This window comes from Agelaius tricolor, unplaced genomic scaffold (assembly GCF_023055355.1).
Source record: "Agelaius tricolor isolate 1412-34295 unplaced genomic scaffold, bAgeTri1.0.p SCAF_9, whole genome shotgun sequence".
NCBI lineage: Eukaryota > Metazoa > Chordata > Aves > Passeriformes > Icteridae > Agelaius > Agelaius tricolor.
Genome location: NW_027269269.1, coordinates 38,590,448 through 38,734,626, shown reverse-complemented (window position 1 = coordinate 38,734,626; position 144,179 = coordinate 38,590,448). Strand labels below are relative to the sequence as shown.

Below are 144,179 nucleotides of genomic sequence, written 5' to 3'. Positions count from 1 at the left end.
TGTTTAAATTGTATAAGCATTTAGCAGGGCTTTAGACTTAAGAGACTTTCCCTGCATTAGAGTAATCAATTAACAACAGAAGGTAAAAAGAATTAGTTGGGATTAGTAGCTGCACTCACCAGTCATTTTGGAGCTGTGCATGAAAGCAACAACAGAGATGCAGTTTAAAAATTGCACACAAGATGGCATGAGGCTGCTCCACCAGAATTAACTGAGCCTTTGGTCTACCAACCCCAATGCCCTCACACGACTCTTCTCATGGAAACACACGAGGACAGGAGCTTAAAGAATAAGCTGTTTACCCAGAGCTGTACCCTGGTTAACAAACACACATACAGCAACATCCTGAAGCTACCTTGACCTTTAGCCAAGATGCTCCGTTGTGTTTGAGAGATCCAAGCTCATCTTTTGCAAGCACACCTAACCTCAGTTTGTGTTTTGTCTACAGGTTGTAAGAATGTCCTTCTGGACCCAGAACCATGGGATGCATTAGGCAAAGTCCTGGATGTGAAAACCCTTAATTTTTATATTGCACAATTTTTAATGGTCTCAGGAAATCATTTTGCAAATTAAGTAGAGCAAAGAGAGCATAGAAATAATTGACTCCTACAATAGGATTAAACTTGTAAAATAAAACAATGAGCATCTGAAAGCACAAATAAGTTTGCTGGAAAAAGGAAAAAATGCATTAATAGAGTCAGCTTTGAGAACAGATAGAGCTTCTGCCCCCATGAATCCAGGTCATTATGAAGTTGTGAAATGGTATTGGAGGAGGACTGACCCCTGGACGACACCACTAAGGACTGACCTCCAGCTGGACTTTGCACCACAGATTACATGAAAGAAGAATGCACCAGTAAACAAGGATAGGTATCATAGTCAGCATTGGAAGACTGCTGATACTTAGGAAGCAAATCTGAAAGACACTTGGTTTTTCCAGTGATTATTTCTGCAAAAGACCTGAATGTAATGCCCTCAAATATCACTTAAATCAGGTGTGTTAAAGGTAAACAAACAAGTCAGAATTTGTTGGGGGAAAAAAAAGAAAGGAAAATACACAAATGGATTGTATGAAAAATACTGAGTGCAAGCATGTGGGCATGTCTTTTTTATCTCAGCAAATGCTAAGCTTTCAACAGAAATCAGTATGTCCTCTATAGTTTTAGGCAGTAATAAATTTCTTGGTTATTCACCAGGTAGCCGTTCTACCCAAAACCGATTATCGCTATAGTCAGATTAAATGGCAAGACTTGGAGACCTCAGGAAACATATGGATTTTATAATCAGAGCAAAAACATCAAGTGACTTATTCACATTTAATTCCCAGTAAGGGTTATAAATTTAATAGAAAAAAATAAGGTTATTAACTACAGCAACATAATTTTCCATGTGCATCAGTGAACTGTGTAAAACATCTGAAGGGAAACTTGCTACAGAGGAGATTGCAGGATAGATACATGGAGAAATTTTGTGCTGTCCTTGCCTACCTATCCTTCAATCAGCTCTGCCTCACATCACTAAAACATAAAATAGAAGTATGGTGATTCAATTAGTTTGGAAATATTTGTAATTGGAGATGAAGGAAAGGAAAATTTGTGGACAGATATGTGCACCAGAAGAGTCATGAACGGAAGTATGAAAATAAAACCATTAAGTAAAAGCACCTTAATCTGCACCAATTAAAAACAAAACAAAAAAAAATTAAGTTGCCCATAGCAACATAAAAACACTCTGCACTTAAAAGTGGGGTTTCATGAAATTTGGACACCCATGACATTTGGACATGAGTGACAAGGAGAGTTTATTGACCTGTCACTCCCTCCACCCTTTCCACCTCCTCTGTTCTCATCTCCAGTCCCTATGCATTCCTTGGTTACCTAAATGTGCTGATACATGGGCATGGTTTGATCACCCTTCTGACCCAGGACAGAACAGGGCATTTCACTTGATCCTGAGGAAATTCAGCATCACTCCCACCTGCACTGAGGGATCAGTAATAAGGCAGAGCCAGGGAAAGGCAGGGACTTGTTGAGCTCAGACTGCAATCTGTGAAGCTACACCATAAGCATCAACAGGCCTATGTTGGTTAAAAAAGCCTGGAGAACAAAGGACTTCCTGCTAACAGGTGTCAGCTCAGATTTAAGAGGCAACTAAAATAAGATTCAACCTAAAATCTAAACTTTGCAGATGTTGGCAGTAGGCTCTTAGGCACATTGAAGCGGGAAATATACCTGAAAACATGCAGGGACATAAGCATCCTGCCCTGCTTCTTCTTAGAGATGTTCCACACTCCTTCTTGTTCTGCCAGGAAGAGTAGGAATTAGTCCTTATTTCTCTTTCCTCAGTTAGTTTTACTGGAATACATCTCTGCAGTGTGGGAAAGCCCTGTTCAAATCTTGTCTTTGTCTGGAGCAGGGATTGTAACCTCGATGACGATGACATCACCACTGACCTTCGCTTATTTTTAGACAGATTGTTGTCAGTCTCACTTGTCCATTTTGTACAGAATACTCAGAGATTTCCTGAGCCAAGGACAGGGTTAGGTTAACACAGCACTGGGTAGCTCTGGATACTGATCTCTGCCCAGTGTTTGACTCAGACAGGAAAGTCCCTCTGTAAGTCAATCCTGACATGACACAGGCTATTACTTAACTGTTTCTGTAGCTTGAAGCATGTTTTGGTATCAACCACAAACTCCTACTCTGTGAAAATTTCCTGGACCAAGATTATCATTGATGAATCTATTAATCTGCACTTTGAATTCATACTTAGCTAAAGATGAGATTTTATTACCCAATTATTTGGTTGAGAAAGGTAGCAATCCAAAACTTAGAGAAATTTCTGTATCATACCCTTACCAATCAAAACAGAATGACAAGAACTGGAACAAACTTATCTTCAACGTCACACATAAGATGTGAATAAAACTGTACTTTAGTACATACAAAAAGGTGTAGATAAGTAGATACTCCATTTTTGTTGGTAAAAAAGTTAGTTGTAGTTGGTAGGAGTTCAAAAACACTTGTCTTGAGTCAGAATTACCTACCTAGATGTACAATTGCTCTTGAACTTGCTGTATCTCCCGAGAATATCAGCAAGAAGGAATGGGCTTCAGGGCCCTGACTTCAGTTCATAATGTCTGACCACATATTTAAGCCCAGAAAAAGTACAATGCAACTCGCTAAAGATACAGGTAAACAGCACCACAGAAAAAGGAGGGGAAAAATGACATAAAAAGAATCATACCTTAGAGCCAGCTCCCAGCAACCACTACTCTACAAAACTTCTCCTGAGGGAGGATGATTTATGGAACTCAGGCTTTAGGACAAAGGTAGTATTGTAGGCTGTTTCCCCTTCTGTAGCATAGTTTCAATTTTCTTCTAGCTATTCAGGTATTTCCAAGCTTTCAGCTGAACCTTAATCAATTAGTCCTCCATCTCTATCACAGAGTTCCTGTCTCTTCTCTCACACGTTGCAGCCACTTAAGCACAAACTCAAGAGTCTTCCATTCCTCTCTAACAAGAACAAAGAACACTGTTTGTATACCTTATTTGCAAACTCTGTTCCAGTTCTTCCTCTCCACCAGCTGTCAATACCCTGAAGTCAGTAGAAGTTCAGAGGAAATCCCTACCTATTCCTCTTTATTCTTGCGTACTCCTCTTTATGACTTCTCTGCCTGAGGAACTTGGTAAAACAGGAGCAGTTTTCTGATTGTCTTCCCAATGGTCTTTCCTAAACATCTGGCTTCTCTCCTGCTGTGTCCACCAAAGCTGTTTCTCAAGCCCTCCTTTATTTTGCTGTCCTCCCCTGAAGAGTCTTTGAAGGTCTCTCTTATTCATCTTTGCTTCTGACTCTTGCTCCCTTTCTCCTTGGAAAGAGGCAGTACAATTCCCTTGCCCTGAACTATGCTTCACCCATGGCAGACTTCCCCTTGGAATTATGCCAGTGCCAGATCTTCCACCTGCTGAGCACTGGAGCCACACAACTCAATTCCCAGTGACTGCTCGTCATCTTTTCAGTGCTTTCTTTTAAAGAGGCCACAGCATGGACTTTCTGCCCTAGATCCTAGAAGATATAAAGAAAATCCCATTAAGAGACATGGTTGGCAACTTAGGCAGAGTCTACTCATTTGAATTAGTCACCTAGACTCAGTTAAATTTAATGGAGTGGAAAAAAGTGGTTCAGCAGCAATTCATTTCATGCAGAAATAGATATCTAAATATGATTAGGTGATTTGAACTCTAAAAGCTCTTATTTACTACTCAGAAAGGCACTGTACACTGGCTGGGTTAGATGAATACTTCAATATTGCAGAGGAATGAAATTAATGACAAAATAACCCAAAGAGAAGTTCTACCACTGTCATCAGTATTTTGTCTTCTAGATGAGTGATCTTATTTCATACTCTTTCCTCATTCAGCTCTGCATATCCTAGCAGAGATGGCAGAAACATTTAAATTCTCTTAATTGCTCAAGAAGAATGGGAGCACTTCTTTTTTGTAATTGTTTTTGGCCTTGTTTTCAAGTAACTTTGTGTACTACCATATCTGCAGCACTTGTAAACACATTCCCAGCTTTATTTTCTGTCCTTATAACAATCCTTATCCACCAGCAGATGTTATGTCACGTGTGTATTCCAGATACCCATCTGTCCCATGCACATTTCTAAAGCACACAAGTCAAAGGCTGAGTGCTCCCACCAGTGTGGATACACAAGGTCATGGCTGAAATGTACCACTGTTTCTTTCAAGCAAACACATTTAGACATGGACATGGATTACAAGGCATTTATGTAAAAATGGCTGGTTTAAGCCTAGATGCTTTGCAAATATGAAGTTTTTACAGTGCAGATGAAACTCAGTTCCCAAAGCCAGTGGAAGTTTCACCAAACACTTCTTGAATAAGAATTCTGGCAAACATGACCCTTGGGAGAGTCCAGAAAGAACCAGGTTTGTTTATCCTAGAGGTGACATGATAACAGCTTTCCCTTATGTCAAAAGTTGCTATGAAAAAAGAGGGAAATAAACTGTTCTTATCCATTTTGGAGAGGACAAAAATAATGGGCTTAAATTGCACCAAGTAAATTTCAGCTCCCAGGGAAAGCTTTTTTTCCCAAGTGTAAAGGCACATTCTCTGGATGGGCCACTAAGTCCTCATGCTGGCAGTTTTTAAGAACAGACCTGACAAAGCACTTCTCAGGGTGCTTTAAGCAGGACTGACCCAGGCTCAGGACAGAGGGAATGACCCTTCAAGGTCCTTTCCAGCTCTGGTTTTTATTAATTCATAAGTCATTGAGAACCAACATTAAGTAAAATCTTCTTGGGAAAACTTACTATACTATTTATTAATCTACCATCACTGTTGTGTTTCATTAGTTAGCATATTTCATCAGACAAGTATAAACCTGACTGCAGTACAAAACAAAAACAGTTGCCACAAAGGAGTCACCTGCCTGATGAACTTGCAGCAATCCATGTCCATGGAGTTCAGCAACTCTCAGTCCACTTTTCTTCCTGCTGGGGATGCTCAGAGAGCACAACCAGGCTGTTAGATAAGAGATGCTGTCCCCAAGAAGATACATAATTCTCAAATACTGCTATGAGATCCACTTCTATAAAATCCTCATGATGCTCCTTCTGCTTCTTTATGATCTCCAAACATCCATTTTAATTTCCATAGCAAATTTTCCTCAAATGGAAGGCCAGTACATCACACAAACCATACAATTTACACTCAAATTAATATTAGTTTCTTGTGTTCTTTGTTTCTCAGGCATCCTTGGGTTTGCAACAAGGAATCTGAAGCACAGAATAAAAACTCTTAATTCCAGGCACAGCAAAGTGCTCTGAATTTAGATTTAAATTATTCAACTGTGTCTTTTCTTAAGAAATGGATCACAAGCAATTCAGTGACAGAAATACTGTCTCTTAACCTAATTTTATAATGCAATCAGACTGACCTCTCCTACACACAGTAATTGGGAAAAAAAGGAAGAGACTCCAACAGACTAAACAGAAGCTACCCTAGTTTTTAATCAATAGGCCTATTCCCACTGGCTATGTATTTCAGTTCAGAACATTGTAATTAAATATAGTGATGAGCTGCATTTCTTTATGAATGAAATAATTTGCTCTTATTTATTTATATATATGTAGATGTATATAAACCAGACTACAAAGTATTTACAGATAAAATCCAATAATGTTGAGTCTAAACAAAATAAAAAATGCAAGAAGTGTTAATTTTGAGGGAGAAAATCCCTTTAATTTACCCATGTCATAGGGTCATCAGAATACTGGTAGGATATTAGTCGTTTTGTTCAGACAAAACCTTACATATTATAAAAATAATAATTTTAAAATGCTACTTAAAATTAGATTCAGGACCCTGAGGATAATTGATGTCAGTCATCATATTCCACCAAGTGCTCCCACTGACTCCCTGTCATCTACTTACAAGATTAAGGTGAAGGGGGTCCAGTCCTACAGAGATATTTTGAACTTATTTTACTTTGAAACATAAGGGTTTAACAGAATTTCCAGGCCTGAACAGTACTACTGGAAAGTTCACATACAATCTACCATTTTGCCCATGGGCAGTTTATGATACTGTAATTGGAGCTACCATTGCTTAGCAATCACACACACAGAAGTACTAAAAGACTTAGGAAACAACTGCATTTCTAATGAAGTTTCACCACTTTATGCTGATAGATTAAACTATGATTTCTCCTTAGAAATAGGAGAATCAAATCCTTGTAATTTTGCTATTAAAAATAAATAAACCTGAAAAGCCATGTGAAGGTTCTCTGAAGGCAGGAATATCTTCATCCTAATCCTCAGTGATTAGTAGCACACCTACAGTGATTCTGCTTTGCATAAGAATATCCTTTTGCCCTTGACTTTATGGCAGGCTGAAGTTAATGGGCCAAATGCATCCATTGACTAAAATAGTCTTACTCCAAGAATAAGTTTGGCTTACCATCCAGAAACACAGTGCAGAGCAGACTAGAGAATGTCATATAAGAAATAAACCTACATCCTGCCACCTCCTCTTAAGAATGTTGCTTGACTTAGAGGCATATTCAAGGTCAAATGCGCAGGTTAGAAGGAACAAACGCTATTTTCAAACTATTACTTCTTGTTTTAGCTAGTGATTTACTTGGTTTTTCAGCTCTAGGCCACTTGGAGACAAATATTTCATACCAAGAGATCAATTGTGAGGATGACATGCACAGGAGCATCCTGTGCACCTGCACAGGCCAATTGCATTAAAGAAATTAAAGGGATAGCTTTTCCCCAAATTAGATATATTGTGTGCTGTTTTCTGACACACCTAGCATCACTTTAATAACACTGCAAATTAGATTGCACCTTCTACCAGATGTGTGTCCCATGAGACAATTTATTCAGCCAAATCTGTCTCAATCTGTGCTGCAGGTACCTCCACTGAAAACTTCAGTAGTCTGTCACAATGGAAAGTTCAAAATACTCAAAGTGATGCCAGCAACAGCTACTGTATAAAAGAGTAGGGAAGTGTAAAGAATATATTTTTCTCCAGTCTAACAAAGGAGCCAATGGATATTGGACTATTTATTAAAGGATAAAACAGAACTTAAATAGATACCTCAGCTAGAACACTGAAGCCTCTCTGTGTTACTTGTGAGTCAGCTTAAGATTTTGTGTGAAAGATGAGAGGTTCAGAAGCAGTTATTTTCCTATTTAAAAGGAAGAGAAGAAGCTTCTGGAAAGAGTTTGCAGAAGAAAACATTCCAGGGTAAAGGCATCATCATGCAAAACTTTTAGTGCCATGGCTAAGGGCATTCCTTTGCTCAAAACACAAAGCCTTGCTGGTTCAGCTGGAAAACAAAATGTGCTACACATCTCAGAGGGCAAGCTGACACAGAGAATCACCTCATGGAAGAATCCACTTAGATGAGTGAACAACCAGCAGACATTTCTAGGGCTGGCTGAGATCTGGCAAATCAAACCACCAGAGTCTGTGCTGTGCAATGATAATAATGATAATAATGATGATAATAACAATACTGCAAATTAAATCTATAACTCTTTAAAAAAAAAACAGGTTTACATCAAACAACAGCAACCAAAGCTCTTGACAAAACATACCACATGGTCATTGCTTTTGATAAATATATATTTATAGTAGCTTTACTACATAAAATAGGTTTCTTAAACCACTCTAACTTTTTGTAGCAATTATTTAATTTCTTGAGTAGGAGAATCAAGAAATAAAAGTCACATATGGCTTCTAGAACTGCTACAACAGGGTTGTATCTCTGTTAAATATTTTCTATCACGGTGAAGAGCAGTTCAGCCTAATGTCCTGGGGAAAAAATCCCCACTTATTCCATCTTTGGATGCACCTAAGATCAGTCAGCAGGAGCAAGGCTAATGAATATACTCTGGTGATCAGACAGAGGAGATCTGTTCCAGGATGCTATATACAGATCTAATACTTACATTCTAAGGCCAGAACACACACACACACACAAACAAAAACAAAAGAGGAAAAAAAAAAAAAAGGAAAGAGAAGATGCCTTACAGAGTTTTATCTCTCTTTTGGACGAGATAAGGAGCAGATCTGAATACATTTTAAACCACTTCACTGGGAAGAAGGTACTTGTAGCATAGGGGTTCACCAATTTAGCAAGGAAAGTTATAAAAAAAAAAAAAAAATCCAAAAAACCAAAGGCTGAGATCTTAATACTATCTAATTCCAGTTAGGAATAAAGAACATAAAGTTGAAAGTTAAACCAGTCAATACTCTGTGCAGGCCTGTGGTAGATTCTCCTCCTCCTGATGCCTTTCAGAACACATTCATTGCCCACATGAAAAGCTATTCTTCATTTAATACAAACTACTGGGCTTGTACCAAAAAGTACTGTGTGGCCCAAGCTGGACAGCAGCATTGAGGTCCAGTGTGCCTAAACTTATTTAGGTACCCTAAAACCTAAAAATTCTCAACTCCTCCAGGTGTCATTAAAATAGAACCATTACTTTTTAGATAGAAAATAAACTCAGCCATTAAGAAGGCTGTTTGCCAAATCTACCAAGTGCTCTCTCTTCTACCTATGCCGTCCTTAAAGGCAGGTCCTGCTTTCAGTCTTGATTTTAGGTACTCAGTGGTTTTTTGAGCACTGCAAATTCCTGCTGTTGCATGGAATAATGTTTTTATTCCTCTCAAGAGAGCTTTGGGGATGCTTCCTCTCCAGCCTCTCCCTGGGACTGTGCACCCCTGGGCAGGTTCAGCTGCTCATTCCACCAATAACAAACATACTCTTACTCCCAGGATTTCAGTCCAGACAGTTAAAGTAACATAAATCACCTTTCAACAAAGTAAAATACATACAGATGTGCTTGCACTCATGCACAGACACACACAAATATGATATGAGACTACTTGTATGACTCATACACTACTTTATATATGTGGCTGAGTGTGTGCAGATATACATGTCAGCATACACACCTTTGATCACCAACAGATATGCCATTTCAAACATCTTATTCCAGCTCTCAAAACCTTGTGGAGTGTTGCAGCTTGAATGAGGAAAAAAATATTTTTCTAATAAAAAACTTAAAATGAATAAAAAAACCTCTTTTCCTTAAACCAAGGACTGCAGTTGTGATAGCATATTGTTACATGAGACTGCCATGGCAGAACTACCAGTATTTGAGTGTATAAATCCCAATAGCTCCCATGTCACCAGACACTGTGGAACCCTGAACTATTTTTGTTCCTTTGTCTGATCAGAGCACGCTGCCTGTTCTGCTTACTTCCCCATCGGAAGATGGCATTTCCACTGAACCATGAACCTGCTTTGGCATAACAAATTTTCCTGGATGTTTCTCAAAATGTGTCACAAAGTGAACATCCTTTGTCTACTCCAATTATATTAGCATTGTCCCCTTCTTCCAGCTGTCATTTGAATATCTTCTGTTTGCAACCTTTCTTCTAAGATTCTTCCTGAATCACCACGCTTGTGTCTGATCACAGAAAAGAGTCACCATGCTGTGTGATGAAATAAGGGGAGGGTGCCACTTCCTCACCCTTTGTTATATCCTTTCCATGGAGAAGCATCTGATCCTGCATTACTAATGGATCAAAGGTCTCCCAGTGACTTCAGTCAGATTTTCTAAGTCTAAGAATGAATCCAGACGGAGACCATAAATCTGCCTATTCATTTGAGCCAGCCAAGCAGAGTTAGATATTCAAGATATTTGTCAGAAGAATATTTTCCCCTAAGAGAAGAACTTGTACAAACAAGAGTGGACTTGAAATAATGCAATATTTCTAGGCAACAATGGAGTCATATTTACAAATCCATTTCAATCTCATTTACACTGAATTAGTTCACTTAGCTCTATTGCAAGAAGAAAAATGTTTAAATCAAAGCTCAGACCTTGTTGTCAGAGCACTGCTTGGGAAAGGCTTTGCAACTGCAATGCCATGACTACTTCATACTATTGTGGACCCACCAAAATCATTGCCCAAGGGCCTGGGAGCAGAGAGAGGAGGTGATCTGGACATCACAGCAATCCTGTGGAAGGGATGTGGAGGCTAAGCAATTTTTCTTTTCTCCCCCTTTACACACCTGCATTTGTACAAAAGCTCTGAGAAAACTCAAGACTGCTATTATGTTTTTCATTGTGACATTTTGCTAGCACACACCACTTCAGTGAACTGACCCCAGACCCTGGAATTCCCTGCTGTGGGGATAACCACAATCCTCCCAGCAGAATGCTGTAGCTTACAGGCTCACAGAGCTCTGCAGAGCCATATCACAAAGAAGGACAGGAGAAAGCAGGAATAACTCTTCCACACATTGCCATAAACCATATCCCTAAGATGAGGCAGGCTGAAGGGCACACAGAGTTTTGGGGTTGTCCTGCTCAGCTGGGTCCAGCAGCCCAGAACCTGCTATTCTTTGCATTCCACAGTCCCCTGTACCCTCAGACACTGCAGTGAAAGAGATTTTCCTGCACCAGCCATGAGCAATGCCCCAGACCCCAGCATGTGGAACCCAAGCTCAAAGCATCTGCACAAATCTTCCAGAGCCCCTCAGGACACCCAGAACAGGGCCCCCCAGCCCTCCTCTGCCCCTCTGAAGCCACAAATCTTCCAGAGCCCCTCAGTACACCCAGAACAGGGCCCCCCAGCCCTCCTCTGCCCCTTTGCACCCACAAATCTTCCAGAGCCCCTCAGTACACCCAGAACAGGGCCCCCCAGCCCTCCTCTGCCCCTCTGAACCCACAAATCTTCCAGAGCCCCTCAGGACACCCAGAACAGGGCCCCCCAGCCCTCCTCTGCCCCTGACCCTCTCCAGCTGCAGGCTCAGGCCCTCGGCTCAGTCCCGGTGCACCTTGACACAAGACAGACCCAGAGCAAAACAATAGGAAGGTTTATTTAACCTGGTCTTGAGCCAAGGTTCAGAGGTATTCATGAAGGGGTTGGGAAAAAAAAAAGGGCTACAAGAAAACCATAATAAAACTTTGTTTGCAATACTTTTTATTTATTAAGGATATTCGCCCAAAATGTATTCTCTAGACTGCTGATCACTGATTTCTCTATGCTTCCCACATTCTCATCTCATTGTCTAGATTATTTCCTCCAATGCCTTTTCTGAGAGCTTTTCCTGGAGACTTACATTTCAGAGACCCCTTCACATCCTTTCCCTTTATGCTTTTTTTCAGATTAAGTGCCCTCCCACAGGCTCTTGTGACTAATATGCATCCATACAAACCTCTGAGCTGAAAAGCATCACGTACTATGGACTATATGTGTTGTCCCTGCATTTTGTCAAGCAATTCCAGACATAAAAATGAGACTCTTGATGAGACATACCTCAAGCAGACAGCTCCCTGTGGCTCTAATTTCCTGTTAGATTTTGGAGATTTCTGGAGAAACCAGATAGGTAATAGATGTTGCAGAAAAAAATCAGTTATTTATTTTTTAAATAAAACTATCTGATTTATGCCCTTATTTAATACTATTTCAAGCTTTAAATGCTTCAACTGTTAATTTATCTCATTTGCAATTCCCATATTCAGACAGTTTCCCTTCATAGCTATGGGTTTATTTCCTTGTTTTCTAGAACACCTGAAGCATATGTTATAATTAATTAAAATAGAATGAATATGTTAACAGCTCCTCTGTGTGACATATTTCTCTAACATCCTGCTTTCAAACCAAAGCACACACATAACAAAAGATCCTTCATTACTTGTTTTTGTGCTGTAAACTCTATCAAACGTTTTTGCAAGAAAACAGGAGAAAGTGAATTCTCCAGCAAGTTAAAGGCTTTCTAGAAAATGAGTGATTTCCTGAAGCTGCAGGCCTGTAAAAAGGCACTTTTCACCACAAGGTTTAGACGTCAGCAGAGGCAGCCCTGCGTCACATTTCCTGTGCTGCAAAGGTTGTGATACGGCAGCTAGAATCAACACAGAGTCAAACTGCAAATTAGATTGCAGAGCTGAAAATAATTAAGCAATAATGATAGAGGGACAGGGTATTTCCTGGGGCTTAATGACCTGCTGGGAGGAGCTGAGGTCTTTAATGTTACTTCCAGCTAAACATCAGGAAGAAAAGTGCTATAGTATATTTTTTAGTGGTCCTTGCGTGTGCAAAGGGCAATGCCACACTGCTGCTACTCCCAGAGAATTAATGTGCACAGCACTAGTCAATCAGATTTATTTATTTGCCACCAGACACAGTCTGGGGCACTGCAGGTCCCTGTCTATGGCAAAGTAATTGGAGCCAAGACAATGGGAAGATGACTATCTTGGCCAGTTTCTCTCATGCAGAGGCAGAGTGATTAAATCAGTTGTGCACTGAAAGTGTTCCTGCTGCACTGGATGGGTGGCTCCAGTCATCTCTTCTAATCTTTGTACAAAAGCAGTTCCACTGCCTCATCCTCAGGCACCTCAGACCTTTCTCTCAATCCCATAATCTCTAGAAAGTCTCGAATTCATCATATTTGTACTCCCAGTTAGCTCTATCCCTCTCCTTCGTGCCTTTCTCTACTACCCTCCCTCACTGACAGTCATCAGTTCCCTGCCTGTGTCCCACTGTGCAAGGTAGAAGAGGCTTTCTGGGGCCCTCAGCCTCTGCCAGGGGCTCCTGTGGCTGCTCAAAGCCACACCAGGCTCCCTTGGTGCCTCCTCTGTGGGGTGCTCAGGTGAGCATGTCCCCTCCCATTGCCAACCCTCACCCAGTGCTCCCAGCTCCCAGTGAACCCAATTCCTTTCCTGTGTTTATGGCAGAATTGTATTTGTCTTTTCAGCATGGAATGATATTACAGAGGAAGGCATACCTAGCACAGTATATTTATCTTCTGATTTTGCTGTCATTTACAGTCTTAAGTTTACCGTACAATGGCTAGAAAGCAGATTAAATAGATTTTTTTTCCATTTTTTCAACTAAATGATGTCTATTCCAGCTCCAGTTAATGTCAATGGGGAAAAAAAGAAAAAAAAAATGAAAAAGAAAAAGAAAAAGAAAAAGAGAAAAAAGAAGGCAAGATTTAGACTCCACCCAGATACTAACTTTTTATCTCTAATCAAAATAGAGTTACTCTGCAGAATTATGAACTCCAGTCATCTCTTGTGCAACCCTGCTGGAGTCAAAGGAGTCACCCTGGGAACAGATTTGGCCCATTCTGTGGAAAACAACTCAAAGGGCAGGGTGACCTGTTTTGCAGCAAGAATGTAAATACAAGTAATAGAGTATATTTTTTTTATTTTAATGACTAAGCTTCAGAATAGGAATCTAATTTCTAGACCTGGAGTTTTGTTCAATGAGGCTCAGTAACGTGAGCCTGAGATTTTCTTCATATTGTGTAAGAAATCAGTAATAAACTGCACATCAAAACATATATCATGACCTTTTTTTAGCAAACTATTATTATTATAATTGTAAGATAAATGTTATTAAGTACTATTTTACACACCTGAATCTACAGAGTGCTGCACAAACTGGCTGAACAAACAGTACAGCAGAAATCTCACTGCCTATTCCTAAAATGCAGCCACTTCTGTAACAAAAACCAGCAGCTGTTAATACTACACAGCTGTACCAGACAAAACCTTGGGGCATAGAATGAACATGATGGCTCTACTTATCCAAAATTGCAAGTGAAGTGTAAGTAGGTAGAAAGCATGGTAATAATCCAAATACAGAGAGTGATACACTGCCACTCTCTTGCCAGAAGCAGGAGATTGTACTTACAAGGACATCAGTCTTATCCAAAACCCCTGCAGATCTTCGTCCACTGCTGTCAAAGGCAGTCTCCAGCTGTAAACAGAAGGTCACAGTACCCAGCCTGCCAACTGCATCTTCTTTGCAGAACATCTCCAGCTTTCCCCAACAGAGCTGCCTAAAACTGGTCCCTTTAAACCTGGAGTTCTCACAGGTGCTGCAGCAGGACACAAAAGACCAGATTTCTCATGAACAAAATGTGTTACCCATTTCCCTCCTACAACAAGCCTCTCCCTTTGTTGGTTAATTTGGGTTTTTTAAGGAGGTGGGACTGATGAAGACTCCTTTTTATATTTTCCAAGTTCTTTACCTCTGGAGGAAAAATTATTTGCTCAGAAATAGTGGCAGCATAAGGGGCAGAATCTGCCATCTTTCCTCTTCATTACATCACTTATCTTATAGTAATATAGCAAGAGACTGTGTTAGACATTGCCATGCACGTTTGCATGTAGTGCTCTAAATTCCCCATAAATACAGAGTGCTTCATCTTCCAGCCAGGACTGCAGGCCCTGCTTCTGACATCTGTTGTGTCACAACAGAAAAAAAAGATTCTCCAGTAATTTCAATGCCTTTAGACTATTTTTTTAACTGAAAAAGTACTTTTCAGCCTCATTTGTAATAGCAGAGTGTTCCATAATCACCCAAAGTTCACATTAGCATGTGCCATCTCCATTTGCACATTACATAACATGGTATTTTTTCTGGCTCTCTTCAGATCGTGGTTGTCATGAATAACTGTCAACTGGCTCACAACAGGAGAAAAATACAAAAGCCCAGTAATATTTTCATCATCAGAGACTCAAGCTTTCTAGATGTTCCTGTAACATACAATATTCCCTTAAATTCCCTCTTCTTCCCTCCCCAGCGGCCTCACAGCCTCTGGAGAGACCCTGTCCTCTCTCTGTCTCACTGATGGATATCCCCACAGTGGGAGGCATAACACCATTAAGCAGACTACTAAAAAAATCTGCCTGCCATGATAACAACAAGAAGAAAGGGAAGATTTGCCTAAGATCCAAGCAACGGATGAAAACGTCCTTGGATTGTCAGGTTGCAGTGATGAAAATGCCTTACAGCCAGAAAAAGAAAAGGGAGAGGCAAGGATGCCACACCAGCAGGTGAGAGCAAAGGCTTTTTACTTCATGTCTCCCAGGAACAGGATAGAAAGATATACATTTCTCAACGGGTTTTGTTCCCTTCTCCCTTGTTTATGCACCTCCAGCTGACCTGATTATGTCAATGCCTCCTGAAACTCGTTATAACAAGTTCTCCCCATTGCAGTGACACTGGTGATGAAAGCAACGTTGAGCTGACCCGGGGAGTGGCAGCAGATTCCTGGAACTGGCTGCAGCTCCTGTGCCACCCTGAACTTTACAGATCAGGCCTTGCTACCCTAAAAGGAGAGGATGGCAGCACACTCAGGGAGGGTGCAGGGCTGGGCCCATCACCTCTGGGAGAAAAGGCAGGCTTGGGGGGATCCTAACACAGTTTTCACACAGTGCTTTCTGTATTCTTCCTTTTCCTCTTTCTTCCTTGGGGAAGGCTGTTTACATTAGTTGTATCTGTGCTTAGAAACAAAACATGAAGTCCCTTATAACACTGAAATTAGCATTAATCAGTGGACAGGGTGCTTGTTTACAAAAACACCTTATGGCCCAACAGGAATGCACTTTGTTAAATGCTAAATGTGGTGTGTATCCGCCAGCAAAGCAAGCACGTCAAATTTACAACTGTGACTAGCAGAGATGAGAGGATTTTTTTGCTTAGGTGGTAATGTGCTTTAAAAGGAGAGTGAATCTGCATTTCTTGAGAGGGAAAGCTGGGATACAGCCAGAATTCCAGCCAAATGATGACTCCTGATGTTCTTTCACTGGCTCAGACTCACACCTCCTCTTTTTGATTTTGTTGAACTTTCCCTTTTACTACCATTTACCTTAATTTCCTTAAATGGTGAGAACTTAAGAAACACCAATTATTTCATTTGCTTCTTCTCTGACTTTGACAACGTGTGATGCTGGATAAATATTAATTTGTTATAATTACGTATTTCCAGAATATAAGAGTCCTTTACAAGAGGAAATAAAGCAGGAAATATATAACATATTTAAAAATATTAAAATAAAATATATAAAATATATAAATAAAATATAATATAAATTATATTATATAAAATATAAAATATATCTAAACATAATATATAAAAATAAAGGAAATAAATATTTCTGAGCTACTAGCAGCAATTTTCCAGTAGCATAGAATTGATATAATTTTTTCTGTACTACTTGTGACCATTAATTTTGTGGTATCCTCACCATGGTCACAGACAATCGTTTTGTGCTTTGATTTGACTTTTGTGGCAGGGCAAAAAATGAAGCCTTGGGAATAGGAATAAACATCAGAAATCCCACACATAAAAACAAGTATTCTTTAAGTACAACATCCAGCAGTCCTGATGATCCTACGGCCAGTAAGAAATTATTTTAGGCTCAGATTTTAGCATTTTATCATATGAATTAGGCTATGCACTTATGCCTTAAGATGCTTTAAAAAAATAAAAATTGATGAGACTGTGAAACAAATCAATTTTATATAAGAACAAAAATCTGATCAGTTGTGATTTGTTCATTTTCCATTCAAAATATCTTCCTTTGAAGCCTGAACATTTCTTTCACTATTTGTTTTTCTGTTCACTAGCACCTCTGATTTAAATACCATATTCTTCAAAAATAAAGCCACCTGTCTTTTGGCCCCAGCTAAGGAACTTCACCAAAGAACACAGAAGTAACACATTTCATTATCTGGCTTTGGTTAGGCACAAGGCATGATACAAAAACATGCTTTGATCTTTATTCTGTGGAAGAAGTCCCACTGCTGTGAGAAGAAAAAATAAGCAAATTATAAGAAATTTGGACATGAAGACAAAAAAGACCATTAATGGGTCCCTCCTCTGTATGGCTCTATAGTTTATGCAGTGGAGTGTAATATGCTCTCCTTTCCTGGCAAGAAAATACCATTCAGGGGAGGGAGGTTCCTCTGCCAGAAGGCAGCTTAGCCAACGAGTCTCAAATGCAGTTGGTAACCTGATCAGAATGCTCTTCTGTTAAACTGTTGGGGATACAACCATGGCACAGAAGAGAAGGAGAAACAGGAGAGTACTTTTTTAATGTGGTGTTAGCTTATGAGAAGCTCATCTTTGTAGGATGACGTTCAATCTTAAGTTTAAACTTTCCTTTGATTTGTACACCAGTATCTGCTTGGCTACTTCACAAACTTAATGCTCATCATTTTTAATGCCTGTAGCAATGGATCAACCCCACAGACCTACTTACATGGGAACAAACCCCAACCAAACAGAAAACTTTTTCCAACCCACCATAAAGAAAAAAGGCTTTAATAAGCATGCAGTCTGTTTTTCTAATAAAATTCCTACTCAGCCTACATCTACCACCAGTGTGTCCTGTCATCCTTCATGATCAATTCCCAAATTTGATTGCAAGCAGTTTTCATCAGGGATCATGTCTTCTTCATCCCTGTGGACATTGAGATGTCTTCTCTGCAGAGTCATTAGCTAATAAAAACAGACACACACATCCATCAGCTAACCTGGCATAAGTAGTAGTCACTACAGACAAATCTTTGCATGTTATTGGACTTACATGTAATCTAAGACAGCAACAGCTGAGGAATAAAAATGAGCCAAGGTGAGATTTTCTAAGCTTTCCTTTCAGAAACACAATGAGAAGATGAAACCCACACCTTCAGAGTGATTTCTGGGTTCCAAGGAATCACTTCCTCAATTTCCTGTATGGCTCCTTTTTATTGCCAAAGCTTTCTCCTTTGCACTCCTTCCTGAAATCACTCCTCCTGTTGGGCACTGTAAATCAGCGTCTTCCCAAGGCTGCATGCTCATTTGGTGTGAGGGGTAAAGCAGGTACCACAGGTCATCAGTGAAAGAATCTTGCAGGAGAAAGTTTTAATAGGATCAAGTTCTATTACAGACTTGGTTTTTGGCCCTCAACTCATCAGTCAGCCCCTCTGAGCTGTTCTTGTGATGCCATGATGCCATGGGTTTTAGCTTTTTTTTTTTAAGATTCTGTGCTGCTTTGGTGTGTGGATCTGGGCTTCATATTGGGGATAGCAAGCTCTCTTCACAGAGTAGGGAGACAAAATAATTCCTTCTCTAGCTGGGGACCCAAGGACAACCGATCCAGATCTCAGGCCCAAGAGCATCAACAACGTGGACTGAAGAGAGAAAAACAAGAAGGATGGGACTTCATGCGCTGGAGCTGTAATTGGACAATTAGCTCCAATATGCTGATGGACCAGAACCTATAAAAATGTGAGATCTTGTGACCAAGCCCTCTTTTGCTAACATTTTGGAGCCATGTGGGCAGAGCCACGACTGTGGCTCCAGTACTGCCAGGGTGTGGCCTTTGAAGGCTCTTCAATAAATATCCTCCTTATTCCCCTTAACTTTGTCTACCCTCTGTTCCAGCTCCTTAAGGCATCACTTGAAGCAGCCAAGGGCAGCTGCAGTGGGGCAGAGCTGTGCCAGCAAAGGACAGGAGTGGCACTGCCAGTTATCACTGCTGTTTCTCTCACCCTGACTGACATGCCTAGGGACAGGGGTGACCTTGCCATTTGGCTCTAGTAAGTAGGGTGCTATCCCCCCCGAATGCCTAACCAGGGTTTATAATCCAGTTACATCTCCTTTCTGTCCTTCACCTTGACCAGAATTAGGCTGTAAGAATCCCTTTGCAAGGTGAAGCAGGTTTTTTAATTCCTCTTCCTTCCTTCCACGCAATACATTTGAGCCTTGGACATTTGGCTTTGAAGGACTCAAGGGCAGAGTGTGTGGGATGTGACATTTGCCAGGATTCCTCTTTCATTCTTGTTTCTATGTGCAGGGCCAGGTGAGAATTTTGCTTTCCAATTTTTATAAACTCTGTCCATCACACACCCATGCAGAAAGCAGTGAAAAGAAAAGCTACATTCAGCATGGGATAAAGGTACTGACCTACGGGTTAAGTGCAGGACTGACAACAACACTTCTACTTTGAAAACTTTATCCTGACATGGTTTCATACTGAAACCATCTAACTTCTGCTCTCCACTTAAATAAAGATGATAATAATTATTTGGCTTATATTTTATCACTTTCCATAATACCTGTATTTCCATTCAGGAAAATTAAAACCTGTCGCGATAGGACATGAAGCAACACGAGCGTGCACACCACTGCTCTCAAGGTGAAGAAAAGGGAGGTTTATTTTCTGACTCCAACATTTCTAGATTTCCAAAAGTGACAGTGAATTGGAGGGTGACAGTGCCACCTCTCCAATGACACTGGACAAACCAACAGTTCAGCAAATTTCTCCTCCTCCATAAAAGAATGCAAAACAATAAGTTATTTACAGCAAGTGTGTGAGAATGTTCATTACAAGAATGTAAACATCAGAAGGCTTAGAAAATCTTAAAAAATCAGGGAAACAAAAACAAACAAAAAAAAAAAACAGTGTGATTTTGTCCCAATGATATCTTCCTGTACCTCCTGAAGAGCTCTCTGTGTGCAGTGCACACAACCTCATGTGCACGTGGACACTTTCCATCCATCCCCACACTCACATGCAAACACACTCACGCTGATTTTCCATGTTCTGCCTCCATGTGGGAGCTGTGAGATTGCAGGAGGGGCTGCTAGCAAGGTTTCCCAACGTTTGTTATGATGAACACCCTGCTATCAATTGCCTGTAACTTTGCCAAACTTCTCCTGTCTAGCTGCAGCTGAAATTTTCTGTGCCAGCCACATCCTGCAAGCTGAATGCTTTTGGGAAAAACTGCACTAAAGCAGTTCAGTGATCTGGAGCAGGGAAAAACACACTGTTGTGCCTCTGCTGAAAAACAAATGAAGTCTGGGCAACCTGCTAGAATACATGCTCTTACTAACACACTGTTGTGTCTGTGCTGAAAAACAAGTAAAATCTGAGCAACCTGCTAGGATACATACTCTTACTAACCTCATAATTTTTAATATGGATTTAAACTTGTCTCGAGGACTTAAGACTTTGTTCTAAGAGTGATTTTTGCAATCCACATGAAAAAATTACCACTTTGGCTTGATGACCAGACTTTGAAGCCTCCTACCTTGCAGCTGAAAATCTGGAAAACCTTCAGAGCTAAAAGTTGCAAAGGCAGCAGGGAAATCCTGCACAGCCTGAGGATTGCTGATGGTGCTGGTGCAGCAGGGGATGGACCAGCCCAGCCAAGCATGAGACTTTGCCATGGTTTTCATGCTCTCCTCTGAGGCCAAGGCACAAAGAAAGGACTCACTCTACTCTGCAAGTGGAACAGAAGAACACTGGATTTTATAAGCAGGTCCCTATCTCCCTTCCACTGTGCCCTGAAGAGGTGGCCATGTCCCCACCCAGGACATGAGAAAATTTATGTTTAAATTTACATTTGAGAAAAAGAAATTCATTTTCTTATATGAAGTAACTCATGTATTCTTCCCTTCACTATGGTTTTTGACTAATACAGCAAAAAACATCATGTTCTAGCCCATTCACTGTTTCACTTCACATTCCTGTTTGAACTGTGGCACACTACCTGGTAATATAGACATAATTTTTAAACAGTAAAAAAGCAATGCAAAAGAATAAAAAACCAGGCTAATTAGTGCCTTTCCAAGTAGAAGCACATTTTTGCCAAAATTTTCAAGAGATATTTTTCTCTGGGACATACAGGATGATCCCCTGAACAGTCTGATTTGTGTATTTTTTTTTTCAGTGTTTGGCTGACTTTAAACAAGAGGTTTTACAAATCTTCAAATTCAACACTTTCAAGGTGCATGCATCAATACTTGCCACAACATCTAGCCAGCCGCAAGATTTTTCTGCTAATCTAATAATCTTAATAAAGCAATTTCATGCTCTGGCACATCTGCTTCCAAAAGACATTTGGCATTATTTTTCTGATTGTGTTTTTGCAGCTAAAGAAAACTGAAATGAATGCTACAATTTACACTGAACAGTGTTGAGTTCCTAGTGGAGATGACAAAAAATGGTTATGATTGGACACACCATAATATGCAATAAACATTTAGGGAACCATAAGACATAAACTCACTTGTGTTCTTCCTTTCTCGTGGTTAAAAATTGAGAGGATATTGACATTTTGTCCCAGAAACTTACAGCTTTCTCTTTCAGGAAATATTTTCTTCCAACATTCTTTGTAGTTTCTTTCAGCTAAGTTCTTTTACCTCTGACTACATGGATTCACAATAATTCTATTTTACACCCCAATAACACTAATGCTAGGAATTTTAAGTGAAAATTTTACAACTTGCCACATTTTTCCCCAGACTAGTTCATAGTAAATATTATCTATGACAAAAAACTGATCACAGATAATCTCCATCCTGCTAAGACAAGAAGCAATTTTTTTTTTTATTATTTATCTTTCAGCCACAAGGAAGTAAAATTTATGTTCTTAAATACAGAATTCACAATGCTACTTATTTGATTATTTCCTAGTCAATAAATCCATAATCTTCTGGGCTGCTGAGTATCACTGTTTTTAATGCTTGAGGAAGCAAAGCCCAGTTGGAGAGAGAGAGATGAAACATCTTACAGAGTGTAAGGAAAATTTTGCTGAGGGGCAATACTAAAACACCAGTGTATGTCCTAAAGGTAAAACCCAGCAGAGTCTGAATTACAAACCCTGCTGCAGTGCCCAAAAGATTCATGGCTGCTTCTCCCTCTGCTTGTCTACTGTACTTGCCAGTTCCTGGAAAAGAGTTGTCTCTGTCACTTTTTGTATCCAAACAACATCCCCCTAGAGTTTTAACTGTTGCACAAATAGAAATATGACATAAAGGACAAAGGATAATTTTGGCCTGCTGACAGTTTTCATGTCCCTGGGTTAAAGAAAGTTAATAAGAGAGTTTACTGTGTGTACCACTTGAACACTAAAAACGTTCCTCAAGAGGTTAAAAGTTCAAAGTTGAGTCAAAGTCTGCACTGCCTCCACTCTTCCCTTTTAATTATCTGAGGTCAGGAAGTTAATAATACCAGAAATCCCCAGTAGAGACCTCTTGCTCAGTGTATGAACTTTAAACTTGTTCAGCTTTTTTCAAAGGGTAAAAAGTTCAGTGAAAACACAGTGGATTTTCCCTCTGGTCTCCACCAATTCAACCTCAAGGGTTAAAAGTTTAACTGTAAAAGAGGAACCTTTGTTCTCTGAGCTACATTTACAGAGTTCACTTATTAAAAGGTAAAGATTTCAAACGGCAGCTAAAGTCCAAAGTGATTCTTTTCCATGATGATGAAAATATCGCAATAAAAGCAAGTCCTTTGATCTGTTATCACTTCCCTCAGAAGTGACTGTCAAAACTTATTTTCCTCTTTATTTTGAACTTTGGACGAGTAATGGAGCCACATGGGTCCCTAAGGCCACGTATATCTGTTAAACAGCAACATGCTGCATTTGTGAATTTGTTCTACATTTTTCAGCCAGGCAGGATCTTCTCCCTGCTGAAACATTTGTGGCAGATGTTTCTCCAGCAGGACTTTTTGCACAGTTTATTTCACACAAGCTCAGGTTCACAGTTCTGACAATGGGGAATGTGTCAAGTATAGGTGTTCTCACTATCTTCACTCTCTGAAGACAAAGATCCCCCTGCTGACCCTTTGGAAACTATGCTGCTAGAAAATCTAAAAAACAGCTAATCTGAAATATATCTGGTTTTATATAACACAGTTGAGATTTCAGCTATGGGAGTTCCCTGGGGGGTATTCAATAGGTGCAAAGCATCTGATATTAATTGGTATGGGTCGAAAGTTTCCAAAAAGAGGAAAAGCCAACAAAAAGGTTACTTTTGTTTTTAGTATTTATCCCATGTCTAATGGCCAGGATAAGCATTTATGCAATTGAAATAGGAAATGCCCTTGGCTTGGAAGATAATAGATTGCTATGCATGGATTTGAAAATCTTGAAAAACAACAAATTCTAATTTGGGCCTTTCTTAGGGAATCTCTTATAATGTGAGTTTTGGATTGCAATGCTGCGAGTGGCCTTTTTATTAAAGATCAGCTTATTAAAGTTCAAATATTCCCAGAACAGCTCATTTCCCAGTCCTGCTTCATTTATGAAGAAGTTGAAGCTCAGTATTTCAGGCTTGCTGTACCCACAAGCAAAAAGCCCTTGCTGTGTACCTGAAAGTGTTGCTCTGACCAATACCTGTGACTCTGTTCTTTGATACAAACCTCACCAAAATCAATACAAGTTCTCACTTTGAGAGCTTTAGGTCTGCCCATCTCACTCTCACAACAGAATTCAAGATCTGTTGATCACCTGACCCATGCTTGGGAGGACTACTCAGTTTTGAAAAATTAGGTTTTAAATTTAGGTCCACTCTAAAATTTCTCTAACTGGGACATACCCCACACTTTGCATTTCCAGACCTTTCTCAGAGACCAGTATTCACCACTGTGTCTATAAAATGCACTTTGCAATGGACCTGCAGGTTTCTGAATTACTCTTTCAGTTTTTAATTTTCTACAGACTTTGCATGACATGATATTCCATTTAACCTATCATTCATCAAGCACTAATACAAGCATCTCTTCTTCATCATTTTGGTCCCTTGTTTACACTGTCAGATGAAGACCAGAGCAAAGATAAGCTTTTCTTGATTATTCTGATAAACATTTTCTCTCTCTTTTACGTGACCAACTCTTGAGCTCTCTCAAGTTCAGTTCAGCAGGAAATATTTGCTATTCTGGCAGAACTACTTTACTAGGTCCAAAGGTTCCAAAGTTCAGCTAAAGATGCTGACCTTAGGCAAGGGTCTAGTTGTGCCAGCCCTGCTGTGTTTTCACCAGGCTCTCTGAAGAGGGAGCTTGGCATTAACCCTGCATGACCCTCTCAGCAAGCTCCACTCAGACCACAAACTCACAAATTAACAACAGATTCTGTAGGTTACAGGCCATCCAGACAGAGGAAAGGATGACTGAATCTGATTATGGAGCCACTTATGAGACTTGCAATAGGTAGCATTGCATAAATTTTTATTGGAAGAGGTCCCTTTTGGACATAATTGCCATTTTACTCAACTAATTATAATTATGCTTAATACAAAAATAAAAAAAGCACAGACTGTTCAATACAGCTGGCACTGACAATATTTGTGCAAAGCATGACTGTCTCACAAATATAATCTGAGTTCAAGTGATTCCAGGACCAAATTGAAGACCTGGCAATCAGACACCCATAAATTATCATTTTAAATGGAGCATACACTTTCAGAGTCAGTGAGATATGAACTATTCTAGTTCACTTTTGCTTCTCTATCAGTCTCCACATATGCCCTTTTGTTTTAACTATGGCTAATCCATGTTTCTATGGACTAACTTAAACAGGCTTTTGCTGTGTCTTAACCTTCAGGCTAAAACCTTGTTTTTCTTTGCACCAAAAGAAACTTCCCATGCAAAACTGCTAACACATACTGTACCCTTTTGAAACTGGGTTGTTGGGTTTTTTTTTTTTGATAGTGCATTCGTAGCCACAGAGTCCAAAACCAGTACTTCAGAGTATTTCTTTACTCATTCCTGCCATCATGTCACCCCCTTCACAGTCATGCATCTATACAAATGCACTTCTGAATGCAAAATCCACCCTCTGACAAGCAGGGTAGGAGAAGTGCTTTCTAGAACAAGAGCTCTGACCTGAGAGAACCACCAAGTTGCACTGGGAAGATTAGAGGATTACACTTCCCACCTGCCCTCCTGGCTGGCAATCCAGCCAAGTGTTTCCACCCTCCTGCTGCCTCATTCTCCTGCTCTGTGTGTGCAGAAGTTTAAATTAAAGCAAACCAGCCACAATCTGCGGTAGCTTGTATGCAGTCACACATGCAGATCTGTTGCCTTTGTAACAGGGTGGTGACCTCCCCACTGAGGAACAGGGAAAGGTGCTAACTTTTGAAATTTCTCCAAAATGACTCACTGGCATTGGTGAGAAGAGCCCTGAATGACACTCTGTACTGAGGGTGGGGCAAGGGGCAAGTACTGGATGTTTTCATCATCCCTCAGCTTTGTCATGACTCTACTATGGCTTGGTTCATTTGCTTTTCCTCCTTTCCATTCTCTGCTAAGTCATTCTGCACCACTTGTGCCCTATCACTGTAAGCCCAAGTGACAAAGCTCTGTCCCTTGCCCTGCAGGAACATACTGCCATGACAGATACCAGGAAAAAATCAAAGTAATTTGAACGTCTTTCCAACAGAGAAAGCTCTTCTGGATTTGCTGCTCCTCATGACATATTCAGTATGAGAAGAGAAGGAGAGAACATAGATTCCATCACCATATGCTACAAGAAAGCCACCCACAGATAGCACATAATCTGATGCTATAGCCCCTAAGTTTAGACCTAATGGGTCCTTTTGAACAAATGGATCTTGCCTCATAATGCAGCTCCTGCTCATCTAAAATGGAAAGAGCCAAGAAAAATAGCTGGATGCCAGCTGCCCACAGTACATTTCACACAAAACTTGTGAAAAAACTCAGTCACAGTGAAGAGCAAACCATCTACAGACAGCTCTAACAAGCACTTTGGGCTCTTACTATTCTTTTATTGTAGCATTTTCATGTCTATTATTTTACTGGAATGGATCCACTTAATAAAAGGATGATGTGTCTTGTAAGGAGATGATCAGATTATCTCTCTGATAGCTGCAGACAAAGGTGAAGTGAAAAGGGAAAGGGCCTCCCCTTCTGCACCCAAATCTTTCTGCAGGTGATTCATTTGCAATCCCTGCAGCCACCAACAACAAATCTTATGTGGATGGTAGGACTCATTTTAATTTGGTGATTTACTAATTCAGAGGAGAGAAAATCCCTTCTCCCCTTATGAGGACAGACTCGCTTGAGCTCAGAATCTGGTGTGCTGACCACCATTAGGCTCACAGTTATGTGCCAAAATTATGTCCTATGACACCAAGAGAAATGAAAGGCCATAAAACTCAGAGTTTTCAAGTTATCCCTCAAGACCCAGGCCCCTGAAGTACTGAGCCTTTTGTTCTTTCAAGAACAGCAACAAACGGAAATTCTTCAGTGTGTGAAAAAAGTCTGGAGCAAGCTCTGCAAATGAAAACACATGGCAGGACTCTCATCCCTCATGCAGGGAGCACACATGGAGGGAACAACTTGGTCCAGCTTGGAATGTACTGGCCATTGAAACACAGCTTCTCCTAAAGACACATCTGACCTAAAAGAGAAGAATCAGCACAGAGCAAGGGAAGGATGAGGACAGAGCAATATAAAAATGGCTACAGACTCTCATCAGAAACAACTGTGGGATGAGCAGTCCTAAAACAATGGGGTCTTTCAAACCCCCTCAAAAATTAACTTAAACACACTTCTTTTGAAACCAGTTTGTGTGTTAGCCCCTCTCTTTCCTTTCACAAAGAACATTGAAGGTCATTATAGCAAAGAGCCTCAGGCAAATTTCTCAAAGTTCACAGTACCTCATGAAGACAATTCACTTCCATAAATAAAGGGTGATAACTAATATGAATTCTGATAAGATTTGGTAGTGCCCAGTGGTAAAAAAATTCTGCTTTGAATTATCCAAAAATATGAGTAAGCCATGTAGAAATAATTAATCATACAGAACTCATTGTAATTAAAAATGTATTCTTAAATAGCTTCTTGATTGAGAACAAATGCCTCATTAATTTGGGGCATACTGACTTAGGAACATAAGAAATGTCAAGCAGAGAATGATGACCAAAATGACACAGGACTCCACATGCTGCATGTGCCCCATCTCAGAGGCTCACAGAGAACACTCACTGCAAAGGTCAGTGAATGTGGTAACTTGCAAAAACCTCCACCAACATCTGATTTTTTTGAAGTCAAATTACTTCATTTTAGACCACTAAACTTTATAGGAATTCAAAGTGGCTGTGTTGTCATCCCATCTGCCATTGTCTGCAGTCATACCTTCCACTCCAGTATTTCTCTGGGAACATTTCTACTGCTACTACTGTTACTTAAACAAAAGTACATTGCTGCAGCTGCAGCTCACTCTATGTCCACATAACACTCTTTAGACAAAGGTGAATTTGCTCTGCCCATGATTCAGGTGAATTAGGAAGGGCACTAACCACAGTGGCATAACCCCAACCCTGATCTGGTACATCTCCCCCCACAGCAGGGTTTGCTGTCCTGGGCTTGGTACCCTGTTACTCAGCTATCCCAACACAAAGCAAGCTCTTTGAAAGCTCCTTTCTGGACTGAAACTTGCTTTTAAAAGGCTTCACCTTTCAATTTAATAAAACTTCATTGCCGATTTTCAAAGACTGTAGTCTAAAAAGAAAAATCTGACATTGTTACAATATTGTAACTTGGAGAAGAAATTTCATTACCTGAATATTTCTCAGTAGAACCTCTGGTGCAAATAACGTAAATTGTTCTTTTACCTTAAAGATTTGATTTTGTTGGTAGATTTCACCCAGGGAGTCAGAACTGGCTCAAGTGGCAAAGCCAAGCTTTTTAGGTCTTTACACCATCAGCAGACCATTTTCAGCTGCAAATTTGCTGAGACAATTAGGCCATTTGTGTTCAACACCAGTTTGAAATGAAGAAGGATTTTATAGATCAGCTTTGAAAATCCAGTTAACACTTCTTTTTTTTTTCCTGTAGTCTACATAAGGAAGACTGTCACCATAACCCTGAAGGTCACCATGACACCAATTTCCTTCCATGGAAAGACATCACCTTTGATAAAAATGCAGATGAAAGCCAGGTTTCCAATTTCTCAAAAGAAAGGAAACTCCTTGAACAAAACAAAATCACATGTAGAGAAAATTTGGATTTTGCTGAAAAGTTGTTTGCTGGTTCAGAAATAGCTCCACTGCACTAACATTTCCATCTGGCTGAACAGCAGCAATGGGTCAAAGAAGTTATCTTGTGAGCTGTTTATGGGAGCTCATAATAATCTGTTTCATATCTTGCTTCTCCTCTAGGCCCCAGATTGTATTTCCTATTATACAGAGTGAAGTTTAGGAGATTTGTTGGACAGGGGTTAAACCTAAAACTAGGTTTAAAAATTTTTAATATTTATTCCAATTCAATTTCAGTGCAGTGTAAACTGCACAGATATATATGAAATTTCATTTAAATAGCCTGAAAAGTAGTCTTACAAATTAAAAAAAAAAAAATTACAATCACGAGGGAGTGCCTTGCCTGCAACAGCTGTCTGATCAGAGGATAATTCAATATAACATAATTTACCTTTCACATTTAAGCAACATGACTTCAGAAAAAAGTGTTGAAAAATCTCATTGAAAGCTTAATTTAAATGAGAAACATTGAAGTTATGCTTTGTCAAATAATTCTGAGCAAAGAATGCTTTAAATGACATCACAGATTTCACTGAGCTATTCCATGGACAGAGAAGATTTACATCCATTAAATAAAGTACTCATTGCATGTTAAGTTCTGCTGTCTCTGGACATTCACCTTCATTTTCCAGTAACATAGTTAAAAATGTTTAAGTGCATATTCCTAGAATAGGACTATAATTGGATCGTGGTGTTTATTTTACTGCAGTTCATCCAGTTGCCCCTTCTGCTTTCCCAGCCTGGCAGCTCCCTTTGGGGAGAAGCTTAGCTCCCAACACTCATCACAACAGAGGCTGCTAAGTTTTCACTGGTGATTAGAAAAATGGGAAAAATGGGAAAAATTCTGAGAAGGTTTGGTGCAGGTGAAGAGATTCCCAGAAAAAAAGTTGCAGTTCCACACTGTCATGTAAAATATGGAACTAAAAAGTATAGCTATTAGTTTATTGATAACAGATCCATGCTCTGATCACTTTGAGGAGCCCAAATACCCACGCAGAGGACGGCAGGGCAAAAATGGAGGATTGGGTCAGGGCCCAGTCAGGACATAAGGGGGCTCAACCCATGGAGTCTTTCCCTGTAGCAGCAGATCCCATGGAATCTTTCCCTTCAGCAGCAGATCCCATACATCTTGCCCACGTGGCTGCAGAGCAAACAGAGCAGCGTGGCAATAAACAGAGGCTGGGGTCAGGGTGACCTGAGGATCAGCAGGGGCAGGATGTTCGCTCTGAACTGGGATGAGATAGCACATGCTGAGCCAAGCCTTGACGCGGGGCCAGCCTCCCCTCCCCCTCGTGCTGGGTGCCACTGCAGAGGATGTGTTTGCAGATGCTGGGCAGGAAAAGTGACTCACATTCTGGGGCCTCTTCCATATCTCTGTACCTGTGACAATGCCCTCACCGTGCTGGATCAAACCCTCTTGTATCCTGGTACTTCTCTGCTTGCAAGTACCAAACATCCAAGCGTTGTCTTTCCTCTTACAGCACCACATGATGCCCAGTGGATATGCCTGGTTTGTGGTAGCTCCACCAGTTCATTGTCATCATTGATCAGCTGATCAATTATCTGCCACATGACTCCACCAAATCCTAACAACATCTGTCAGGAATTTAAATATGTGATGGTGTTTTCAAAACACACCTCATTTTCACACAGACTTTCCTAGGTTATAGTTTAAAACAAATCCTCAGATAATCTCCTATTCCAATTAAATTTAATCCTCTAAATAAACTGCAGCAAATTAGAGGCAAAGGTGAGAAGGCTACTGAGGTAAAGAAAGTCTATGGGGGGATGATACACAAAGAAACTCGTCAGAAAAACTTTCTCATGTACTGCCCACACGTGCCATCTGCACAGTTATTGATTCAAGGTCTGGGCTGGGGTGTTTTTTTCTGTTATTTGAGTTATAAGAAAACCATATTTGGCAGAATTTAGAAATGCATTCCTTGTACATAACGATGCTGCCAGTGGTCCCTGGGTGGATCCAAATTTGGTCCTGCTGAATGCAGAGTACAGCTCCCACCTCTGTCCATGCAGACTGCCCCTTGAACAGCACAAACATGTGTGTCACCCTCACCAGAAAGGAGCAGGCTGCAGCATCTTGAAAAGAACAGTCTGGGCTTTTCAGTTTTAGTCATATCCTTCTATTCTTTCTAATATGAATTTTAATCTGACACAGATTTTTTTCATATTGACAATAATCTTTTTGTACTGAACTGTCATCTTTTTGCTGGCACTATCTCAGAGTTGGTCTAAACTTTATAATTAACTTTGATGTTCATCATGGTAGCATTAATAATGAAGGACTCATTTGGTATTAATCTAGATGCCATATACACGTTTGTAGAAACTCCATTGCAATCCAGCAGTAGTTTGCTGCTCCTGCCAATCCTGATTGAATATTTCAGCACTACAGCACAAAAATAATTCTGAGAATTTTTGAAGACTTTGGTACACTCTGCATACTTGGTAAGAAGTTTAATGACAATTGTTATTGCCTTTATTGATTTGCTTAAAATGTGTTTCAGCTGTCTCATAAACATTAAACTGTCTCCCATGACTTGCATCACAGTAACATAAGCACAATTATCTAATGCCTTAGCTGCTTTTAACAGCAGTTTAAGCCAATCCAGCTAGCTTTATACCCAGGCCATTTAGGAGAATTCATACCCCTTCTGAGGTAGCTCTGCTCTGTCATTTAGCTTGGGTCCAGTGGGCAGCAGCACCTTGAACATGCGTGGTGGTGTTTGCAGCCTCTGGCTAAGCTCAGCCTCAGGCTCATTTTAAATCTAAAATCTTAAATATCTGGTTTAAAAACTGAGACTTCAAGTAACATTACAGATGTCTTTCAGCAAATCAAGGTCTTAAGAACTGAGTGGCCTGAAATGATATTGATAATTTCTTACCTTTTCTCTTCATCTCAAATCTACTTCATAGTCTATCTCAGTAAATTCAGGAATAAAATGTATTTTAAAAAATTTATGGTATAGGTATTACAGTGCCTCTCACTACCTTTCATATGAATTTCTAACAGGTTTAAAGGGGAGGATTTCCATTTTCTAATTGGATTTCTTTCATAATAGCATTGTCTCAATAAGAAAGCCTACATGGCACATTATGACAGCTTGACAGTGGAGTAAGGGAAGACATGGCCATGGAGTAGGAGTCAGGAAAAACAGATCTCAGTTAGAGACTTCTTATGGTCATGAGTCATTCAACCATGCAGCCCTTTCCTGTGCCACATATTTTGCCATCTAAAATGAAGAAAAAATTATGCGGAAAAACCTGTGGATTTTCCAACAGCTGTCAGAGTGGATGATCAAGCTTCTGCACCCAACAGTCCATAAAATTCAAGTGCAAGCTCATGTGGCACCCTGAAAGAAGCAGAGCCAGTGTTCTACTAATGCTTCAGAGGAGTCAGCCAGGCTTAAACAAGCTATGGTAATTCAGATATAGTCCCACTCAGGGTAGTAAAACCCAGCACTTCATAGAGATCACATCCAGCTTTTGCCTTATGGCATTAGAACATAACCCTGGTCCTAAATTGTACCATGTCTATGTCTAAAATGTACCATGTTGGTCTAGAGACACCAACAAACAGAACACAGCTCACTTTTTGACCTTTTGCTGCCTGATGCCCTTAAAATTAACTCACCACAGCTCAATCTTAGAGCAAAACCCAGCTAAAAGCTTTTACATCTCAGAAAATCCATCCAAACAAAACTACCCAGTATTCTCTCCAGGTCTGTGAATAAATGCCAGTGAATTTTCAGTTGTTTGTAGCTATGAAGTGGGGCAGGAATAATTGTCTCTTGGCTAGCCATACTCTTGGATCCAACAAAATGAAATCACAAGAGGAAATAATTCTATGCTCTAGCCCACCATTACAATACTACTCGTGATGAATTATTTCTACTACCTCTAAAACCACTTATGCTTTTTAAATACAGAAACTTGTATGCACAGGTTAAAAAATATTAAAATCACAACCCTGCCATAGAAAGAAAACTCATTCTTTTCATATGTGACAAACACAAATTATGTTAGATCACTGAAAGTGGTTCTATACCAGACTCAAAAAGCACAACCAGACTATGAGGAAGACTGACAGCTGACTTCAATACTCACTGGAAAACATTCAGCTGCACAATTAACTTTGACTGGACAGCAAATTTTTAGATAGCCAAATAAAAAGAAAATTAATTCCACCCTAAGACTCTTCTGTGTTATTCCAGATCATGTCCACCTGAGCCTGCCAAGAAAAGCATCCTCAGAAAGAAATCTATTCTCTCCCCCTCAGTTCAGCAGTGGTGGAAAGTCCCCACCATAAAGACACTTATGTGAGTAAAATCATACTGTCTTGTAAAAAAAATGAAAACACCCATATTTTAACAGAGAAAAGGCTAATGAATGATTCAGTGGAATAACAATAAGATTTTTAGGAAGTCTTGCATGAAAACATACATTAAAAAGAACAGTGTTATCATAGTAATAAGGTATAATTATCCCTTCACATTTATCTTGCCTCAAATAGACTTACTAAAGAAGGCAAGAACTAATACTCTCATTTTACAGCTAGCATATCATAGAGCAAAATATCCCTCTCAAAGTTGTGTAGGAGAGCACACAGTGGATTCAGGCATCCTGCATAACTTTGCTTTTATTATATAACGCTATTTCAGTTAAAAAAAAACAAACTGAAAACAACCAACCAACCAATCAAAACAAAAACCCTTCAAAAAACCAACTGAACAAACAAACAAACCCAAACAAAACAAAACACAAACAAACAAAACCATATGAGATTCTTTGAAGAAGAAAAAACCAGTGTTTTATGGATGGATCTCTGACTGCACGATGAATCAAAGCCTCACTACACAATTCTGCAACCTGAAGTATCTGCTTGCCAGGCTTCAGAGTCCAAGGAAAAGTAACAATAAAAATTAAGATATGAAAAGAGACGAAAAGGTGCATTTTATCAAATTTCTAAAATAGTTTCAGTACTAAAAGAATTTATAAAACAGCACCTCTCTACCCCAGTATGTGCACATCAACTTAGAGTTTATGTGACACAGCTGTTCAGGGACCCCATTCTCAGTGTATACTAAGATAATCATATATATCAACCTGCTTGTTGTATTTCCAGAAACATTGTCCAAAGATTTGTGCTTCCCATATTTACTGAAAATGCTGTGGGTTTCCCAGCTAGACAAACATGGACACATAGATGCACATGCAGAAGTTTTCTGAGGAAAACAAGAAGGTGAATAACCAGCTGCATTTTAGGGCTGGAGAACTGCAAAATGCAACTTGTTTTGCTTATTGTCTTGAAATTTTGGGGGGCAAAAAAGAGGCACAGCCTTATTTTGAAGGCTGTATCCTTGCTATGGGATGTGGTAATGTGCCATCCATGGCAGCTGAGGGCACATTCAGGTGCCTCCCAGCAACCTGGAGACTCGTGGGAAGTCCAGTGAGGACTCAGATCATCCTAAAAAACAGGCCAAGGGGTTATAGGCCAGAGGGAGGGATTTGGGACATGTCACAACTCACAAGGAAGGGCTTGAATTACAAGGAGCAAGAAAGCGCTGCGACCGAACTATATTTTAAGCAAATAATCTCCCATCATGTGGCATTATTGAGGAAGCTGCTTGAGCTTGGGGGTGGCAGGGCTTATTCTCTTAGTGAGAGCTGGTGTGTTAGCAGGAGATTATGGCAGGGCAGGAACAGAAAAGGAAAAGGATTGCAGTGCCTGTGACGTGGGAGGGAAAGGAGGTTACGCAGGAGAGCCAGAGAAGGGAAAAGATCCACAAAGGGAGGGGGCATGTGGCTGATGATGAACGGGCTGACAGCCTCTCTGGCAATAAAAAGCAGCTGTTTAAAGTTAGAACCTGAATCCCAAAGCAAGAAGTCACTGAACATTCATTTTGAAGGAGGGGAAAAAAAATGTTGTGTGAAATATATATTAGATTAGCAGCTATGGGATTAAGCTAAGCATTGCTGTACAGTTTGCTGTACAGGAATTATTCATCCAGATATGCAAAACCTGCTCACTTGATAGATGGCTGAAGTCCTCAAAAGCAGGCTGTATAAGCTGACTCTGTTGCTTTCACTGGGGCTGAACCTGTGCCAACCTTTTTCAGAATCAATACCTCGAGATGCTTCCAAGGCATCACAATAAAGCGTTGGCTTTGTTACAAATGAGAAAGCACCCTCTCCAGATCTGCATGTGCCTGCTGCCTTTTGGACAGGTTTGAGCTTCTAAATCTTTCATCCCTCTTGCAGCAGCACAAAAGAGCTACTGTGAACTTAAGGCAACCAATGGGGATAGGGAAGGTATTTAATAAGGTTCACTGCGGTTTCAACACCCAATTTAAACTTTTCCAAAAGAGATAAAAAGTCATAAGGCTGCAAATCCCTCTAGTTAAGACTATCACATCTCTGTATTCATATAAGAGTAAGCAGCTGCTAATTCAAATCACTGATTTACATTTACCAGACATAGGAAAGGCTAGACATTTTTTTTCCCCAAAAAAAATCAATACATGAATTAGTAAGGGTTTGGGGCACATAGGCTCTTGTCACAGTCATTCCAAGTGCTCTTTTGTCATCTTGTCAGGTGGAAATCAAGTAAAAAATGGTTATTACTCTTTTTTATTGGAAAAGGCAGCAACAGAACCAGTATGCCTGTTCCTTCTCTGGGGATTTTTTACCACATATTTTCTATCTTTGATTTTCAGTATTTCATTTTTGCACTGATCTTCCCTTGTAATTCTTCTTCATTCTCTGCTTTATGTTCTTTGTGGCTCAGTAATTGTTATGACACCCAGTTGCTCTTTTTTAAGGACCTGCAGAGATTTTAGTACTGCAGGTGGGTCCCAAAACCTCATCAGTGCTTCCTGACCACACTAGGCTTGAAAACCCAGATCCCAGAAGCTACATGTAAATAAATCTATTAACAAAAGCTGTTTGAAAAAACAGTTTTAAAAAACCTTTGCAAAAACTGAGGCTGCTCTTGATAGTTCCTCCATACACCTTAGCTGTTATTGTTCTAGATATTAATATGACCATAATTCTCTTTACTGGGCTTTCTTGGGCACCATATCTAATCAGTCCACTCAGGTGTTGTTTTGGAGGGTGGAAAGATAAAGGCAGAAGGGCAGGAGAGCAGGGCAACATGAGCATAAATAGGAGAAAGCACAGAAGAAATCCCTAACAGAGGGAACTTCAGCCACTATAATTACCTGAGACCAAACTTAACTGTGCTACACTGATTTTTGCAGAAGAAGCTTCTTATCTATTAAAGATGAAGCTGAGAGCTTCAGTTTGATGGCCTAGTTCCTTTCTAAGGGCATCTCCAGAGATGCAGCCTTCCTGGTGACTTTAACAGCACCATTCCATCAGTTTCTTTAAATCTTGGATATTTCACTTCATATTACCTCCATTATCAAGTTGCTTTGTTCAGCAGCTTTGAAATATTATATAACACCAATCTCCCTTGTCCCCTTGAATACAAAATATTACTATTAATCCTTTTGTAACTGTGGATCTAGGTTATATAATTTCTTCTGCAGACTTTTTCTAAAGTTGACAGAAAATGCAGAAGAGGTCTTTTCCTGATTTAAGTTTTAGAACTTGTTCCAAATGAAAAACTACTCTGTTGGCCTTTAGGCAGAGTATCAACTGAGGCAGACATATTTAAGCAAAACCTAGGATGCACTGAAAGAGAGAAGGTGCTGATAAAGTCTTCTAGGCATTTTCAGATGGAGACTGAAATCATTATAGAACTTAGACATGTATCAAAAAGATAAGGCTGAACTTCTTTGTAATGAGGAGCTTGGCTGTTTTATGCCATGGTATTTTACAGATCCTAACTTCAGTGTTTATCACTTCTTACAAATTACTCAAAAGTTATTCAGGTAAAAAAAAAAAAAACCCACAAACATTCAGTCTAGGTGTCTCTGGCACATGGAATACATGCTAAATTTTTGTTAAATACTGTGAGAAAGTTAACAACTAGACTCTCTACATTCACATTCAGAAGCATCATAAGCTAAGTAATTTAACCAGTGATGATAAAATAAATCATGTTCTTTTTAAAGCTATGCACCTAAAAGCTGGTGAATGAAAAGTGACTTTTACCCAGTGGGCAAAGCTGTTAGATGAATTTCAAGTCCTGTAGATTAAAAAAAGAAAAAGTTATCTTTCTCTGTGCATTGAATTCAATTCAGATTCCCATTCAGGTCTGAGTAAACTCAGTAGGCATTTTCCATTTATCTTCAGTGAGCTGCAGATCAAGCTCAGGAATCATGTTTCAGCCTGAGAGGAGATCCTATTGTACTGCCATTGTCTCTGCTGATGTAACAGACCTGCAGCTGAATGATCTTCATTTCTGAAATGTCACAGACTGAGAGATAAACCAACTATAATACTTTTAATTTAATAACTGAGAAAAATTAAAATCAGGAAGGCCCATTCTAGAAATGCAAAAAAAAAAAAAAAAAAAAAAGGAAAAGCTAGATTTATCTTATTTTATTTTATTGTATGGGACCTGTTGTGGGAAAACAACGCCAAATTTCCAAAATTTAACAATAAAAGGGCTGTAAACAGTAAGTCTGTCTAGAGTAGACTCCCCAGCACTGTGCCCAGAGGAATTGTTAATATCTCCAAGAATGGGGATTCCACAACTTCAATGGGCAACTTGTACCATGGCTGTGTCACCCTGACAGTAAAAAAGCTTCTACTCTGTTGAACCCCCTGTGCTTCAGTCTGGGCACTCTGCCTGGTACTGGGCATCACTGAAAAGAACCTGATGCTGCTGTCCTTGTACCTTGTTCCAGATATTTAAATACACTGACAGCATCCCCCTGGACCTTCTCACAGCCCTGCCAGCATCTGCAGCCTCTCTCCTGTGAGGAAAGGCTGAGACAGTCCAGGTTGTTCAGCCTGATAAAGACAAGGCTGTGGGGAGACCTTAAAGACCTTAGGGGAGACCTAAAAGACCCTGGAGACCCAGGGCCTGAAGGGAGAGATGGAGAGGGGCTTTTCACAGAACTTGTGGTGACAGGACAGGGGGCAATGGCTTCAAACTGAAGGAGTGTCACAGACATCTTTTATGAAAAATCCTTTCCTTAGGATTTTTCCCCCTGAGAAGCTGAGAGACCTCAGGAACAAAATGTAAACATTGATTATCTTTTGCTGTGGAATGCAACAGGTGGATCTGTGATTGGCCCATGTTGGATGTTTGTAATTCATGGCCAATCACAGTCAGCTGGCTTGGACTCTGTCTGAGACACAAGCTTTTGTTATCATTCTTTCCTATTCTATTCTTAGCCAGCCTTCTGAGGAAATCCTTTCTTCTATTCTTTTAGTATAGTTTTAATGTAATATATATCATAAAATAATAAATCAAGCCTTCTGAAACATGGAGTCAGATCCTCATCTCTTCCCTCATCCTGGGACCCCTGTGAACACGGTCACAGAAGGAGGATGGATTTAGATTTGATATTATGAAGAAATTCATCCCTGTGAGAGTGATGAGGCCCTGGCACAGGTTTCCCATTGCAGCTGTGGATGCCCCATCCCTGGCAGTGTCCAAGGCCAGGCTGGATGGGGCTCTGAGCAACTTGGGATAGGGGAAAGTGTCCCTGCCTTTGGCAAGGGCTTGGAACCAGGTGATCCTTCAAGGCCTTTCCAACCTAAATAATTTCATGATTCATCAGAAGAACAAGAAACAATGAACAAAGTGTTCACTCATGATTGTGCAAATTACCCACTATGGCTCCACTGCCTCTTCAAATTAATCTGCTCCTTGACACAGGTAACCCTGGGAAAAAAGGAACACCATTCCAGGAAAAGCTTCATAATTTACTTTGTCTCATGCTGAATAGCCTTGAAAGCCCACAAAAACCATGAGGCAGCATGAGAAAATATCAGCCACAGCTAAACTACACATTCTGCTGAAATAGAAAAACCTGAAGCTGTGGGTTTAGGAGCACATTGGAGAGTGTTCACACTGCACAGCAAACAGGGAAGAGGAATTTGAGTATTTGCCCCTCTCATTATCCCACTGGCCTTTTGCAGCTGACTCTATTAAAATCCTCCATTTTCTAAGCTTTCTCCTGTAATCTTGATAAATGAGATCTCACTGTGTACGTTCAATGAGCTCACTAAGATACATGGCTAATCGGAGCAAGAGTAACCTGTAAACACTAAAAATGTCAATTTTTTAAGGAAAAAAAATAAGAGAGAATGCATTTTCCCCTAGTATACACCCAGGTATTTTATGCTGCTGCTATGGTCTTGTTTCTGACAGAATTTTTTTAAATAAGGGCAATTTTGTTGGGTTTTTTTTTGCCCCCCAAACCACTCTCTTGTTTTTTGGTTTTGTTTTTTGTTTTTTTTGTTTTGTTTTGTTTTTTTGGGTTTTTTTGTTGTTGTTTGTTTTGGTTTTTTGTTTTGTTTTTTGCTTGGTTTGGTTCTGATTTGGTTTTGTTTGGGTTTTTTTTTTTTTGTCTAAGGAATTGGGAAGAACCACAGCAAATGCCAATGCTCGTCGAGATCTAGAAAAAGCATATTTGTGATTAAATTATTAACCAGGACTTTCTATACCAGGAAGGTGTGACTGGAAGTATCTGGGCTGAGACAGACATTCCTCTGCTTAAAATTCAGTGTGAAACATATGGAAAGTGATACACCAGGATGAGCTTTGAAATCCTTATACAGAAGAATGTGGGAGCCAACCAGCTGCTGTTTAATTTAGATTGTGCAGTGAATAAGCAGTGTCACCTGGCTACAAAACGGAAATAAAAGGTTAATAAAACTCACTACAGCCAATATTACAAGAAGGAAACTTTCCTGCATTCCTCTGTCCAATGTAAATATTGGTTATTTCAGCCCCTCTGTTTAATTGGAGATTTCAGTGCTAGATACATAAAAATGTGTAGGTTTGAACCAGTTCAAGAAAGTAAATACTAACACAACAGGAACTGAAATAAAGAGTAACCTGGTTCAATAACAGCTACAGGAACTTGCCCACAATGGCAATGCATTTCAGGAGACTGCCTGAATACATAAAGGTAATTTCAATTTAAGTATTTTTTCAGTTATGTGAAGATTTTAGAGAAATGTGTGAACACATGTTAGAATTCCTCACTCCTCATTGAATCACTGGGCTGCAATTAAAAGCCTGGACCCTGAAAAACAGGTATAAAATATAGCATGCAATTATTTTTTACATCTATTTTTAGAAAAAGTTAAGTTTTTCAAGATCCCCACAGAAGTTCATCATATCTCTTTGCTTATGGGGGCATTTTCACACCAAGCTTTCACATTTGCTGTGGTTGATTCCATTCAGTCCAGAACTTCCCATTGAATTCTAAGGGCTCTGGAGAATGCCATCAGTGACCTAATGTTTTCTACCTTTCAATTTAAGTTTCTTTGAAGCTAAAAATAGATTTTTCAGTAGAACATCTTTTCTCTTTAACTATATTATTCTAAGCCAATAATATTTTACATTGAAAATATGTACAGCTGTGATACTTCCAGAAGCTGTGACACCTTCAAGTTTATTAAAGACCTTATTAAAACTTATCCTGATTTCTCAATATTAGATGCTAAGCTGTGGCTAGTTCTCAGTTTAATCTTAGAAAATGGGCTTCTGTAAATAGAATATGAGTAGTTATTTTCCAGTTGTTCTGTAAGTTAAAACACAGCGCCACTAATTTCTGCAAAACAACAAACTCAACAATTTTAAGTACTTTTTGTTTTTGCTACTATGTGGCCCACAGCAGGATAACTAAGAAAAAGGTTTGGTGATCTCTGGTTTAAATGTCTACTGAATGACAACAAAGATCATGGTGCTGTGCTTGCAAACCACTGATAATCTGAACTAAAGCAGACCAGCATGAGACAGCATTTGACCAGTGAATTCATATGACACATGCCATGATGCTCCCCACACAAACTGAACTGATATGCTCTGAGGATACAATTACACTTCTGATCCTAAAATACATAACCTTGGAGAGAGTTCCTAGGAAGGAAAACAAGAAAAATGAGTAATCAACATTTCCACTGGGAAAACAATCTCACTTTAATCTGTGGTCTCTGCCAAATATTCCCACAACCAACTTTAGCCTGCTTTGGAGGTTCACAAACAAGTCTAAAAAGTACTCTTAAAAAACCCAAACAAATAAATAAACCATAACCAAACCAAAACCAAACAAAACAGATCACATATTTATTTTACCACCTAATGACAAGCACTAGTACTATATTACTTGGCAAAACTAGAATGCATTTATGAATCTGTGAAGCACAAGTTTCTCTCTGAGATCTCAGGACTTGAATTTTACTTTTAGCTGCTTCTGACTCAGTCTCAAGTTTGTATTCAGACATATGGAATTGGAGAATTACTTTTTGTCTGGTATGCAAAGTTGTACTTTGAACCAGCCACAAGAAAAGAGACCATATGAATGGTAAAGACAAGTGGTATTAAATTATACCAAAATTACTGGTCCACACAGAATTATCATACAGGCAACAATTAATGGGAGATACCACTGAAGTCCAGTTTATGCTTCAGTAAGTATCAGAGTTCAGAAAGTTTCCATCTCAGTTTCCAGCACATTTCTCTCTTAATATTTGCACAGCAATATTTTCTTTTCCATCCATGACCTGTCTCAGAATTTTTTTGCTTGTTCACACTTTTCTATTGAGAAGTACATCTAAAATACTTAATCCAGATTTGACCCTTCTCAAATTTAAATCTCAGCTTCCAACTGGTGACAAATTTTAAAATGCTGATTTTTTCTTATTGTACTAAGACCAAATAAATCATTCCTTCAGCATAGCTGTGCAGACCCAAAGTGCTTCTCAAAAACCTGAGGCAGTCTTTAGAAGGATTAAAAAACTATAATAGGATAGCCCCTCAGAAATCAATAAACAAACATCTAATAATGTAATGCACACCACTCAATTTTCTATATCAGGTGAAACATTTCTCAGTAATTGAATTTACCTCAGATCCTTTAGGAATGTTGATGATCCACACAGCTGCCTGAAATTAAAAATTGGAATATGATTCTAAGTAATTTTATTTAACACACAATAGAAATTTATCACTGAAAGGCTTGTGTCAAGGGTCCTACAGCATCTTATCTAAAAGGATTGTGATGAATTTTCACTTGATTCAGCAGTTGCCTCTGTTTTTATTACTAAAGCCTCCAAACACCTGGCAAAAGCAGCACTGCCATGATGAAATATTTCAGTGTGAGTGGTGCTGCACACTAAGGGAAACTCAGACTGGGGCATGTCCCCAGTGCAGAACCTCTGCTGACTGCCACTGCTCTCTCTGCACTTCAGCATGGCACTGAAGACCCTGCCCTCTAATTCCTGGCCTTACAGCTGAATTGGAGGCGAAAAGAAAGTAAAATGTTGCATTTTGGTTTTTCCTACTTCAAAGAATTTTATTATTTTATTTTCCTATGGAGCTACTACTTGGAGATAGGAAAGCAAGGAATGACCTGGTAGGATTGCACTGTTATTTCCCACTGGAATAAGTCTGTGCCCTTTTTCCACAGAAAATGCAGTTTTACAAAAGCTGTTGTTTTCCACAGCACCAGCTTTTCCTTGCTGCTGTACACAATGTATTTTCAGAAACTCTGTTTTAGCAGAAATGTATGTTATTGTAATTACTCTGCTAACTGAAAAGAGGGACACCAGAGGTATCAATCAGCTGATGTGAAGCAAAGGAAAGACCCTGGTGCCAGCCCATTAGCCAAGACTTCCATCCCAGTGAATGTTTCATGCTCTGTGCACCCTTGGCACACAGAATGAGCTGTTTGAGAGAGCTGCCCTGTGAAATTCATAATGATTTCTGCTCAAGGCAAGAGGGATAACAAAGAGCCACCCCCTCAGCAGCCAGAAAAGGCAGGGGTGGACACTGCAAACCCGTGCAGTGGATTCCTGGGAAGACACAGCCTCAGGTTCAGCTGCTTCCCCAGGATGGATGTGACCACTGCACTTCAGCACAGGAGCTGAGCAAAACTAACAAGGAACAAAACCAAATCTGATGCTTTTAGAAATGAAGTCATGGCCTACTTTTACTTCCTGACCCCAGGCAAATGATTGACATTGGAGCAGACTGTGACCTGTTTAGACTGGTTTAGTGTGTCAACTGCCACCTGGTTTTATGTCATTGAACATGTAATGAGGCTCACTAAATAAGGCAGACCTAACCTAGAAAACTGCATCAGTCTTCACTTATATTTTTAGGGTGATTTCTTCTCAAATAAATTTAAATACCAACCTGAGTCATTCACTGTGAAAGTCTCTACAAGCTTTCCGGTGCTATCAAGAGAGATTAAGGATTCTATCCAGTTACTTGGTGTCACTTTATTCTGGCTTGGGTGATTTTTCTGTCTTTTTTATTTATTTGTATTTTTGTTTGCTTGTTTGTTTTTTAAAATGAACTCTCATGTGTTGAAAACCTGCAGAGCAATGGCATGGCAGAACCAGAAGCTTCTGTGTTTTCAGGAGAGAAAACAGCCAGCCCCAGTAACTGACTCATGCTGCTGCTCTTCCCCAGTAACAAATGAACATTAACTATTTTAATTACTGGCATTGGACCCAGGTGAGGAAGCAGCAATCCTGCTGCACATTTTCCTAAAGGTGACAACACAGTTGTTGTTTCTGATGGGATTGTCCCAGCCTGCTGCATTTCTGGGTGCTCTGCTGAGAGAGCCATTTTCACCCTGGAGCTAAGCTACACTGCCCAGGGGATGCTCCACACTTGCTGCCCTCTCTGCTCCACACTCCAACAGTGAATCAGCCCTGTCAAAGGGCAGGTTTGTGGTAGCCCTGGCTGTGGACAGGCTCTGCCCTGGAAGGAAGCAGCTGGTGGGCAGGACTGAGATGGGAGTAATATTATGGCCCCACAAAACCCCCAAGATGGGCCATGACAGTATGGCCAAAACCAAGCTTCATGCTTGGCTTGCTCTCACAGAGATGTATTCCTGCTGCTGCTCCTAGTAAGCTCACATGAGAAGTAGGGCATGTGTCAGCTGAAGCTTAACCCTTTTAAATTTTTTCCCCTGACTGAACACTTCTTAAAAAAGGATGATGATTTAGTCTCATTTTCAATGTTATTGCAGCATTGGAAGGTCTTGGATTAGGCTTTTGGATGTTCAGTCGACTTCTGGATCTTCTGCAAAGCAATGGCTTTAGGCAGTGCCTCTGTTTTGAAAAATATGCAGATACTTTCTGTGAGTTGTTCAAACTGCAGTGCTGGGTCTAAACTCACTGACCTACTTTAACTTGGTTTTTGAATGGCTGAGTTTCAGACTTATCTTCAGTTTATCTGGATGTGAAATATTGCTCAGTTTTCAGAATTATTGTGCATGGCTCTGTCTGCAGTCGATCTCTTCTCTGGGTAGGTGGCTTGCTGCCCTAAATTTCCATTGCTAATTGTAGTCATTCCTAATGCACACAAAAAACACTGTTCCAGGCTACAACACCACCAGTGCGTGCTCTCATCCCCAAGAGGCCTTCAGACATCTGGGGCATTATACAGTTAAGTACTTTCACATCTGAACATATTGAAACGAGCACACGCAAAAAAAATAATTCTTGCAACGTGCTTGTTGCCTTAAAACCAAACAGCTGGCAGGCCATCAGAGCACCCAGTCCTTTTGCAGGGATGGAAAAACCAAGTGTTTGAGGAAAGATCAGCCACCAGGAGTCACACACGATTGGGCTGTCAAACTGCAGGAGCGAGATGAGCATCTTTGAAGGCTCCCCATTCGCAGAGGCAGCTGCCCAGACTGTGTCATTTGTTGGAAAACACAGCCCCACCTCCTGGTTCCTGGTGGGCAGATGCTGCTGCTCCCATGTGTGCTCCTGTCCCCTTCCCAGGAACTGTCTGTGGGTGTCCCTGCTCTGCGGCACACGCCAACTGTTACCACGAGTTCTCCTTGCTAGGAATGTTCATGCTTCTCTGCAGACACAGTGGTGCAGACTGAGGTTTCACCAGTGTGAAAAAACAAGAGCAGCAGTTTCAGACATTCAGAAAGCTCCTCTGCCCTCTCTGGGTGCGTTTCAGTCTCTGTCACGTGCTTGGTTTGTGGAGCGGCTGAGATGCCCCCCCTGAGGGTGACACTGATGGCTGTGCTGCCATTTCTCCATGTGTGAGAACCCAGGACATCCCTCTGACTGCCCTGGAGGACTTGAGACCCTGGCAGGGGGCTCAGAGACCTTGTCACGGAGTCAAAGACACCTGTGCCTTCGATTTTAGCCCTTGGAAACAATTACCAACTTTGTGTGAAGAGTTACAAGCCACAAGAGTTTGAACAGAATGATAGCGAATTTATCACTGTGTGAAAAAGTAGATTTTTGGGGTTTTTAGAATGGAGGTTCAAGAGGCAAGATAGAGCAATCTGGCCTTTCCCCTTCTTCTTCTTGGCCTCCATCTTCTGCTGTGATGTTGGCACTTTTAGATTGGTTTAGAGTAGAAGCTCACTGCCTAACATAGGTGATAGGTATTGGAAAGTAATTGTAAATAACGTGCACGTAGTTTTAAGTATAAAAAGATAACACTGCCTGGAGGCAGGCAGAGTGCCTTGGACTGTCTTACTGAGCGGACCTCAGCTGGACAGGAGAAAAAATTTTATAGATAAGGAACAATAAACAACCTTGACAATGAGAACTGAAGAGCTCTGACTCCTCCTTCAACTGCCGGGCTGGGAAAAGAGACTTTCTAACACATCTTGGGGTCACTCTGACCAGCTAAAGCCCCGAGATGTGAAGAGTTACAAGCCACAAGAGTTGGAATAGAATGATAGTGAATTTCTCACAGGTGAAAAAGTAGAATTCTGAGATTTAAAAAAAAAAAAAAAAAAATAATGGGGGTTCAGGAGGCAAGATGGAGGAATCTGAGCATGTCCTGTCTTTCTCCTTCTTTTTCTTGACCTCCATCTTCTGCTGTGATGGTGGCACTTTTGGATTGGTTTAGAATAGAGACAGACTGTCTAACATAGGTGATAGGTATTGGAAAATTATTGTAAATAAAGTACATGTAGTTTTTAGTATAAAAAGATAACACCTCCCTGAAGGCAGCCAATGTGCCTCAAACTGACCTGCTGGGCAGACCTCAGCAGGTCAGAGAAAGAATGATTTAGATAAGGGAAAATAAACAACCTTGAGAACCAAAGCCAATGAATCCTGACTTCTTCTTTGAGCGTGGGGCTGGGAAAAAGAGACTTTTTAACACCTCAGGTGCCATTTCAGCAGCACAAAACCCAACATCCACATATGGCATACCTTGCTGAAAGGGCTGTGGAACCCTTAGCTGGAAGCCAGCATCAGCTTATGCACTGCCTCCTATATTGTGCAAGCATCCTACTCCAAATTTCTCCGTGACAGCTCCAGCAGGTTCACATTTCCTTAGACTACCTTGACTCTGAGCAGCTCGTAGATGTGGCACAGTGTAGATGCCACACCAGCTCACAGTATTTTTACTTTGTCCTAGCAACACCTCAAGACACTGTGTTGGTGGGGATCCAGCTGGCTGCCAGATTTTATTGAGTCATTGGCGGAGGAGAGCTGCCATCAGCAGAAGCGCTCTCCTCACGCCCCATCTCCTCCGTTCTGAGCAAAGCCCAAGTGCCCCTGAGAGTCCTGGCTCCCAGAGGCCTCTCCTGTGACATGGCACAGCCCTTCTGCTCTCCCAGGCCAGGAGGAGGTGCCCACACCCAGCCCCTGTTTGGTTTTAGAGAGTGCCTCATACCTGACCGGGTCAGGGCAGTGCACGCCCCAGCCAGAGCAGCACATCGGTGGCACCAGGACAAGAGGGTGCAAAAGGCTTTGACATGATCCAGGCAGGCCCAAAATAACCTCAGCTCTTGGCAGAGCTGACACAATTTGTGTGGGGAGACTTCAGGCTAGTCAGAACTCATCAGGAGACGCAGTACATCTGCTTTTAAAAAATGCACTTGAAATGTTTGGAAAGTTCCTCTTCTTCAGCTTGGGGTTGTTCCCCTCAGTCCCCTCCTTTTTTGGATTTACAGAGGTATGTCAGTGGATAGTGCACATCTTGCATGCAAATTCCATATATTTTCCAGGTGTTTGGAATATATATGGCTCTCAGAAGCCACCATCAAATGGCCTGCCTGTGCTCCTCCTGAACAAGGAGAATTGTCTCATCTGAGTGCACAGCAGACATTATTTTCCCTACTCCCATCAGGGCACAGGGCCACTACAGCAGGGCATGGCAGGGCCTCGTGGCCAGTCCTGTCCCACCATCTCCTCAGGGAGCAGAGGAGGCTCTGGATCAGCACCAGCTCTGCCATGAGGGAAGCAAGGGATAGTGCCAGCCTGTCGTGGTGCCAGGGCCCTGACACACACACCAACAGCCCTGGTTATATGTATTTCTAAACAAACAACCTCACAGAAGAAAACACTGGAAATTTAGCACCAGCAAGGACTCATCCTGACCCACAACCTGATGGTCAACACAAATGTGGTCCAGCAACAGAGCCTGCTCCTCTGCTCCAAGCTCCACCTGTGTGCTTGCAGTAGGAGTTAATGAGTTCACTTAAAATCCCCCTCCTGGTAAAATCCTTAAATCCTTGCTCCCTACAATGCATGCCATGCCAGGTGCAAACCCTTGCTGCACAGAAGTCCTCTTTTCCTCTTTTTTTTTTTTTTTTTTTTTTTTTAATAGGAGCATAAGCAGAAGCTTCTTCAGCAAACCACGAAGGTTTGAAAATATCCTTGCTATGAATGCTTGCCCACTGCTCCTGCAGACACCTGGTTTCCCAAAAGGGCTACATGAGGCATGGGGCTGGACAGCTACAGGACCATGGTGCTGTGCCTTCCACTGGATCACTGTCTGCTGTCCTGGAGTTAATTGTTTGTCCACAAAAGCAGACGATGGCCTGATTAAAACAAAGCATGAAAAGATACATGACTCCTCCTTTGCAAAGCTTGCATGCTCTCTCACAGTGCAGGTGCTCCTAACTTGGCTTTAAAAAAGATCTTCTCTCAAGTGGTAAATGATGCAGATTCATTGGGAATACACTGGATTCAGATTCAAAAGCCCACAGTTGTTTTTGCAAGAGACCTCTGGTTTCCCTGGAACAGAGACACACACTAAGGCCTTGCCCTGGCAGAGCCACATGCAAGAACCAGGAGCAAATCATGAGAATGCTTGAGGTCAAAATTTCATGGACTCCATACCAGCTGCATGGCCATATGCTGGAATTCTTTTAAGTAGATAAGGATCAATCACAACAGAGTTTATCAAATAATTTCTTGTTCACAGAGCCATAATTTACTTTGATATAAAAACATAAGCCCCAGAAGTGTTCACAAATTTAATGTTGTGTTCTTTTCTTTGTTTAAGCTGGAACAATAACAACTTCTCGCATTAAAATCTTAGGAACAGTTCAGAGTGACACTGTACCATTATAAAAAAAGCCCAAACAAACCACCAAGAAAGCCACCATGGGAATTATAAAAGATGGGGCTGGCACTGGAGATGAAATTCACAGGCACGGCTGAGTTTGAAGTTGTCATGGTACCACTGCTACTATGCGTGAATCACAGCACCATCAGACCACCCTCTGAAAAGCAGCAGTTTCTCCTGCATACAAAGCAAGCAAAACCTCAGAACAAACTGTTCTGTACCTCCCAGGAACTCAGTGTTCACTCTGATCTAGTTGTTTGGATCCAAAGTTGAAAAAGTGGGGAGATTTTGGAAAAATTAGAAATTTTTTCCAAGCTAGGCTGGACTCCACCTTGCCATGACATTATGGAGTTGCAATTCTACAACCTGTGGATTAAGTCAGAAGCCCCAAAAACAAGGAAAAAAAAATTAGCAGAATCCCTGGCAGTAATCAATGCTTTTATTGCTATTATCCCTTTTGTGCTCTGCTACACATTGTAGTGTGGATAATTCATCACTATCTTGTTAAACTTATTTTGCAAATTTTTGCTTGAATATGTGGGCTAAGGTTTGTTCCCTTTATTGCTATGCTCCTAATAATAGTGTGCAGCCAAGTGTAAAAGATCTTCTGTCTTCTCAATTAACAGACTATTAAGCTTTCCCCTAAGAGTAATAAACTCCTGAAAACTGGCAGGGGCAGCAGTCCACAGATACATCTTTTTCCCCAAACTGCAGGTGTCTCTTTCCAGATCTGTGTGGAATGTTCTAAACCAGATTTTGCTGAGGAGACACACAGAAGGTGTATTAACACTAACTACCATGCTAGACAGGTGAAAGGTCAGCTGGTATGCAAGTAAATATTTCAAAAAATATTTCTTTCATCAAGTATTTGCTCATGGTACACAAATAATCTTTAGAGATTCTTTCTCAACAACAGATATTTTTTTGAGTAAGGCCACGGGGTCTCTGAGCATCCCTGGAAGAGACAGCTGGAAAAAGCAAATATGTTGTCAGGATGGTTGAATTCACTGACTTAGGAGCATCTGCACTGTTATGAAATAAATGTAGGAGGCTATAAATTCCAGAAGCCTTGCCCTGAACTGAGGAGTTGGGGAATGCACAAACTGAAGACAGTGGCAAACTCTCCCTCCCTGCTCCAAAGTGCACATTCAGATAGCTGGGAAACAGCACGTGGTTTACCTGGATTTGTAACTAAATGCCCTGTTCTTCAGTCCAAGCCTCAGTGTCCCCCACACAGAAGGCGAGCAGGGTCAGGCTGCATAGGTAAGGTGTTTCCACACTCATTAAGTTACACCACAGGAGAGCCAAAGGCCACACCCAAAAGCAACAGGGCTGCTCTGTTTTCACAGTGCCAAAGGTAAGGCTGGGCACCCACAGCTTAACAGGTCCAGGGGCAGAAGATGTTCTTGCATAATTTCTGAAGAGGATATAGAGAATTCCTCCCTGAAATTTATGATCTTGGAAGAAAGAGTGTCTGCCCCTTCTCTCCCCAGTTTGCTTTGAGAGCAGCCAGGATCATCTGCCACCTGGAGCTTGGCTCCACTGTGAGTGTGCAGCCCCAGTGAGTGCACAGGAATCACAGGGGAAATGAGAAGGTGCAAGGAGGTGCTTTCACAATTTATAGAGTGGGTAAGTGTTGTCTTATACATCAAGAGTTTATTATCATTATAGTGCAAGGATTCCATAGTGCCAGAGTCTCATACCTGCTCAATGTTTCTCATAGGCAGCTCCTCTAGGCTCTGGCTCTTCCTTGTTCTCACAGCAGCCAACTGACTCCAGTTCCCCCCAATCCACTCTTTTATAACACTCTTCTTATTGGCTACAGGTGTAGCCTGTTAACATCAGGCCTGCTCCTAATCTTTAGTAATTGGCTCAGCTGCAACTCTTTAAGAGACAAGATTACATTCTACACCACCTTCATTTACCCATACTGTATCCCCCTACAGGTAAGGTCTTCTACTTCATCAGACTGTTTAAAACCATGGCTGGTTTGAAACTTGCCCAAGAGCCGTGCTATACCAGCCACAATTTGTTATTTTCTTGTCCCTTGCAACCAGAAACCAGGAAGATTGCCTAAAATTCACTGCCAGGAAGTGCCATTGCATTCTTTTTCAGCTTGCTGTGATAAGATGGTACTGTCAGCACTAACCTTTAACCAAGCAAAGCCTAGCCTTGGGTTCTGTGTGGAGACCACCCCCAGACCAGGAAATACTTCTCTGTTAGTTAAAACCAACTAAGTATAAACAAAGGGAGGCACCTGGCCATTCAGAGTCAGCTCCCTCCACATGCCTTTTCCTGCTTTTACCTCACTACTGCTCATTTTTCAAATCCAGATGACGCTTTTTTTTCCTCTAGGCAATTTAATAAGCCACTTCTTTTTCATCTCACCTTTGATCTTCCTTCTTCTTCCTTCATACTTACTGGGTTCATAGGTTTATTTTTTAAGGTATCACTGGACAATCCCACAGCAATAGGCCCCCTTCTGTTTTCTGATCACCTCCATGACAGAGGCCATAGATAATCATTCTTGTTTTAAATTAAGAAACAACACAGACCTGAAATGAGGATAGGCAGTGCCCAGGCAAGGAATTAATTAAATGAAGCTTTCCCCTCCTCTGCTCTTGTTTTGTTTACAATTTTTCTACATTTCCTATGGTATTGAATGCTCTGGATCACTCAGCTCCCAAAAACCATCTCAGTACCATCTGTAACCACTGTTCCTTGACTAGCTCCAAATCAAGCTCAGTTGTCATTTTGTAGTTCCATACATCCAAATTATTTCCCCTTTTCCTCTTATCTTTCCCTCTTGATCTTCAAAAGCTCCTGCATTTCCCACCATAAAACCTTTCCTTCCAGTCCAACCTGCCTCACTTTCCTCCTCCTTCCCCCAGCTGCCTCTCCAAGTGGGAAGTCACCTTCCCCCAGCATCAAGGATAAAATTCACCCCACGCAGAGGAGCTGGTGTCAGGTCCACTTAAGTCTTCCAAAGAATTTCACCTCAGATGACTTTCCCCTCTCCTCCTCCAGACTCATTCCTTTCACAATGCTTTTCAACAATGACCTCAGCCAGATTCCTTCACTACTGCTAACTTGTACCAGCACTTAATGTACTTTATGTGCCCGCAGTGGTTTCTTCTGAGTTTGTAATAGGCTGCAAATTCCTTGAAGCATGTCTCATTATATTTTTGTATAGCTCAACTCACTCTGCCTCTACTTAATAAATAATGGCTACTCTACAAGAATGCTCACTACACACCCCTCCTGCTTTAAATACCAGCCCTTGCATTGTCAGCTTTCTTAATTTTTCTTTTGTCTGCGTGAGTCATTGTACCCATCTTCTCTGTGTGTGTGCGTATACATTCATGCTCATTGACATTTCTCTCCACAGAAAGAAATGCTAAAGTAAGCCTCTGCACCAAAATTCCTTACTTTATGCATAAATCTAAACAGTTTGATTTAGCTGGAGAGTGTCAGCTTCAAAGATTTTCTACTTTTTTATTATTTTATTTTATTCTACACTTATTTTTTATAAAAGTTCCACTTTCCTCCCTCAAAAAAAGCCTAACCAGAGAGTATAAAAGCACTGTGTTCTCCAAGAAAAGCTATTTTAGATACAAGACCCCATGTTTAACTTGCCCTGCTGTTGCTATAAGAAATATATGGCAGATGATAAACAAACAACATGCTAAAAATACACAGAAATCTTGACTACTGGAACTAAGCCTAAGTGAAAGAGCTTTATCCTGAGGAGCACACAGCGAGCTGGAGCCTGGCTGAGAAAAACACTGGCTCCCACAAGCCCAGTCACAATAAGGCACTTTCACTGCTGCAAGGTCTTATTTACTTGTCCAAGCCTATTAGGGGTTAGGCCTGCTCTACAATTGCAAGCCTGGGGTCAGCTTTCACAGGTTTCAGGTACAAATTACAGCCAGTGTCCTGTTTCTGCTTTGGTTACTCACTGGCTTCAGAAACCTTTCTTTCATTTTCTTCACTCACGCAGGCTTTTAAATTTGCTCATTTAACGTGCTGCAAGTGAGTTGCATTTCCAAAATGTTTCTCTTGCAAGTACATTTTAACCTAGTTTTACTCAAAGGTCTCAGGTGAGATAGCCCAAGCAGGGGCAGGGTTAGAGAGTGTGATTTAAATAACCAATGCAGGCAGGAAGTTGTATCAGAGTAGTGGAGTTCACTGTCTGCTCTGTGATCTGTCACTTGCCCAGATGTTTTTGACCACATCATAGCAGTCCCATCACTGCCAGGGATGTTGCCATCTGATAGGAATCCTCACATTCAGGTGCTCTAAATTCAAAGGCCAACCCACATTCTGTGCATTTTACCACACCCAAACTTGAAATACTGCAAATTATACTCTCTTGTCTATGTCACATATATGTGCAGCTTATATTCCAATAGCATTGAAGTCTCTCTGAAACAAGAACACTTTTTTCACCGATTTAGCAGAGAAATGCTGACATATAGTATGACCATAAGCCCCACCTGACATTTCATCAAACTCCAGAGTCACCTGCAAAGCAATCTGGGGTTCCTCAGTAATAATTTGTAGACCATCCTCCCTATTCTCTTCTCTGTGAGGATTGTGGTATAATAGAATATAACCAGTCACAACAGGTTACAGACAACCCCTGAAAGCAACATGTATTTGTTTCACATAAATGCTGTGGAAAGAGCCACCCTTGCTCATGGCAGGAAAACTGCAGCAATTGCTGCAGAGCCCAGGTAAGCAGAAATGAGATAGCAACTGGAACTTCTGCTGTGAAAAAGGAAAATACAGTAAACAGAATTCCTGCTGTCACAGGAGTTTTACCATTTTGGCTTTTTGACCTGACTTTGTTTGCTCAGATGCTGAAGCAAGGCATCCTGGTACCACAACACTCCTCTTGAGGTGCTTTTCTGCATCTCCCCCTCGTGCTGGACTCTCAGTGAGCTCCACCCAGCCACCCTTCCCTCCAGACTGGGGATGGAGCCTCTGCCCAGCTGGCAACTGAGCATCCCCCAGCCCCACTGAGCAGCAGCAGCAGCCCCTGTGGCCAGCAGGGCTCCCTTACACTGCCCCTTTTATAGCAGCACCTCTTTTAATCCCTGTCAGGTGTCAGGAATTTGAATATCAGATCAGAAAGAGTATCTCTCTAAGCACTCCATTGAGCAGTATAGTGCTGCAGCTGTGCCCTGGCCTTAAGGCATTTCTGAACAGAGGTTTCTATGCTTCATCACCCTCAGGATCAAATCTGAGGGTGATGAAGCACAGAATTTTGCCCCACAAATGCTGTTCTCATCCATCTGCCCCTTCCCCTCCTGGTTCCCACTCCAGAATAACACTTGGATTGAGCAGAAGAGTGAACCCTGAGCATCCGGAGTGAAACTGCAAAAAAACAAGAAGCTGTGCCCTGCCCTACAGGTATTTCCACAGTTGTCAAGATCTTGATCTCCTCTGCTGAACTCTCTACTTTCCCTGCAAGGCACAGCATTCCATGCCACAGGCAGCCACGTTCCACATCAAAGGGGACAGCACCGTCCCGGCTCCTGTGGAATCGAGTTTGCTTTAGGCCAACTGGGCACAGGCTCAAAGGGTGACACTGGCACAGCTGCACCATTAATGCAGGCTAACAGGAACACAGAAGATGACTGGAAACCAGCTGCTGCTTCTGCAGCCCATAATGTACTGCCAAAAATCTCCATATCCCCTTGATCCCAACTGGGAGATAGAAAAACTGAACGAGGCAGAAATTTATACAGTGCTCAGAATCACACATGACCAACATTACCATTTACTGCTCCAGGCACCCTAGGAGCAAGGCACAGTAGTTAGCCTGGGTCAGAGGAGACTTGTGTTCCATGCAGGAGCTCCCTGGGACTGTCAGGAGACATTTTGCAGCAGCATTGTACAGTGTAACAGGCATAATTTGAAATCAAACAAGTGATAGCAAACCATATTGTTCTACTAGAAGAACAGCAAAAATGGTGAAAAAAAAAAGAGATAAAGGTGCCAAGAAAACTGGAATAGTACCTTTCTGACTAAAGAGAACTAAGCTTTCAAGTGCTAGGCAGATGTTGTAAGACAATGAAAAAATCTGTTGAAAATACTGAATACATAAAATTTGGCTTTTTTCTTATGCAACTAGCTTTATCCCCAGACCTTTTACGTTTTAAAGAGTGAGGTGTATTCAATAGGATAGCTACTGTCAGTTTCTAGACAATTATTCCTTCCACTTCTAAATTAACAACTGCAAATTTATGCCATGCAAAAATACAGGATGGTTCTTTGGGCTGGGAACATTTTCAGCAGGGGATTTCAGTGCCTTTTCTTCTTCCATCAGGAGCTGCCACAGTTTTATCCGTGATGGGAGCAGCTGCCACCAGCTCTCCGAGTCAGATCTCATGCAAATGGCAAAATTTGGCCCCCCTGGGAAACAACCTGCACCACCATAGTGCCTTCCCTCTGGGAAACAGGTGATGGGAGCAGGCAACAGGCTGCCAGCTAGACCATGCTGAGGAGGACACTTAAAAAAAAAATATTTTCCCTCTCCTTTTCATTTTCTGACCTTGAACCTGCAGTTTTCATTCTGTGCCATTTTCAAAAGCGCAGTATTTGGGGGGGGGAAAAGCTTTGTGTCATACACTTTGCTTCTTTCAGCCACAGTAAGCAGCATTCTAAAATAAAGGGGGTGCTGGGGGTAGCTGCTGTTAGATGTCATCACCTCTCTGCTCAGTGTGCAGGCACTATGCAATGCCTTGGGTGAATACTTTCAGAGGAGAGACCAAGGCACAGCATTCAATGCAGAAAATGCATAACACACAGTACCTTAGGCAAACACTTATTTCAAAGGAGTTGTCTAAAAATATAGACTTCTTTTGTCTCCTCTGCCCTTCATGGGTGATGACTGGGCTCCTGTGTAGTTTAAAGATGAGATGAAAGGATTCAAAATAATAAGTAAGAGGAAGGGGGAAAATAGCAAGAGAGTTAACAGTTCCTTACACAAGAGACAGACATCACCGTATGCAAGGATTATCTAAACCATTTCTTTTCTGATTTTAAACATATTTACATGCTGACCAACCAGCTCCTGGTACTTGTTCATAATGAAATGTAAAGCTTCTTTAGATTTTGGACTAGGAAGTAAGCAAACCTGCATCAGTAATACTGCATGATTTAAGTGGTGGTACTGATCTCTGTTCACTCAGCCAAACGTGTGCTGGGCTCATGCAGAGGCCCGTGGGCAGCAGGGCAGGGAGGGGATTCTGCCCCTCTGCCCCCTCTGCTGAGACCCCACCTGCAGGGCTGCATCAGCTCTGGGCTCCAGCACAGCAAGGACAGGGACCTGCTGGAGCCAGGCCAGAGCAGGCACCAAGGGGATCACAGGGATGGAGCATGAGGAAGCTGGGGTTGTTCACTCCAGAGAAGGCTATGGGAAGACCTTAGAGCACCTTCCAGTGCCTAAAGGGGGCTTCAAGAGTGCTAGAGAGGGACTTTTTACATGGACTTGTAGTGATAGGACAGAGGGAATGGCTTTAGGCTGAAGGAAGGTAGATTTAGATTTGAAATTTGGAAGAATTGTTTTGCTGTGAGGGTGGTGAGGCACTGGCACAGGTTGCCCAGGGAAGTTGTGGCAGCCCCATCCTTTGAAGTTTCAAGGGCAGGTTGGATGGTGCCCTGAACAACCTGGTCCAGTGGAAGGTATCCAGGCCCATGGCAGGGGGGTTGGAATGAAATTATCATCTTCAAGCTCCTTCCCAAACCAAGCCACTCTATGAGTCTACAACCTATGACATGAAGAGCTACACAAGATCTTTGTTTCCTGGATCAATCTAATTCTTGCTGCAAGTGCTAATGAGGATTTTTTCACTATGGCCATGTTAAATAGCAGAAAATTAACTCTCGTTCTTCCTTCTCCACTTTAAATAACTGTGGCACAAAAGCTAAGAGCCCCAAGTCACTGGTCCCCTACTGCACACACAGAGGACAGGACACAGATGCACTTGTGTGGGGACAGCACACATCCCTTGAAGGGACACAGGAACCCTTGGCTGCCCAAAGGTGAACCACTGAGCCATTTGTGAGGCATGGGAAAGTCAATGAGGCTTCTTGAAAAAAACCCAACACCAAACCAAAGGATTCTCTCAGAGCAAAATGTGAATTCAGGGAAAAAAAGAAATGTGCAATTTTATCAGTTAGTAGGAGAACTTCCCTCTTCCACGGAAATTCTTGCAAAGCATTTCCCAAGGCACAGCATACAAGGGACTGAGCACCAGGGCATCCAGCTCCAAATCATCCTTGAATTTCATCACTTACTCTCTCTCTGAGATTTGGGCATGGAATCAAGTCAGGCAGAACTTGAAAAGCTGTAACACTTTGCTGGAGTTCCAGAGGTGCAGACAGGCAAACGTAGAGAGGTAACCACAGACTCCACGTATCCCTCTCAGTGCCTACCCATGGCTCATCTGCAGAAGTAACCTTGGAGCTGAAGTTTTTGAAGGACTTTGAGCACACAAAAGGGAATGACTCTCAAAGTCAGCAGCAGCTTCAGTGAAGCCTAGGGCCAGAGAGCCCCCACTAAATTAGAGAGTAGCCCACTTTACCTCCTGTTTAGTGAGAAATTTTCATCACCTTCCCAAACTAGCCTGGATGAAGAGAATCCAGATCATCTGTACTGAGGATGAGGACAGTTGTCTCTCCATCTTCCCCCAACACATCACAATGCACTGAAGGCACAGACTGACTTTAATTGTGGAAGCAGGCATCAGGTTTATCTAACTGGCATATTCACAAGGCAATTATGTTTGTTTTGCACTCAGCTAAGTTCTGAGTAATTTAACCAGAAAAGTAATCTGGAAATAGTGACAAATCTCTTTATTCATTAAGAGCAAGCATTCCTTAGAAAGCCAAATTAAAGTGGGCTGCTGTGAGCTTGGATCAGCATATGCTCCTTCATTAGCAGCATTGATAGCTACCAGCAGAGAGGATTTTTATGCCTCAAGTTTGTGCCATGCTCCCTTTGAGTCACTCTGACAATCAAAAGGAAATAAAAATATTATCAGCAATTACTGCCTGCACATCCTAGCCTCTGCTCTAGGCTCATATCAAGTCCCTACAGACATTCCCAGGGGTGTATTCCAGAGCCCTAATGTGCCAAGCTGTGCCACACAGCAAAACATTCTCATTGTATTCCTTAGTTTCAAACCCACATTTTTTCTTGGCAAGTTTACAGTCAGTGAAGAATTATTTGCTTTACTTTTCTTATTTAAAGACATGTCTGTACTACTGCAGTAAGTTTCTCTACTCTCACAAAGGCTTCCACAGTGCACATCCCTGCAAATGATGTATCAGAGCCCACAGCTGTCCATGACACCCACAATGCTGCAGCTCATTTCACCCAGGAGCAGAGAAGACTGGAGTGCCAAGTGCCATGAACACTACTGCTGCCCCTGCCCTCCCCAATTTGGAAATCTCTGAAGCAGAAATGAAAATTCCTTCGTCCAGCAGCTGTTTTGTGAAAAAGACCCATCACCACCACGTGCAATTTTCATTCTGTGAGGAGCAAGCTGGGGACCAAGACTATTCCATGTGACCACAGATCTGTCTGTGAAGAGTTCACTGGCAGTGTGAAGCAGTTCTGAGTGAGTTCATCCTGAATCACCAAGCAAATGCTGTTCACATTCCCTCAGAGGGGAATGGTTCTTGGGATATCACACCCATTCCACATCCTCATCACCCCACAGGCTGTCCAGCACACTCAGCTCCACAGCCCTGCTTGTTCTGGTAGACACTGTGCAAGTTTTACTTGGTGTTACAGCACAACTGAATAAATGCAGTGAGTTTACAAGTGCCTGAAATCCCCACCAAGTAGTAACAGAAAAGTCAGAGATACTCAGGTGCTCCATGGAACTGTCCCAGGGCACCAACACTGAAGAAACAGAGGCAGAGTGCTGGCTTTGCCTGATGGGCAGACTCAAAACTGAAAGAGACACATCAGTGATGAAACCACGTATTTCAAGAAATTATTTCCAAGCTGCACTGCCATTAGAAGATGAGACTGGCTCCTTAGTGACATGATTTTTTCAGGTGGCTGCCTTTTGGCTCAGCCCTTGATCCCTCACATCAGGCCTACTTACAGAGAGGAGAGTCTGGGCAGAAGCTGGGTCAGGGTCCTTTCCCTCTGAAGCACAGCTGAGCAAGACTGGTGGCACCACATCCATACAGCAAGGTGATGTACCCAGAGTGAGACAGCATCCCCGTGCTGCTCCATTTTGGATACTGAACAATTAAAATGCTCAGCTACACACAGTTCAGGAAGCCTTAGCTGAGATCTATGGACTAGGAATTACTGTTTTAAAATTACCTTCATGTATTGTATTTTCTGCTTTCCAGAATGCTTCCCAAGAACCTCAGGCACACAATTTATTGCTGAGATCAGGAAGCAGAGGATGATTCATGAAAATAGGTGTTACTGTTACCCAAGACAGTCATGACCTATCCTATCCTTGCTTGCAACTGTACAGCTCCAGACACTGTCTGGACACCCTGGAGCAAAACTTTTCTGGAGAAACAGCACTTGCACTAATGCTGCAATCCATCATTTGCACTAATAAGCTGACTTAACTCCAAAATATGATGGAAGTGCACTGCTAAACCTTTGTGTGGGCAAACTGTGTTCACTTATTATTCTATTAATGTTCTTAAGCAAACATACAGAAACTGAGAAGTCTTCTTTGTGATATGAACCAAAGTAGATTTTAGTGGGAAAACACATCTTTCCACCCTGCACAAGGCACCTGAACAACGTTTTAACATTCAAAATTATTTTCACGTGAGAATCCCCACTTAGCGGTTTTCAGTTTATGGTCACTGATTTCAAGTTAATAAGCAGAAGGGTATTTAAATAAAACATAATACAGAGCTTTGTGAAGTAAAGCTGCTAATCTGATTTAGATTGCTTCATTTCCAGCTCCACAACACTCAGCTTCCAGTCAGTAGCCTTGCTGAAGGCTGTGTGTGCCTAAGTTCCTTGAGGTACTTTTGTTGTCAGAAATCTGCATCAACAGCACTGATGCAAAGAGCCCACTAAGGCCAATAAGGCAAAGTACACATGAAATAAAGCAGATTTAAAAACCATCAAGACAATGCATTTTTCTCATTTATTCAAATCTTCTGCAGGAAGTAAACACTGAAAGATTTAAAAAAACTTCACACTGCAGTATGTACAGTTTTGTGACATCACATGAGGAAATTAATTTCTAATAAAAAAAATGAGACCAGTTAAATTACTGAAGACACATCACAATAAAACTGGTTGTGGTAAAATCCCAAATTCTTATGTATGGCAATGAAAATCAATACTCCTTTGTTTTACAGGGATGGAATAGTCCAGGTACAATATTTCAGTTATGCAAAATGGAGTCCTGAACTTACATGACTTATCATAGTTGTATGAGCACTTCATGTTTTAAAAGTAGGTTTGCATTTGTTTTTTTTTTCCAGACCCTTTTGAATTGAAGCACATTCTTTCACAAAGCTAAAATACCACAGCAGAAGTCATGTCCAGAAGTGGAATACTGTTGTGTTTTGAACTGACCTGACTTGTTAAGACTTTTTTTTTTTTTTTGCCAACGCACAGATGCACAGGGTCCCCCATGCACTTTTCATGCAGCAGTTAATCACAACTTTAAATAAAAGAATTTTTCTATACATTCTTCCAGACTTGCAACTGTATACATACATGCAAAAAGTTTTTAAACCTATGTGATCATATTTACACTTATACATGGAATATACATAACAAAAAAGATTAAAAGGTTTTTTTCCTTTGCATTAGAACAATACAAAATATGTATTTTTCATTAAGGAAACCACTATTTACATCACCTTTTAAAAACCAATTTCAACATATTATAGGCGTAACAAGTCAACATATTTACATTATATATAAATATATATATAATATATACTTACCAGTTTACTCCTCTGTAAGATGTGGCAGAGAACAAACTGGTAATATCATGTCACTGACGTCAATGAGAGCTGTAATACTTTCACCAACATTTAACAGGGAAAATTTAAACCACTCCTTTCTTTTAAAAACATTCGTAAATTAAAAATTTAAAAACTTCACTAAGAGTAAATGGCTACGAAAAGTAAAAGTTATGGCTGAATTCCCTTTTGATCTCATATAAACTTCTCAAACTGAGCTGCCCAGCTCTGTGGTATCAGTAGAGAAACCCTCCAGCTCTCCACTTTTTGATTCTGTGGTCAAGCCTTACCCACCACCTTTTCCTCAAGCTTTGGCAGAGGACACACCAGAAACCTGGATATCTGAGCCCCAGACACTTCCCTCTGGAAAGAAAAGGCAAATCTGCGTGGCAGCTCCGAGTCATTCCCCAAATCCAGGCGCTGCTGCCGCCCCCTCCAGCAAGGCACCGGGGTCTCCACCACTCCAGCTGCAGCCCCAGCCCTCCCCAGCTAAGTGGGGCCAGAGTTATTCCAGGCTAAAGCTCCACGGGGCTGCAATTGCACTCTCAGCATGGTACAGAGACAATTCCCCAAGTCACTTCCAGCTGTCCCCAGCAGTCTCTGCTGGCTGTACCTGGGATGTGCCCTCCCTTCCCTCCCTGCTCCTTTGATGGGGGATATCCCACACCAGCACCCACTGATCCTGCACTGCTCTGCCAAGACCCCATTTTGCTCCAAATCTGAACTCTAAAGGCCTGTAGGAAACAGGGGCTGCTGAGAGTACTGAGGGCTACTCAAGAGATGACCTTGGTTTGCGATTCATCTGCAGGGACTGGTGGAAGTCAGGGATCTTAGAGCTGCTTGGGAAAACGTGGCCAGCCCTACCAGTCCCTCCTGGGACAACAAACCCAGCTCCCACACCCCTCTTCTCTGATGGAAAAGTCCCCAAGGAAAAAAATAGCAACTCCTTTTTACTCACCCACGCTACAAGACAAGAAACAATCAAAGAGCCTTTGGTCCTAAGGTGTCAATGCTGTAAGTGTGGATGGGGTAGATCCAAAAGAGACCTCTCTTCCCTAGGGAGGGGGTAACACCAGAGATACTGGAGAATTCCATATAGGAGGAGACAGTTGTTGCCCTCTTAGCAGCTGACTGAGCATTCCCCTAGCATGTCCTGCCCCCTCTCTAGGGCCCCATTCTTGTTACCTGCTGTTTGAGAGTGCAATGCCTACAGGAGAGAAGATTCTTCCGTGAACACCATATCCCAAACTTAAATTCTTGTATATTAGAGTTTACTGACGTCTGTGAGAATGGCAATACCCTTTTGTTAACATCAACTAAAAAGAAAGCTAAATCCTTAACTGGTCAAACTGTTAACATTTTAACTTAACTGTTTTACAAAACTTTCAAAACTAAATGTTCAAAAGTATATATTATAACAATAGACTGCCCTAGAATAAATACAAAGGTCAGCACATTGCTCGATTCCAGTATCATTTTTTGTTAGGGTCAGAATCTCTTCCCCACTCTTCATCTCAACTTAGCTTTGGAGAAGTTTTTTCAACCAGTTAATTCCACGTCCTCTCATGCTGCATTTTTCTGTGGAGCTCTTCAAGCAAATTATAGCCCTGTATTTAGTCTGGGGACCATCTATTATTCTATATTGTATATATTTCCTACCTATATACACATTGTTTCAAGAAAAATAATCAATTAAGACTTTAAAAGACATTTAATGGATGGAACAAATACCATCTTTTTAATATTTCTGCTGGGTTGACTCATATAAAAAGAATTCAGTTCCACTGTCAATCCAAAATATACTTTATCTCATTAATGATTATTCTATGAGACATCTGAATTGTCATTGGGCTACTTATAAATGCAATATTAAAGACAAACAAAATTTTATTTTTATATTATACTTCAGACAATGACATTTAAAATGATATTAGATTTGTGTGAAGGTTTTAAAATATAAATTTTCTTTGTACAGCCCATTAATATATTATGCTTCACCAAAGTAACATAAAAATATATCTTTAAATTGCTCTGTTATTTCTCATAAAAACCAGGGGGAATGTTTTATACCAGATACTGCCAAATATTTGTGTTCCCTAAAAGAAGGTATCCCCCGGAGGGAGGCAAAACAGAATAGTGGTGCATTTTCCAGCTGTCAGACAGAAGAAGTCCCTTTCAGTAGGAACTGCACTGGAAAGAGGAGGAACTGATCTCAGGCTGGGGACAGGGACGAGAGGGGGACAACAGCCTGCTCTGTCTCAGCAAGCCAGGAGTCTGGGAAAAGGATCTCTGAAACCAAAACAGATGGAAAAGAGCAAAATGCCCCCTCACTCATGTCTGCTATGCAGCCATGGGATGGACAGAAACAGCAGTTTTGTCATGTCACTGGCTTGCAAGGGTGAAAACAGACAAAACTAAACCAGAGTGCAGCTTTCATTATTTGTGCAAGCCAACTGCTTAGCTGCTTGCTGATGGCAGAGAGGATTACCTGTGAAATCAGGAAGCCACAGAGAACTTCTTTTTTTTAGGGGAGTAAAAAGTTCAGCAAAACTTCTGCTTGCCAATAATTCATATAATTCAGAGGAACTGGATTTTGTCCTCTTCCTGCCCCCAGAGAAATAAGGGCTGCAAATGGAGTTAACACTGACAGTGCTAAGGGGAAAGCAGAGCCACACGGCTCTTCCCCAGCCAGCAATTCTTTCAAGATGTCTCAGCTCTGACTGCAATTTTCAGTTCCTCCCAGCTCAGGCTGATACTGCCAGATGTTACAAATCACAGCACAGGTGGGGATGGAGGAAAAGGGCAGGGAAGGATTTCTCAGATATATCCCACTATCCATTACAGAACATGACAAAACCACAGTTTTATCCTCAGTGCTACCTGGGAAATTATTCTAAAGCCAGATTTTCTGCAGTGAAAGGGTAGTGCATTAAACCATGTATCAGCTGTTCAGAGAGTAATAAATATTGGCAGATTATAGATTCTTTTCCCTGGTTGTAGGAAGAGGCCAACACATTTTTCATTAAAATCCTATTCCATCTTAGAGTGGAAGTCTGATGTGCTGCTTTAGTGCAGCTGGTATTCTTCCACAGGGAAGCAGGATGGTGCTGAACACACAATTCTGTTCATCCCCTTCACAAGCTTTCCAGCATTTTCCTCACTGAATACATGCACTAAGCCTTCTCAATCACACTACTCCAAGAGGCATTTTGGTTTTCCCCTTTTAGGCAGGAAAGTGACAGGAATGTGCCGACAAAAGGACTCATGCAGTACTTGCACGGCCTATGAAAATCTGCCTTTTTTTAAAAAAACCTAGAAAAACCCCTTAATTCTAACTAGTAACTCATAACTATGGCTAAGAATTCTGAGGAAGGCATTTGTTGAGAGCAGGGCAAGGAAGAAAAATAGATTGTACACCACTATTCTGGCAGGACCACAAACAAGATTTAAAAATAACAATACAAATTTTGGAAGCACTAAAAAATACATTTCAGTGCGCTTCAATTATTAACACTGACGCAGGTTTTCCAATATGACGAGCTAATACCTTGGACGGACTGCTCCACTTCTTAAAAGTTATCTTAAAATTTCACAAAACATATTAAAACATTCAAAAAAAAAAGAAAAGTACACTGTCTCTATGCTCAGGCTTCAAAAAAATAAGGATTATTTTACAGGGAGGGAGGAAACGCAGCATTACCACCACCTAGGCTGTACGCTTACACTTTATGTTATACCAAAAGCTTGCAGATTCAAATAAGACTCTGATCAAAGAGTACTCATAACTTAATCTGATACATACAGAAACATTTTGTACAAATTACAACCCTTCTAGTTTCCTTGTGACAATCTACTGTAAAGCAAATTTTATCTACATGTATTTTAAATAACATCACCAGAAAAATAAAAAGTTTATCAAATGAAAACATTTCAATTAGACCATGCTTTTTTTTTAAAATCATGCTCAATTTATACAGTAGTGAAGTTCATACTCATTTTTCTTTTTTTTTTTTTTTTTCTAAACAAAGATTCAAAACCGCTGATTGTAAACTCACTGAGGAGGCTGCAGTTTATTCTGGCTCTTTTTTGATTGTTCGCACTTTTTCCAGAAGTCCATGCACTTCTCCATTCACACCACCGTGCTGATGAGAGGTGTTACTCCCCATATGGCTGTTGTAAGGGCTTCTTAAGTTACTAAAAGGAGTTTTGAGCTCTGGCTCAGATGTCAACTCCTCTTTGATTGTAACACGAGTCGAGCTCTCGGTAAATGAAGGCTCATTCCAAATTTCTTTGTCATGTGCTTCTTGGCTGCTGATGGAGCTGCCACCTTTCTGTAACATGTAGTACAATATTGGGTTGGTTTTGGTCAGTCTCGGAGAGTCTTTCTCATAATCGTTCTTGTCCATGCCCGTGATCACCCATCTGATGGGGCCCTTCTCACTGGGCATGGAGCACATGCTCAGCTGGTCGGACTCCAGTCTGGACACCGCGCTCCCCAGATGTTCAGGGAAGGGGGAGCCGGCCGGACTTTTGACTGCTACGGGATACTGAAATGTTCTGTGATCTACACAATTGTTCTGCTGCACAGGGCTTCCCACCAATGATCTTACTGAAGAAATGGTGAATTCAGGTTTATTGACTGTTGCACTGGTTTTGCTTCCTTTTTTCTTGCCCTCTGTTAGTATGTTATTCCTATGTTGTGACAGATCTCTCTCACAGTTTTCTGAGAGAAGCAGCTGTTTCAACACATTAAAGCCTTTACTATCTCTAGACCAACTCCTATTTTCAGTTTCACTATTTGAACCATGACTTACAGCATATTTAAATTCAGCATCACTTCTGCTGAATTTCAGTTCTTGCTGGTTAAGCAAAGGCCCGTACAGCGCCTCAGTAGGAGAAGCGTGATTGTTTCCAGCATCAGACACATTACTTTTCATCTTTTTTAATGGGCTTTCCAAAGGCTCAGCATGAAGCTTCCTCTTCTTCGGTACTGTGCAAAGACTCTTGGATTCGAGGTGTGTCAGCTCGTTGTTTCGGTGACTCCTGTCAGGCTCATCTGCAGGGTAATTGTCTTGATTCTGTCTCAGCAACCTACTTAGCAGACCATTTTTGGAAAAGGAGAAATCTTGAGGTGAAAGAGGCTCAGATTTCACCTCCTCGGATGCTGGAGAAGCAGCTGTGTTTCTCTGCAGTGAATGAACAAACCCTTGGAATTTGTTACCCTTGCATTCTCTTACTTGTTGTGCATTTGAATTATAAGGAACATTTGATTCGTCAGATGGTTCAGTTTTTATTTTCACCGTCAATATTTGCTCATTCAAAGCCTTGTCTGTCTGTTCTTGAGAACTTTCATCTCTTAAAAGCATCCTCTCTTTCTTTTCACTTTTACCTTTATTGGGAGTTCCCAGAAGCAGCTGAAGGACAGTGCGCCTTTCAAGGAGATTTTCTATTTCCGAACCTGGAAGTCCTTGTTCAGCGGGTGCGGGCTGACAACTGAATATTTTGTTATTTTCTTCATGCATACTCAATTTATTCGTAAGCAGAGGGCTGTTCAATCTATCAATCAAGCCCACAGGTTTATCCATGTTCCCTGCCAGCAGCTGTTTGCTAGCTCTTTGTTCCTCACTCGACATGGAACTCTGCATGCCGCACTGAGCCAGGTTCTGCAGCAGCTTGCTGGCACTGAACGCCGAGGAGTTCTGGGGACTATCAGTCCTGCTCAGCTTAGCTCCTTGAATTTCCTTGCTTTTGGACAGGTCTATCAAGTGCTTAGATGCAGAATTCATCAGTCTGTCTGGCTGGATGCTGCAGGCATAGGGTGGCGAGCTCCGCTTGACAGCCAGCGACTGGTGTGAGAGGTTTATAGGAGAATCTGCTTTTGTGGAAGCCAGCAAGGGTGGAGTGCTTAACGGAGTCACGCGGTTGGCACTGGGACTGTCAGCAACAGGAGTCCTTTTCCCAGTCTGCACAGTGAATTTTGCCACATCAGCTGTACTGTGTGGTCCCTGAGGATCATTACTCTTGTCTACCTGTTCTTCACTCTTATGCCCAAGTAACAGCTGAAGTAGTGTTACTTTCTGGTGGGGATTCAGCTTAGAAGCTTTCGGAGTGTCTTTCTCTTCCTTGCTCTCTGGACAGGAAACTTTTGGATCCCAGTTACGAAGCAAGGACTGAGTCAGGTTATCCAGTGATGCAGGTGGACCTGCATCTGGCTTATCTGTCCTCTGTTTAAAGGATAGGTCTATAGGAAGACAGTTAGAATGGGAGCTTTCATCATCACTGCTGTCTTCTGTAAAACTGGGATTGTTGTCTGAATACTCATCAACAGTTGTTGGTGTGCTGCTGTCTTCAAAAATGCTGGCTCTCTCACTCTGCTCACGCCCTTTCACGTGCTTGGTGGTATTCTGGCTTTTCAGCAGATGTAAGAGCAAGCTGTTGCTGGGAGAGGTTTTCAGGTTACTCCTTTCCACAGTACTTTTGTATCCCACAGTTTTGGGAGGCGAGTGCATGATTCCCACCGAACTCTGAAACGGTGCCACGTTGCCTTTGCTAGCGACTGTTTTGGGGGATGATCCCGCCTGACCATTGAGATGGCTTGTCATTCCTTTGGCCAAACCAAACTGGCCCATGTCCTTCTGAGCGCTTTCCTGCAGCCTGGCCATGGCTGCAAGCCTCTCGCTTGCAATCTGATTGGCATTTTGTGCTTTTAAAGCGTGCTCCCTGGAGTACTGCTGCAAGTGGGCTTCACTGGAGAGGAGCAGGGCCAGCTGGCTGCACGCCACGCTGGGCTTGGGCGAGGCAGCGGGGCTGGATCGTTTCTCTACCATGCTTGCAACAGCTTGTAACCTTGCAGCACACGACAGGGGCTCGTTCATCACCTTGGGGCTGCTCTGCACCGCATGAGGAGATTCTATAAACCTCTCTTTGGGCAGGTTCTTGGTGATGTCAGGCAGGCTGTTGTCCAGCTTCTGATCTTTTGCTTTGCTCTTCTTCAGCAGAGTCTTCAGGTGGCTGGATGCAACACCATAGCACCTTAAATCTTTCTCCACTTGTAAAGAATCATGGCTAAGAGAATAGCCCTGCTCCTTAAGACTCTGTCTTATCTGCTGTGACAGAGCAACACTCTGCAGCCTAGAGCTGAATGACTGAAGCAAAGAGGCAAGTAATGTGCTATCCTGTTTGCCTTTAGGCACATTTTCAACCATGCCAGCCAACAAAGCTTCCTTTTTTCCATCTAAATCCACAATGGAATCAGACAACCGCCTTCTCTTTGCTGCATTCCAGTCTTCTGAAGACTGCAACAGTCTTGCTTTTTTGAGGTGCAGCATGCCAGATCCCCGATACGTACTCGTGTTAAGAACTGGACCATTACTCTGACAGCTGGGAAATATATTTCCTGAAATCTTAAAGTTTTGATCCTCCCCACTATGCCCAGTGGACTTTTTGTCAACTGCAGTACCTGAGCCTCCTGCTGCTTGATGCATTAGTAATCCCTCTAGGTAAGTTAGAACAACAGAATCCTGGTGCATCTCAGAGCCAAGCTCTTCTCCATGAGTCATGTTCAATAAAAGTTTCCAAAAAGGCTCTGTTTCTGTTCACTTCAAAGGCTAGTTTTGCTCAATCAAGATGCAGAGTTAATAACAGGTAGATGTCTACAGTGTTTTCTTAGAGACTTTCAGAAACAACAGAAAATGTATTATCCTAGGCAGGCTTCTCCCAGTGTACACTGTTTGATGAGCCAGGTTTCCAATCATAGCAATCCTCAGCTGAGATCTAGGATATTTATGGAGAACGTCTAGGAAGAACACTCAAAACATGGTTTCACAGAAAAAAAGTTCCATCAAATATTTGCTGCCTTCTTTCTTCTGGAGGCCAGCTTGCTTTTCCTCCTTTTCCATCTCCACCAAGCACATAAAATTCCTAAGTCAGAAAAACAAAACAGAAAGAAAATATTTAGGATTAAGATACAATTGTATAAAACATTTTTTCCTTAAAAAAAAAAAAATCCAAACCCAACCCCCCGTGCATAGTCTTAGGCAGAGATTCAGGATACATAAACAACACACATTCCAGAAGAAACTAAAAATCAAATAAAGAACAAAATACCTGGTATCCAATTCAAAGTACATTATGAAAACAATTCTGAGATGAAGTTTTACACAAAAATTAAGCTTACTTATCATGAGCACAGCTCCTACAAGCCTTCAGTGAATTTCACTATTCTGCAGCTAAAAATAAGGAATAGTAAACCTGACAGGAAAATCTGAAATCACTCTAAACACACTTCTAAAAAAAATCCATTGAATTTTACTGCACAGTTGCATGAAATTTTCTTCTGTAAATGTAAATACGCAGGACATGCAGGCTATCACTCTTAAACTGATCTAATAGGAAAAGGCAGGACTAAAGTCAATGTTTAGTTTCAGGTTGCATATGTTCTGAAATAACAGAATAGACAGCATCACATATATGAGTACATTTCTGTTTGGCAGGTGGATGATATTGCTGAAAGTAGAAACAAAGTTGTTAGTGCTGCCCAAGACTATGCACCAGTGCAAAATCCAGTATGGTAACACAACAGGGGTGAAATCTGCTGTTCTTACAACACCCAAACACCACCAGTTATTAGAACAATCCTGTGATAAGAGTGGGGAAGAGGTCGCTTATGCTCCTGATGCAACAGAAATCCTGGCATCAAAATCCTCCCTTCCCTGGAGGATTTTCACCTTTGCATTCTTTCTGCACACGAAACATACGATGGCAAAACCAAACCAAACCAGTTCTTCCCTCAAGCCTTGTTATTCTTCAAGAGTGTGCAATATCTCTACTAAATACCTTCTTGGATGGGGCAGTGTGGAATAAAAAGCTTTTTTAAAATGCACAGCAATGGCACTTGGGCTGGATGCTTCTCTGCAGTTTCACTGACAGGGCTGGTCAATGGCAGCAGGAACATTTCAGTCACCACACCTCAATAATGAGATCATTACAGCACATGTGCATCCTCCTTCACTCACTCAGTACCAAACTGGCTAAATAAATATTCAACATGAGCAAAGGTAAGTGTCCTTCTGCATACTGAACTCTGTAATTTGCTTTCATGGGCTAAAACTCCATTGAAAATTTGTATTTACAAGTTTAAAAGGGATGTACACAGATGAAATCCTTGCCTCCTCAAAGTGAATGAATATTTTATGATTGATTTCCCAGAGGCAAGTTTTTAATTCAAAACCTACAGGCAACTAGAAGTCAGAAAATAATCAGATCTTAAAAATGTAAAGAATAAGAACTACTAAATAGCTATGATATTAACTGTCCTTAATCTCCCTGGGCAAATATTCCCTTACCTGGTTTTAAGTCATCTAGAAAAACTCTAAAAATTGAGCTATCTTAAAAAAAGAAGCCAAAACCAAACCCAAACAAAAAGTCTAACCAGCAATGCATTGTAGTGTAAATGTGTATATCCATGCATTTAAATATCAAATGCAGAGCTGTTAGCTATTATTGAGGTCTCAGTACTTCTGTCAGAAATACTTTACCAGCATTTATAGAATTACCTGTGGAAGACACAGTGCTCCTTCAAACATGAAACAACTTGAATGTGGATTCAGCTAACTGCAAATGACTGATCATCTTACTGTTCCTTCAAAAACCTCTGTACCTCTGAGTGGGCTTTTACAGAGTTTCAACCCAAAAAAAGATAAAAATCACAAATAACAAATCCCTAAAAAAAACCTCAAAAAACCCAACGAAACAAGATTTCCAATGCTACTATTAAATATTCAGCAACAGTAACAGCAATACAATTAGACTAATTTCCTCAAACATTTGGGAACACACTTTAACTGGAGAATATATTTTTCCAGCTTCCAAAAGTATTGCATTGAAGACAATAAAACTGAAATTCTATCAGGATTTCTGACAAACTGGTAAAAGCAAGGCTTACAGGACACCTTTAAGGTACAGTCCCAAACAAATGCATCACTAAGCCAATATTCAGTACAACTTTACTCACTACATCTTTGGGTAGTTCAAAAAACACAACACATTTATGCAAATCCCTCAGGTACTCCAAAAGCCCCTTGCAGGAGATGACACTTGTAGCCAGTACAGTTTATATACAATAACTATTCTAAGAAGTGTTCTTCCACCTTTTCATTTTTTATTTTATTTTAATTACCCAGTGCTAGGGAAATACTGATAAATTTAATGAAATCGGGTTGCTGCAAAGAGGCTTCTTTAAAGATAATGAAATCTGGAAAGCACTTAACACATTAGAACAGGACATCAGAAATCCTTTCAAAAAGCCTCTTTTGATTTAGTGCTGTAACAGATATTACAGTGTAAAAATCTCACATGACAATGTCCATCTGAGGTGCAGTCATGACAAATCCTAACCAGCTTTGGAAATTAATGCTCAGCAGGACACTAAGGCAACCATTCAGCTACCTTCTAGATACATACAAAGTGTACAAAAGAACTTCCCAGGACCCACTGAAATGTTGATATTTTTTCTTTAAATTAAATATTTAAGAAATTACCAGAGCAGTGCTAAGGAAAAAGAAAAGAAAGTTAAAAGAAAAGGCAGAAGAGAGAAAAAGGAGAAGTCATCCAGCAAATTTCTTATTTCCCAGCAAGGGCTGAAGCAACTGCTAAGATCTACGACTCTCTAGACCTAAATATTATATTTAATTACTATGACAAAATAAATTGTTAAGTTCATGTGCTTTCCTGACCACAACTACTCTAAATGCACTCTTTTTTTGTCACTTCCACTATTTTCTCCCAGACTTCTGTACCATGAGAAATAAACCAGATGGTTGTGCAGAACCTCCAGGAGCACCAACCTGGCTCCTTAAGCCAAGTTTACCCAGACAAAACTAAAGCAGCAGCAGAATCCAGAGCACAAATGGTGTCACCTGGTCAGACACTCCTCAAGTGAAGCACACCATGAGAAATCAGCTCTTCAGCCTTTCAAAATGTGCCTAAGGAGAAGCTGTAGGCAGTATAGGGAAAATAAGGGAATATTAAAATGTTCACTGAACTGCCTACGTCCAGAAAATTAATTTCACTTTTGCAGTTGTGGAAGTTTTTCTTTGTTTATTTGCAAACTACAAATATATTTATCCACCACAAAGATTTTTAAGGAATAAAAACAAACTTGAAGATCCTTTGCTTACTGCATATATTACTGCTGCAAAAGATAATGAAATCTGAGAACACAGCTTCTAATATGTTAAAGTACAACAAAACCAATTGCTTTTTGCTCCTGAATATTTATTTTTGATTTTTAACAGATTTTTTGAATGAATGAAAACCTCAACTGCAAACCTGATACTCTAAACAAACAGCAGACTTTTAGTTCATCCAATAGATATTTCCTGCTATTTAAGAAATTCTAGACAGCTCACAATTTAACTAGCAAAACCACATTTGTGAGACATTTTTCCAATATCTCAAACTAGCATTTGCAGTTAAATCCTTTTACTAAATGGAACAGAGAGCCACAGTAAATTAACAACACTAGACTAACATTATTTGAGTACGAGGGTTACATAATCTACTGGGTAATCCAAAAAACTTGGTATTATCAAGGTGTCTTCTTCTGCAGTTTCAATTCAAGATCACAGGAAAAAATCTCACAGAAACCATTAAGGTATTCATGTAGGAAACTGGAAATGGCCAGCAGATTGCCCACATGAACATTTATTAGAAGACACATTACCCAAACTCACGCACATTGTTAGAATGATTAATAGAGGTGGAGATTACTGTATGTTCACACAGATAAAACATTTTTATTAACTACATTTCAGAGTTCTTTCATGACTATTAAACTCCTGTAGCAATTTTATGTTCCATTTTTAAGTTGGGATGAATAAAAACATGCATTTGTAAAGCTAAAATCAAACTGGTCTGAGAAATAAAAATCTTCAGTTATTAAATAAATTTGGTGTTCTAATGCTTAGCTACTACTGGAAGAGCCAGAAAAAGCCTCTTACCAGCTTCACTGACTTCCTATTCTCATATTCCCAAGTGTAAAGGCTCCAGCCCACCACATCAGCCAATGGCCCAGACTGTCATTTTAATTATTACAGATTTGAGGAATGCAGTACAGTGATTACAGTGGCAGCTTGGGATCCAGGGGTCCAATTACTCACTGTGCTGCAGACAGGCTGTCTGACTTCTGGTTTTACTTCTCTGTACCCTGTTTTTCCAGATGGAGTAATAATAGATGGGAACTTCAGAAAGACAATTGAGGATAAATATATTAAAGGCTGTGAGTTACTCAGCAGCCACAGAACCAGCACTGAGTAAGTATCTAAAACACAGGATTTTAAGTGATTCCCCATCCTTATGGCTGCCTGTGGCGAAATGTTGAAGAGCACAATGAAAAAAAAAAAAAAATATATAATCTCCTAGCTGCACTGGGAATTGCAGTAGAATCTTCCAGTGACCTAAGAATGAGTGGGGGTAATGAGACTTGCTGTCCCAGAATTATTTTGTTATTAAGCTCAATTTGCACACCTTTGATTTCAGCAGGAAGGATGCTTTCAGAGTGCTGCTAAAAGCACTTCAGTCTTCAGTTGGCTCTTTTTGCAAAGGTTCTGAGCAGGGAAGCAGCCCTGATCAACAACCCCGGCACCAAATGCACAGAGCTGCACAAGAGCAGGTACTTCAATGGCACTCGAGCACGTGCTTTAAGAGAATCAAGTGTTTAAGTGCTTTGCTTTCCAAAATCCACGCTTTATTTGTGTCAGAAATCTGTTCAGATGAATGGAGCAGCTGAGACCTCTTCACAGTTTTGATTCAGGCAGCCAAGACATTTTGAAGGTTCCCTTTGCAAATGTAATTTAGAAAAAGACAAAAAAAAAAAAAAAAAAAAGAAAGAAAGAAAGGCAGAAAAGATCAGATGGGGGAGCAAAACTCAGCAGTAAGTGGGTGAATTCTCCCACAGCTGCACTCTAAAGAACTTGGGAATCCAGAAGCTTTTTTTTTTTTAACAACTAATTCACTTAAATGGAATGAATCAGGCTGCTCTCCTACAACTGTAGGGTATCAGTTTGAGAAAGCAAAAATAAGCTTCTTCCCAGGAGCTTGGCACATTATTCACTGCTCCTGGGCCTGCTGACTGACTCCAAAAGACATTTTAGACATGGGAAGGATAGCCTATCCCTTTCAGACAGCTCAGGCAGGAGAGGGCACATGAGGAATCGTGTTGCTGGCAGGAGCTCCTGCTGCTGCCAGGAATCCTGAAGAGGCTCCCGAGACTGTGACCCCACCAGAGCTGGCATTCCCCATCCCGAGCTGGGGCTGTTCCCTCCAGGCTGGCATGGAGCACACGGCAGCACCGCTCCCTCTGTGAAACACCCCTCGGATAATGCAGGATTAGCAGCAGCCACGGCTTCCCAGCCAAATTCTGCACGAGCACGGGGATGGAAAAGCCTTTCCCCTGTGTTTTGTTAAGCTGAGTGCTGCCAAGCCCAGCCCCGACGTGACTTTAAGGTTTAGACAACAGAAAGAGGTGTTTTCTTCACCGTGGGGATGGGGCAGCAGTGGCAGGGGGTTACATGTAGAAGGGATCAGAGCCAAACAAGCCTGATCAAAACCTTCTGATTATTTTAGCAGTTTCAGTAATAGCATCTTGAAAAATACTAGAGCAAACCAATTCCATAACAGATGATGAAACAGTTTAAAAGGATGCAGTAGCTACCGTTTTACGAAAATCCTAAGTAACTGAATGGCAGTTTACCCACAAATCCTAAGTAACTGAATATTTAAGTCACACAAAATCGACAGAAACACAGAACCAAGAGCACAGCAGGCACAAGACACAGTTTTTCTTCTAAGACCTGACAGACCACTAGACTGAAATGTTAGTGAAGCAGGAACTGTGTTGGGAAGACAATACCTACCCCAACTGTTCTCATGGTAGAGACTATTTAGATTTACTCCAGCTTTTAAGAGGCCACTAAAATGTAAATGCTGATTACTCTTGTTAACAGCAGTGCCAGAGGCACATAAGGAAAGGGAGGCTGTTCCTACACATTCCATTTGGGGTGTGGAAAAGGGGATTCAGCCACCTCATCTCAAGTGTCCCTCCACTCCTCAGATTTCACATGGGATTCTCCAGTGCGGGAATCTGTGACTCACTGAGACCATGGAACACCACCCCATGACAACAACGAGGAGCTTTGGGGTAGTATGTAATATATATATCAAGGGGGAACACGCCATTTGCAGCCTGTGCTGGAAGGAGGTGTGGAAATGTCAGGGAGATTTCCATACCCACGCAGAAGGGGCTGCCTGGGGAGGCGGCGAGGCGAGGCTGTGCACCCTGCCAGGACAGACATGCAAGGAGGAACACCTCAAATGCTGTGAAAAAGCTTTGCCCTGTGGAAAACACAAATTCTGAGCACTGCTGGCTACACTGAGACTCATCCAATGCTGGCTCTCAGCCCATCTTCTAGATTGGGGTGCACAGCATGCAGAGGGCCACAGGCAGAAATTTCTCCTTAAGTTACATGTGGTTTTTATATCTTCATAAAGCTACCAGTAAGGAGTGGGAAAGAAACTGAAAATGAAAATAAAAAGCCCTAACAAAAAGCCAAACCAACCAACCAACCAACACTCTACCTGAGAAATAAAAAAAAAAAAAAATCCCTCATCCAACATAATCCCAAACCCAATGAAATCCCCAAAAGATATGAAGTATATGGGAAGGAGGAAATGGGGAGCAGACAACTGCCTTGAAAGCTGAGTTTGTGAAAGCCTCAGTAGCAGCTCTCCAAGGTTTACAAGTACACTTAAGCACCATACACAGCTTAATCCAAATGTGGCCTGCTCCTCAAAACCTCCTGCTGCAAAGTTCAGAGACAAAACACGTATGGCCATTTTTCATGCTGTGACACTCTTCAAACAATAGCTCAGCCTACCTTAAGTAAGTATTTCTTATTCTAACAAGTACAAGAACAGAGCATCACAGAAATAATCACTCCTAGATACAGAATACCCCACGCTGTTCATATAATTTGCTATTCACCTGGTGTTTCACAGACATTTCAGTCAATTCCTTACTCAGACTCAGGTATGTATATTTGTTCTTACAAATACTACTGGAGGAATATTTCTATTTTGTTCTCTAATGGCACTGTAAAGGACATCTTTGAGTTCACTTGTTGATTATGGTCTGCTAACACTCTGGGCATGAACTTAGAAACACTCTCTGCCAAGTCTTGGCTAATCGTAAGGAATGAGGAAGAACAGACATTCAACTTAGGGACACCACCTGTGAAGGAAGCAAGTATTTGACACCTAAACCTGTCCCATTATTCACTGCTCAATGGTCTGCTGCTGCTGAAAACAAAAAGGGCAGAAACTAAAAGATAAGGCAGAGAAGTTACACCCCCACCACACATCCATTAAGGACAGGGATCCAGAAATAGCATATATCACTGAATCTCAACTAACATGGGAAAGGGTGTTGATCCAAGCTCAGAAATAGTGAGCAGAAAGGCTTTTGGTTAATTGAGTCTTCTCATTCAAGAGACCAAGAGCAAAAAACATACAAAAATCTATACAAAGACTTGTTTTCAGGACAGAGGAGGACAATATACAATATATACAACAATATATATGCCCCTTCCAGTGTTTGGTAAACCACTTGCCTATAAATAAGCAATTAAAAGGAAACTCAAACAGATTTCCATTCCCTCTGACACCTACAAAACCAAATCACTGATTATGCATTTAACTCTACATCAACTCCCCAGGAATGAAGTGTGATTAATATACACTGAAGAAATCAATGTTCTCTCCTGGGTAATGCTTTTGAGTTATGATCAATGCATGCAGATAATGCATTTCCACACAACTCTGACCTCCTGCTTGTTGGAGGGATCTAAAGATACAGGCATTTACTGATAGCAGTGACCTAAAATGCTGTATTTCTTGGAATAACTATGTTAGGTGGTTTGGCATATATTAAGTCACTTTATGTTATTTTAACCAAGAATGGGTTTCAGTTGTCAGAGTGTAACAAAGGACTAAAATGTAATGCACAGTATTTTATTGACAGTAATAGCTGTGTTTCACTTGGGACCAACCAGTTCATGGTTATGAATGAAAGTCACTTTGTAGACTTCTCAACAGAATAGGTTTCAGATAACTGAACACAAATACAGAAGAATTCCAGGCAAGGTGAAATACAGGATCACAGTCACATAGCAGTCAACTATATGTAAACCCCCATACATCCATGTTAGAGACCCAGATGATCTGTGCTTGGGTTTGGTTTTTTTTAAAGTGAGTGGAGGGGACACTACAGCTTCTGTTGTAATAGGAGACTTCAGCTTATTGTGGATGATGTTTACAAAGGTTGTTGTGGACATAGAAAATGGCTCATATACCTACATTTAAGTGTGAAAGGAAAAATCTGCATTAGCAAGATGGTCTCCACGAGCTAATTTCAAATTTTTTTTTTTTCTCTCCAAACCAGCAATAAAGCCAAGCCAAATTCAAGATAAAACGTAAGAACCAGCTTTAGTGAAACCTTGGGAGAAGAGGCTCATAACATCCTGTAAAGACAAAAGGACAAAGAGTCCTTATCATGATACCAGAGCTAATCTAAAAACATTCACAGCATAAATCCCTAATTCAAATGTTAAAAGGACCTGAAGTCATATAGATGTATACAGGCAATCATCTGACCCTCACACATAAAGAACAGGACCTCACCTCTAGCCATGAATCAAGTGAGAACAATTACAATACCAACTTAACTCAAAACCAGTGAAAATAACATTTACTGCCACAAAGGCACAGCAAAACCAATGGATAGCTGGTAAGGGGAAGTGTTTAACTGTCCTTCACTGTAAGGACATACACTTGGAAAGAATTTCCCAAAGTTTATGCTGCTAATGGTGCCATGCATTTCAAGAAGACAATATGCCATCACAAATTTGTGGAAAGGAAACATTTTATATCTGTTTTTAAATGAGTTCTTCAGGGAGAAAACAATTGCAATAGCAAAAAAATAAAGCTACTTATTATTATTGCTTGTTCCATTACTGTCAAGAGAGTTAAAACACATGCTTATGCCAAATAAAAAAGTATAAAACAAAGTAACATAGAGATGTGACTGATTTTAGAAGAAAGCATGTGACTTTCTCCATAAAATAACATTATCCCAGAAATAAAAGACTTCTAAAAATAAATCTATTACTCCATATTTGCACAGAAGTATTAGCTAATTTGGGGACCCTATTTCACAATGCCCCTGAAACCAACAACCTCACTAAGGCTTTATGAACCCATATGCCCAAAGTGCCAGTGTTACACCAACCAACTCTGCTGCCCTGTTTGCTGGTGTTTAAAATAAGGGCTGTGCTCAAGAATCGGCCGAGTGCACGTGGCACAAAGCTCCTGCAAGGCAAGCCAGACTGAGGACCTTGTCACAGTCCAAAGAAACCCCAAAGATCCTGCCAAGGGTCTGTTTTTGCACTTCTCCCTGTGGGAACACGGATTACAAGTGGCATGAGGCAGGACAAAGATCAGGAACTACTTTCAGTGCTGAACTTCACTCAATGCCAAACTAAAGCACAGTCACCGGTGAGATGGCTGGAGAAAAAACCCCACCTCCAGGCAGAAGGCCCATGCTGAATTTAGAAGAGTTTATTGGTGAGCTAAAGATGTCTTTGTAAGAACCATTCCCAAGAACAACAAAGTCAATGTCTTCAAACCCACTGAAATTTTAAAAGATGACTGAAAATTTAACTGACCCAAATATTTTAATTTTTATATTTTACTAAGGTATCCGGTGAAGCTGGAGTATAAATCCTATTAAACTGAACTTAGTTTGTCCATCCCTAAAATAGATTTGACATACAAACACAAACACAAGGTCAAGGTCACAGATCAGCAGGAAAGATTACAAAGAGGACGGATGTAAGAGCTGGCATTTGATCAAAGCTCCTGGATCTATCTTTTTTTTAGTAGACTTACCAGAAATACCACTACACTTCGTTTTCTTCACATTGGTACACTGCATATTTTAAGCATTCCCTGCATTTAAGAGCAGCTGCTCTGTCCTTATTTATTTTGATAAGAGCTATTGGGCAGCACAGCAAATAAACTAAGGAAAAGCTCTTATGTTAAATGAAAAGGAAGGGAAAGACACTTTTTGCCATCCTTCTCACTCTATTCAGCCATTCCTAATACACATTAAATTACAAATCTAAAAGGAAAACCCACTCAAATGCATAGCAAGACCAGGATAAAGAATCAGGACCTCATGTTTTAACTTGCAGCAGTTCAAGACACTTATCATATATAACAATTGTATATTTGGATGCGCACTTCCAAGCACAACACTTGATTATTTATCCTAATTATCTGTGTGCACAGCTTATATTTCTCAATTAACAAAAAAAACCTCAAGGTCTGTGCAGAACACAATCAAACTAACCTCTTCTGTAATCAGGACAACATTTACCTCCTAGAAAGCCTCTCTAATGCTGAAGGCTGAGTAAGTGAGCAGATTAAACACAGTAGCAACAGTTGAAAGCCTCATTAAAACTCAGCTGCTGAAAATAGTCAGCAATGCAAGTCATTTACTGATCTATCCATCCATCCATCCACGCACTGATACATTCTCCAAGCTTTAAACACATGCAGCAGAGATTCAGCTTACAGGTCACGTCTACCACACGCACCCTTCTGATGCCTGAACACGAGGAAGAGGTGTCTGGGGTGACACCGTGGCATTCAAAGCTGCACTGCTGCCACAAAGTTTAGATGCTCATTGTAACAGGCACTAAAGAATAGTGTGGGGCTTGTACTCTTAATTCTTAACCCCCACTTTCCACACCAGCACTGCTCTGATGTTAGTCTAGACACGAGTGGGAGCAATTTATCTTTAGACAGAGAGATATATCTATAACTAGGACTGCCTGTGTTAATACTAAAGCTTTTACAGGAACCCATTTGGGGTGACCTAGCTCACTAGTATGTGGGCATCTTGGACATTGCCAGTAAAACCTTCATGCCATCACATATTCCCCTGCACCTTGTTTCAGCTATTTAACTTCTGTTTACTGATTTTCCTCCATTTTTGTAGAGGTAGTACATTTGCAGCTCTCTACCTGTATGACTTGGTTGTCTCAGCTACTAATGAAAAGGCCTCAAATGAAAAAAAAGATGGAAAAAAAAAGGTTTTAAAACTTGTCTCCTTTTTGTAAATATCCTTCACAAGAATTAGGTTGTCACCCTTTTAAGGTATAGCACTGCCTGAGCTACTAGGGCCAGATACAAATCACTCCTGGAGCCTGGGATGCCAGCTTCTCAGCACTGTGGTATAGGTGCTTTTAACTCTGATAGTGATTCATCAGACCTTAAAACAGTCACTGCTTTAAGATCAATTTGATTTAAGTTGTAGACCTCAGGGCAGTACAACTCTGCTCCTCCTTAGTCCCCCTTTAGTAAGCACTTTCAGCAAAATGGGAGAAAAGGGGAGGTTGGTTAATTTTTTTTTCCCCAAATGGAATTTCTATCCTTCCTACTTTGTGAAAAGCTGATAAAGCTTCTCACTGCATTGAAGAGTTAGAAAGGGAAAAATAAAAGAAAGTAAATCAGACAATGACTACAACAAATCAGCAGAAGATCTTTCCCCATCCACAAATCAGCAGCTTACTCTGAGAACCAAGCACACATGAAAATGTGTATATAGGACACTTCACAACTAAAAACATTTTAGGAAACACATCATTAATAGCAGTACAACTGCCCAACATGTGAAACCCTACAGCAAGTTTATTTGGAGTCACATAGCTTTTTTTTAAGTTTACAAACACATGAAAAAGCCTTTGCTTTAACTGAGCTGCATTACAGTGAACAACTGTTCATTCAGTGTCATGGCAAGTCTTCTCTCAAGCTTATACTATAAAAACCCTCTTTAGTCTTCACAACCAAACCTTTGATAAAACAAGTCAGCAGACATTGTGGGTTTGGGTTTTTTCCTTTTAAATACAAGCTTACACTCTTTACACACAAAACCTGCAGAAGCAACAGGTTTCTGCTTGTTCTGAACACTGGATAAAATCCCCCATTTATTGAGCAGCAGGGATGTGCAGGCTGCTGTCAGTAGCCAGTGGTGGTTTTGGCTGTGACACCATGTAGAAAATATCTGCAAGCCAGTTCTTATCCATTCCTCTTTGGAGAGCTGGAACAGGCATCTTTCCACACAGTGATCCAAATGTAAAGCACTTCAAGGGTGCTGTCTTTTAAAGGGGGTAATGACAAACAGGAGCAAACAACCAGCCAATACAGCAACAACAATAAATATCACAGCTAGCAAAAAGTACTTCTGGTCAATTCAGCGGACAAGAGTCCACAACAATGGATTATGTTGAAAGACTGGATGGCTATCAATCCTCAATTCTGTAAAGGTAAAATTTTTACTTATTTTTTAGAAAAATTATTGTCCATAGTTACATTTACAAGTGTGAAATGTCAAATAAATTTCTAAAAATCTTAAAACACCCTATTGATGAACAGTGTAGTAGTAGTTCTTGAACTTTGTACTTCCTTTTTACTTATTTTCCCTGATGTAAGTACACCTATCAATTTTAATGAGACAATAAAATAATGACAAAGTTATGCAGATCTGTGCATGAGAGAGGCATCTAAATGATTTAAAAAATATTAAAGTTACAGACATATGCATAGGACTATGCTAAAACCCAGGAATACATCACCAGTTTAAGCATCATGACTACTAAAAGCAAACTAGTTAACATTTGAAGTTTCAGTGTTCTTCTATTATTCAGGACACAGCATGGGATTTCCAAGATGTGCAACATCAGTTATTCCAGAGTTCCTATTCCTTCAAGTTGTTCAACACACAGCAACTATTGTAGGTGATTTGGTTTCCCACATGCTGGAAGTCCTGTATCAATCTATCCTCAAATAAAATTTGTAACAATGAAAGGCAGTGGGAGGTAGGTGGTGAATTTCTCTCTGCAAATCTTGTCTCAGCCTTGGGGGAAATAGCTCAAAATTACTGTTTTAATTTATTCACTTGATGAATACTGAAAGAATGTGGTGAGAGTGGGGGAAGTTGTCATAACAAAAGACCTAAAAGTCAAGAATCTAGCAAATAAACAGGTGAAACTGCACCAAAGTAGCTGAAGCCACGAAGCCATGTATGATGTAGTATAAAGGCATTAGCTGATAGCTATTATCTATAAGCCAACTCTATGGATTCAGCTGATCAGCTATGTATTATTTCCAGTTTACCCAGAACAGAGATTTGGACATGGCTGACAGGTCCCAACCCATGTTCTCTGTGTTATATAAAGCCATCTTTCCTTGATGTAACTGGAAGAGTCATTTCCCAGCTCAAGGTAACATCAATAATGCCAGTGTTTTCTAAATCAATACATAGTAAGGCCTTGTCAATAACCTGAAGGCAAGTTTCACTGACAGCCTGCATTATTACAAAAGCACATTTTTTTGATTTCTTTTCTTTTTTAGTCTATACATAATCTTGCAAAAGAAGGATAGTTTTGTTCAAATTCTGTTGCTCAATTTCATCAGTGAGTGAGACCAAAAGAACTGAAATGAACACATTAATGTGATTTCATTCAGTAGCAGTCAAGACTTGTGGGTACCTGCAGAATCTCACAGAACCACAAACAACTCCCAAATACCAAATAAATACTGAAGCAAATCATATTGGAAAGGGAAGTACAAGCCAAAGAGGGCAACAAAGGAATATCAGAGGGGAAAAAACCCATAAAAAACCCAGAACCCAAAACATTTTCTCAAAGGGACTTAATGCTCTTAAAAGCATAAAATTAAAAATCCATTTTTTGAGAAAAAGCCAGAACTTCTGGTGGGCAGGTGAACATATCTTCAGCCTCTCAGGAAACTTAGCAGATTGTTAACTTGGCACCCTAGTTAGCAATGTCAGGAGAATGAGATCAGGACTATACAGGGATGTGAAATGAACCGTCTTCTGACTGGGAATTCCTGAGAGGGATAAGGACTAAAATGAGTGTGAATGAGATAAAGTTACCACGCCATGTCCAGGGTGAAAAAAAATACAGGTTAATAAACTTTTCAACTTCAGGGCAGAAACTCATACCTTTCAAATGTCAATGCAGGATCTTTGTGAATCTGGTTTTCACTCCTCCCTGCCAAAAATAAATACATTATAATCAGGATGTAGAAACTTATGGTGGAAAATAATTCTATTTCTACAGTAACAGGAAAGTAACTTTGTTAATTCAGTATCAGGTCACAAAAGGAAGCCTGTCTTACTTCTTAACAGGGTATAAACGGATTATTATAAAGTTTTCCTCAAAAGCTGGTTATACTTGTGGTTGATTTGTGAGAGTATCAGAACCTGACAAATGAAACTGAGCTGAGCAAGCTGGTAAAGGTAACCTGCCAGGAGAGAGGGGATAGCTCTCCTTGTCTGGTTAATACCACCCACTTTGTAAAAAAAAGCTGTCATCAGGAGATTATCTTTATTCTAACACTATCCATTTATTCCCACTATCCATTTACCCACCATGACAAAAAAAAAGCCCCAAACAAGCAACCAAAATGAAACCAGGAACACACAACACATCCATAGCACTGCATTCTTCTTCTCTAGAATCTTGCTCATTGTCTCCTGCTCTCATCATTACCCTCATTCAATCTTCCCTCAGCTCCCACTTCCACAACCCACACTTGTGTAGCATTAATGACATCCAAAGACCGTTCCACACTACACCAAACACAGCTGTTATTGTAATCTTTCCCCTGAAGACACTCTGTTCATATAACCCTTTATTTTAACTTTTCAATTGTTTTTCTCTTGCTCTAGATTAAGTTTAGAATTTCTCATCTGAATTCTAGGAACATTAATAACTTTCATTTCTATCCACATAACCTAACCACTTATTGTGTCCTTTTTCCTTATCCTTTTGTTTCCCCACTCATTTCTACTGTAATACCCAGGCACCTCTCACACAGGAAATTCCATTACGCTTGTGCACTGCTCCCCAGGCAAAGATCATCTACACTCTGGAGGCTCTTTATTCCTCTCCTCCAGCAGTAAATTACTAGAGCAAAAATTAATCCAAATCCACCAAAATACCTCCTGCAAGACCACAAGCCAAAACACAAATGATATATGTTGCTTGCCCTTCCTCACAGACTTGTTTGTTTCCCTTTCCTCATCATAGTCTATATGAAGTTTAAAATAAATACATCTGCACCTGTGAGATGCTGACAAGTTCAGCTGGACAGCAATTAAATGAAGCCCTAGAGCAACACTGGCCTCCAAAATAAGTGTTTTCTCTTCTTCTTACAGAAGAAAAAAATGCATTTATTGGTTTTGCAGTACAACAATACGTGCTGCTGTAATAACAGGTTTCACCCAATACCTTTCTTTTACTACGTATGATTGGAAGGGAAGTAAAGAATGATATACCCTAAAAGATCAACAGAACACAAAGACTAATGATAGGAAGAAAAGGGTACAAAAGGCCTAAAATATAATGTAGAAGGGCTAAAATATAGCATCAAAGGGTTCCCCTTCTCTTGAGCTGCAACTTTTAAAAGTCTAGTGAAAGCTCTTTCACTTCTCCAGCTGGTACAATGACAATATCCCTACCCTGATGCAATCTGCTCTCGCTTCAGAGGGCACAGAGGCAAGAAAGAGCAGAGAGTGAAAAAATACTGCTCCTAGGAGAGAAAGGAGATACTTCTTTTCACAGAGACCAAAACTACTTACTTACTTTTTATCATGACAACAAACGATGACATGGATGAAGAAACTTTTGAGGAGCAAGGTGAAGGCTGAGGGAGCACCTGTCCCAGGGACTGGCTCAGCATAAACCCAGACCTCCTCCAGTAAAACCAAGGGAGCTTTCTGTGTCCCAGCTGCCTTCATCAAATAACCTCCCCAGCCCAAACAGCAGACTTAATACTGCAAGTTTCCATTTTTTGGAACATAATTTCCCCACCTCAAACCAGAGTGGTTTGATTTACTGGGTCTACGTCTGAATTCTGTTTTACTGCAAATAAAATGTAACCCTTGCTTCCAAAGTCACCTCGGTATCTCTCTAGTAAATCATGCACACCAGAGCTTGCTCACAGCACTTTGGAAGGTGAACAGTTTGACTGACCAAGAATAACCTACCAGGATGCAAAATTCACTTGCCTTCTTTATATGCTGCCAGGTTTATGAGAGCAAGTCTGTCTGTGCTTGACATTTGGCATAATTACTACTGTAAAATGTTTTATATTCCTGTAAATTCAGACTACGACCCCAAAGTGCTTACAAACTGAGATGAGATGAAGAGATAATGAAACAGAAAGGAAAGATGTAGGGGAAAAGTAGGTATAAAGAGGAAGAAAGCATCAATGCCAGGAAAGATTGTGAGACTGTTCAACCTGCCTGACCAGCATGGAGTCCTAAACTATAAAAAATGATAAGCAGAAACATGTTAAGGTAGGATACTGCACACTGTAAAACACTATAATCAATTTGCCTCACTAAAATATAAAGCCAGAGGTGAAATTCTAGGTAGCCTACAACACCAGCTGTATTTCTCTACCATGTTGTAGGAAGCAGCAAACTTCGTCACTGAACTGCAGCAAACTTCGTCACAATGCATATGAATGGAAAGTCCAAAATTTTCAGGGGTTTACACTATTTTTACAGTGATTTTGACCAAAGGAACAAGAGGAAGGACTGGAAGCTCTGAAACATCTTGACTCTAATCTGTTGCTGAAAAATAGGTGGGAGGGAAAAAAGGAGAAAAAACAGTGAATTACTGCGTATCCTTCACCACTCAAGACCAAAAAGCTCCACTTATATGGGGGCATGGGGGGTAAGATTCCAAAAGAAAGATTAACAGACTTTAAACCTTTCTTGCAATTCACTTCCACATGTAAGAGATAAAGCATGCACTGAATGCAACTTCTTTTTGCCAGCTGCTCAGTAAGACATGAATGATTCAAGAACACGGAGTAACAACAAGCTCCTTTTTGCTAATATATCTGAAAACATCTTTCTTGTGTTTCCCACGAATTCTTGTATTTCACTTCAGTTTCTTTACTTGAAGCAAGTGTATATTTTTCAGGAGCAAGCATGATCCATGTTCCTCACAAATAATAATCAAAAGAAAGATAACAGTATTTATGAAGTCTTTCTAATGCACATCTAGAAAATCCAATTACTTGATAGGGATTTGTATGCACAATCTTTGCCACTTCAGGTACTAAAATCTCCCTTGTTTAACATTTCTTTTTGTATAATTGGCAAATTTGATTATGACCTTAATTTTTGCATAGTAAAGCTCATCCAGCCAGTTTTAATTTTAAACTGGCTTGCACTCCATCATGACTAGCTGAATGCTACAAAAACCTTTGACATCACAACCTCATAAATCTTGGAGAACAGAAGAACTTTTTGTAGGAGTGGGAAACTGTTGGTAAGATACTTCTTCCACCACTGACTGTACTCGGTCAGCTGTAACTATGTGCAAGTGTCCACAGTTGCAAATTACAAAAAACATGCATCTGAACTACCCTTCCATGAAATTATTTTCTCTGGTAAAATGACAGTCACAGGTAGAAAAGCTGAGAAGAAGAAAACGTTTGAAGTTGACCAAGCATCAGGGGCTTTTTTGATGAAATATACAACCACAATTTAAAAACTTAATAATAATACCAATAAAAAAAATCTTAATGTACTCCACCACCAAGCTGCAGAGTATAAGCAACATCCTAAGTACAGAGAGGACTTCCACAGACTTATCCATTCACTACATGAATCTGGAATTAAAATCCCAAACTATTTTGGATTTGCATGAAGTACAGAATTAAATTACATATTGCTTATCCATAAACTGAGGTCATTAAAAAACCCCACTCACAAGCAAACTAACAAGTAAGAGGCATTTCAGCTACCAAAGACCTGTTTCAATCTGACATCTAAATATCTGATGTTAGATGGCTGCTGCTATTTACGGACTGATCATAGTAATTTCACTCCTCCGTTGTCCACCAGGACCTCTCATTACAGGCACTGTGTGGGTCTAAACCATGTTGGAGGATACTGGGAACTGTCAAAATTGCAAGAAAAGAGAGATTCCATCTTGGAACAAAACAGAACATTTCAGGAACATCCATGAACATTTCACAGCAGTGCTTTGGAATATTGCTACTCTACGCAAGAGGAACAGCAAGAACAGGAGAAGATTAAGCAGCTTGCACAGTTGCACTTTAACTCCATATCCATAGCAAATAAAGATAGATTTTCTGAATTTTAGCTGAATTACAAGATATTCTCTCCATATTTTGTGGGTGTTTTAGTTTCTGGGTTTTTTTCCCCTATTAGTGAAACCAAACAATAATCAGGTACCTTAAACTTGAGGAAACAACAGTGCTTACTACTAAAGGAGTAGGAATTGCACACGACAGTAAATGCCTTTCTCTTCCAAAATGAGACAAATTACTGGCATTCCCATCACCCTCAGGTAAAGATGTATGTCAGTCAAATGCAGTGGTATGGGTGTTCCACTATACACACTGAAACAACGTTCTCTCCAACAAAACACCACATCAGTACTGAACTAAAGTATCGGTCCTGAAGCAAACATGAATAGTGGCATTATGATCAAAAATATAATTCCACCAGCTTTCCCTATTTCTCAGGGATCTAACATAAGGAAGCAGTCGTAATAAACTGAGCAAGAACTATTACATGGACTGGAGCTGCAAAACCCACTGCACAGCAGCTCTTCTGATCCACTGACCACTTTCAGTCTCTTTCCTAACCAAGTACAATAAAGTCCTTTCTACCTGAAGCAAGGGTCTCTCATAGCCAAGTATGTCTGTAACACATATCTAAGCACTTCCTGCCCAAACAGGTCCATTTTTACTTCCTTGCTTTAGAAAGCTGTTAAAACCTGGCTTTTACCAGTCTAATTCAGCTGCAAGACACTCACAGCTCAGATGGACCAGAACACAGGGTGTGCATTCATCCCTGGTTCCACCAGTGAAGAGGCAGAACTGCAGCAGCCTGTGCCAGCAGCAGTGAAGGAACTGATGCTGCAGCAGCAAGTGAATCCAGACAGACAGATTTTTTTGCATGTGCTGAACTGCTCAGTGGTGCCCAGCCTCTGGAATGCTGAATTACTCCAAGCCTGACTGAGCTTCCTCTGCAAGTCTCCTGAATAACTAGAACTAAGCCTGAAAAAATAAGTTTGCTCCCCCTCAGCAATCAATATTAGCATTTTTCCTGATGAATTGAGTTTGTAGAAACTCAAATTCTAACTTCAAATGTTGGACATTTCCAAATTGACCAAACTCAGCCAGTACCTTGGCTCCTATACCTACTCATTTGCAGAACTCTCAGTTACCTGCCACACTCTTCTCTTTGCCAGAGTGAGAGAAAATTGATCAAGCAGGTGCCAGTGGCTCAAACATCTCAGTCTGGGAGGAGGGGAAGCATCCCCAACCTACTAAGTGCTAATAGTCAGTGCCACCTATGGTTGAGGTTGCAGAAACAAAGATCCAAAGAAAGAAAAAAAAAAAGGTTTTTGGAACTTTTAACAAGGTTTTATAAATGGCTTCAGAAGAACAGATAACACAAAAAACGACAAATAATTTTCATCTATTCTAGATCATTTACCACTGTTGCACTAGGGAAGGTGCTAGTATCAAAACCAGGTCCAAATTCTTCATATGATTTTACAACAAAAATATCTTAAAAACACACTGAAAGTTCAAATGGCAGCTTTCTATTTTCTTATCTTACCACACTTGTTTCCTCAAGTAAAACTCATCTCGTTTTTATTAACAGCTCCATTTCAACCGGGCTCTGTTGCTGCAGATGCTTTGTCCAGTGGTTAGGAAAAAGATGCCAGGGAATATTTCATCATGCCTTACAAAATCCTCCCCCATCACCCCAACAAACTACCAGCAACAGACTATATTTTCTGGGAAAGTTAACCAACACAATAGACACAACAATTCCCTCCAGAGGTTTCGCAGCAGTCTCAGTTCAGCACACAAGGCCATTAATTACACAACTGCCTTTAGCATTAGCAGGATTCTGGTAGTGACAGCACTGGTTGAGTTAAGGCTGCCTTCAGTATCTGCACCAAAAATCTATTTACTTGAAGTTATGCAACACCTCCACTTCCTCTCTTCTTTATTATGGTACACCATGGTAACAGAAAGAAAAGGGGTGGAGATGGGGATCAAGCATTTTGCAATCTCAAGCAGGGCACAGCCACCTTTCAAAAACAGATCTAATCTGGAGCTCACCTCTAAAATCTGCCTAAACTGATAATAACACTCAAGCACCAACTCTTACTTAAAACTTAGATTAAGGATTTCCAGAGGAAAAGCTGTGCAATACAGGTAACCGATGATGGAATCAATTGCATACTTCCATTATACGCAAGAATTTTAAAATCTGATTTATTTGGTTGGGGTTGTGTCTGGTTTTGGGTTTTCTTCCTCCTTTGGTGTCTTTTCCATTGCCCCACCCACAATAGAGCAGTCTACCCCAGGCCAAATAGTATTCCAAAATTCTCATCAAGACTCTAATGTCATCAGTCATGCTCAATCAGTAAAGCTGGAAGCAAAAGTTTCAATTTAGAAAACATCCTTCTACTTTCCATTAAAAAAACCCAAACAAGCAAACAAAAAAATCCTCACCAAAAACCTAGGAAAACCATGGGCTACTCAAGCTGATATATTCAATGTCACTAAGAAAATCAAGACAAAATGAAAAACAGCACATCATCAGTCCTCTTTTAACTATGACTGAAAAGTCTATCTCATATCTCTAATGGTACACTGAGAACTGACAATAAACAAAATGAAACAAAATCCTCACAACTCTAAGAACTGGCTCTCCTCAACAGAGGAATTATAAGAAGTCCCAAAGCAGTCACAGCAATCTTGACTGTAGAATGTTTTCAAGGACTTAGATTTAATCACATGTCATTTTCTTTTCCTCTGATCATTTATTTAAAGTCATAGGTTGAATTATTTATGAACAAAAGTTAATTGCATTGAAATGCAGTATTGGCCAGTATTTATCTAACACCTTTTTCACAACTCAACCTCCTGTCATCAACTGGTTAAAATCTACAAAAAATGAATACAGAATTTGAGATAAGAATTAACCATTTCTATAGCATTACTGAAATTCTCTTAAATATGGTTAAATATGATGAAGTCCCTGGATCCTCCATATGCTGTGTAAATTGTGCAACTGTTCTTACCAACTTTTCTTTTTCTTACAACGTATGTTTGTGTTTAAAAAAAAAATAATTCGGGGGAAGAAGAGCTTATTCACAAAATATTTGGTTTGAATTAATAAGTTTTGACTGATTAGTTGCAACTAAAGTCATCATATTTTGAGTCCAAACAGTCACATCACAGACTCCCCCAAACTGGGGTTCTTCAGAAATTTTCTCAGCTGTCAAGAGATCTCAAAGATCAACCAACTTGCATGTATAAGGCTGTATTGACACTGTCTGCAAGGTGTAAAATGGAAGCTCAAGGGTACACTCATATAAATACACCCCACATCCATAAAGTGTTAATCTTAAGTCAGCAAGGCTGTATGACAGAAGTAACTATTACAGTGCATGACTGCTGCTCGGGACATAGAACGTTTTCCAAGTCTCTCATTTCCTTAAAGCGACTCATTTACTTGTCACCTGCCAGGACAAAGAGTGGAGAGAGGATTTCACAAATACCTCTGTGGCATGTGCGTGGTGATAACACACCAGGAAAGATAGATTTTCATTTTCTCATCAAGTTATTAGATTAGGTTTACACACAGATTTAAATGCCCAGGAGGAGTCTGCCACCTGTCCTAAACTTAATTAGTCAGGAATGTCTGCATGACAAGAGCAGATAGTTCAGATGTTTTGGACTGACCACAAGCAAACATCCAAATAATCAGCAACAAAATTTCAGTGATGCCAAGAACGAACCACTAAGCACAGCCCTCTGTGAAACAGCCTGAATTTTATTAATGGAGTACTTCATACTTCCCACACAACTGACATCAGCTGAGCATCTGTAAAACCAAAGAATCAACTATGTGAAGTCTACAGCTGGGTTAAGGAAACAAAGAGCCCTAGATTTCACATTAAAATAGGGGTGTATATTTACACATTACTAAAGGGGGGTGATGTGTGTGTGTGTGTGTGTATGTGTGTGAGATATGAAGACTCAAATCCTTTAAGACTTTTCCTCAGCTTTGTTCTTGTGCTGTTTATCATAGCAGCACATCTAAGATTTGCAGGTTTTTGTACCTCCCCTAACCCCCTCACACCCCCCCCCCCCCACCATGTAGGACCATCACAGTAGATTAATAACTAGGAAAAAACAACACATTTTCATTTAAAGAGGCAAACACATCCATGCTCAAGTGTATTTCACATTAATCATCTGGCAAAAAAGCTAAACCCAAACCCCCTTAAAACATTAATTAGAATTTTATCTGTGTAGGTACGTAGCAACTACTGACACTGATGTGAGGAACTGAACAGAAGACAGAGAATTCAGTTAATCATCTCCTTACGTTGCCATTGGCACATAAATTTGTCTCATTAGCAGGGGCTACTTAGTTCGCTGTAGTAAACAAAGCTGCCGATACGACAGCCTCGCACACTTTTCATTCATTCACGTATTTTTCTTTCCTCAGACTTCTAGCGTGTGCCATAGAAGAGCCGAATGTTAAACATTCCTGGAGTGTCACAATATGTAATACAATAAAACAGATTACAACCATACCTTTCTTTCACAGCAGTGGTGCCAAGCACAGGTACACTGTAGCAATCAATTTGTTCTGCAGACAGTAAGGCTTTCATAGAATACTAATGCAAAAATCTCTTTTCTTTCTCCTTCGACTTGACTCCCCAATGCCTGGGTCCCGACCAATACAAGGAGGAGGGCAGAATGTCTTCTGCTGAGATAACCACAACTACTAATCAAGTATACGTGTACAAGGGCACAGGATTAAACCTCCACCGGGCTTGACTCGGGCACTGAGAGCAGCTCAACACATGCACAGCAAGGTCAGAATTAAACACACACACACACACACACACACACACGCACGCACGCGCGTCTACTTGAGTGAACTAATTTATCACACTTTACCACTGACGGCTTTTTACCTCAGGGGAGTAAAATTACATCCTGGTGAACTGACGAGGCTCAGACACAACAGATTCCCACAACAAATCAGATCTCTCGGAGAAGGGAACGGGGCTCAGAGGTGAACGCTCCTCTCCCAGCTCCTCACAAACTCCATGCCGAGTATTTGTGCCTATGTCCCTGTGTGTGTGCAGGTGAGTGCACACACGAGTGTGGCACACACCACCAGGCATTGGCTAAACCACCACCACAGCGGCAAAGTTCAAAAAACAGGCACTAACTCCCTTCGAGAGAGTTCTCTTTCTGATTATATTTATCTTTACCTCTTAACATAATCAATCTATCAAGTCTAATTACTCAAGAAGAAAGCATTTTATTATTGTCTAACATAGCAAATGTCAAACAAGCTGTTCATTTACCTTGAAGTTTATTAGCACAGAAATGCAACATGAAGATGCTCTCAAAACATTGTCACTTGTATTCACAACATTTTCGAAAACCCACTTAGCAGGTTTTTATTGCCTGGCATAGTTGGATACTGTTCTAGTTCTTAAAATAGGAAGGGCATTATCTTAACTCTATCGCCCTTGAGCTGATGTAAATAAGACTTTTCCTTTAAACATTCAATTTATATTTAACTTTTTTTCTTTGGTTCTCTTTAAATAAAGACTTTACCCACTTTCCAGTCAGCTGTACATATGTGGATACATGTGTTTTCATAGAGGTTCATATATGTGCCTTTCAAGGAGTAAAAAGTGAAACACTGAAATTTCAAAGCATGGGATTTTTTTTCTCCCTCAACTTCTGCCCTGTCATGCATCCTTCCTGGCATTTTCCTCCCAGTACAACCAGGTGTACATTTTACCAAAAACATCGATGAACCCTACAAATTATCATCGGCAGGGTTTTAACAACACTGCTTTTGCACACGATCTGAACTGATAAGAAAACACTGCACAAACGCTCCCCAAAAATAATGCCTGGCACTTTACCTAGGACAAATTAGCAAAATATTTTTGAAATATCAGTGGCTTTGCAGAGACACCGGCAACAAAAAAGCGGCGTTAATCAATACTGATGAGTTTGTCCTTGACACAGTGACCGTGTCATCGGGCTATTGTCATGTGATATCATGTCATTTCCCCACCTGGCTCATGACCTTGTCCTTTAAATGACCCAAAGCTTCCCTCAAGTAGCAGGAGGCCCCTCCCCGCTGCCTCAGCAAGGTCGAACGGGTCAGCGTGTCCTCATCTATAATCCACCACCATTTGTCAGCAGGGAGGCTGGAGGAGGCAGGCTCGCTACAAGGGGAGAATGCCCAATTAGGCAGCTGTCACACAAAGCATAGGCTGCAAAATTATCCCCTGTCAAAAGAAAGAGCAGCTGCGGGTGCCAATTACAGCAACCTTTCAACCCTTTAGGTACTGGAAACTACACAGAAGTAAATGAAGTACAATTAGTGATAACAAATCGATGAATTAGGACAGTAAATTAGAAATTACTAGCAGGTGAGCTTAGGTCTCCCATAATATTAAGGGCACAGCACACCCCAGGCAAGGGCAGGAATATACAGATTTCACAGAGCACATCAGTTTTGTCTTATCCGTGCCTTCCTTGTGTGGAGCCTGTTTCCCTCTGTCCTTTTCTTCTCACAAGCCTCGCCTGAGCCAGATGGTGCAGGGAAAGGAAAAAAGAAGTTGTAGCACCCTATCTTCCCTCTTTATCCTGGCAAATGCAGTTTCCTCCTTTCTCAGGAGGTCCTCAGAGCCAGCACAATCTCTTTCTAGTAAGCACACTCCGTCTGACATTTACTGCACTGCAAGTTCCAGCTGAACAAGGTTTACCCCGGAAAAAGAGAAAAACCACAAAACAACAGGAATAAAAACAACCAGAACAAATAAATCCCCTGGTAAATTTTAGGTCAATTACTCTTGAAACACTTAAATCTGAGTTAACTGCTGGACTTTTGATGACAGGAGAAGACTAATTTCTGCCCATTTCAGTTCTCAGATAAATCATGCAGTGACATACATCTCTGAGCATATACAGAGCCCAAACTCTGCAAGCAAAGTTTCTACTCAATGATTTTATTTTATTTTATTTTATTTTTGCCTTTTCCCCCTTAGTGAACAACTCACAAGTGTTTTTTGCCCTCACTGTTTTATTAAGAATACAAGCTGGAAAGTTACTGTGTGCTGGCACCAAAAGGCAGGTCCTACAGTAAATCCAGCTTCTCCTCTGGTGCATCAGGTCACTCCTTTTAACAGGAGAGTGCTTCCCGTGGATACCTGGGGCTCTGCATGCCCAAGGCAACCACAAAAGGGTGGTCACCTTACCAGCCCCTGGCATTTACAGAATAAGAAGCTTAGAAAACATAATAAGGAAAAGAAAAATAGGAGGATAGGATTAAAAGTATGAATAATTAACATACAGCCACATGAAACCATGGTTGAGACAGTGGTACCAACACCTTTGTATTTAGGTGCTTTGACTCAAAGTGACAAGCAAATTCAAAGAACAAAATTCAAATGCATCTCCTCTTCCAAGCCAGCTCACAGTCATTTCAAACAAAGTGAAATTGCCATTTCTTGTCAATTCTCTCTTTTCATTTCTCATTCCCTAATCCCAAAATCCACCTTTAATATGTTCTTATGCCTTGCAACCATGCTGAGCACTGAGGACAGGAGTCAGATTCCTCCCAGAGGCAGCTCTGAATAATACCTGTATACTTGCACTATATTTCATACATGTACTCACACATGCATACATATATTAACGCTAATACATTCATCAAAATATGAGACAGAGCAGAAATTAAGTCACTGATCTCAAACAAGCAATTTCCTACAGCTACCTCTTGATCTCTAGCCAGTGAGTATTCCACTGTTTAATAAGAAAAAAAATCTTGCTGTCATAACTCTGATAAGAGACAGGACAATAAAACACTAACTATAAATAATGTAAAAAATGCTCATTTAACAGCAGTTGCAATAATGCTTATCAAGTTTGACATTTCCTTTTGAGTAGCATATGGAAACCATAGAGTACTGAAAGAGTTAATGTGTTTAGAATTCAGTTTCCATCATACTTGGGTGACTATCTCTTTAAATAATTTAAATCCTCTCCATCAACTACAAAGCTGTTTTGAAGCCATTTAGCTTTGTTCTTTACATGTGTTCTAATTAAGAAATGACCTTGTCATCACACACACCAGAAATCCTGGATTATTTCCTGCAGCAAAAATCTACGAAGCCAAAAAAAAAAAAAAAAGACAAAAAGAGAAAAAAATATATACTTCTTCCTTTAGTGAGGAACTGAGGAAGTTGTTGGTTGGCTGAATGCTGAAGCAGTTTCACCGCATAATTTCTGTGTGTGTGTGTTGTTGAATGTCACAGGGCGGGTTAGTGTGACCTTGAGCTGCATCAGCAGCACAGCAAGGGTCGAGATGCCTGCAGGCGCCCTTGTACTGGATTTGCAAGACAAAAACCTTCAAACTGGCTGAAGGACATCTTAAATCTCTTCAAAGGTTTTCCCGAACTAATCTGGGCTGCTCTTAGCCGGATCTGTGCCAGTGTGAGAGGCAAAATTAAAAACAAGGTCTTTGACAGGATGTTGTCTCCTCTTAACCCTTCCCGCGCAGGCGGCAGCACCGCGGCCGCGCTGAGGGACGCTCTGCAAGGCACCGAGGGAGGCTCAACCCGCAGCAATTCTTTCATAACCAAATTATATAAGGCACCATTTACTGGGAGCGGGGCTCCTGCTCCCCACCAGCACCCAGACGGCTCCCCCTCCCCCGCCGCTGGGAATGCCATTTCCTCAGCTCTGCGGGGACAGACAGACACAGCCCGCCGGGTGCACAGGGGAGCTCGGTGCCCCCGGCTCCCTCCACACACATCCCGGGAAAAAGATGCTTTTCCCAGTGGTAGCACCTATCGCGGCATGCTGTGCATGCTAAAGCCAGGTAAGGAGGAGGTCAGGAACATGCTGTGGCAGGCATCAGACATGTTTTATGAGAAGGAATTAAAAAGTGACCACTTCTCGTGCTAACCTGTGATTTCCTTCTCACTCATCCCGAGCCAAGCAGGAAGCAGAGCAGAGGGCATTAACATGCCATGGGCCTACCAAGGGTTGGAGAGCATGACTGTACACACAGGGGGAACAAAAACAAATAAACCAACTGGCCAGCCTGCCTGTGACTGCTCATCGTCCCACAGAGTGACACAGAGGCAGAGATAACCTCTAGGAACACATGGTTACTCCATGAAACCACAAGTTTACCCAGTGGATTTAGCAGCTTTATTCAAATACAGCTATGGGCACAGTGAAGGGATGGGGGCTTCCCTCAGAAGTGTATTTGCAAACAGAATCACCAACTCCACCTCCAGTAAAATTCTGCCAAGTAGGAGAATGAGTAGTTAGAAAGCAACATGGATCCCCAAATCTGAATGAGGAGAGAAAGGCATCACCATGTTCCCCCCATCTGTTTGAGTGGTGGTATGTTAGTGGTCCGATTACACTGTCAATTTCTGCAAGGGAAAACAAAATAAATACAAATGGGTTAAAATAACCTCAGTGTGAGCTCGCATCACACTTCAGAACTATCTCTTACTGTTTCTAGGATATCCACCAGGCAAGTCCTTGAGGAGAAAAGGAAGGAGTCACTCGCACCAGCAGAGGGTGTTGTGATTCTTCTCTGCTTGAGCACGGAAGGCTTCGTTTAGTCTGGTTTTGTACAGTCATTTTCCAGGCACTACAGTCTGTTACACAGTAACAAAACGCATCTAAGTTTACTGAAGAAGGACACAGCTTTGGCAGTTATGTCACAACTGCTATAACACCACCCTTCACCTACCACTGAAATAGATTCACTCCCTCACTCCCAAGAACCACAGCTCTCCTCAAAAAAACACCCTCCTCGTTAGAAGGCTTTAACCATTTTAAGCATTAGTTCTCAGTAGCATCAGTGACGGTGCCCTCTGCATCAGAAGAGGAGGAACTTGCATCATACACATGCTTTTCCACAGGCCTGAGGTTTCCAAGGCATTTGTTACACCTGGACAGAAGGCCATGGTGTTCCCACAGCACCTGGATTACTCAGAGACCCTCCCATCTCTGTTCTGCAGCCCCAGGGAAACAGGAGCCTGGGGGTGGCACACACCTCATGTGCCTTCTCCATCCCATCATAGACCCTGGAAATGGAGACTGATCCACACATGGGGATTCATTGATCTTCCTGCACTAAGGTGTTCTTTTTGCAGCCTTTCAGTGATGGGATGCCATACAGGCAGCCAACTGTGGGGGGTTTAAAAAAATTTAAAAAAAAAGAAAATAAAGTTTAGCCACTTAGCCTATAACACAATTATTGCAGATTGCATTCCATGCTGTTCTTCCTAGAAAACTTCCCAGTTCACCCCAATTACCAGGAAGAGAGACTGAAGTAGCTCCCATGTTACATGTTAGCCTAGTACAAAACACTAAAATGAATTTTCATGGTATGGCCATGCAACATCCGTGATTTCTTAAGCTTCTCCAAGGTGTAACAAGACAAAAATATATCATGGTTTTTCCAAGCACCAAGTGTTGTGAAAATCCCCAAAACAAAAACAAAGAACTCCTATTGCAGTGTTCCAGCTGAGCAGGGTGACTCAAAGATGAAACAAAAGCTTTCAAGCCACACAGTCGCTGCTGCCAAGTATGGGACACGTTGTGTGGCCCTGCCAAAACTAGAAGCCAAAAGCCAAAAATACAAATTAGCAGCTTTCTTCCAGGGCCACAACAGTTCAGTAAAAACTTCCAAATCAGGCTGTCCCTAGGAGGTTCAGACAGAAGCAGTGGGTGCAGTTACACAGCACACCCACCCACCCAAACCACAGCCATCGTGACAATGTCACATCTGTGGAGCTGGACAGTCACTCCTACCCTTCCCATCAAAGTGGTCTTTGTGGCTACAATTTCTCATGCATGGCAAGCTGCAGAGGATAAGGCTGCTCCCTGCCTGCTCCTACCACAGGGATACTCACAGGAGTACACACAAGCTCTGTCTTTACAGGACAGGACGAGCATTTTACAGACCACCCAAACACACGTTGCCCACTCAATCTTAATTCTGCCATTTTCTAGCTGTTGATTCTGAATACACAACATTAATACTCTTTAAACCTAAGACTTCTTTTGTACACAGTGTAACTCAGTGCAGCAGAAAAAAAGAAAGGATAAAGGTGGCAGAAGTATCTCTTTCCAGTTGGACACCATTATTAAATAAAAAATATCTGCTAAGGATGCTACTGACAAAATCATTCTCTTGGAACCATTTGCAGAAACAGCTGAAAAATCATTTTGTGACTGACCACATCTCCCAACATTTCTGACCTAACTTCCTACCAGCACCCAAAAAAGCTCTTGGTCTACCAGAAAAATGAAAATTAATACTACAACAAAACATTAGGTATATCTACTTTGTAAGAAGCTTTATCAGTAGTGTAGTAGTTTTAAGTATGCTCAATAAAGTTGGCCTTCTTATACACTAGTATGCAATAACTGACTTGCACTAGTATAAAATAAATTAATATTGTAATTACTATCTGACAGTAACAGGTAAGGCCAAGAAGTACTGAATAATGTATATTAAAGGGATCAAATACAGTGATCCTTTTCATATTCTCCATTTGGAGAGAATCTACAGGAGCGCCTCAAGGATGGTGAAGGGTCTGGAGGGGAAGCCACATGGGGACTGGCTGAGTGCACTTGTTCAGCCTGGAGAAGAAGAGACTGAGGGGAGACCTCATTTTGGTTCTCAACATCCTCACAAGGGGAAGTGGAGAGGCAGACACTGATCTTGTCCCTCTGGTGACCAGTGACAGGACCTGAGGAAATGGCCTGAAATTGTGACTGTGTCAGGGGAGGTTTAGGTTGGATGTTAGGAAAAGGTTTTTCACCCAGAGAGTGGCTGGGCCCTGGAACAGGCTCCCCAGAGAAGTGATCACAACACCAAACCTGACAGAGCTCAAGAAGCTTTTGGACAACACTCTCAGCACATACAAAGCTGCATCCAGCTCTGGGCTCCCACAGCACAGCAAGGACAGGGACCTGCTGGAGCCAGGCCAGAGCAGGCACCAAGGGGATCAGAGGGATGGAGCAGCTCTGCTGGGAGGAAAGGCTGAGAGAACTGGGATTGCTCAGCTTGGAACAGAGAAGGCTTTGGGGTGATCTAACTGTGGCCTTACAGTGCCTGAAGGGAGCCCACAGGAAAGATGGAGAGACTGTTTACAAGGGTCTGGAGTGACAGGACAAGGGGGAACAGCTTCAAACTGACAGAAAAGACATTTAGACAAAATATTAGGAAGAAATTATCTACTGTTGAGGATGGTGAGGCACTGGAACAGATTTCCCTGAGAAGTTCTGGATGTCCCATCCCTAGATTGTTCAAGGTCAGGCTGGATGGGGCTCTGAGCAACCTGGTCTAGTGGAAGGTGTCCCTGGCTCATGGCAAGGCGTTAGAACCAGATGATCTTTGGGCCATTCCATGATCCTATGGTACAAACGAAATAATCTTTTTCTGCTGAGATCTCAACTGACACCCAGGCATCTTCCACAACTTGCTAGTAAAGGCCAGTGTTTAATTTAGGTCTCCCACTGACTCTCAAATTCTCACTGCAGCAACCTTCTGCAGAGGTTTTGTCAAAACCAGTAACTCCCAAACCTTTTCAAAAAGTGGATCTCAAAAAAATAAGGCTGATGGCCTACCCAGATAGCACCATGCACTTTTGGGGGGTTCATTTCCTGCTTCAATCATCTCAGATACTAACTTAGGGACATTATCAACACTTCATACTACTACACTCACAAATACATTTTATTCTAATATTTAACTTCTGTCCTGATTGTGAATTACGTGAGCATTTGCAGAAGAATAAGGACTGTATCAGTGTTTAATACTGTATTTTGCTGAATCAGGACCCTGAACTTTAATGCAGGTTTTCCTCATTGCTGTGCCAGTTTATTTTATTCAGTACAAAGCCACCAACAACCTTTGAGTTCTTCTGCTCAAGGTCATTTTTAACATTCACAAGCACAGCTTTTTGGCTGTCTGCAGAGCACAGAATTTTTTTTAAAGTGGATTCGAGAGCAAAGTGATGTCTGGAAACATCTTTAAATAGTGAAAAAACACCCTTTAAAGTTGCCTTAATCAGTTGCCTGTTAATAATTCTACTTGGCTACCTTTAATACCATAGGCTCTAATTTTGTCTCCATCTCTGCACCCACCCATATCTGGAAGGTATAAACATGATATAAAATCAGTTTCAACTCCTGCAATCTCAACGTCTAAGCTACACCTCCCACTCTTAGCCTTTGAAGGCATCCAGTACAGAGTCAGGTCCTTGAGCTCCTTCCCCTGTTCTGCCAGACACAACATTTTCTAAATTTGCACTTAAAAGGGGGGCGAGGGTGGGGAGCTACCTACATTCAACAATAATTTGCAATATTTAAAAAAAAATCCAGAAGTTTGTTTATATTATGTTTTATAAAGTTAAACGTAATTCCTTATTCCTCAGTCATCTTCTTTCATCACCCCAAGTAACCTCCTTAAGCTTCTGTATCACTTCCTCCTGCTTATAATTAAGGATGTGGGATTGAAGGGGGTAATATAAGGAAGCACTTATTTTATTTACACTTCTGATTGTGCTGTATTAAATATTATTAGTATTTTATCAGCACCTGACTGATAAAGAAACATCACAAGCCTAGGAAATGAAGACAACAGTATGTTTTGGGGGTTTTTGTGTTGGGTTTTTTTAACATATATATCAGTCTCTGCATCATCACTGAAACACTATATTGCCAAAGTTCACCTTCAAACACTCTTGTTAAATACTAGTTGTTTTGTCTGTGCAAATCTCGGTACAAAGCAAGAAGCGGCATACTGATTACAGAAAATACAGCTAGCCATGAAAATTGCAAAGATGGAAATGTCTGGCAGGCAGGCATGTTTTGTATACACTGTCCTTCCACATGTGTGCATCTAGGTTAGGCATGCACACTTCATGCTGGTACTCCAGGCCCCTGAGAAGAGAAGCTGACAACCACAGAAGCCCAACAGAAGAGTGAATTACACTTGCAGGGTTCCAGCAATGACCAAACTGTAGTACAGTTTCCATGTGTCCAGCAAAATAGCTGAGGCCAACAGCGGTCAGCAGCGATTCCTGGTTAAGTGTATTTATGTGCTCAGCTGCCAACAGCACTTCCTTCTCCAAAGCAGGCTTCATTAATTCCTAGGGCGTGCAGTGGCTCAGACTGCCTGGCTCCCCAGCCAGCAAGGGTGTCAGAAACCCACCCACCACAAGTGTTCTCTGGCTGTTCTGTTATTTCACTTTACAACACTCTCATTTAGAATTACAGGTGTTTTGTATCATACTCAAGCCTGAGATTCCCACTTTACTGCATACATCTAAATTTGCAACGTATTAGGATCTCTTTTTTTTTTAGCCTTAGAAATCCAAATGGTTATGAATCTCTAATACCTTTGTAAGATTCAGACCTCTTGACTATTCTTAACATAGAACACGAAAGTGGTATCAAATCTCACATTAAAGTTAATAGAAACTTAAGTAGAGGAAAGTGAGATTTATCCTGTTCCTAGTCAAGCCATAAGCTTAACTAAGGACCACTTCTCCATTTACTTGAGAACCAATAGTTTTAAAATATGTTCCAATAGAAATAACAAGAAAGTTTCTAGGCAGTTATCCTGAACTGCTCTCCTCCCTTTCTCAGAAGCACTAGATGGATCCTTTCTTTTAGAAACAAAGCCTCTGTCTGATCTGTCTTGTAGCAAACATAACCCCTCGGCCCAAACACAATGCCTCTATAAAACAAATACACAACAGCTCCATACTCTCAGCAATTTTTCCAACTACAGCAGGTCTTGCCAAACTACTGGCTTGGGAAAGCAGAGAGCACACTGAAATTGTTCTGCTTTTTCAGAAGACACATTAGGTTTCTATTTAGTGCATACCACAAAAATGAAGTCCAGTTTCTCAAGGTGTGCAATGGTTCATTCAAGTTTGTCTAATTTTTAGTATTTTGCCAATAGTACAGTTGTTACCACCACCACCACCCGCAGGCTGGCTGATTTAAAGAATCAGAAATATGAAGCTTTCACAACTTTTTTAAATGCACCCAAAGATTTCAAAACATTTACAAAACCCTTGTCACTTTTCAATTATTTTCATTTACAGATGACTAACAGTATGTCTGTGCCAAACACAGACATAAAAAGCATTCTTCAAGAGACATGAATCTACATAAAAACACCGATTTGCCAAATTAAAATACTGGGAGAACAACTATTTACCTCAAACAAAAACAAAAAGCAACTTAAAATTAATTTGTCAGCTTTCCAAACTTTCATGAACATCTCTGTTGTGATGGCTTTGTATTAGCAAATTAAGCAAAACAGCTTAATATTAGCAATGTACATAATGTATATAATTATAAAAAACAGGATTATTCCATTGTTTTGTCTTTCCTGATGTACAAGTGAAGCACTGTTGAGAAATCACGGATAAGCAGAAATGCAGCACTGGGAGAAGGCAAACTGAGTACTAATTTGAAAAAGATGAAGATGGAATGTTACTACTCTAAATATAACTCACGGAATTTATAAAATAGTTGTATAGATAAATATCAAATGTCCTCCTAGAGGTTGTTTTAACTTTCTGTGGTTAATGGATCAGCCATAATACGGAGAAAATTGACAAAACTCTAAACCTTTCCTCCTTGCTATGTTTATGTGTTGGTACTTAAAAACATCAAACAAAGCATCAACAACAAATTACTGCCCACAGAAAAAATAAAAGGACCCAGCTCATTTGCTCACAGAAGCAAAATAAACATTATAGTACTCTCCAAAAGCATGAGATAACCAACAAAAACAACTGTACACACAGTTCACCTACACACATGGCTCTATGTTGTGGATCTCCCATGCTCATGAGGATCTCCCATGCTCACGAGGCAGCCTTCTCCTCTCATCTGTCACACTGACAATTGGCATCCAAAGAACAGAAAAGAAATGTATATGGGAAGAACCTCATGGAAAATGTCCTTCCCTTCATTCTCTTCTGTATGAAGTCCACAGCAGGAACATTTTGGCTGTGGAATATTCATGCTCACTACCACCTGACATCAAGGTTCATTTCTCTGTGAAAGAGTCTCCAAAGGATAATAAAGTAAAAGCCTGAACACTTGCAAGAAGCATGTAATAATGCAGAGAAGCAGTAAAGATTACTCCTGCCCTAAGCAAAGGGAATAAATAGATAATTGTGGAAAAGAAACTACTAAAGATCTTTCAAAAGCCTGCTACTTAAGAACACAGGAAGAGCCTGGTTTTTCAACATAACAACCATCAAAATCTAATGCATGTCTTTGAAGGCAAGCTGGAGTCATATAAATTCATATAAACCTTTTTTTTCTGCAATTCAAACCAGAATGCCCAAGCTGCAGCCTGCTGGCCAGATCCAATCCACTGCAACAACTCATCTGGCCAGCTGCCCACTCCTTACTGTCCTCCCCAAAGGCTAATTAGATATAGGAAGGAAGCAGGCAAGGGCTTGGGGAATTACCCTCACATCTGATTTCCACTGCTATGTTTCATAAGGGCCTGCAGCCCCTGCTCTATCAAAAAACAGGGCGGAAATTACCACGTGTAGTGATGGTGCTCGTGTAACTCCACATGCCTGCTAATAAATATGAATTTTACTCCATGTCTGCTAGCACTACCAGCCCTGTGTCAGCACAGTTGTGTGTTGCCCACGTGTTTCTGTTACAACACAGCGTGCACACGCCCTACCCCAGTTACCCACACCTCTACACACACCATCACCTGCAGTCCTGACCCTCTGCCACCAATAGAGCTCCCTGGGAAAGCTGGACACCAGTTCTCCAAACCAATAGGTTTTACACCAATCCAGGCAAGAAATGTCTTGAACTGGAGTGAGTTTCTTCCAAAACAGGCCCAGCTCATGGAGGAAGGCTCTCCATGCTCCCTGAGTAACATTTAGCTCTAAGTTGAGAGTGACTGCTAGCTGCCACAACTCCATCAGGGCATGCATACTAATGCTCTTGGACTGCTGCCATATCATCCATATATGCTTTATTACAGCTCATCTCCTGAACGTGCAAGACATTTATCTTTGATTCTTTCAAAATGAGAAAGAAAAAAAAAATCCTGATTCTGTAGAACTGGTTTTAGTGCTGTTCAGACCATTTTAACTGGGTCACTGCAAGCTCTTCAAGCAGATGTTTCTTTGTCACCACATACAAGTACGAGCACCAAGTTATTTTTGCCGTATTAACAAACTTTTCTGGATTGCAAGGGGTGGAATTCCTAAACAACGATCAGGTAAGCCTCTAGCCACAGTTTTTCCATTTGTCAGCAGAAAGTTTAAACACTAAAAATACAGAAAGAGCAAGTTAATCACATGAATCAACCTACCAGCCTCAACAGTAGTCAGTCATGGGCAGCGGGGATGACAGATGGGCGATGGGACAAACACAAAACTTGCAAATTTGAGTCCACAAATTCAAAAGGCAGATCAATGACCATGACTGACAGAAAAATAAGTAGATATCAGAGACACCAACCAACTATCCTCAGAAATATGAATCCCTTCCCATTCCTCAGGTACACAGTGAGGTCAAGAAATGCAACTGAGAAACAGCATCATTTCAAAATGCAAGCCCACTGGTATGTGCTCATTGGAACAAAGTTACTGGACTAGAATGCATTATTTTAAAGTAGTGAAACTCTTTGCCAATATGGTTTTATTTTGAAGATAAATTTTATGAAATGTCCTGTACAAACACAGCTTGTCCTAGAAACCTGAGAATTAGTGGAATGGAAGAAGAAGAAAATAAGTAAAACCACCAGAGATGAAAGGCATACTTGAATTAACTTGAACAATTATTCATAAAAATTCACCAATCCACATAAACACAGGATTTGCTAGTTTTTCATCGTGATAAAGAGACTTCTCTGTTCCTGCTCACTCCATACCCAGTTTGTGGCCAAAAAATGTATAGCATGAAACATCCTCACAATCCCTTTAAAAAAAATTTAGAGCTTTAACAGGCAGTGATTAAAACTTGCTGAACTCAATAACGTCCCCTGTAAAAGATTTTACCCCTTTAGTCAGATGTAAGACACCTTAACTCTAGTTCTGTGGATGTAAACAAAAACACTGAGTAGACAGTCTTCTACCCTGAAAACAGGATTCATTTAAGAAAGAAAATGTTCTTGGCAGTTGTTCCCTTGAAAGGGAAGCTATGCCAGATAGTGAAGCTGCTTCCCATGGAGGCTGGCAGGTAAGAGGTGAGCCCTGGGATCTGCTGGTCCCCCCTGCAGAGCAGCCACTAGTGCAGCTGAGCACCTGGGCTACTCCTTTCTCTCATCACAGCCAAAGAGAACAGCAGAAACCAAACTGCAGAGTTACACTTCTCCATTGAGTTTTGTCACACATAACAAAACTTTTGCAATAGGCACACACAGTTGCAAAACCCCCAAAGAAACTTTGTCATGCCAAAACTTGGCTTTTCATCACCAAATTTTTACTACTTTTTTCTTCCACAAGTTTATGGAAAAAAACTTACTCTAGAAAAGGTAATAGGAGGAGTATATTTTAAATAATCCACACTAAATTTTAAAAAAAGTGAATGGATACAGCTGTTGAGGGCAAACAGGAAAAAATATTGGTTCTCCTTTTAGGTCTGAAGAAGGATGAAATGTCAACAAAACACAAAAAAGGTGATAGTAACCACAACTGTTTGTAATGAAGAGGGTAAAGGATCCAGACTGATTTCTCATCAAAAAAGAAGACATTCTGAAATAAGAGATTTTCAAAGCACTGACTGAAAACACATTAAATAGATCAGTCCTGCAGAAGTACCAAATGCTAAGGGTGGCAGAATGAATTACTGCAGGTGGTGGCTGAAACAGTACACTTACAGAAGTTCAAGGAAAACCAAAATTAGTTTCTAAGTTAATAATGGAGCAGCAGCTTCAAATACAGTCACTTTGCTTTTTGTTCACACAAGGTAAATCTTATTATTACATGCCATCATTTTAGTGCACCTTCTAGGTCTTTAATATTGTGCACCATTTGCCTTTTTTAATAAAGTAGGTTGTACATCCATTTCATTAAGATGTAACAGTGATTAATCTCAAGTAGGAAACACTGACACCATACCAAACGTGCAGCACTCATACATGGATCAGACTGGCATTCCCAAAAATCGTATTTTACATGGATTCAGGCCACCCCAGAGCTCAGATATGAGTGAAAGGCATTCTGAAAAGGATGAGCCCTGGTACTACAGCTCCCCCAAGCTGAATCCCACATACCAGCCAAGGCTGACGTCCTTCCCACCTCATTTTCCCTCCCTGTGTTACACAAGAGGAATCATTACACAGTCCAAGGCTGTGCAACTATTTCAGCATTAATCTGTGCCTGCAAGACAACATGAGCACAGACATCCAGGGCTATGCTGAACCTGGGCACTGTCAGAAGTTTGTCCTAAACTCTCAAAACATTTGATGTTGCTTCTATCATTTTCAAGACCTGACTGAAGAGTAAATCTCTTTGAATATGCCATGAAAGAGACACAGAAGATATACTGCAAAGTAAACACTGCTTAGGGATAAGGCATAAATAAAGAAAAAAAAATTTAAAAAGAAACAAGAAACGCATCAAAAAGTACCCAACCCAGATTTAAAAGGAAAAAAGGCAAGGATTCAGAAATAAAACCCCAAAAAACCAACCCAGACAAAAAACATTAAGAGAGCACATCATCCCAAACAAACAAAATAAGCAATAATACAATGAAAAGCAAAGAGATTAAGAACAAAAAAAGTGTATCAGATTTAAGCCAGATACTTTTGGTCAGCCATGTCACATTATTTCCTACATTTCAATCAGCATGCACACACTCACCCAAATAGCTGCATCTTAATCCACATCAGCTTGGTTTTGCTACTCAGCTCCAGATGACATCCTTGTCCATCCCAGAACTGAGAGACTTTGCTAGGGTTTGGTTATACAGCCTGCCTCATCACCCTGTGCACTCTTAAAATCAACAGAGACACCTTCTCTCAGACCTTGCCAACCTCCCCAGCAGCATCTTCTTCAAGCCCTTCAAAGTCAGTGCCTGGGTCGCTCACAGCCCCAGTATAAGAACAATTCCTCAATGGCTGAAGGTCAGAAAACACACATGAGGACAGGGGGAAGACTTGTGGAGGGCTGGGGAGCACAAAACAGGGAAAAAAAATACTGGAAGAATAAAAGGAGGGGGGAAAAAGAAAGTGGTATTTCCAGATATGAAGTGCCAATTAGAAGGAAAAAAGTGAGAACCATCTCTTTAAAAATATAACTTTAGGCTTTAAAATACATTAAAAGTGAAGAATCAGCCTTACTAGTCAATTAGCTATAGCTTTGCTGGGTATGAATTCAGCTGCTACTATTGCCTGAGCTTTCTCCACCCCCCGCCCTCCCCCCAATCACTGTTTCATTGTGAAAGAATTTAATTATTATTTTCATTACCAGATGCATACATTATAAAATGAGCCTGCACAGAGACAATGAGCACTTTATGAAAATAGGTGTAATAATGGGAATGATATGTTTACATTTTTCTGCAATAAAAATGAAGACATTCTCAACTAGGCTACTTTTTAAAATATACTTGAATAAAATAATTCATAATAGTCATAACATTAAATGTGACACTCCTCCTTTTCTTCAAAAAGGATTAGTCCCGTGTCTTAAATTTTAATACAACTTAAAATCAAATTAAAATAGGGGTTTTATTAATTTCTCTATCAAAACCTTTCACAAAAATTTAACTTGAACACATTTCACAACAATGGAATAGTAAAGCTTTTGTGTTTTGTTCTTTTAAAAATTAAAAAAAATAAAAAATAAAATCTCTTCCAGAGACATAAAGTATACTGCATACCCAAGGAAAGAATACTGCAGCCACCATATAAAATGCTAGTATTCCAAATAAACCACCAAAAAAATTCAAGAGAAAAAAAAAACCCAGAGTTTTTTTCAGATACATGTGTATATTTATTTGGGAGTTCTACAGCATAAACAAAAATCAGAAAGCCACGAAGCTATAAAAACACATTTGTATGGATATAATAGAAACAACACAATGGTAACATCTGCATATTCCTTATAGTCCAAAACTACTGACTTAGTAACAACAAAACTTGAGTTCTCATGTTTTATGTGACCCTTTTGAACAAGACAGGGCAACACTGCTTTCACCCAGGAGCCAGGTTCAATAAATCACGTGCTGCCCATGGCCCACCAAGCACGCTGGGGGTGATTTACAGGCAGGCACCAGGGCTGTCACCAGCACAGAGCCCTGCTCTCAGTGACAGTGTCCCCATGGAGCTCACCTGTAAATCAGTCACTGCTATGGGGGACACCTCTTCAGCCACTGCTCCCCGCTCTTGGAAGTTTCCCCCTGCTCCAGAGCTGGAGGAACTGCCTAGGTTCACTCACATCTCACCAGGACTGTGCCTCCAGAGCTGGGATCCATCCCTGGTGTCCCTGGGCACCAACCCCACAGGAGCAAGGAGTCACCATGGGCTGCCCGTGCAGAGGTGGCACAAGGGCCGTGCCCTCGCAATGCCTCACCATGAATTGCTGGCCCTACCTGGGCAGACCTCTGGAGGCCCTGGAATGCCAACTTCCATTGTGGAGAGGTGTTGAGTCTTTACTCAAGTAGGATGGAGGGCATCTGACACCTAACCACAAGCCATAATAACAGAGCAACCTTCTCTCCCCATTCTTAGATGTGGACGCCAAGCCAGGATTCACTTGACCAAATGAAGATGTTTACAGTGTAGGTGTCTGTATCTGAACAGGTCATGTTGGCCTCCCTTTACAGCCCATGGGAAGAACTATGCTCTTGGACTGAGCTCCTCCTACAGAACATGTCAAAAGGAGGTCAAATGAATCACATCCTACAAGAGCCTGCTCCTGCTCCTCACCTGACAGGAGTTCTCCAGGACTCCTGTTTCTCTTTGCTGGGTACATTCAGGGTTTTCCCTCCACTTCCACTCAAGAATTAGACCTTAATAACACAGGAGAGACAAAACCCACACTGTCCTAACATCAGCTTATTCCTCCCAGTAAAAATGAGAAACAAAGCACTGTTTGTGTAACTTCCCAGCATTTGCCATTCAATAAAGTGGGTGCCTGATCCCAGCTAACACCAGTCCTTCACATAACTGCTTTCAGCTACATGACTTCAATTAGTGTGTTTATTTCTACATTATTTGTCAGCTTGCACTTATTCCTTCAGTACTTTTCCTCTCAGATGTCACAAGAATTGCCTGACTCTGGGTAGCAATTCTTCTCATTAGCACAGACACTTACTCTTTTTTGTTGCCAGTCTTCAAAAAAGACTCACCGAAAGATCTCTCTTTAGGTGTGACCTATATATTTTCTTCAACCTTATTTCCTTAAGTTCTCAATTTCCTAAAGCTTTTTCCTTTTATCCTACACTTAAAAATATTACCCAGTATCTGCTAAAACCTGTGAATCTTCATTTGACTTAGAAACAAGCCACTGGCTCAGCTTTATCATCTCCATTATCTCATACTTTTGCTTGTAGAGTCCTCATTTTTACCAAATAGACAAGAAATAAAGCAGTGAATATTCTCAGGTTCCCTAATTCTACTTCCGTTTTATTTCCTCACCTTTCCCAGAAACATCTAACTTTTTTTTCCTTACTTCTTTCTCCTCCTAAGCCATATTCCCAAAGCTCTCCAGAATCCAGACTGACAGGAAAAGGGTTAAAATGTGTTCAGGAAAGGGAGGTAGGTAATTTTTTTTCTATCCTGTCCAAAGCAGACATGGCAAGCTGAACTCTCTCATCCTGTATGGCCAGGCAGTGTCTCACCTGAACAAAAAGAGACATGATATTTGATGTACTGCTAGAAATTGGTTCCACACTGAACTAACAAGTCTTAGTTGCTTGAGATGAAATTTATCTCCCCTCTTCCTTCCTCGTATCCTTCTATAACCAGTCATCTCTGTTGGCTGTTGGGCATTTGCCAACAAACCCTCAGACATCTCCCAGCAGTTGTAGAACAGAGCTTTTCCAGGCCAAAGTTGTGACTGTATTTATATTCCAACAGTTATTCCAAAGCTCCAGCTTTGGCATGCAGCTGCCATGTAGCACTCCAGACAAAATCCCTCCTCCTCAAAACTGCTTTTCATCCTGAACATTTTGCTTCAACAACTGATCAAGGAATGGCACAGCTAAGAAAAATGCACCAAACACCTTCCCCTGGGGCAAAGTGGGCCCTATTACAGCCTGCTCAGCTGTGAAACCTGGAGATGGTGCTTTAAGCTTAAAGCACTCAGTGATGGCTTTAGTGGTTTGACAAATCTCTCCCAGCAGGAAGGAAACTTTTCCATGCCTGGCTGTAGAGTCTTTCACAAAGCTGAAAGAAAATAGCACTTATCTAAATTTAACTTGCCATACTTTTAAACTGGTCTGTGTGAGGAAACGTCTTTTGCTTTCACTTCATGCAAAACATTCAATTAAATTCTCTCAGGGAAAAAACCCTTCCATACTAAGACATGTATGCTATTTTTTCTTTCACATATATTTCACTTATCTTCCCACATGGCTCAAAATGGAAAAACCTTGGTGCAGTGATTATAAACTCCCATTAACCTGCTTTTCTTCAGGGCCAAAGGAGATAGGAGAAGCACTGAGCCATTCCTCATCTCCATAGGCAAAGAAACAAGATAGGCCTGGCACAGAGCCCGCCCAGCGAGCCGACCCCACCAGCCCAGGTTGGGAGCACATTCCACAGGCAGCAGTGCTTCTCGAAGAACTTCCTGCCAATGGTACTTGACATTAAAAACCAGGATGATCTAGGTCAAGCATCCCAGTTGACATTAATTGCTATGTTGGATCAAAAAAAAAAAAAAAAAAAAAGCAAGCAGGCAGCCTCTCAGCTGGAGCTCAAGTCACATCAGGCTTAAAAGTACCCGAGGCCAAAACCTTGAATTGTACCCAGAAGCCAAAAGGAAGGCAGGCAGCTGTTGAAGAACTGCCTGAACGTGTTCTTGCTGCTCCTCCCTGGCCGGAGCAGGAGAGCGCTGACCAAGGAGCAGGGATTCCCTGCCTCACACAGGGGTCACATTGTCACAGACAGCCCCCCGGGACACGCCACCTCTGAGTGCATCCTCTGTGTCCTCATGGGGGCCTGCTGGCTGTGCCTACCTCAGAAAACCAGCAAGTTACAAAACACTTAGATAAAAGGACAGGTGAAATGCTCCAGAGGCTGGTAAACTATAGTAGCACCTGCCTTTACTGCTTTATCTCTGTTTGCTGCTTCTTTTATCTCTACACACTCTGAAGGTAAAGCATGTGCCATGTTCAGCTGGAAAAGAAAGATTACCTGGAAAAGCAAGCCATCTTTTGCTTGACCAGAGCACAGGACCAGGTGACTCAGTTACCCAGAAAATCCAGTGCCAAGGAGGTCAGATCCTGGAACAACTGCTACCATGTGAAGGGTATGTCCTTCCACATATTCTTCCAAGTATTTCTGAAAATGTCTTACAGTAGATGAAGACCATTTTCATGTACATAATGAGTTCATGACAAGAAGAAACAACTCCATGAACCCTTACAATTAATATAGCTGAAACAGAGAACAACTATGGGCTCATCTTACTTATCCACACACCTTGAACACACAGCCTTTTATACAACGGGCATAAAAGGAGCAAATTAATTTTTAAAGAGCAAAAGATGAAAATATATAGCTGTGCTCCATAACTCATAGCAGGTTTCCAAATTGTAATCAATATTTTCTTTTGCATTTAAGAACTGCTGAATCTTAATGCATTTTAGATGTCCAAGTGCCAGAAATAATAATTTTATTATAGATAACTGTATGTGATTAGAGTCTGACTGTAGTTTTTGAAGTTCTCTGCAAAGCCAATATGGGTTAAGTGCCCATTTGTATTGTTATAAAACTTCTTTACAGTACTGTAATACAATACTCAGGCAGCAGACTCTGAGCTAATATTTAGCACACGACCTGATAACCTCATATAGACCCAAACACAGCTGGAAAACCTAAAGTCTACAGCAAGTTCAACAGTATTTGTATTATTTTATTCAAAAGTTTAAAAATACAGGTGTCAAAATAGCTCTTCAAAGCAGGAACAATATTTGAGAAAAGGAACTTATCAGTCAATGGAACTATTCAACAGCTACAGCAGGTGCAGTACCATGGACCACTGACAGCTTATTTAGTCCAATGACAACATAAAAAGGCTTTCTTTCCCCCACATACAAGCTCTTTAGCCAGTAAAAATAACTAGCACTTTGTCCAAAATTTTACAAATAACAGTCTGGGGCCAAGTACAAAGCTATGTCAAGGATAATTTTCTAAAAACCTAGCCAGTGCCACTTAAAAATAAATAATCAAAATCAAATCAATAACAACAACACAACCCAAACATAAAGCATACAATCTAAAACACATTTACTTAACAAGTTGGGGTGGTTTTTCTACTTTAGAGAACAGATGCAGGTAGGGCATAAAATGGTCAAATATTACGACCATCGAAATTAACCCTAAAAGCACTTGTAGGAAGGAAGAAGTGCATAGCATTCCTCCATGTATGCCAACAGGAAGCACCACAGTCTGCTTGTGTTACTGGGAGAAAGTCTGGTGACCTTCCCAGCAATTATGGACTAGAGAGATCTTTCCCATGCCCATTTGGACATGAGGAAAAGGTTGTTCACTGAGAGGACAGTCAGTCACTGGAACAGGCTCCCCAGGGAAGGAAGGGGTCACAGCACCAAGGCTGCCAGAGTTCAAGGAGCCTCTGGATAACACTCTCATCATGTGGTTTACTGTTAGGTAGTCCTGCAAGCACAGGGACTCACTCTCAACGAGCTCTACGGATCCCTTCCAAACCAAGACATTCCGTGACTTTGTACACATATTTTTACTCATCAAAATGTTGATAGCCTATTAAGACTTTTCAAAAGGTTTTTCTGATTTGGAAATATCCAAGCATGATTTTTCTACTCCTTCATTCACAGAAGGGCGTCAATACTTTGTGATAGGTCCCCTGCAGTCTTCAGAGCAAAGCTCTTGAACACCAGGGGTTACCTACAGAAATTCCTAATGCAGACAGCTAATCAGCTGCACAGATTAAAGATGGAAATGAGTGGTCTTCATAAATTCTTTTTTGTATGTTTTTGTGAGTTGGTTTTGTTTGTTTGAATTAGTTTCTATTACCAGACGCATTCAGAAGTTACTATAGCAATATCTGCCTTTTCATGCAATACTAGGCTAGAATAGTCACTTATTAGCCATGGCAGAGTTCTATTTTACAATGAAAGAATGTAAAACTGATGAGTCAGGGCTTGTGTTTTAATAAAATTTCCTTCAGCAAAACTGGAGCAGAGTATCTCATAAACCTGATTCAGAAACATTCTCTACTTGTGTTTTCTTTACTTTGGAGAAGTAAAGAAACTTGAAAAAGTAAAGAAACTGGAAAATGAAGACAAAATAAAGAGGGCTCAAAAAGCTTCAAACACTGACACAGTCTCTCAGAAGCAACAGTCACCTTTTGGTTCAGAGAATCACCTAACATATGTTACTCATTTAATTTATTAACTTTTACTTAACCCAACTCTTGCTGCTGTTCTTGATTACCTGCAAGGAGGCAGCAATAAAATGTGTAAAAAAATCATCACTTCCAGTCTCCTCCTTTCCTTTGCTTCCATTTGTGCTCTCATGTAAAGCTTTCCTTAGACATCCTCCAGCTCTCCAACTCTGATCAGTAACACCACTCTATTTTCTCATCCTGCAGTGGGCTCAGGAAATGAAGATGGCACAAACATTTATGCTTTTAATATGACAAATAACTGCTTGTCTCTAAAACTGCTCCCATGAGGGCAATACCACAGCCCTGCCTGTACCAGTGAAGTGGCAGGACTGAAACTGAGATTAGTAGTACTGAGTACTTTGTTTTTATCTGTAAGGAATCACTCTTGCTATTCTCTTGTATTAAGTGAATATGCCCAAGCTTTCCTCACATGTGCAATGCCAGCAAAATCTCTTATTATTTGACAGTGGTATAAAATGAAAATTCTTTATTGAGTGCTAGACCAGTGCTACTGGTAACACTGAATTCTGACTGCCCCATTCATTGACACAGGTAGCAGAGCTTCTGCCTCCACATGATGAGCTCAAGTAAGAGAGGTACTTTAATTTCTCAGACTAAAGCACAGGTGCCTTCTAATCTCCAAGCCTAGCAAGAAGAGACATACACATAAAAAACACAATAAGGGCTATTTGCTCTATTTTTTTCTAAATAAGACTGTCTGGTGAGAAGGTTACCTGTTGTCATACCTGGCCTTAGTTTTGTCCTGTTTCCTCCACAGGCTAATCTCATACAAGGCACTGCCACGAAGATGTTGCCCTTCCTGCTAGTCCTATGCAAGCATCTTTCTCCAGTTTTATTGTTAAATATTGTTAAATATTCTACTGTTAAATAGAATACTAAGTTATTATTAAGTTATAATATTAAGTTATATTAAGTAATGTTAAGTATTCTATTGTTAAACAATGTCTCCATGTAACTAACACCAGGTGTTTGACAGTGCTAAACTGAAGTAATGCTGGCATAAGCCTGTGGGACCCTGGGATGGCTCTCTTGCTACAGACTTCCCTTCTGGATGCTCTGGCCAACTTAATACCCCACACATTTTAGCCTGTCAAATTTTAACAGTCCCATTCTTACCCTGTTTTACTGTGTGCATGTGGTTTTCTGCTCCAAAACACAACTGAGTGCTGTTTCCAGCCAGCATTTCTGCGCTCCTGTGTTACAGAACACTCATTAGCACAGGAAATGAAAACCACAGCCAGAATTGGGGGTGGAATCACTTGTTCCCTAGGTCCTTCCAGCAAAAGGAAAGAACAAGACCCAAACCACCAACTCACAGAAGACCCTACAGTTTCACCAATTTTCATGTAAGCGCCCCCTGAAATCAGTACCTGGTATGGGATTAAGGGAGTGACTCCTCCTTGGAAAAGGCACATTTACTGCAATGTAGCTATTAAATGGAACAATTAAAACAAGTGTTAGAAACAGTGTGAACTGGTCACAAGCTCAACCTTTAGCTCTAAAAAAGAGCTCACTTTGTGCAGGCAGTAGGGCTATTTCCCCTAAATTTAGGTGTGTTCCATTCAAGCCTGATGTTCTCTCACATTCAGTTTCAAAGTGAGAGAGCAGAAAGCACTGAAAGCAAACCAGGAGAGGTTTCCCTCAAAAACAAAATAAATATTTTGAAGTACCAGAAACATGAAATTTGGCATGTTGAAAGAGATGCAAACAGCTATCCCTTTAAAAAGCCTCTTTTAGGACCAAAATATTTTACAATCCCTCTCTCACAGCTATATGTTCACATGCTCTAACCTATTTTTAGAATGTCCTTCCTAGATTAATTTTTAAACTTGAGTCTGGACACTTCTCACCCTCTCTCTGCCCAGATATCCCTGTTGAGTCTGTTCCACTACCGAAGGCTGCAAGGACATGGAAGTCAGCCTGCCACAGGTTTTCATCCCACCCTTTCCCACTAAAAGCAGAAAAAAACAACACAAGGATAGAGAGCCTGTAGAGAGGAACAGGGCACAGCACTTACAGGGCAAGAGCCATAACTTCCTACAGCAGGCATGCTATTACATGCACTTTCTGTCACAGTAGATGATGACTTAAAGCCATCTCATTAAATGCTGCAAGGCTTAAAAAGAAGGAAAAAAACAGCTGTTCCCCAACTTTCAAGGAAAAGAGCATAAATAAGCATACCTGCCTTCATCCATAAAGTAACCAGCCCAGACCTAGGCTTCACAGTATCTCTCTCTAAGAAAATAAACCCACCATAGACTTCACAGGATAAATACATAACTAAACCTTCTGGCACTTTTCTTCACCAGATAGAATTCTACAGCTTTAGCTATGTTAGCTCACAAGTGTGACAATTTTAACCCAAGCCTGTTTATATGCTTTTATTTAGAAGGGTCTTGTACCTGCAAGTCTGTATACATCACAAATCTTTTGAAAGGAAACAGATTTCAGACAACCACTGATGTCAGCATGAACTATTTAAGGAGTAGGGAGTTGCTTTAGACTAAGCCAGCTCTTCCCATTCCACTTAAAAACAGCCAGAGGAAAAAAAAAAAAAAAACCAACAATGTAATGGTGATTAAAAGGAGTGGGTAGGGGGAGAGGGATTTGACCAGCTACTTTTCATAAGATGCTCAATGAGGAATTTCTTTGGACTAAAATTCAGTCTGTTCAGACTTCTGTTATTCACGTGTGTAGTCCCAAGGAGTGGTAAACAGCACTTGTAAACTGAGAGGAAGCTGTGCCCACAGACCACAGCATATCAAAATACCCAGTGCAGGTCAAATCCAGACAAGTCTCCCAGCCACAGCATGGCCTCTGAACTCCTCAAATAAACTTTTGCATTTCCAGACAAAAGTGTGTTCTCCACATTACACACGAGCAATCTGCAAAGACTAAAGAGCACACACGAGGTAGCCAAGGAGAGTTAATAAAAGCACAGATATTACACCTTCTTCTTCTCTTCTGTGATCTCACTTTGGTAATTACCAGCTATTTCTACGTATCTTAAGAGACTCACTTGTAAACAACAAATATAGGAACACACCAGTACATGTACAAAGAGTCAGAACTCAGGAAAGTGAGTTTATGAATTATGTTTACACATTTTTAATATAGTCTAATGATTAAATCAAAAGGGAAACTAGGAAGGGTATTTGCCCTTATCTTAATTAGCAAGACTGTTTATGCAGGCTGAAAGGTAAGCATGTGTTTGTTTCTCCATCTCATTTTTATGTATTACAACTGAAGAGTCTTGCATTATTTGAACTCTCAAAATCGTAAGTAGCTTCCAAACAATTTTTCCACAAATGATACTTAAAAATTTCACATTTGATCCATCCAAGCAAGACCTATTTTACCCAGAAAGAAAAGGGCTCTCACTTACCAGAAAGACTCAAAAGCATACAAAATAAACACAAAGCCCTTCCCAAACTTCTATCAATACGTGCTTCCCCTTAAAATTTCTACAAGTAAATTGCATCACTACAAGTTCAATTATGCCATTAAGTGGCTTTTTGCCCTAATTTTTCCAAACAAGAATGTATGAGGTCATTTGAGTGATATCTTAACTTCAGCATCTAAACTGGGATTGAAAACCAACCAACAAAACACAACCCCTAAATTGAAAACACCTAAAAAGCTGATCACAGTAGGTGCTTCATCCCAGACAAATGGAGTGGTTCAGGAACTCTAAAACTGGTTCCCATCCATTACTTCCCTCTCACTCACTCTTAAGTATTTGCTGTTCCCAGTATCACCAGCTCTACTATACCTGTTTTATGTGCTCTTTCACAGTCTTTCTCCTATCTACATGACATCTGCAATATTCAGAAATATTGCAGTATCTTAAGTTATTTTCCTGAATTATTTAAACAACCACTGCTATTTCTACAATGCAGAACATCCTGTTAAGACTTTTCTGAACCCTGAAGATGATAGGCAAGTTCGATGACGTGGGCAAGTTTTTAGATTAAAAAATAAAATTAAGAAAAACCACACATGGGACAGCTGCACCTCCAAGCAACTCTCCTTGCTCAGCAAGGTCCAGAAGTGAGTGAGGAGATGACACACCCTGATTTGTGCCATTTCCCTGCAGGGAAGGGACCTCCTGCACAGGAATGGAGCAGGTCACCAGGATCAGCAGCACCACCATGGATAAACCTGACAAAGTCCACCTGCCACAGCACCAAGCAATAAGCTAACAAAAATTAGATCAGATAGCAGACCTCCAAGTGTTTATAGCCCATGACTCAACTTTCCCTCCTGTACAGTGACCTTTACAGAGGACAGGAAAAGGAGGCGAGCAGGCTTATATGTTAAATTCACACAATCCATTATCCAAAAGAGTAACTGGTATCAGAGGCTCCGAATCTACTTAAGAAGCAGAGCAGCAGTGGCCTATGATATCCCCAGAAGGCCAGAACAGAGGAAATTTGATTGTTTTTGTGCTCCTGGTATCTTGTGAAGCATGCACAATTTTTCCTCAAAAAGTAACAACAAAGTCATAAGGTAGAAGACACAGAAGTAGTGTGATCATCAGCACAAAGAGGATATTTTAAGACTTGCCTTAATGCTCAAGTTCAGTTTTGCAGAGACAGAATACAGCTGACATTTATTTGCCTGGACAGGACAGAGCTACAGGAATACAGCATTGCACCCCAAAATACTCAGCATTACCCCAAAAACAGTGTCCAAATACTGTTCCCTTCCTCTATCAAGTGTTAGAATACTCTGAAAACAAAAGCAGAGCAGGGTAAGGCAAAAGTGAAATTGCCTGGAAAGCCTGAAGGGCACACTGAACAGATCCTTTTTTCCATTTAGGAAATTCACAGTAGAGTATCAATAATGGTAAAAAAACTTGAGGTCCAGAAGATAAAGTTCAGCAAAGTGACCTTTTATGCATTTCAGATCAAAAACCAGTTGGGTCATATGGACGCTCGGATAGCCTTGGGCATATGACAAACAAGCTTTAAAAAAAAAAGGTTTGTGAGCAAGCACTCCAGACAGCTGTGCTCAAGAGCTGTATCCATGAGACACGCTCAAACTTTGACGTTTGATATTGTAATCTACAGACGAGCCAGAGTTCAGTAAACAGCAAATGTGATTCTGCACAACCTTGTTATCTTTTCATCTCAACAGTTAAACCCATGTGAGGGAGTGCAAAGAGGTTACAAAATACTATCAGCAGAGTTTATTAAATGGTCTTTTTGCATTTATTTTGCAGCAGGATAAAATTTAAAGCAGCAGAGACTTAAACATCTGTAAGTGAGAGGACCAGGGTGGATTGCTGAAAAAATCCTTTAGAGTTCCAGAGGCAAGAGGAAATTTTTCTTCAAGAAATTCTTCACTCTTACATAGCCACTGTTTACCAGACTGGAGAGGTTTGCTTTTAGTATGTTAGCTAAGCTCAAGTGAATAGCAAAGACGCATAGATTCTTCCCTTATTTTTCATGAACAGGATTCAAAGATTACGGGGATTTTTCTGCTGGTTTTGCCTTTCCTCCCCATAGCCATGCACCTCTAGAGATCCATTATTCTGGGAGTTCTAGGACTTTAACATATGATCTTGAAATTTGGTGAAATTTTGGACTTGGAGCACTCAACAGCCCCACTCCTGATTTCGAAACTGAAGGATTTCACACTTATCTCTGGTGTTCCACCTCCTCAACGCCCCCACGCCTTTTGGATCATTATATTCTGGTTTTGAACTTCAGCTTCTTATCTTTCTCACATCTCACCCAAAGAAATTTTGCTATCCACCTTCTGAAAGCACCTTTAGATAATTTCAATTTATTGTTGTTAATATTAATTCAAGAGAAAACAAGCTACTGTCCTATCTTTACACTTAGGAAGAAGAGAATAGAACCTGAAACCTTCAGCTTTTGCAAAAATGGAAGGGCAAGGGGTGCACTTGGGTTTGAGTTAGAGAGTAGCTCCACAATCTAGAAATAGTCAAATAAGACTACCTATTGAATTAATGAGCATTTGAACGATATTCTCATTTGCAAAATTACTTTAGCACATAAAATTCAAGTAACCAGAAGAAAGTTAGCTACCTCAACAGTGAGGAGCCCACATGCTTCTCTTGTTACATGAAAGAAATTATAAAAACCAAGTACTGCAAAATAAGGTAAACACAGGCAGTGGTCCTTATTGCCCAAATGGATCCAGAAATCTCAGCAGACAGTTGTGTCCATGTTTCACATAGTTTTCTTCTTCCCCACCAAACTCAGTCCAGGGTAGGACTGGCAGAACACCCTTGCTTGGGTCCCCCAACCCAGCAGGGATGTCTGCTTCCCCAGAAGCTACAATCTTAGGAAAACATCATGAGACAAAAAAGGTGTGGGAAAAAGGTTTTTGGGGGTCTTTTTGTCCTGTTTATATGACACTTGTCACATACTCATCTCTTTGCCAACTACGAAAACTCCTGAGTGGAGAGGAAAAAAAAACCAAAAACAACAACCCACTCAGGCAAGCAATTTTTTCCATAAATGATAAGCAAAAAAACTACAGTCAAACAAAGTTGAAGGCTACTGGCAAGAAAATAGAGGCCTAGGCCCAGTTCTTTCTATTGCCTGAGAAATTAAGGCAGAAACCAGCATCTTGATGTTCCTCCCTGCTGTTTCATGCTGCTTTCTCACTGTATTTCTGCAGCAGTGGGAATAAAGACAAAAGAAGCACCAAAGAACAAAGCCTGAAACTCATTCTGGCAAAAACAGGGAGGGGGAACAAAAGACAGAGTGGAAGTGGATGGACTACTTATAGCAATTATTGTCAAACATTTTTGCACTTCCTTCCTTAATGTAGCTCCTTTTGTACACAAAGACCTCCAAATAGTTCTGAGAGGTTCCCTTTGTAAAACAAGGAGAAAGGAAAACTGTAATAAGACTATGCAATGAAGATAAATCTTCCCAATAATGCAAGCTCCAGGAAACACATGGAGGTCAAATAAAACTATTATTTGCCTTTTCAAACACTATTTTCTTCAGCTGCTAAATAAAAACATTATGAAGCCATTTTACACAGTAAAATTTAACCTTCTATTAACCTTCCATATTAAGTAAACAAACCTTTCTAGCCAATAAGCATCATTGTGAACTCTCCGGGATGATAAGCAATACCTTAATTACATTCATTTACATGACTTTGAAATTGTTCCAGACCAAAGTCAACAACTGCAAGGTCAAAGAGTATGGAAATCTAAAATAAGGAGAAATCCATAGTCGGCCAGTTCACAAGGATTATGCAGCATCTTTCTAACCCAGTTTGCAAAGGGTCAGGGATACCAACCAAGTACTAACTTTTCATCAATTAGATCAAAAAAGCAAATCCTCTAAAACACCAAAGACAAAGTCCATCCCTCCTTTTTTTTTGAAGACTATACAAAATTGAAAGCAATGGACACTTCAGAATTGTTTTTAATGCCTAATGGCCAATCCAGCTGTAGGAACACCTTATGCAAATGGTTTATAGTATTCTAAATGAAAGCCACAACATAAAATATACTTTTAAATAATAGATCCATATCACTGAGAACTACTGAATATTTGGTATAGTGCCTTTATACTTGGGAATGCTAAACTGACAAGTTTGCAACTTTTAGAATGCTACATGAACACTTTCATTGCTTCATCCATGGTACACTTAGAGTGAGAAATGGCAATAATACTCAAACAGCAATTAGAAAAAACTTTTTTAACAATGACTGTTGCAAGAAACTTCATAAAGTAGAAACAGCATAAAAGTAGACACAGTCCATCCATTCCTAAGATATTAGACAATGGCTCAGATATGATCAATAGCACTCAAATTAGCCAGAGTGGAGCACACATGCACACTGCACTGATGGATCATTTCAGGATTACATTTTGTCTATTATAACCATGAAATTATTACAAATATACATATACAAAAATCTAAAGTACAGCTTTTGGATTTAGGCAGTCCAATATTGATACACTGCGGCCGACAACATTTTCTTAGTATTAAATTAGATAAATCTCCCTGCACCCTACTTTACTAGCAAAGCACTTTTTATACAACTCTCAAGCCAGCAACCTTCTGCAATTTAAGTATGATTTAGTGCAAGAGAAGCAATGAGTATTATAAAATTTATGCTTGTTCACCTTCTCTCCCCACAGAGAAGGGCAAGACGTTTTTTCATGTAAATATGTATTAGATCCAAATAATTTAAATAGATATTATTCCATAGAGAACATGATGCTGCATATGCCCATTTCAGCTCCATGTTACTAAATAAACTGCAAGATAATGATGTTGCCTTGTTCATCCTAAAGGACACTGTAAATATTTCTAGGCATTTCAAACAGAAGTAAAAAGAAGAGACATTCACAAGAAAAAAAGAAAAACTAGGGTGGCTCTTACAGAGCTTCCTAAAGTGAAGACAAGTTACTGGCAAATTAGGAAATCTCTTTAGGAACAGGTCACAGCTGCCACAGAAATATATAGCTCAGGTACACGGAATCTTTACAGTATGAATAGCACATCATTGCTATCATCCAATTTCATTTTCCTTTAAATGAAGAAGGGAAACATAATCACATTTGCAAGGAGAAAACCAAGAAACTTCAGACAGGTGACTACTTCTAAAAATTAACATAGAAATGCTAAATGCAGGGTGCCAAATGCTAATTTGTCTCTAATACGTCTCAGTTATATTTAGCTACAAGTGTCACTGCTTGAATGGAAAAGAGACAGAACAGGGAATCCTTAAACAGTGCCTTAAAAATGAGAGCTTTAAGCATGACTTTTAGGTCAATGCATGTATCTCCCTGCTTTTGACAAAATACAACTGAAGTTAATCAGCACCTTACACAAAATGCAATATAAGTTAACAATTTATTTCTAAACCACGTATATATTTAAAGTGAGGAGGACTGTCATTTGACTTGAAGCCATCACATACCATTTGGGCCACAGTCAGTTATCTTACAATACAGTCTGACCTCTACTTGATTTTAAAATAGGATAATCACCTTCAACTGTGTATGAACCTTGAACATTATCAAAAACAGTTTTATTGCATCAACGATTTATTAATAGTCTTATATTAATAGTAATGTAGCTTTGACTTTACAAAGTCATAAAGATGACGAGAAAAACAGGCAAGACTTATTGTGCTACCTATTTTATTTTAGGCTTCTAAGGCAACCTCATGACACAATCAGAAAAACTATCCTGAAAGTAAGAGCTACAAAGGAAAAACAACAGAATACGCATGTATCGTCCCAGTTCAACAGCAGAGCAGGAAGGACACAGGCAGCATAATGAGTTCAGACAAATGCTGGAACCTTTCAAGTACCAAAACTGTCCTGCAGCCAACTGTGCTTGGAACTGCAGAAGTGCCCGTGCTGAGACAGGTGAGCTCTGGACAGCAGCAAGGAAAAGGTGCGAGCCTTCCGTGGGAATGTGCTAAACCAGATTCCCCTTCCAAGGAAAGCACTGCAGAACGCCCAAAGCCTACAGGCTCCCATTCAAAACAATCCTGAGCAAGGAGGAAACGTTGCTCCCTGAGTGTTTCTGGTTCCCAGCTCTCACCCTGCCGTGCACGCGGTCACTTCTGGAGCTGCTGGCCCCATTGCACCACAGTTCAAACAAAGAGCGGCTAAGAAAGTACAATATTCTATAACTGGCATTTACAGCATCGGCCTTGGACTCCTAATCTTTACCAGACGGGCACACAAATCAATCTATCAGCTCATAAAGGTATGCTTTTTAACCTCCAAAACAGATGGGATTGGCCAGAAACGTCTGGCATGTCAAACTGCTAATCGAGGCTGCCCTTTGCACAAAATAACCCACTTAAGTTGAGGCATGGTTGCACTGTAACAGACATTAGTCTGTGGGAAACCCATTTAACTGTCACATACTCCCGCCACTCTTGCTCTCCCTTAATTAAGCCTAATGCCTTATGCTTTGACCTTTTGTTCTAGCCTATTAACCCTATCTAGTACAAGTTCAAATATGTTAAACCTAAAAGTTTGCTTTTAATATTAAATGCCAAGCTACAGAAAGAGTGAGGGATGCTTCTCTACCTTGCAAGTTACCAACCCCTGTCTTAGTCCCCAAAGACAAAATATGTTCAAACGCTGATCAGTTTCACAACAAAAAAAGTGGAGTTTCTTCCACTGGAATAGCCTACTTTTTCCTCTTCAGAGGAGGGTGAGAGAAAAAAAAAAGTGAAACTTCTGCAAGCAACTTCATATCCTCAGGCTTTTGGGTTTTTATCCAACAAGAAAAGCACATGCTATCAGCCAAGATCATACTGCACTCATTTGCTAGTCTCTGAAACCCATCATTAAAAATAAGACATAATTGGTTTACAGTGACCAAATTCTCCTCAATTAAAGGCTGCCTCTGCCAACCCTCCTCACACTGAGTCACCATCTTGTTCCTTTGACAAGATACTTACACTTACTATTAGTATGTAATTCTCATATGCATCTCCAGGTGAGTTGCAGCCTTTGAAGTTTCTCAGACTGGCACAGACTTAAACAAAGACAATTTATTCATTCTAGCTCCACACATTTCCTTTTATGCAAGCTCAACTAAAGCATGGAGCGCCTTCTGCTCCACTATCTCTTAATTCACAAAGGTTACACAGCATCAACAAGACCAGCAGATATGCTTTTAAAGCAGTACTCTTTTGGAGAAAGTCTACCCTAAGGGTCTAGAACTCTGACTTAAACAAGAACTCTAATCCCAGTGACAATAACAAACCTCTGATCAAGACACTACTGGACTCCACAACAAAGCTATTTATGTATGCAAGCAAGTTTGGTATATCAACAGAGGTCTTCCACAATTAATGCTCATAACTAATAAACCTATTCCCCACTCCAAAAAAAACAACAATGACTGCCCATAACTGCTTTATAACATAGGTTAGAAACAGAAAACAGAATGCAAACTGTGTGGAGATTACCAGCCATGTGTACACTGACAAACATGTTCTCAAATCTTTAGTTTAACCACCTTACTGACAAGTTGAACACTCGGTGCAACATCCTTCTTTAGAGTTTATGCTTCTGCAACTCTGACTAAATAGAACTCCTTTTACAAAGAGGAAACAATCTTGAACCAAAGCTCTGAATTACTTTGAAAATGTGAAAGATTTCAAAAGGCTTGTTGCCACAAAAGCCACTGTCTACTAAGTTCTATTAAAGCTGTATAAGAGACCATCTGCTGCTGATCACAACAATTCTCCAGTTTTAAATTGCTAATTAATTAATTATGTTTTAATTCCAAAGTGCCTGTCTTACTGATTCTGAGACCAGCAAGTAATACCATTAACTTTTCTGTAAATACAATTGCTCAGACAACTATAAGATGCACTACAGCAACATTCAACTTCTTTTTTTGAAAAGTCAAATAGAAAAAACATTGCGGGGAAAAAAATGGATTTCTAATTGCAATTCTTGGTTATTCCCAAAGCACTGATTCTGGTTAAATCCAAATCCCTACAATTTAAGAAGTGCACGTATTTTCTAGTTATTTCACTGGGCTATATTCTATTGTGTTGGAGATGCTCAAACAGCACTACACAGACCAATGTTGTATTTGAGTAAAGTCAAGCAATGCATGGATTTATTTAAAATAAGAGAAAAATACATCCTTGCATCTGCAATCTGTGTCATTACAATGGATATGAGAAAGCTCTGCAGGCTGGGATTTGGTATGACTGCCTCCAGCTTCTAGACCTTCCCTACTAATGCTCACAAAAGTTGCCACTGGAGGCAATGCAAATGAGTCCTAAGAGAGACAAGAAACAAAACAACAACTGCTTGTCAACCATTACATGCCCAAATTGTATTCTTTATGCTCATCAGCATTCTCAAGTTCTTAGGCACGCATGTAGGCCCACCGAGGACAGTGGGGCTACTCAAGTGAATAAAATGACTCACAAACCAAAGTGCATATACATAAGCAATCACTGGACAACACTTGGGGAATTATTCCCTGGTATCAAAGAAAAATAGGATTTAGGAAATGGGAACCAAGGGAGCAGATCTGAACAAAATGACAGCAATGCTAAATGTCTACAAGCCATTGTAATGTAATATCTAATAATGATTTTACTGTGACGGTCCCTTGCCACACAAGCTCAATTTGGATCTGTTTTATTTAAAAAATAAGAGAGATGGTAACACAGTAAGTGTTATTTAATCTTCTCTTTCACTCTGAAATTGCATGTAAATCAAGTTCTTCACTATATAGCTACCTCCCAAACAGGTGGGCTCAATCTTCAGAATTTTACAGCAAATTCCACACAAAAAGTTCAGATGTTACAGAAATACTTATTTTTCCATAATCAGCACAAATATTAAAAAGAAACCCAACTCTTACAGTACAAGAGAGGGATTAACTTGAACATTTATCACTTCAAAACATATTATAATCCTAAAAGGCTTATACAAGGCACACAGCTGTCTGACAGCTTTGGCAAGACAAAGCACAAACCCCAAACCAAAGAGACAAGGTAAACAACCCAAACAAATCATTTACCTTGAATGTGGTTCCATTAGGAAAGCTCTTCCTTCAGGAGTCCAAGGATGCAGCAATTGTCTTCCTCAAAAATTTCATGCTTGATCTGAAAAGAACAGCAGAAATACCCCTATGAAATTCTGCAAATCATTCTTTCCTACCTAATGTGCCTTGATCTACTTTCTTACTGTTGGTGTAACAGAGAGCAATGCTTTATTTTGTTTAGTGCAAACAGCAAATAACATTTTCATATCAGAAGAAAAACGTAGTTCCAAATTTCAGAAATCAAAATCTTCCAGACAGAACCATGAGTAAAACTAGTAGAAACAACTCATGGTGTCTAGACTTGTACTAAGGGACATTATTCTGCAAGAACAAAATCCACATTCAACTCTAAGCCAGAATCCTCTTTTCCTTCCTTTCATTCAAAAAACAGCTGTGACATGAAAGCCCTCCTTCCTATGTAGTGGTTACTGCTTAACACTTCAAACTTGCACCCATGAACATCAAAATCAGTTTTTAAAGAGCCTCTTTTAATTTACATATACATAAGGAAAAGACAAGAGTATAGTATAACAGGTGAGCTAAATGCAACAAAATTAGTTCAAAAAAACAAAACAGCAGAAATTGTAATATTTGCTTTTGAGAATTTTAAGAACATAATATATTATGTTATGGTATATAACCCTATTTTGTTTTAGTTAGAGAATGTTATCCATTACAATCCCAACCTTAAAAGTTCTTCTCAGCACTTGTCCATTATTCTTAAGTGAAATTTTGCTAAAGGTTGCAAACTTAGAGCTAGCCCAGATCATTCTTATTTCTACTATTTCAGCCTTGTTGTTGTGACAAGCCTCACTATTAAAGGTCTTTTTTTTTGGTTACCATCAAAGCAGCAAGCTTATTAAGCTTATTGTGCATAGAGTCAACTTTAGATACAATAAAATACATTTTAAAGAATTAAGAAGACACTTTCTCCACCACTAAGCTGAACTTTCCCCTCCCTCCTTCTGCTTGGCAATGGGAGAGTTCCTTTCCTTATTTCAACATCTTTAGCCTCTGTTCCCACAAAAAAAAAAAAAAAAAAAAAGGCATACAAAAGCTTTTTAAACACAGAATTTCTCTAGCATGGAGGACCCTGCAGGTGGGTCCAGGTGGGTAGGATAGAGGGGAAGAGTGGGAAGTGTGTGTGCTGGGGGCACATCTGAGCATTTCCCCCTCCATAAAACCACTTGAGTCCGAGCCAGATTAGAGAAAACATCTAACTCTGACCACTGCAATGTGCTTGCTAACTAGAAAAAGAGATACAGGTGTTGATCAATGGGTCATCATCCAAAAAAACACCTATTCAAAGCTTGCAGGGACATGAAATAACAGCAGCATGCTGGACTACTGCCAGCACCAAGACCCAACAAAAGATGCCCAACAATAGAGCCAATTAGGCTGAAAAATAAATAAATACCCTGGAATACTACATGCAGACACTATTTTAAATCCTTCTCCCACATACATAACAAAATGAAAAGGTAAGTTGCACCACAGAAGGGGCACATTGCTCAAAATTTGTAGTTAGTAAGCGAGGGAAAAAGATCCACCATCACAGTAGAAATTAACAGAGAAATGACAGATACAGTGACAAAGGTGCTAACAAACACAGTTCAAAGCCTTCTCAACTCTATTTTACTGAAAGGGTGAATAAGCTGGATGTGGAATCTTTTGTAGACAATGAAAAACAGGAGCCAAAGAGCAGAAGAAAGTGCTATTAAAAAAAGAAAAGCCACCTGAATTTGAGAAAAATAGATTAAAATAGTTAATAGAAAATTGCAGTATTACTGCACTATACTATAGATATAGACAAAATGCTTTGAACTTAGTCATTCTTACTTCCAGAGAAAAGAGATTGCTATGTAGTAGGGAAAAATACAGAATAAGATACAAAAATGCACTCCACACAGTATTGCCATCAAGGTTCAGTGTCTAGATGGGATTTCCTTCTAGGTCAGCATTCAGCAGTCTTTGCTGTATTATTCCAAGTGACTACAAAAGGTTTATGAGAGTTCAGTGAAAAGACAACAACAGAATTTGTTATTTCTGGGAAAAATTCCATATTCATTCAGTATGTTTTAAAAATCGAGGAGGAAAAACAGAACTTTTCTAGAGTAATATTTTATTCCCAAACTCTCTGCATCTGAGCCACTCACTTGACACACCTTATAGTTTTTGGAATGTTGATTTGTGTTGTTTCATGGACTACCAAACGCAGGATAGGTGATAACACAAACACTACCACCAAGGCCATCTCCTGGGGCAAGAACCATCATTTCTTTTTACATTTGAGGCAAGCCCTGCTTTTCACATCACTGAAAAGGCCTTTCCAGTTCAGCTTCCCTCTCTCTCTTTTAACAGTGGGATGGGGCACAGAGAAGAAGCAGAAAGCAGGTGGATATGAATCTTAAAAGTCTGCTATGGAAAAACTTCAGAACAACAATACCAACTCTAGGACCAATGAGAACAAAAATATGGCTCATCTGTGAGCAAGATCTACAAGCAAGATTTACTTGCTTGGATACATTTCAACACAGAACTTCATGGACTATTTTTTGGGGGAAATTAAATACTCCCTTATTTGTTTTCAAATAGTTTCATCCAAGACTGGAACACATTTTACATCTAGCACCTGATCTCTCTGCAAGGACTCCCTCACAACTTCCTTTCTTGAGAGGAGGAGGATCATCCCCTCAGAAGTCTTTCCCAACACCCAGTTTCTCTCCTGCATTAAACTCACAGTCTTAGAAACCAGTGACTAAAACAGAAGATCTGTAGCTTCTGCTTTTAATCTGATTTTGTCTACAAGCAACATTGGTTTTCCTCTGCTGAAGGCAATTTGGAAATAAGTGGTATGAAAACAAAATTTCACTCAAGACAGGCAATTAAACAAGAGCAATGAGCTCCAATAACAATTTAAGTATGAGAAGACTATGCCAGGAGGGGTTTGACCCAAGCTAAGGCGTCTAGCAACTGCCTCTTCCCCTTTCTACACATGAATATTTATTTACATGAGTTTTAGTTTCTATTCTCCTTCTTCAACCATCAAGCCAAGTGACCTGCAACAGACAGCCAAATAAATTACCAAATTAATTCTTTCAAGTGCTAAATAGGTCTGTGAGCATTTCCAAGTATTTGAAATAAATAATCCAGAAACCCTAAAGAGCAAGCATTTCTCTTTACAGTCTCTCTGCCCACTTTTCCCAAGGAATATCTTCCCACTGGGAAACACATGAGTTTTCACATGATCCCAGATGTTCACCCAGAGTTACTGAGTGCCAACCCTTGTATGCTGCTCTCTAATTCAGTCTTTTCCAATGCAACTAGTGAATCCCTAACACCAAAATGTGGAAAAGCAATGCCACAACCCTGCTAAACACTTCCCCCCAGCTCTCCCCCTGTTTGCTGCAGGCAGGCCAGCACAGCTCAGAGTTACTGTTCTTATCGTTTTGGCCTGTTGGCAGGAAGAAAGGGAAAACCACAAATGCTGTTACCATTAACCTTTTTGTCTTTAGTTCAAGGCTGTTTAGACAGACTGTCAAATTTATGCTCTGTATCTTTTTTCTACATTTATGCATATTCTTTCACACCTTCTCCTCTTGCTCAGGCTTCACTCCCTACCTACCTACCTTTCTGCTTGTTTGTCATTGCCTGCCCTCCTGAGCAGCAATGATTTATACTTCAAACTTTGCACTTCTTGTCCCAAAAGGGTATTTAAGCTTTTTAATCCATTGGATAGCTATCCTATTAACCTTGCCTCCTACTCCTCACCCAACCCATCACTCAGCACGTGGGAGATGAGCCCTGTCCTGCCTGCAGGCACCATGCATGGGAGGGTGGCCACCAAAGCCCCCCATGCAAAAGGGGCTTGTGCCCCCAAACCAGGCACCCAGCTGGGATCCCCTCACTTCCCCAGGCTCTCTTCTGGATCCCCTCCACTCCCTGTACATTAACATACAGGAAAAAAACACAACCAACAAGACTTTTGGGGTTCAAGGTACAGGCAAGCTCTGAAGAGCTATTCTAAAATAATAATTCAAAGATCTTATGGTCTTCATGTCTTCTCTGACAGCTCTGCAAGGAGGTGTCAAGCACAGCTCTGGAGCAGGACAGCTGACTGGGGGAAATGCAACTCCCTGGCTTTGCCTTGGGCAAGTTTATACATGTGCTTGGCACAGTGCAAAACAGGGTTTATCTTTTATTGTAGCCATGGCCTGCACTGTCCCTGGTAAAGTTAACAGTGCTTTCACTGCTAATGATAATAAAGCTGGCACTAAACTTTTTGCCAATGCTCAAAGCCTGAAAAATAAAGTTCGCTCTGAAGAGACAAAATAAGCTTTAAGCAACCAAGACTCTGTCAATTCTTTTAAGCAAATCCTGCAATAAGCAAAACCACAGGCAAATATGAGCATCATAAAGTTAATTCATGTTTGAATTAACTGAATCACTTGAAGTTTTTCTTGATGCCTTTTACAGGACAAATTTACCCCAAACACTGCAGGTGATACAACCAGTGATTAGATCACCCTTTTAAGTTTACAATATAAAAACATTATTTACTTTTGCTTCTTTATCAACATAGTTTTTATGACTATAATAAATTTTGGTTAGCACATCTTTCACTTCAGAAAAAGAAACAAGCATGGGAAGCAGAGAAGAAGAGCATGTTTTCATCAGCAATTTTCTGCCAAAAGACTAAAAGGGAAAAAACCCCAAAAACCTCAATCCAGCATGGTTTGGCATTTGACTGCATGCTGTGTTCTGTGCACGCATGGCCTACAAAACCTGGAAGCCATTGATAGCTCCTGCTCCTTAGATAACCCAGAAGCACAGGCCAGTCTAGCAGCAGGTCAGATTTCACCCCTGCCCAAAACAAGCAGTCACTACTCCCTACCTCCTCCATGGCACTCACAGAACACAAACACCCTTACATAGGCGTTTCACTCATGACTAACTCGCTGTCTTGCTTTGGAGTTCATGTCAACTCCACCTCAGGAGACCACTGACAGAACAACAAGTCAAAACTTCCCCACCACAAGTTTGGGAACACAGCTGCTTCAGACAGCAAAAACCCCAAAGCTGCCTGAACACTGTTCTCGATGAGAACTTCTGCCTTCCAAGATGTTAGCTACTCATGCCCATAGAGCAGAATTACTCAGATGCCATTAAATCGGATCCCAACCACAAGATATCCTCAGCTCAGAGAGCTTTTGTCATCTGGCATCTAAATGTGTCACTCTCTCATGTGTTCAGTCAGCCCTGGAAGCAGTAAATCGCATTTGTGTATTAAAGAAAATGTTCCCTGCTCGCTCAGGAATACACATCCCCCTTTCCACAAGTGACTGCTTCCTCCCCACAGCTCTTCGCAGATTGGATTCGCACTCTTTGTTAAATAAAGCTTTACGGTATCTCTGAACATTTATAGTGCCATGACTCAGTTAAATTCTAATCAGCCTGTGAGCTGTCTGACACTGCAGCAGGTCCCCTCAAAATAAAACAAGGAATAATATAGTCTCCAGATTCCAGAGAGATGAGGCAAAAGAGGACAACTTCCACTTCAGCCTTCTTAACAACAACATAATCCCGAAGCCAGGAATCCCTGTTTTTTCCAACACCTTCAACATGTGTCAAGCATTTTATCGGAATCCTTCTTTAAATTAAAAGCCCAGTAAATCACCAGGATACACAAGACAGAAGAAGTAAATCACCAGGATACACAAAGGTGCAGCACAGACACAAGGCTGTCTGCTCGCTACAACGCTGCCCCCGTTTTGCCTATACTACGTTTCCTTATGTTTCCCTACCTCCCAACTTAATCACCCACTGACACTTCGAAAGAAGAGCCTCAAACAACACGCTCTGTAGGGAAAAACGAAGGGTGGAAGTGGGAGGAAGAAAAAATTTTAAAATTCACCTTTAGAGGGCTTCGGGGACACACCAAAAAAAACCAAAAAAAAAAAACCACACCACGTCTGGAAAAGTAACCTTTAGTCTAGAAGGGAAACAGCGACGTCCCTAAGGAGCCCGGAGCGATGAGAAGGCATCTTTGGGGGGCGCAGGGAGCCGAGCCTGAGCCGCGGCCGAGCGGGGCCGGCGGCGGCAGCCCCGGGCTGGCTGCGGGCCCGCAGGTGGCGGCGGGCGGGCAGCGCCAGGGCCGGCAGGAGGCGGCGGGGGCGGCGTGGCCTTGCCCGCAGCCCCGGGAGCGAGGCCGCGCCGCCGCAGCCGCTGCGCACCCGGGGAGCGCCCGGCCCCGGGCATCGCTAGCACCGGGAGGGGCGGCGCGGGGTCCCCGCCAAAGGGGGGCCCGGCCGTGCGCTCGGCGAAGCACTGGCGGGTCCCGGGGGGACGGAGTAGTAACTTTTCCGTTCCGCCGGCTCCCCCAAACCCACCGCGACCGGGCAAACTTTCCGCCCGCGCCGGGGGTGCCGCGGGGCGGCCGCCGGGCTCACCCCGGCATTGTTCCCCGGTGCCGCCGCCCGGCAGCGCGGCCCCGGCCCGGCCCGCCCCGCTCGGCCATTTCCCCGGCGGAACAGCGCCGCACTCACCCCGCAGCCGCCGCGGCTCCTCCCGGGCGGGCTGGCCGAGCCCCCCGGAGCCGCTCCGGCCGCAGCCGCCGCGCACGCCGCCCCGCTGCCGGTCCCGGCGCTGAGCTCCGGGGCAGCGGCGGCTGGCGGAGCCGAGGCGGGCGGGCGGACGGACGGACGGATCCCCGCGGCTGGAGGACAGGACAGGGCTGGACAGGGCAGGACGCGCCGCCTCCCTCCCGCCACCCCCGAGCCCGCGCGTCCCCCCCGCCCCGCGCATCCCCGCGCACATACAGGGCGAGCCGAGCTCCGCTGCGCTGCTCTCCGCGGCTCGGGGCTCTGCTGCAATGCCTGCGAGGCTGACTTTCAAAGCCTAACCCGCAGCCGCGATCCTCCCTCTCCGCCTTCCACCTCGCCCGCCGCGGCGCAGCCCGGCCCCTCCCCGCGCCGCGCCATTCATCTCTCCAGCCAAGTTTCTTAACCCTTTGGTACCCTCCCGGCAGGAGGCAGGGCGGGATGCGGGAAGCAGGGATGCGCCCCCCGCCCCGCCCGGCGCGGCGAGGGCAGGGCAGGGCAGGGCGGCCGCGCCGCACGTACGCGCGTCCCATCCCCTCCTGCCCTCTCCAATGAATCTCACTGAAGTCGCAGAGCCCCCGGGAAACAAACTTACGAGCGACAGCACCGGAGGACCCGTATCTAATGAAAGCGGCAGCGGCTTAAAAATAACCTTTTTTTTTTCTTGTTGTTGTTTTCTATTTTCTTTTTTCTTTCCCCCTTTGGCTGCTTTGGAATAATAGGGGGGGTGGGCGCTGCTAGTATTACTAGTACTTATCGGTTTAGAGCTTATGTTTTCAGCCTTTCCTCCGAAAAAAACACGCGCTAGAAACTTCAGTGCTATTATTATTATTGTTCTTGTTGTTGTTATTGTTATTATTATTGTTATTGTTAGTACCGCTGTTTTGGAGGAAAAGCCGGGATGCTCCCGGCACGGGAGGGCAGCAGCCCCGGCACCTGAGGCTGCTCCCGACCGCGGCCCTGCCGGCTCCCGGCACGGCTCCTCATCCCCGGCCCCAGCCTCCCAGGGCACCGGGAGCGAGGAGCATCCCTGCTGGCTCCCGGCACGGCTCCTCATTCCTGCCCCAGCCTCCTAGGGCACCGGGAGCGAGGAGCATCCCTGCCGGCTCCTCATCCCCGGCCCCAGCCTCCCAGGGCACCGGGAGCGAGGAGCATCCCTGCCGGCTCCCGGCACGGCTCCTCATCCCTGCCCCAGCCTCCCAGGGCACCGGGAGCGGGGAGCATCCCTGCCGGCTCCCGGCACGGCTCCTCATCCCCGGCCCCAGCCTCCCAGGGCACCGGGAGCGAGGAGCATCCCTGCCGGCTCCCGGCACGGCTCCTCATCCCTGCCCCAGCCTCCCAGGGCACCGGGAGCGGGGAGCATCCCTGCCGGCTCTGCCAGGGCGCCCGGCGCTCCCTGTGCCGCGGGGGAAGGAGGACAGGCGGGGGAAGCGCTCCCAGGATCGGGGGCAGACTGATCAAAGCCATGCTGTCTGCCCACGTGGCAAATAAATACAGTTCGGGAGGGGAAAAATAAAATAAATAAATAAACAACTCGGGGTTGGGCAGTGCTTCCCAAGAAGAGTCAGCCCTACGTTTTGGTAGGCGACGTCCCCAAACCTCTGCTGTCAGAAATTGCACTGAATGTCAAGTTGTTCTTTAGACTTTGCTGCCACCAAAGAGAGTACGCTGAGATACAGGCTGAACTTGCCTGTATAAACGAAGCTAAAAAGTGCATGCGACCTTCATCACACCTCCTGAGTGCCCGTGTTTAACAAACGTCTCGACGTGTCGCACACTGTCTGCCAAACCTTTACAGAGTGCTCCATGATACTTCACTTCTACAAGTCAAAGACTGACGAAAGAGAAACAAATTTGTTTGCAAGTCACATATAAACTGCATGGTAATTACTGCATTAACACATGCCAACCTTTTAGTTTTAAAACTCAGGTAAAATAAATGATCTGTTCAAGCGTTTTTTAGTAAGAGACTAATACTAAAGGAATGTCCACTTTAAAGAAAGCAAAAGGGAGTTACATTTATAAAAAGCTCAATATTTTAACTGAGAGATAACATGAATGAAAGTAGATGTAGGAATGTTAAGCAAAACCTCTTTCACTTTGGAATGTACGGATTGTGTACAGGCTTAGAGTGGAGCTAGTAATGTATTACTTGACCTATTTTTTTAAGCCAATGAAAGATTTAGGTTAACTTCATCATGTGTTTTTAACCACTTTCTTCCAGACGTGCAGCAGCGTTTTCTAAAGCCATTGCATGTCACAGTGTTTATACAAGTCTCTTTTTTGAGAGCATAAGTCTCATAATACAGCCTGATCCTACTTCCATTAAAAGCATGGGTTCGCTCTTCATTTCCATTATAAGGCTCATTAGCAAATTTTGATCGTAAAGAAATTATCCTTAATTTTTTTTATTTCACAAAGAATCTTCATCTCAAATTTTTTTCAATGCTAAGCAGCTGAGTTATCTAGGGAAAAGGAAATTTTCTCATTACTGCAGCAATTTATCTGCTATTTCAATCAAGAGTGTCTGTAGTAGAGACGTCTTTCATTCTTAACCTTAGGGAATGTATTGCGTAGATGAGAGACCTACAAAATGAGGAATCTTGGACAAGCAACAGAAAAAAAATGTGTGTGTGGAGTATTTGTTAAAATTATTGTTGTCAGGTAACATATAGTTGCTTGAGGACACAAGTTTCAGGAAGATACAATCAACTGAGACTGTATTAAATAATAAAACAGAGAGATTTAGTAGGTTATTTCCACTACTTAATAGTTGTATCACAATGAATGGTGCCACTAGTCCATGTTTACTTAACTATGAGAACTCAAACAATCTACCAAATAAATATCCTGTGCAAGTAAAGGAAAAAATCTATCACACAGTAAAATCCACCTCTCAAGAAGTATGAAAGTGCTCATGTGTATTTGTGGTCCTTCCTGAACGTTCTTCAACCAAACCTAAACACAAACATAAAAGGTGAGCATCCCTGGCTGTACCCATCTACCATCTGTGGGTGTTGTCTCCACTTTCCTATTGACATCACAAAACACTTAGTTTGATTTTTTTTTTTAAAGGGAATTCATCACTATAAGATGCTGTTAAATGGAAGGCCAGGGAAGCATAAACTACCTTTGCATCAGTCTTGGAAGGGAAAAGCTTCCAAGTATTTATAGAGCTTACATTAGAACTCACTCCCAGAACTGCAAGCACTTACTGGAGAGCACTTATTGGTGTCATGCTTTGGTAAGATCAGCAAACCATTTCTTTTTTATATTTATAAAAGTATATCATAATGCACCCCCTCCTTTATAAGACAGAGAGGTAAATTTTTGACCTAGGAAAACTTCTATCAAAACCAAAATATAACTGTGATTCTGACATTCTTGAAGAACAAAATTAATCTGTCTGACCATTTAATAAATAGTTGATATACCTAAAACTTCTCTTTTATAATTTTGACAATTACAATACTGCATTTAAAAAAGATAAGCAAAGATGCATCTTCAGTGGCAAACTTTGTCTTTAACTTGCTGAAGCAAGACACATTGGTCTGTGCCACATGGTAAAAAAACACATATTATTATCAAAAAATAAATGCAAACGCTATTTTATTATTCCCAAACATTTTTAAGCTAATGCTAGCTTATTTTTAAATCACATAAGGTGCTTTGAAGAGCTTGGGAGAACTACAGTTGCTTTAATTTTGATTTTTATTTAAGGTTATCTCAGCCTCTCAAAAAGCTAACCACTCTGAAACTACCTTTTTCAATCACAATAATTAAGGCCTTGCTTTATGGCATCCAATCATGATATGAGAGGCTTAGGATGTGGTTGAGAAGCTAGCTAGCTTTACAGAAATGCATTTCCAGACTAAATCTTCCTCTAAAATAGTTTGTCAGCCTTACATAGACAAATAATGAAATTCTGTCCTTGACTCAGCCTAGTTCAATTCACATAATATGTCAGATTAGCCACCATTTCAAAGGTGCCTTCACAGAGGATTAAATCACCTACTTGTTACAGAATTTAGGGAGGCACACACACACATACACCAAAAAATAGAAAATAAAAAGAAAAAAGGAATCATTACGAATCCTGTTTATGCAATAAAGGACTTCAAAGGAGGTTTGCTTTAATTAATGATCATCATGTAGTGGTGCTCATCCATAAATCTGAAGTAGCGAGGTGCAAAGTCTGCTGCTCTTCAGGAGTACTGTCTGGGAGTGCCTGAAATCAGTGGGAACCCTACAAGGGTTCTCAGAGGAGGAACTGGTCCAGGGAAGGGCTCCTGCAGGGGGTACCAGAGGGCATCTCCTGTTTTCCTCATGGCAGCAGCGGGTCTGCAACTCTCGGTGGTGGGGTTGAATTACACAATAACGTGTACAAGGAAGAGTAACACGCTCTACAGCTGAAAGTTATAAAAGCTACACACCACTGCTTTTTCATCTACCTGCATTCAAAATTATAAAAGTATTTGTATGCATACATCTATCATTCCTGACTGGAGCTGTTTTCCACTTCCTTTTTCTTTTTTTTTTTTTAATTACAGAGTCTACTTCCATTTTTACAAGTACTTCCAAGCAGGTCATCTAAGAGGAATGTACCCTTAGCAGCTCAAATTATTTTTTTTTCCCCTGCCTTATTTAAAAGTAGACTTCAGACCGTGACTATTTATTCTAAGAGTAATAAGCAAAGGACCAGATGCTAGAGTCTTTTCAATTAGAGAAACATTTAAAGACAGCTGTACCATATAAACTCTCATGGAGGAATCATATGCTTGCAGCATCTGGTGAGTTTTGGCCATGCCCCCAGCACACTGTATCTGTTCTGAGGCATGAGCCAGGGTGAGGTTTACTTCCCCATATGTGTTTTTGGGGTAGGGGTGTGCTGGTTTTTGACCCTAAACAAGGACTAACAATTCAGGTCTTGCATTTAGTGGTAGGAAATAAACACTGCTTTACACCTGTTACAGAAGAGTCAAAGGGGCTGGTGCTAAATTGATATGACTACCTTACATTAATTATTTTACCAGAATAATATACCAGGATTTTTAATCCAGAAGAGAGCATCCTGTACTCTTGAATTTCCTTCGATTTCATCCCACTTGCAAAAACATGAAGATTGTATTTCTGAGAACATTGTTCTGATGAGTCAAGTTCCTGGTAGTGTGAAAACAAGTCCAGAAAATAACCACGCTGGAGTCCCTGTTCCAAAACTGGCCTGAGAAAGCACCAGTAGAGCAGGTATGAGAGAGCATAAGCACTGCTCCTACCTGTGGGTCGATGCCTATGGAAAGATAATGTTCCAGAAGGTTATGGGCATGTAGCTGGAACTGTTCAGAACATTCATTTCCCCTGCAGAATTTGTATTTGCCTCTTTTCTCTGACAAAGGAGTTCCCCATGTCAGCAGTAACAGATTGAGAGAGGACTGAAGAATCATGCCCTCTCTCACACTCTGCTTCCAGAAGTCACTCTCAGTAACAATTTTGTTTCACAGCCCCATTTTTCTGGCTGGCTAAGATGAGCTCTGGGTAACCCTTTGTCTGGATCTCATGATGACACAAGGCATGTTGTTGAAACAGGATGTTCTAAAATGAAATGAACAGTGCGTACAGATTATACACACACGATCTGGCAGCCAATACCACAATGCAAATGAATAAAGTTCTGGAGAGGACCATTAGGAAGCACCTAAAAAAGCAAAGCTTAAGTGTCCTGTGTTTGCCCTTCAAAATAACACAGGTGCTGGACAAACATTTTAAGATAAATGAGCGCTTTATTTACATATTAAAATTGCAATAATATTCTTTAATACAAATGATACTAGGTGCTCTGACTCAAGTACAGGAAACTGCTGTGTTAAGCTAAACTGTACATCTCATGTATTTTTATTAAATCTATTTCCCTCCCCATATATTAGTTTATGTACAACTAAGAAATTTTGAAGAAAATCTGGCTTCTTTGTCTAGGTACCTAAAGGAGACTGTTTTGAAAACATGGTTCCAGTTCTGAGGATGAAATATTCTCAAAATATTGTTGCTTACCTACCTAACATCACAAATTTAGTCACAAGTGATTAATTAGTGTTTCTGCTTACATACAGATGCCTAATGAGAAAATCCATTTAAATTGTGTATCAAAAAACTTAAATCACTGGGCCATGTAAAGTTAGATAAGTTTCTGCTTGATTGTATTTTACGTGAAGAGTTTATCAGAATCATATTAGCTGTGCTTTTACAACTGATCCAACTATATATCTTTGCATATTTTTATTAGCATACAAATATCTAGGTTTTATTAGGAGACATTAGCTCCACTAAATGTTAGGTATATAACAAATCCAGCTTTCATGCTGTTGATCATTACACCAGCAGTTTACATCTGACATAAAACTGTCAGAGGCATAGGAGTGACTCAAGTCAGCATAAACCACAAAGCAACAGCTCTGTTCACATAAGTTACATCCCCTTGCAGAGCTGGGGAATTTACCCTGCCACTTTTTGCATCTATTTTAGAGAGCTGCCTAGCCAAGACTGCCCTTGCTTTAAAAGGAGTGGGAACATGAGGATACTGCCATATATAAACAGCAGATACTATGCCCTGTTTCTATAGATGTAATTCTAATTTTGGAATAATTGCATCTCTTTTTTCTTGTTTGATATATGATTTAAAAAAAAAAAGTGGAAGTATTTTCTGTGGAGAAGAAAATTCATTTTGGGTTTTGATGACTTAGCACAGAGAATATCTGGGTTACATTCTTAATTTGAACAATATCCATTTTGCTGCACTACAGTGGCCAAAACAACCACTTAAAAATAAAAGCCTGAGTGGCGAAAATAATTACATTTTGTTAATAGTTTGAAAATTTTGTTTCGTGTTTATTTGGTTTGGAAAAAAACCTTTAAATTTAACCCGCTGAATTTTGTCTATCCTGCTGTGCCCACTTTTTGTTTTGTTATTTTATTTGAGCAGAATACTGTCATCTTATACAAAATGAAAATGGACCCATGTTTTTCTGAAAAACTCCTTTCAAAATTATTCCATCCCCTAAAATCCCTTCTTTAATGTAAACCATACTGAAACTCTTAGCACATCATACTATTGTTAATTTTCTTAATATAAGGGTAAGGACTCACATTGCTTCTTACAGGAAGCTCCTAAAATATGTTTTGTTCCACATCCCTAATAACTCTTAAATATTTCAGTGGTCTGGCCCATTTTCGACCAGCAGAAACATACAAAAACAGTTGCTTGAAAAAACGTGTTTAAAAAAAAAAAGAGTTGTCTGTGTGGCTTGTCTAAAGCAGATTTCAACTCTTGAAAAGGTGATCACTAGTCCCAATTATTTAACAAATAAATTGGCCAGGTTAAATCCATATTTAACTGTTAAATTGGCCAGGTTAAATCCATAAACATTAATTCACCTCTCCCAAGCCAGTTTATGTACCAGTTATTTGTAATTTTCCACTCACACTGTCTGATTAATGTTGCTCATATGGATGCTTAAAGAAAGTTAATAAATGACACAACAAATCAGATAAATTCTTGGATTTTTGAAACAAATAGTTTCATGTTCTTTCCAGAGTTATTACTTCAATGGCAAATGGATTTTTTTCCTTTATATAAAGAAAAAGAAAAGGTATAAACAATTTACTGTGTTATGATTCTCTACTGAAATTCTCTTTCCCATTAGCAGAGATATACTGCTATTCCAGTTATAAGCTGTACTTGGATTTATGAGCAAAACACAGTGTCAATCATGACATGAAGACATGTAATTTTGTTTTCTATGACTCATCAGCTTTTTTTCCAGTTCCCACCTTGATATCCAAAAATCCCACCTTTTAAAAAAAAATTTCAAATTTGGAATAAATTGTATGGCCCAGACACTCCAAAGAAGAATACTTTTCCTCTGGTTGCACAGCTGTTCTCTTCTGAATTTTCATTCTTTCTTTCCCCTATCTCTTCTCTGAAAGTTGAAATATCAGTGACCATCTTCACTGATATTTTCTGATCCTGCTAGGATGCTTCTGGTAGAAAGAAAATCTATACCAAAAAATAAAAAGTAACCTACTGATTTTTTTCCTAAATTCTCAAAAATTCGTAAAAAAACCCTCATGATTTGCAGAACCTGTCATCCTATAATTAGGTTTAATTGTCTTTTTATTGTCCCTTCTGAGCTTAAATGAAAAAAGAACAGCAGCAACAGCATTATTCAGTTGCTCGAATCCAAAAGAAAACAAGAAGTGTTTTAAAAATGCAATATTCTGTTTGCTATAAATTGATACAAAACATGAAACATAAAATCCCTCCAAGAATTTCTGTGTTATTTTACATCCCCAGAAACCAGCATCACCAAAGGACATAAAGGAATTGCTTTTGACTTCATTGAGTATGGAAACAGATTCTGTATTTTGGGTGGGGTTTCCACTACTTAAAATTTTCAGCAGGACAGCAGAGATGTAACCCTCTCCTAAAGGCAGGCTCTCATACACCAGCTACTCTCATTTTGCTAGATCTTAATGTTCTTCTTGAATGCCTGAGGAGCTTTATCTTCCTATTTGGCACAGTTCTAAATTGGCTTAAATCATATTTATCCAACATTTACCTATATTATATTTTCAAGGGTAATTTGTGTCCTTCTCCCAGAGCATTTTATTTTTTATTGTGCTCTGTAGGGTTCCACTCTGGCTCTGTTCTTACTCAGCAATCTGAAGCTGCCTGTGAGCAGTGTTGGTCATTGGCATCGTTCTGGATTTCATTTCTCTGCTGACAAGACACAGATATTGTCAACCAAACCAGTAATTTCAGATGATGCTATTACCATACTGACGAGCTGGTAAGCATAAAAGCCTCTACAAGCATCAATTTTCTTCAGTTAAAATCAGAGAAAAACCCTGAGCTGTTCATGGCTGGCTCTTACCATCAACCCACACCCACTTGAACTTCTAACCCAGCTTTAAAATTCAATGTAGGTTCATTGGCTAAAAACCCTGTATGTTTTATGATTGCAAGCTCTTCTTTCAGTGTTGCAGTCAAAAGATGAAGGCTTCTTATTATTAGTTGAACTAAATGTGCTTTGCTTATTGCTCACTCATGCTTTTATGTTCCCTGGGCTAGATTATTTTAATGCTCAGCTTGTTGATCCGCCGAGGAGGCCGATTATCAAATTTCATCTTGTGTAGCAAGTGCTGTTTCCAGAGCAAGTATTGTACAAACTAATGCAGGTTTCATACCTGCTGTTCCCTCACAGTGGTCACTAATACACCACAAAATCTATTTAAGCTATTACTGCTCTTATGCTACCAAGTGTTTTCATGAACTTTGACTTATTACAAGAGATATTTGTCAGGGGGCTGATTCTACCAGGTTAAGGTAAGAGAAGCTTTATCACTGACTTCAGACTTAAAAAAAAAAAATGTCTGACAGTAGCCAGGAAATGCTTAATAAGTGTTTAATGTCTAAGCTGTTTAATTTTATTTTGATCTTTCCTGTGAAAAAGAAAATGCTAAGGGTTTTGTTCCCAGGACTTGGCTTTTAAATGACCAGAAGTTAAACTTAGCAGAATACTGTCATTATAACCTTTCTTGAGAACACAGAACTTCAAGAGTCAGTGGTGGGGAGTAAGATTTTTAACTCTCTAGCACTGACAACAAAGGTAAATTCACAACAGACTGCAGAACTTACTTGCTTATAGGAAGTCCTTACAAGAGCAAGAATTTCTGCACAAAAATTTCTGCCACCTTTAAAAGGAAAAGAGCAGTTGCAGAACCCCTAAATTTATAGCTAAGAATATGGGCCTACCCAGATTGCACTGAAGATTAAAATATTTTGGCTCTAGTGTCTGCTGTAATGAGAATACGTATAAACTGACAGAGCTGAAAAGTATTTAATTTAGATGGCAGCCTACAAAAATTAATGTGAAAATGAGAATTGCTTAGGGGTAATAGATGGAGGATACAAGACTCATTTTTTAAGTGTTAACCTTTTACATGACAGTGTGATACTGTAATTAAAATGGCAGCATTCTTTGTTTGGGGAATTTATTTTACGTTCTTAATTGTTTTGTAGTTCCTATGTTATGATTTTTTTTTCTGGCAACTTCTGACTGACAGAAGTCGAGGATTTTTCATATCAATACAATGGAATGAGTGAGCTTCATTGTACTGAGCAAAAGATTAAGCAGCAACTTGTTTTAATTGCTGTAAATTGTTAAATTAAACTATTCCTGAATATTAATATTTGTTCTGGTCTATCGTGAATGTGAACACGGGAAATCAATTGATTTCTTTCTAGTAACTGGATCCTTAAGAACTTACCCCAAACTTTGAGCCACTTTGATGTTCAAAGGCTGAGATCAGAGATGAGAAGAAAAAGAATGGAGACCTCTTCACAATATTTTTACCTTTGAAGTCTCAGGTTAAAAGTACTATTTCTGTGTGCTTAAACAAGCAAGAGAATGAAGGATAAGATCATGAATTATGATAACAGACAAGTGACAAATGTTTTGCATGAAGTACTTTTCCTTGTCGGGAGAGACAATGTTCTTCTAAGAGATTTCCAAAGAAATTGGCAATTTGTAAAGTCAATTATTGGGAAAGAAGAGATATATACACTGTATTTGGGTTTAACTGTTTAAGTGGGAATAAAAGATTCATTTGGAACTTTTCCCCTTGTTTCCCTCTACATTTCATACAAGTGGTAGCAAACATGCACATTATCCAACTGTCAACAAATCCCCTAGACTCAAGCCTGGAACAGTACATCCCACGTTTCCCCCATGAAAACCCTTCATGAAAGCTCCTCTGTCATTCAAGATCATACTATTCCCTCCTCTATTTATTTTTAAGTGTCACTCAGCTCCATTCCACCAGCTTGGAAAAACGTCAAGAACTTTTATCTTCAGAGTCAGTTGCCAGTTCTGTTTAGTGAACAAGCCAGCAGGGACCTCTGGTGCCATCAATGCCCCTCTCTTCAGGGATGGAGTATATCATTATCCCGATGGCTGGACAGAAAAAAAAGCTGCATTTTTAGAATAGTTCTCAGGGAGCAGTTACTGGAAATCTCCTCCCTTGAGACAGACTATTGGCAACAAGTTTTGCTGCTGTGACATGAGGTATTGCATCAAGGCCCAATCCTGCCACTAATAAAGTTAGTGGGAAACGTGCCATTCTTTTCAAGCGAAGTCAACAGGATTAGTGTAGCAAATCAGGGCTAAAAAAACGTACCTTGCATCTACAAATGCAAATGGAGAGCCAGGTCCCGAGTGAGAATGTCATTTTATGTCTGGTTCCAGAATCTGGCAATTTGTCAAATCAAAGTCCCTTCCCCAAATTTCAAACTGACATTATAGAAAAGGGAAGTTTCGTTTTCATATTGCAACACTTCCATTTTTGGTTTTAGGGGTGTTTGTTTAAGTTTGCATCTAAAATAAGCCAAGAACAGACTGTTTCAGTGTTGGTTTTCTTTTTCCTCTTTAAAAAAACAGTTTCCCCTAATACAAGGCATACACATTGTACGGATTTTAATTCTTTACAAAACTATTCTCTGATAGCAAATGCTTCACTTTATGCTTTTCCTTAACCAGCTCTAGCAGACTCTTTTAATTACCAACAGACACATTACACAGCTGTGTTAGGAACATTACTTAACCTGCTCAGCCTGAATGGAGAATTTCTGTTGATGTCAGCTGTCAGACCCACAGGCTCTTGACTGCACTAACAGGTAACAGTCCCACTCTCTTGGCAAGGGCCCTTTTCCTACAGAGAAATAACATTCTGCTGGGTTATTTTGATTTATATATATGTGTGTGTGTGTGTGTGTTGGTTCACTTTTTTTTTTTTAAGATATTATCATACTTGGCAATACTGGCTTTAATTCTACTTAAAATGACAGAACTGGATTGCCATCATTTTTAATGGGTAAAATCTATGCAGTTTGTCAGAGGTGCTGTAAAATCTAATCAGAAATTAGACTGTAAAATTAATAGGGCTATATTCCCTATAATGATGTTTTACAAATCTGGAACTATAGCAGATTTGGAGTTTCACACACAGTGCAGTTCAGCAGTGGTGGAGTCTTCAATTTAAACAAATAACATGTGCAGTGACTGGTACCCCATGCCAAAGAGCTGCTGGCTGTGTTTTACTTTAAGCAGGGTACCAAATCCTTTCATTCCATGCCTGGGCTTTCACTTGAGTGCATTTCTATACCACAGCTCTAGGCCATGGGATAACTTCCCCCAGGTTTGTTTTTATGCAGCAGAGGATAAGAATGGCTGTGAGACACACTGATTTTGACCATGCAGCCCTTGTGTGCGAATATCCCGATAACTCTCCCGTTAGTCAGAGAGGAACGACAGGGAAAAATGGCCAGGAGAGGCACGGGGCAAGCTGGGGGAGGTGAAGAACAGGGTGGAGAAGGGAAGCAGAGCCAGCAGCCCCCAGCAGTGCCCGGGAGCCGGGCGATGCTGCCAGCATCCCCA

At 40.8% G+C, this 144,179-nt stretch overlaps 1 protein-coding gene across 4 annotated transcripts; it reads right to left on the bottom strand.

Annotated features, from left to right (window-relative positions):
* Positions 1-58,770: 58,770 nt before the first annotated feature.
* Positions 58,771-132,069, bottom strand: NRIP1 (nuclear receptor interacting protein 1). Of its 4 annotated transcripts, none has more exons than XM_071433679.1 (4): positions 131,914-132,069; positions 125,072-125,156; positions 81,763-81,811; positions 58,771-67,541 (listed from the first exon to the last, which is right to left on the bottom strand). In XM_071433679.1, exon 4 carries the CDS (start codon positions 67,178-67,180, stop codon positions 63,692-63,694), a length of 3,489 nt encoding a protein of 1,162 aa, XP_071289780.1. In that variant the 5' UTR covers positions 67,181-67,541; positions 81,763-81,811; positions 125,072-125,156; positions 131,914-132,069; the 3' UTR covers positions 58,771-63,691. The 4 variants fall into 4 exon arrangements, with proteins under 4 accessions (XP_071289780.1, XP_071289782.1, XP_071289781.1 ...); XM_071433681.1 differs by lacking the exon at positions 131,914-132,069 and adding an exon at positions 131,641-131,831; XM_071433680.1 differs by lacking the exon at positions 81,763-81,811.
* Positions 132,070-144,179: the final 12,110 nt, after the last annotated feature.

Bases quoted from the DNA above. Each gene is read 5' to 3' on its own strand.
- NRIP1 (XM_071433679.1), bottom strand. From the start codon at position 67,180: ATGACTCATGGAGAAGAGCTTGGCTCTGAGATGCACCAGGATTCTGTT.